At 43.2% G+C, this 128,106-nt stretch overlaps 1 protein-coding gene, 1 long non-coding RNA gene and 1 other non-coding gene across 8 annotated transcripts; 1 reads left to right on the forward strand and 2 right to left on the reverse strand.

The window, feature by feature from the left end:
- Positions 1-19,474: 19,474 nt before the first annotated feature.
- LOC113830988 lies at positions 19,475-19,641 on the reverse strand. The gene has a single exon (XR_003485046.1). It is a non-coding gene; the product is annotated as a U1 spliceosomal RNA (small nuclear RNA).
- Positions 19,642-27,818: 8,177 nt separating this feature from the next.
- On the reverse strand, positions 27,819-91,411 carry LOC103159645. Its single transcript, XR_003485032.2, has 3 exons — positions 90,896-91,411; positions 28,239-28,358; positions 27,819-28,091 (listed from the first exon to the last, which is right to left on the reverse strand). It is a non-coding gene; the product is annotated as an uncharacterized LOC103159645 (long non-coding RNA).
- A 72-nt stretch (positions 91,412-91,483) lies between these two features.
- On the forward strand, positions 91,484-121,644 carry Uspl1 (ubiquitin specific peptidase like 1). Of its 6 annotated transcripts, XM_027413722.2 has the most exons (10): positions 91,499-91,625; positions 94,528-94,693; positions 95,202-95,330; positions 101,855-102,503; positions 105,755-105,868; positions 108,990-109,119; positions 112,371-112,496; positions 115,875-116,032; positions 119,682-119,852; positions 120,281-120,455. In XM_027413722.2, the coding sequence occupies exons 2-10, from the start codon at positions 94,598-94,600 to the stop codon at positions 120,301-120,303; spliced, it is 1,596 nt and encodes a 531-aa protein (XP_027269523.1). In that variant the 5' UTR covers positions 91,499-91,625; positions 94,528-94,597; the 3' UTR covers positions 120,304-120,455. The 6 variants fall into 6 exon arrangements, with proteins under 6 accessions (XP_035299071.1, XP_027269523.1, XP_027269519.1 ...); XM_027413718.2 differs by having other exon boundaries at positions 119,682-121,644; XM_027413719.2 differs by lacking the exon at positions 91,499-91,625 and adding an exon at positions 91,779-92,101 and having other exon boundaries at positions 119,682-121,644.
- The last annotated feature ends 6,462 nt before the right edge of the window (positions 121,645-128,106 follow it).

Genomic DNA, 128,106 nt, shown 5'->3' on the forward strand with positions numbered 1-128,106 from the left:
AATTGAGTTGGGAAGACCCACCCAGAATGTGAGAAGCACCCTTGCATGGGCTGGGGTCCTGGACTGAATACAAAGAGTGCATTGAGCAGCCCCATTCACTGCTGGCTGCTTCCTGTCTGTGGACACAACGTGACCAGTTACTCCCTGTGTCTGGACTGTGGAAGTGTAAGCTAAAATGAAAAGCTTCCTTCCCTTTGTTTGTTTGCTTGATTGAAGACAGGGTCTCTCTAAGTAGCCCTGGCTGTCCTGAACTTGTTCTGTAGACTAGGCTGGCCTCAAACTCAGACATCCACTACCTCTGCCTCCCAAGTGCTGGTATTAAAGGCTTGAGTCATCACCACTGCCTGGATCCGATGAATGATCTTTAATTTATGATGTCTAATACCTTGTTTTGATTCTAGCCTAGTTGAGCCCCTCCCCCTTTCCTCCTCCTCTCTTTTTCTTCAGTGATGTACCTGCAGATTTAGTGACTCTCACTCCTGACAGGAGGGTCAGTGTCTTTATTTTCATTAAAATGGAGGGGAAAATGCCACTATTTAGCCTTCTAAGGCCAATTTTGGATTTTATTGGGCAAATCTGAGAGTTTTTTGAAAGTTGCTACATGCTTTTTAAAAAAAAGGATTTCTTTTGAATTATGTGTATATGTGTGTGTGTCAGTGTGGGTTTTCTTAGAGTTCAGAAGAGGGCCGGAGTTGCAGGTGTTTGGTGGTGAGCCACCCAAGGTAGGTGTGGGGTCAGAGGACAATCTATGGCATGTATATGTAGGATGTATGTGGGGGAGCTTGTACCATGGAGCAATACGGAGGTCAGAGGACAACTTTGGGGTTGGTTCTCTCCTTCCACCTCTACTCAAGCTCCAGATACTGGACTTAGGTTGCCAGGCTTGCGCAGTAAGCGCCTTTATCTGCTGTGAGCCTTATCCCTGGCCTAGGCTCCCAAACCTTTTCTTGTTCCTGCTGGAATCTGGGAAGAGTGGATGGAACTGGAGGAAGTGAGCACTGCTGGAGGCACTGGCGAGCGCTGGGCTTGCTTTCCTCCAAAATGTCTTCACTTACTCTGCCAAAGTCTAGTTATGGAGTATGCTATCCTCTGGCTCTTAAGTATCCCCCAAGACCCCTGTGGTATAAGCTTGCTCCCTTGGAAGATGCTGTTAGGAGGTGGAGCCTAGATGGAGGCTGTCAGGTCATTGGTGTGTGTGTGTGTGTATGTTTGTGTGTGTGTGTGTGTGTGTGTCTGTGTCTGTGTGTATGTGTGTTTATGTGTGTGTGTAGGAGGGCACACCTGCCCTTGAAAGGGGCTGTGGAGTTCTGCTATGTTCCTTTCTCTTGCTTCCTGCCCATATTCTTCTCTTGGTGCCACTACCTGCTCCTCCTGCCACTAGGTGGGGCCTGCCTTGCCACCAGCCCAACAGCCAGGTGCAAACCTGTGAAACCCTGGGACCAAAGAAACCTTTTCTCTTCATAAGCTACCAGCTTTGGGTATTGGGTGTAGCCACGGAAAGCTGATTAACAAGACCAAATCTCACAAATCAAGGAAGGACTCAGCAAATGTTTCACTTTGGGAGTAGGGTCCGAAATCACACAGTGCTAAGAACTTTACCTGAATGATGGGGCACATAGGTCTGACATGGGCCTACTGTACCTCTGATGTCCAGCCTGGGCCACTAGGCACAGAAAGTATTGTCCTGGCCACCAGTCCAACAGTCTCAGCTCTCACTCATCCTTTCCGTGTCCTGTTTCCTTGTCTCAAACTGAGTTTCTCTGTATCCCCGTTTTGCAGGCAGCCTCAAAATCTGACTCAGTGCTGACCTTTCCAAGACCATGAACACTTCCCAAACCACGCTGTTCTCACAGAGACACTAATAGGAGAGACAGCCCTTCATTGATTGCTGCTTCCCTACTTTGCAAAAACCAGAGCAGCAACACTTGGATTTCTTAAGGAAACCTTGAAAGGTCAATCCATTGGTTCCATCAGTGTCCTTTGCTTTTCTGCTGCTCTGATTAACACTGTGACCAAAATCAAAGGTAGGAGGAAAGGCTTCATTTTACCCAGAGAATCAGGACTCAAGCAGGAAATGAAGCACAGACCATGGAGGGGTGGTTCATACTGGCTCGCTCCCAGGCTCATGTCCGGCTAGCTTAGGCTCATGTTCAGTTAGCTTTCTTATACAGCCCAAGTCCCTTATCAAGTGGATGGCACTGCCCACAATAGACTGGGCCCTCCTCCATCAATTAGCTATCAAGAAAATGCTGCCCAGACAAGTCAAGCACATAGATCAGCTAATATGGGCAATTCTTCAGTTGAGGTTTCGTCTTCCCCAGGTGACTCTAGGTTTGTATCAAGTTGACAACTGAAGTTAACTATGGCAATCACCTCAAATAATTTTGCAATGTCCTGCTCTTAATAGTTCCAAAAGCTGTGTCACTGAATTCACTTAGACAAACACAAAGATTACAAAACAAAACAACAATAGAGTAAGCTGTATCCCCAGACATAGCACTTGGTTAGGGTGAATTTTATTTATTTATTTATTTATTTATTTATTTATTTATTTATTTATTTTCTGTGTTTTTCAAGACAGAGTTTCTCTGTGGCTTTGGAGGCTGTCCTGGAACTAGTTCTTGTAGACCAGGCGGGTCTCGAACTCACAGAGATCCACCTTCTTCTGCCTCCCAAGTGCTGGGACTAAAGGCATGCGCTCTGTTAAGATGAATTTAAAAACCTGCCAATCATCACAAATGCTCTTGAGTACTTCACTGAGACACAGGTTGACGAGGATTTTCTAATAAAGGAATGGACACCTCCAGGACCTCAAGCTAAGTGTGAAAATCATCATTAATATAAAGCTAAAGAGCCTTGGCTAAATTACATGCTTGAGGTGAAATACATGTACGAAAATTTGAACTCAGAGGTATTTTGGTATTCCATGTATTTATGTGGCTTAGAAGTTTCTAACCTAGGGCTGGAACCATCTGCCAACATCAGATGGTTAAAGGGTTCATAATGGTCTCCAAAAGGTTTTTGTGAACCCTTGCCTTAGAAGAAAGGCAAGATTAAAATTAAGATGTTTTGCCGGGAGGTGGTGGTGCACGCCTTTAACCCCAGCACTCGGGGGGCAGAGGCAGGTGGATCTACGTGAGTTCGAGACCAGCCTGGTCTACAAGAGCTAGTTCCAGGACAGCCTCCAAAGCCACAGAGAAACCCTGTGTCGAAATTTAAAAGGAGTGCAGACGTGAGGACATGAGTTTGATTCCTGGATTCCGCCACGGAAGAAGTAAGAGTGGACTCTCAAATATGGACCTCTGACCTCCACGTATGTGCCATGGCACATGAATACATATTACACACAGACACAATGACACTGAATAAAAGTCAATGTTTTGAAAAGATGCTTTATACATTTATAAGCGTATTAAATAATAATAGTAAATAATTTCCACTCACACATATAATCACAGGTTTAGTGACCAGATTCCACAACTAATAAGGGCAACACTAGTAAGCATTTCATATATGGATCAACACGTATTTACCTTCATGGGCATACAACAGTAACAGGCAAAAGAAAATGGGCGGTGGGGTGTTCAAACAGATTTTTAACTAGGGCTGCGAACTGCCAATAGACTGACCTCCATCACTGGCCAGGAAGAATTTCAGTCAGGTGACTCAAAGGTAGTGGTAAATATAAGCCAAGCTGTGACTGAACACAGTGCTTTGGTTCCAATGCTTCCTTTTCATACAGAAGAAAAAGGAGCCACTGTCCATGCTTTATAACAGACTGATTAGAAGATAGACTGTGGAACCTCCTTTTATAGCCAAATTCTGCAGCCAAATTCTGCAGCCAAAAACTAGATTCCGAGCTTGCATCTTGAAAGCCAGGATCCATTCAGAGTGTTCCAAGAATAGTTCTCAAATTGCTGGAAAGTATCACATCCGCACGTTGTCTGTATGCTAGCCTCAAAATGGATTTTCAAACTGAGAGGAAGGTTTGATTTAGCCGTGTACAGCCCAATCAAGTTATTGCTTCCTTCATTTGTCTGTCATATTCACAAAAGTACAATTGACTTATTTCTCTCATAAGTGTTCCTTCAGTCTGTTGCCTGAGGTACTAGTCTAAGTCGTGGTATCTCAACAGTACATGAAATGGATCAAAAATACAGCGTAAGCCTAATGTGGGCCCAGTCAGATAGAGAAACATGCAGAATAAAACAAGCTTGCTTTCCTGTTCTTCTCTCGTGTGTGTGTGTGTGTGTGTGTGTGTGTGTGTGTGTGTGTGTGTGTGTGTGTACATGCTATGACCAGGTGTTGGTCCTAGCTTTCTGCCCTGACATGGGGATCTCTTTCATTTATCTGTTGCATATGCCAGACTCTGGGGATTCTCCTGTCTCTCACTCCATGTCACCTTAGGACAATGAGATTACAGCCATGGCAGCTTCATGTAGGGCCTGGGAAGTTGAACTCACAGCCTTGGGTTTGTGCAGCACATGATTTCATCCACTGAATGACCTTTCTCAGCTTTTCCCTGTAAAAATGGCTACTGTGTTTGTAAGAGGGGCACATGCACCAGGGTGTGTGGTGTGGGTTGGAGGACAACTCTGTAGAGTTGGTTCTCTCCTTTCACTTTTATGGGGCTGCAGGGATTGAACTCAGGTCATCAGGCTTGTACAGCAAGCGCCTTCACCCACTGAACCATCCTGCCAAACTCAACTCACTGTATAGCCCAAGCTAACCTCAAATCTGTAGTCCTCCTGCCTCTGCCTCCCAAGTTTTGTCCCATCACAATCATTCAAGGCTGTTCTCCTGAAGGCCACGCCCTCATCTAGGGTATCTCTGAATGAAAGAAAAACATGAGGACATGGCTGCTCCCAGATATGGCTAAGGAGAAGGTTTATTGTAGGTATCATGGAGAGCACAGCCAGAGGAATCTGGAAAGGTCCAGACTGAACCAGAGCATGAGAGGAGGGGAGGGGGGAGGGGAGGAGATGGAGAAGAAGAGAGAGAGAGAGGAAGACAGGAAGAGAGAGGAACCAGGAGCCAAGAGGCCAAGAGACCATGTAGCCAAAGTGGTTGTGTTACACAGCGAAAAGATGCTAGGGGAGGAAGTGAAGCTCAGGGGCTGGAAAGGTTGAGGGCAAGGGCAGGGAGAAGTGCTGAGGAGTGGGAACTCTCACAGGTATTGGTGATGCTGAGAGAGACTAGCGGCCAGAGTCCACTTTGATATGTTAAATAGACATTGCAACTAGCCATTTGTCCAGAGTTTGAGACCTAACAACATCCTTGTAATTAGTCTTGTTAATAACTCAGTGTATTTTCTTTTTAGATGTTTCCTGGCCTTTATACAGACTATCTTATATAGGATGGTAAAAACAGCTTTACTGGGACATGATTATAAGCTATACATGTGTCTATGTATCCCATCAAACTCATTTGGATAAAATGTGCAACTCTTCTACATCTTTCACTTTTCAGTTAGTCCTAGACCTTGGTGGTGGCTCTCCCTGTCAGCAGAACAAAGATTTTTGTTTACTTCCAAAAGGGGGAGCAATTTGTTCTTAGCAAGAGCACTCTACAGGACCCAGGTTAGTCAGTTTATGGTAATCCTGTGACTTCAAAGGGCAAAAGAAGTTTTAGGGTTGACTTACAAAAAGTCTCAAAAGTTCACAAATCAACTGGGAGAGAACAGTAGAGAAAATACTTAAAATCCAGCCAGGTGTGGTGTGCATGTCTGTGATCCCAGCATTTGTGAGGCTGACGTGGGATTTGTGAGCTGGAGGCCAGTTTGGGTTATCCAAGGAAACTCTGCCTTAAAAAAGAAGCAAAAAACAAACACATGGAAACAACATGGAAACACTTGCTTACAAAGAGGATTTCTGTCCAGCAGTGGTGGCAGAGGCAAGCAGATCTCTGTGAGTTTGAGGCCAGCCTGCTCTGCAAAGTGAATTCCAGGACAGCCAGGAAACCCTGCCTTGGGGGCAGGGGTGGGGTGGAATGGGGTGGGGTGGTGGTGGTGGAGAGGATTCCCCAACTATCTTCAAACGACAATGGTTCGAAGTTCCATGGCCTTTGCTAGTGCCAGACATGACACTGGACATGTTACATAGTGATTCTTTTCGTCTTCACAACTCTGTGATGGTTTTACTGCAACCTTGTCCATTTTACAGATAGAAGAATAAGGTCCAAAGGTTAGGGAATCTATCCAGGAGAGGCATTGGTGGAAACAGATGGGGTTGGGCTTTATATCCTGAGAGATATAGTCCAGAGTCCACTCTCTCCTGATTTGATGGGATAGGAGGTTTGTAGAGGAGAAAGGGTCACAACTAACTAGTTGCAAAATTAGGTTTAAATGCAGAAGTTGTAGAAAGCTTAGTGTAGGGGCTTGGGGGTTCCCAGAACTGGCTGCTTGTCCTAGTTAGGAGTTCTATGGCTGCTATGATGAAACACCATGACCAAAAGCAAGCTGGGGAGGAAAAGGTTTATTTGCCTTATACTTCCCCATCATAGTCCATCATAGAAGGATTCAGGGAAGGAACTCAAATAAGGCAGGAACCTGGAGGCAGGAGCTGATGCAGAAGCCATAGAAGAACATTGCTTACTGGCTTGCTGTCCACAGCTTGCTCAGCTTGCTTTCTTATACAATCCTGGACCACCTGCCCTGGGTTGTCCCCACTGCAATGGGCTGTGCCCTCCCCCATTAATCATGAATTAAGAAAATGCACAACAGCCCTATCTTATGGAGGCATTTTCTCAATTGAGGCTCCTTCCTCTCTGATGACCCAGCTCTGACAAGCTGACATAAAACTTGACACTGCTCTTCCACAGAACCTGGGTAGGATTCCCAGCAATGACATGTTGGCTCACAAACACCTATGGCTCCAATTCTGGGGGATCTGGCACCCTATAGGGAGACTGAAACACGTGGCACACAAACATGCAGGCAGGCAAAACACCCATACACATGAAACAATAAAATAAAGTGGAAGCTTGGAATAATGGTGGCTTAAGTAAGCACGTGACAGAAATGCATTCCCCAGAAATAAATTCTATCCCTGCCCTCACCCCATCTTCCTGCCTCAGCCTCCCAAGTGCTAAGATTGCAGGTGTGGTGGCACTTGGCTTTAATTAGCTCACTTCGTTTGGGACTTCAATTCTTCAGGGCAGTTAATCCACCACACTGTTTTAAGGAGCCTCCTAGATGCTACAGCCAAGCACTACCTGAGGCTGTGTGTGAGTTCAAAGGACCCGCTGCAGGGAGGCCATGGTGAAGGTGCCATGCACACTAAGGCTTTGGAGGCCCAGCAAGAAACCAACATGCAGAGAGTCAAAGCAGGCTGCCAGGGAGAAGGGAATGGGGGCGGGGCTTCAAGTTAGAAGCAGCTGGGCAAACCAGATCAGGCTCAGGAGGAACCTTATATCCCCTGCATGAAATGAGCAGGCCTGCAGGGAGGGGCACAGTTAGAACAGTGTTGACAAGGGACCAAGGGTCTACCCAGACTATCTACTGGTCTGGCTGCTTCCTGGTTTATCTTTTGACTCACCAAGTCAGTTGCTTTTCTATCACCCTGTGGTCTGGCTCAGAGTCATCTTTTACATCTGAAATTGGCTTTTTCTGCTTACTTAACGTTAAATAGGATGTTAACATCCTATTTAGCAGTCCTTAGCCACTTCTTTTCAAAATACCAGAGATGCGTGAAAAAGCTAGGAACCCTGTCCACACCCCCCAAAGGATTATTTGATATAGGATGTCCAAGGGGAATGATTTACAAGTAAGAGAGCCTGCAACGCCCCAAAGTCAGTTGCTGGGAACAAGGCAAAGCTCGGGTAAAGAGAAGGGAAAGTGTCCCTTAGCCACGTGTGCTCAGAGGGGATAATGAAGTTGTAGAGTAACTGGTTACAGCCAGAGAAGGGAAATATCAACAAAGACTGGAGTTGGAGATGAGAGAGGAGGAAAAGCCAAACCAAGAGATGTATGTATAAAACCGTTCTTGTTTTGTTTCACTGTGGCAAATGGTATATATTTATTTCATTAACTGGCAAAAATGAGTCACTGTTGAAAACTCACAGCCTTTAAAAATACCCTACCCCCACCCCTACATGCTAGAGATCAAACCCAGGTATTCTGGAATGGTTTCCAAGAGCTGGACCCCAAGCCCCAAATACCTTATTTCATTTTTTCCCCCAGCCTTTTCTTATGGAAAACTACAAACAGATGCAAATGCAGAGAGGGGAGTCACACTTGGGTGTGATGACACCTTCAAGCCTGTTTTCCTGGCTCCCTACCTCCCTCACTGCTCAGAGATCTTTAGTCACCCTGTGAGGACAGTGCCTGGCTCAACCGTCATTCACGCCCCTCCCCTCTTCTCGGGAAATGGAGAACATCAAGGAGGCAGCTGTGAGAGAAGGAAAAAGCACCCACAGAGACATCAGTGTACTGAGTAAAGGGGAAGGCAGGGGAGGCTCCTGGTGGCCCAACCCCTCAGGAAGCAGCAGGGTTTAGGGCCTTATGGTAGGGCTGGGGCAGCTGGGCAGAGTCTCTTGAGGACTGGAAGAAGATCAGAGAAAGTGCCTAGTGTTGTTTCATCTTTGTGCAAATGCTGCAGGGCACTTCTGCAACCCGGGAAGTGCAGCCTCCAACACACCCAGGTGCTAACCTGAGGGGTACACCGCTGCACCATGTACTGGAGGTACTCTTGGCATATACTTGAATGTAGAAAAATGTCCCAGAAAAAACACCCAGCCATTAGGAGTTTTTCAGCCCCATTATAATCTTATAGGACCTACATGTGGTCCATTGTTATCACGACATGGCACATTTTGACTAATTGATGGGCTGAGTCCTTGTCAGCCATGCTCCTCCCTGCCCCTCCCCCAGTTACATGCCTCCCACTTTGTTTCCTCCAATCTCACACAAAGATGAGTTTCTCTTGTCCCCATTGCCTGTGGTGACCACCTCCCTCCACAGTTTGGTTTGGTTTGGTATCTCAAGACAGGCTTTCTCTGTGTAGTCCTGGCTGTCCAGGTCTACTCATTTTGTAGACCAAGCCGGCCTTGAACTCAATCCACCTGCTGGGATTAAAGGCATATGCCACCTCTGGCTCACGTCCCTCCACTTTTAATTGCTGTGTCCTGCCTCATACGAACCCTTTTCCCTGAAGAACACCCAGGCACTAACCATCCACACACTACAACTGTCACCTGGTCCTCTAAGCCTCCATTCCAGTGCTGCTGTGCTTGAGGCATGGACTAGTGCCTCACCTGTGGGAGGCCTTGCATGCAGAACCGCCTCTCTGCAGATCAGCTGCTCCCCAGGATCCCTGGCATCCCTTTAGGGGCACACTGCCATCATGAGAGTTTATTTTTCTGTGCACAGGCTCTTGGGGACCCACACAGGATGGAGATCAGAAGATGTATCCAGGAAAACATGGGTCACACAAGAGTAACCAAGGAACTCAAGTCTATAGAGAAGTGTTCCCCCCAAACTGGCGTCTGCACACACTGCTCTTCTTAGGGACTTCACATTCTCCTGAAAATTATAATTCTTTAGGAGCATGGAGGCCCTTCTTAAAATAAGCTCCTCTCCAGCTCCAATTCTGCCACTTGCTATGTGTACCCCAAGTCTCACAGTCATAGGGATGCCTTTGCACCCCCTGCTGAGTTCTGGGGCCTCTTAATACCTAGTCTAAAGGCTCACTTACTGGTTGGTGGGCCACTTCCTGCTCATCTAAGTCTCAGTTTTAGTGTTACTGTCTGTTGGAAGTGAGCCCTGGGGTACTGCAATCAGAGGGTACAGCGTACTACACAGGCATTCGGAGGTGACACCTGGACCCGGATGTTGTCTTCTCAGCTAGTTTGTAAGAATACAAGAAGCAGGTGCTGTTTCTCCATCCACACACCATCAGCTCAGTGTGGCACATCTTACTGCTTCAACAAGTGTTGGGTGAATGACTGAAGGAGGAGAGAAAGCATCTGGTCCTTCTTGTTCCTGCCACTACAGAAACACAAATATACGGATTCTTTATCGCCACTGCAGTCTGTCCTGCAGTTTGAAATTTTGAGTACTCCAGAATTAGAACTATACCACTTTACTTTGTTGACAATAAAGAATAAACCAATTTCTAGTATCAGGAGAATCTACTGCCTTGAGTTTCACTTCTGAGAGTGGTTGGCTTTTCACACTACAGACCGACCTGTGCATCCATCAGTTTACCGGAGGCAGAAAACTCCAGGGGAGGGTGCTCATTCGGTCCAGCATGGACCTACATCCCTGTCATCCAGCACTCAGGCAGAGAATAATCATGTTCCTTAGTCCACATTATTAGTATTTGTAGCATCATCCCAAACAAAAATTAAGAAAGGCCTTTTGTGCCTGTCGGTGGTGGAGCACGCCTTGAGTTCCAGCATTTGGGAGGCAGAGGCTGGATGATCTCTGTGAGTTCAAGGCCAGCCTGTTCTACAGAGTGAGTTCCAGGACAGCCAAGGCTACACAGAGAAACCCTGTCTCAAAAAACAACAGAACAAAACAAAACAAGAAAGGCCTTTTTCGGAGATACACTCTTTAATCCCAGTACTACTGGCAGAACAGGCATGTCTCTGTGAGTTCTAGGTCAGCCAGGTCTACACAGAGCTACATTGAGAGATTCGATCTCAAAAAATCAAAACAGAAAAGGAAGGCTTTTTTTTTTTTTTTTTTTTTTTTAAATCCCCAGAGACAGGGTTTCTCTGTCTAACAATCTTGGCTGTCTAGGAACTCAAGAACACATTCTGTAGACCAGGCTGGCCTGGCCTTGAACTCAGAGATCCTCCTGCCTCTGCCTCCAGGGTGCTGGGATTAAAGACCTGTGCCACCACCACCCAGCCTTTACTTAGAATTCTTACAGAGTTAAAAATACAAAAAGGCAGACCTTGAAAATACCCCCCCACACACACACACACCACCATTACAACAGTACTGAATTAAGTCCTCTCCAGTTTTGAGTTGATCTTTTTCCTCCCCCACTGTCTTTCATTCTGACAATGAGGGAGTTTCCTAACCATAGCTGGGGGGGGGGGCTTTTTTTTTCTCAAATTTCTCTGTTTACTCTTCCCTACACTTTTCTTTTTCTTTTAGTTTTTTGAGATGTAGGATTTTGTTATTGTTTGTTTGTTTTTTAATGAACTTCAGAGTGGCTTTGAACTTTTTTTTTCCTTTTTTGACAGGGTTTCTTTATGTAACAGCTTTGGAAGTCCTGCAACTTAGGCTGGACTGGAACTCACAGAGATCTTCGTGCTTCCTGAGTGCTGGGATTAAAGGTGTGTACCACCACCGACCAGCAAACTTACTTTTCTTTCTTCTTCCCCACCCCTTTGTTTTTCAAGGCTGGGTTTCTCTGTGTAGCCCTGGCTGTCCTGGAACTCACTCTGTAGACCAGGCTGGCTTTGAATTCAGAAGTCTGCCTGCCTCTGCCTCCCAATTCTGGGTCTAATAATTATTACTGACGAATAATATAGAAAATAAATGATGTAAAATAATAAATAATAGGTTTCCCCCACCCCAGTAATAAAGTTTCTCCATCAATGAAGTATGCCAGTGTAAGCCAGATCAAGCCACACTGAGAAAGTATAAAAACAGATACATTGAGCCAAGCAACTCCTATGCAGGTTCAATGTTTCAGAGATTGTGGTCAGAGAAGTCAGTCACACGCAGCAATGACAGCAGGGAGATTTTACAGGTTGTAGGTAAGGGGTGATAACATGTCTGCCACAAGCTGGGTTTGTGCCCAAATACGGTCAAAAGCTGAGCTCTTGTGTGGGGACTTGGGCAGCTGGTAGCAATAGTCAACAAGAATGCAGAATTGGGCTTTTTGGTGCCTTGGCTTTGTTTGGAGAGTCTCTGAGTGGGTGGGGTTTGGAGATGGAGAGTGAGAGGGAATGGGGCTTCCAGGACCATGTAAGGGTGAACTGGAGGTTCCAACAGAACAATAAATATTAGATTACCACACACCTGGTCAAAAAACAAATCATTCCTGTGTGTGTGTGTGTGTGTGTGTGTGTGTGTGTGTGTGTGTGTGTGTGTTACAGGGATTGAACTCAGGCCATGAGGCATGCATGGCAATGTAAGGGCTTTACCACAGTGAGCCATTTCTTGGGCACAGTGGGAATATTTTAAATGTATACAATGCTGGGTGTGGTAACTCACATCTTTAATCCCAGCATTCAGGAGGTGGAGGCAGGTGGATTTCTTTGAGTTCAAGGTCAGTGTGGTCTACAGAGTTAGTTCCAAGAGAGCCAACAGTATACAAAGAGACTCTTGTCTCAAAAAAGAGACAAACAAAAGCTAGATATCTCAGGATGTGTGTGCGGTAGAGCTGTGTATGCCTGCAATCCTTGCACACTGGAGGCTGAAGCAGGAGGATGGAATGTTCCAGGCTAGATTGGGCTATACCCCAAGACTATGTCTCAAACAAACAAAACAAACCCCAGGATGTAGATTCTGTCCTCATTTCCCAGGAAGAAACTGAAATTCTGAGCTGCTATGTATCTTAATTAGACCTCCTGAGGTCACCTACCCCTCACACATCCTTCTTGTTTTTCTTTCAGCTTGGGGCTCAATCTCTAGCCCCTGGTCACGCTTGGCAAATGTTCTAGTTCCGAAGTACACCCTGACTCCTCTGCTCTCCCTTTTCACTTTCATTTAGAGCAGTGGTTCTCAACCTGTGGGTTGCGACTCCCAGGGTCAAACAACTCTTTCATGGGATATTTACTTTATGAATCATAACAGTAGCAAAATGACAGTTATGAAGTAGCTACAAAATAATGTTATGGTTGGGGTGACCACAACATGAGGAACTGTGTTGAAGGGTCACAGCTTTAGGGAGGTTGAGAACCACAGATTTAGAGGCTAATTATAGTCTGTTTCAATCCTCAGACTTCTGTCACCAAAATGCCAACTTTTGGGGGGGGTTGTTATTTAAAGATTGGTCTTATGTAGCCCAGGCTAGCTCAGAACTTGTTAGGTAGCTGAGGCTGGCCTTGAACGACTGATCTTCCTGTCTCTACCTCCCAAGTGCTAGGATTACAGGCATATACCGCAACCAGTTATTCTATCTGTCTATCTATCTATCTATCTATCTATCTATCTATCTATCTCCTTCCTTCCTTCCTTCCTTCCTTCCTTCCTTCCTTCCTTCCTTCCTTCCTTCCTCCCTTCCTTCCTTCCTTCCTTCCTTCCAGAACTGGGAGTTGAACCTACAGCTTCAACATAGGACACAGGCAAGCATTTCACCATTGAGCTAAATTCCCAGCCCTAAAAAACATTTTCTTTTTAGTAAAATGACCTACTTATCAAGGTCACTTGTGTATCCCACTTGCACCCAGAATTCCCAGGATGAGACTCAAATGACCTGATATTTAAACAATATACCCTCCTTCTACAGTCTCCTACTTCAGGCAAGGATATTGCCGCCTGCCTGGTGGCCCCAGCCAGCAGTCTGGAAGTCTAGTTGCAGGGCACAGACAGGACATACAACAGTCCCTCCACAAATATTGGCTGTGTGAGTGATTTAACGGTTGAATGAGTGAGCAGAAGCCATGAACCTCAGCTCTTCCCTCGCCCTTAACCAGAAGATTAATTGATCATAAAGTCCTACATCATAAATCTCTCTCAAATCCTCTCTCCCTTTTTGATCCCTGCCTTGCTCCTTTTGCTGGATTTTGTCAGGGCTACAGTGAGATTAGTATACATAAAAGCGCTCTCTGGGGGCAGGGAGGAAGAAGGGAGAAATCCCCGGTGGAAGCCGTACTGAACATACCGGACCCAGTTTGTCTGTTCTGTTCTAGCTCTGATGTTTGTCTTTTCCTGACCCTGTATTCTCTGCCGAGGCTTGGAGATGCTCATCACTCATTTGCTGGAGGAAGTACAACTCAGTCTCCACTTAAGTACTGACACAACATCACAGCCTCTTGTGTCTCTTATAAGAGTTATTTCTTGGAGTAAGATTCATCTAGCAAAAAGGAGTGTCTGTTTAGTTTTTGTAGCTCCCACAAAAACTCTGCAGGAGACCCCAGGCATAGAGTAAATGCTGACCATCAAGGAAATGACATAATTCTGTAATTCAGGACAACACAGATGAAACCCAGCAGGGTAATGTTAAATGAAGTAAGCCATCACAGAAAGACACACTCTGCACGGTCTCACTTACAGGCAGAATAAAACCAACCTGATCTCATAGAAGCTGAGATCAGAATGGTGGTTACATGAGCTTAGGGAAGTGGGAAGGGAGTAAGGGGCCGGTTCAGTCACAGTGGAGAAGGAGTTGTGTGTGCATGGCAGGATCATGATAGACAAGTCACTATAAATTTTAAAAAGCTACAAGAGAGGCTGGAGAAATGGCTCCAGGGCTAAGAGCACTGGCTGCTCTTGCAGAGGATCTGGGTTTGGTTTCCTGCATTCACAAGGAGGCTTCAGCTCTAGGTGATCTGATGCCCCTACTGGCCTCTTCTGGTACTGCACAAATTAGTACACATAAATACACGCAGATGCACACACATAAACTATTAAAATAATTACCAAGCAGAACTCGGGAGGCAGAAGTAGGTGTATCTTTGTGAGTTCAAGGCCAGTCTAGTCTACAGAGTGAGTTCCAGGACAGCCAGGGCTACACAGAGAAACCTTGTCTCAAAAAAACAAACAAGCAAAAATATTATAAAGTTAGAAGAAAGACTTTTCAAAGTTTTGACTCTAAGAATACTGTTTAACATTTAAATAACTACGCATATTATACTTGATTTAAGCACTTTCATCAAATCACCCCTGCCCTAAACCTATATCCCAGGGCTCCCCAGTACTTACAGGACTGAGTACACATGTGTTAACCATATCTTTAGGATATTTCACTGTGATCCCACCCTTCCAGTCAAATCTCCCTGACAGTGGTGTGGTATGCCCTTTAGGATAGGCATTGTTTCCTGAGATTTATTGGGTTAAATCTGAAGACAAAGGACCTAACCGTAGGAGTGTCAGTGAGAGGCTGGAGAATGTGGGGTACCAGAAACTCTACTCAAAACCTGGGAGGGGCACCACAGAAGTGGGTTCAAACATGATTGTAGTGTATGGAACAAGAAGCAAACACTGCACCTACTTAGAAAAGAAGTGTAACTTGCCAGGCGGAGTGATACACACTTTTAATTCCAGCTCTCGGGAGGCAGAGGCAGGCAGATCTCTGTGAGTTCAAGGCCAATCTGGTCTACAGAGCGAGTTCCAGGACAGGCTCCAAAGCTACACAGAGAAACCCTGTTTCGGGAAAAAAAAAGTGTAACTTGAAAGAAGGGAACCCCAAGGAGTGAGACATGGACAACCCATGCGAACCAGCTAATGTCTAGCCATGACTCTTGAGAACATAGGAGATGGTTCTGTCTCTGACACTGGCAAATGCTGACATCATCAATAGCTGCCTTTGCTAGTTGGTGATCACACAACAGTCTACCAGGATAGTTTCCCTTGGCATAGGCTCCAGCTAGCCAGGAACTGCTCATTATGGCTTCTCTGCAGGCCAAGGGCTTGGGGTGTGCATATGTAATAATCTGCCCTGAGAGTTTGGGTGATGTGAGGTCACTCCCCAGAAACAAAGTGACCCATCCCAATGATGACAGTCCAGTTCTGAGCATGAGGAAGTGACCAGCACACCCACCTCTTTGGAGGTTCCCTGGACGGCTCAGTTTCCAGTGCTCAATTACACAACAGCTGTAATCTCCTTTGCCAGGCTGAGGCACAAGGTTTGAGAGTCTGAGGCCAGCCTGGACTACATAGCAATACCCTGTCTAAAAAATCATGGACTAGAGACAGCTCAGTGGGTAAGAGCACGGGCTGCTCTCACAGAGGGCACACACTGGGTTCCCAGAACCTGAACGACAGGCAGCTCACAGCCATCTGTAACTCCAGTTCCAGAGGATCCAATGTCCTCTTCTGGCCTCCTCAGTAACCAGGCATGCACATTGGTGCACAGACATACATGCAGGCAAACACTCATACACATAAGATAAAAATAATAAAATCTAAAAAAAATTTTTTTTGGTTTGGTATTAGGACAGAGCTACCAATAATTTCTGAAAATGCCCTAAACATATTTCTGCCATTTCTTATTAGAAATTTATTTGAATCAATATTCTCAGCATTACTGATTACAAAATCAAAATATTGATCCACTCTGAAAAATGTTGAAGTTCTCTGTGTTTTGCAGTATCAAATAGTCAGCCAAGATTTAATTCTTTACATAAAAAAGATACACAGCTATTTCATTAGTATGCAAATTAGTTTTTTGTCTTGAATAAATGTTAAAATTATTTATATTTATATACACACACAAAAGAAGCTATAAAATATATTTCTTTAGGAAGTATTATTTATAAATGTTTGATCTGTATGCCTGTGTACACCTATATACATGGAGTCATGTAAAACTTTCACAGGAAAAAAAGGGTCGTGAGTTTGGAAAAAGCCTCACTCTGGACAGATTTCCAGAGGGCATGGGTCACTTCTTACCTTGGGGACCTAAAAAATATCTGCTACATTGGACTTGGCAAAAAGCACCTTGGCTTGCCCACACTATCTATTCCAGTACTTTGACCTCTGCAAAGTTGTTTCCTAATGTGTAAAATGGGAATAAGACTGGTAAGTTGCTTAGAAGACAGAGCAGGAGTAATACACTTGAGGACCACCGTTCCAAGGGCGTTAAACCCTGGCAAATGCTAGTTACTGCTATTACTACTCCCTGGCATGATCTTTCCAGCTCTGTGTGACCCCTTTCCTTCAACCTTGTCCATGAATGTCACCCTTTTTGAAAACTACTGCACTGCTGACTCATTGTCAATTTCTTTTTTCTTTCTTTCCTTTTTTCTTTCTCTCAAGAAAGGGTCTCACTGCACAGCCCTGGCTGTCCTGGAACTCATCATGCTGACAAAGGTGGTCTCCAACTCACAGAGGTCTACCTGCTGCTGTCTCCTGAGTGCTGAGATTGAAGGCATGCACTTTTATTCTTGTGTGTCAAATTGCACTTTAAATTCACATTCTAATTTGTACATCTGTTTCTCCAATTTTTAAACTCTGGGGACTAGAATATATCTTTGGCTTTATGGTAGGCAGAATTCTAAGACCCCCACCCCCTCAGATAGGGCATCAAGTGACTGTGAAGAGATTTGGTCCCACCTCTAGGCTATGTTAGAAGGCACAGTTAACTGATGGCTAAGGGGCCTTCCCTGGTGGGCTTGATTTAATCACATGAAGTCATTAAGAGCCCAGAGTTTCACAGGGAGATTGAGGTGGGCATAAAGTATAGTTACATAGGAGAAACAGGTCCTGGTGTCCTGTTGTGGAAAAGGGTCACTTTTTGATGACAGAGCATACATTTCAAAAAGCTGGAAGGATCTTGAATTTTTTCTTTATAAAGAAGTGATAACTTTTTAAAGAGTCCAATATTTACCTGATATGAACACCACAGTGTGTAATATGTATCCAAAGCCTGAAAAATGGGGCCTGGAGAGATGGCTCAATGGATAAAGCACTGGCCAAGCAGGAGTGAGGACCTAAGTTCAGATCCCCAGAACCCATATAACACCAAGTGTGGTATAGTGTGTGCAGCATGGTGAAGAGTCCTGTTAGCCCATGGCCAGCTAGCCTGGGAGACACTGCATGGAAGAGCAGAGATTCTGTGTCAAGCAAGGACTGATTCCCAGCCTTGTTCAGATTGCCGTACCTGCAATGTGGCACATGTATGTCTGCGCTCACATACACATACATGCACACATATCATAGAACACACAAAAATGATTTTTAAAAAATCTTAAAAATATACATTTGAAAAAGGGAGTAAACAAAATCCCGATTACAACATAAACGAGCTGAGTGTTTACTGCAGAGGAAGAGAGAATGAAAGCAAGGGATGATGCCCTTGCCTTCATGGTAGAGGGGGCTTCAGGGGCGGGGCTGCAAGAGGGGGGCTGCAGGAGGCTTTTAGGACCACAGAGTAGTACCCTCCTACTGACAACAGGGAGGGAGAGGGCTTCAGTAGACAGCAAGGTAGCAGTTTCTGCCAGTACAAGCTGAAAGAAATGGAAGATGCCCTGAGCTCAGGGACGCTGACACTGCAGCTCTGTGTCACCTCAGTCTGCCCTACTGTGCATCCTAGGTGGGCCTTGTCTGAAGTCTGTTTGCAACCGTTTTTTGTCGTGTACCAAAAGCCAAAGATCAGTACATACTCCTTCCAGTGCCTTTTTTGTCTTTTGAGACAGGGATTTACTCTGTAGCCCATGCTGGCCCAGCCTCAGCCTCCCTCATGCTGGGAGTACACAGATGCATGAGCACAAAGGGCTGTCCAGCACCTCCTTAACAAGCTGTGCCACGTGAAATGACTTTATGTGACCACCAGTGAAGTCCCACCGTTACCTGGCCTCTGCCTAGTATCAACTGCCAAGCTTCTTTGCCGAAAGATTCCTTGAATAATGTCTGTTGCACTCACTTTGCGTTTCAATTGTGGGAACACATCGCTCCAAGAGCAGTGTCTTTATAAACCTGGAGAAGAGTTATTTAAAGCAGAAACGCACCTAGATACACACTGTATATATCCAGGGGCTACATTTCAACTTCAAGGCACTAAAACCAGTTAGTGGGATGTTTTACAAACTAATCATCAGAAGAATTTCTTGGCAAAAATCTCTTTGCATTATTTTCCATCACAAGAAGCACGTAGCTAATTTATTTCCATGTCAGTGCAGAAAAAGGTCCTTAGAAACAGTGCTTTCCTGGTTCCCTTTCTTTCTTTCCTTTTTTTTTTTTAAACAAACAAACAAACAAACAAACAAAAAGCTAAGGAACTGGAGGGATGACTCAGCAGTTAAGAAAGAGCACTGGCTGCTCTTGCAGGGAGGCAGGTTCAGTTCCCAGTTACCCACATGGAGGCTCACAGCCATCTGTAACTCCAGTCCTAGGAGATCTGAGATTCTTGGACCCTGCATGTATAAGTGCACAAACATACATTCAGGCAAAACACCCCTACCATAAAAATAAATTTAAAAAGTTGGATGCCAATTGTGTTGGTACACATCTTTAATCCCAGGTCTCTAGAAGCAGAGGCAGGCAGATCTCTGAGTTTGAAGCCGGCCTCATTTACATAGTGATCTTCCAGGCAGCCAGGGCTGTAGAGAGAGAGAGATCCTGTTTAAAAGAAAAAAAAAAAAAAGCCAGGCGGTCCGGAGGCAGAGGCAGGAGGATCTCTGTGAGTTCCAGGCCAGCCTGGTCTACAAGAGCTAGTTCCAGGACAGCCTCCAAAGCCACAGAGAAATCTTGTTTCGAAAAAACAAAAAAACAACAAACAAACAAACAAAAAAGTTTGACAAATGCTTTGTTTTACACACTCACTCTCAGAGATGTACACTGTGTATTATTACATTGAAACCCCTAGAGCTCATGATATGACTCCCTTTTTTTAAAATTAAAATCTTTTTCCCACGGGAGAGCTTGAACAAGTCCCCCACTACCACAAATTATGCAGTCAAGTTTCCCAAATTGGGGAAACGGGCAGAGTCAGCACATCTGGTTCCATGTCAGTTTGCATGGAAGCCATGTCCTGGGACACCACCTTCAGGATCATGGCCCCTCCCCCAACAGGTAAGGACTCTCTTTGTTTCTTTAATGAAGCATTTCCCAAATACATTTATCACAGATCCTTTTCTTGGAGAAACAACCTTTGACATCTTGCCAGAGTACCATTTAGGAAACGCTGGCCTAGACAAACTCTTTTCTGCTCCCTAGTAAGTACTGACTCAAGATGCTAGCAGGGAAAGGAAAACTTCAGAAAGCATGTTACTCAAGCAAGACACCTCAGAGCTGAAGACACACTTCTATCTTCTGTTATCGGCTGCACTAACTTTTTGTTCAGTTTCTAAACAAGTTAATAAAACAAAAAACAAAAACAAAAACTGAAAAGGGGATTTTTCAGCTGTATTAATTTTACAAAATACCCATGCAACAAAATGAATTATCCCAGGCATGTTCTAGCTTTAGCCATTGCATACATCTATTTGTGTATTTCAATACATACATACATACATTCATACATACATACATACATACAAACAAGTGCCTTTGTCAGCTTCGTCAGTGCTTAACAAATGAATCCAGAAAATACTTAAGGCTGACAAGAGCACACATGCTCAAACTCTCGCACATACACACACCGCAGTGATGAGGACTGAAGCACTGTACCACTGAGTTACATCCTTGGTTCCTGATGAAGTTTATGAGGAAAAATAACTTTAGCCCATATTAAGAAGGGCGAGAGAGCCAGGTGGTGGTGACACATGCCTTTAATTCCAACACTCAGGAGGCAGAGACTGGCGGATCTTTCTGAGTTAGATCAGCCTGGTCTCCAGTGAGTTCTAAGATAACCAGAGCTACACAGAAAAACCCTCTCTCAACCCTTCCACCAAAGACAGGTAAGAGAGCCAGGTGTTGTGACCCACTTATAATCCCTGCACTCAGGAGACAGGGGCAAGTGGTCTACATAGAGAGACCGTGTCTAAAAATAAATAAATAAATGTAGGAGAGTGAGAATATCATATTAGGTTAGAACTTCTGTTCCTTTAAATTTATAAACTCTCAAAGGAAGCCCATGTATACAAAATGTGAAAACAAAATACTTTTTTTTTTTAATTGAAGTTGAATTGTAATATTCTTCCAGAAAGGAAAGGTAAATGTTGCATCCTATCCAAATCCCTGCCTTAGTTCTGTGGGTCTCAGAGAATGTCCTGGAAGATGTTTGATGGAGGGAGACTGTGGAGGGACCATGAAATCTGCATTTTTGAGACACTCCCAGCTTCTGGCCCAGGAAGGTTCTTCTGAGGGCCATTGAGCTTCTCCTACAGAGTCCCTGAAGAGTCTCCCTCATCAGGTAGGGTACCCCATGCAGTTTCTGTGAGCACCAATCCCTGGAGACATTTCTGAAGTTCAAATGGCTAAGATTTGCCATTTTGTTGTAGGTTTATCCTTGTTTGGTGTTTCTGTGTCTCAAATCCTGTGTGGTTCTCTATAAGGGGCCTGATGATGCTGGAGACCCCTCATCCCAGCTACTCAGAGGCTGAGGGAGGAGGATGACAAGTTCAAGGCCTGACTGGGCAATTTATCAAAGACGCAAAGTCTCAAATTTATCAAAGTCTCAAAATAAAAAGGGAAAAGGGGACTGGGGCAGTGATGAAGAGACTTCTCCCCTAGTGTGTACAAAGCCCTAGATTCAGTCTCTATGAGTGAGGGAGAGAGGGAAAGGGGAAGGGGTAGTGTGGAGAGGAACAAGGGGTGGGGGAGACGGGGAGGGGATGGGGAGACTGAGAGATTTCTGGGAGAAAGGTTGAGAAGGGGAGGGGAGGGGAGAGGGGGATGGGGGAGGGGAGACTGAGACCAAGAGACTTTGGGAGAAAGGTTTGTGTGTGTGGGGAAACCAAGACTGAGAGACTTCTGGGAGAAAGGCTGAGGACACAGACATGACTGGTTGGTAGCTCCAGCAGAACAGAGGGGAAAAAGCTGGAAGCTGTAACTACACTCTGACGGTCACTCTGGAGTCCTTAAAGCCATATGATAAACACAGTTGGCTGAGTGGACAGTTTGGGTGAGAGGAAGCCCCAGGTTCACTTCTCTCATGTACCTTCTTCGTCTACTCTCTTCTTTTCTTCTTTTCTCCCCTGCCTCACCTTTCTCCTTTTTTTTTTTTTTTTTTTTAATTTTGTTTGTTTGTTTGTTTCGTACAAGAGCTCTCTTTCTCAGCCCAGGCTGGGCTCAAACTCATGATCCTCCTGCCTCCATATCACTATGCTGGGATCCAATACTCCATTTAGACTAAACATGAAGGTGGCCTGTAGAGTGGTCTTCTGAAGTCAGACGGTTCAAGTCCTGGCCCAGTCACTTACTGGCGAAAGGACTATGAGAGTAATTTAATGATCCTAACATCCTCTCAGGAGCACAAGGCTGACCAGAAGCCACGGATTGCCTTGGCTACCCCCATGTCAAAAGAGCATCATACTGCATGATGTCTGCTTGGGGAAAGATGAAAACTCCAAATCTGAAGTACAGCTGCTTCCGGGCACTGAGCACCTTCACACCAGGGTGAAGTTGAAAAACCGTTAGCTGAACCATACTAAGACTGAATCCAGCTGTGGCATCAAAGGTCAGATCTTCGACAGGTTGTAGTGTGCAGGGCTAAGATAGGACATCGTGCTACCAGGCAGATGGAGATGATGCCTCTTTGCACCACACTTTGATTCCACACTTTCTGAAATTGTTCTTTTCATCAGGTGCTGCCAAACAGACTCTTGGCTTTTTTGACTTTTTTTTTTTTTTTTTTTTTCACACACAAAGGAAAATGTAGGCAGAGTCACTGTATTCTTCAGCTGTTCTTATAGGCAAAGTCCCTTCCTTCTGCATTGCTTATGTGACTCAGAGCTCCTGCTGATTCACCCTTTGTGTCACTCAGGGCATCTGTGATGCAGCATTTCTTGAGAATATCCTGAAGTCCCTAAGCTTCTTGGAGCTGGGCCCTTTCCTTGCTCATTTTTCGGCTCCTGCATAATACTGCTGCCAAACGTGTGGCTGTCCATTGTTCTCCCTAGCTTTTCTTCCATAAGCACCGGCTTCTCAGGGGTTAAGAGACTAACCCAGGAGCTGGAGAGGTCAAGAGCACATAATGCTCTCCCAGAGGACCCGTGGTCAGTCCCCAGCATCCAAGTCTGGTGAATCACAACCGCCTGTAACCCCAGCTCTTGGGGATCTAATGTCCTCTTCTGGACTCTGTAGCCCCTGCACACTCTGTGGTCCCTGCACATGTGCGCATGTGCGCAAACACACACACACACACACACACACACACACACACACACACTAAAGATAAAGGATGCAATGTATTCTTCTTTCTGTTATTTTATTTCAAGCAATTAACATGCAGTGTCTGAGTCTGGACACTGGTGTCTCTGACGGTCACAAGCCTGAGAGTGAAGACACCTGTGGCCTGGTCAACAGGTTGTGAGACATGTCTTTGATTACAAGCTGTGCTCTGAATTGTAATTTATCCATTTAAAGTGCAAACTTGAGGATTCAGTACACTCAGAGTCCACTGACAAATCAATCTGTGCACATCATCATCCTGAAACCTATGAGCAGTTGGTACCCATTCCTCCCCTCCCAGCCCCTAGCAACCATTGATCCACTTTCTATCTCTACAGCTATGTCTGTTCTGGATATTTCTTGTAAATGGAACCCTAGCATGTGATCTTTTGTGACTGGTTTCTTTTACTTAGCATCATGCTTTCAAGGCTCATGCTTGTTGCTGAATATATAGCATTTGTATAATTTTCTCATTTAAAATTCTTTTTAGACTTAATTTTTTTTGTATGTGTATGGCTGTTTTTCCTGTATGTATGTATGTGCCCTCCATGCATAGAGTACGAGAAGGCCTGAAGAGGGAATCGGAGTCCCTGGAACTAGAGTTACAGGCTATTGTGAGCCACCAGGTGGGTGCTGGGAAGCAAACCCAGGTCCTCTGCAAGAGCAGCAAGTGCTCTTAACCACTGAGCCATCCTGAAGCCCCTGTATCCTTCTCTTGCTTAATACTTTCATTTTATTTTATTTAGCCACTCATTGTAGGGAGTTAGTGAGGTCCTAAGTGAGTGTGTTTTATGGCATGGGCACAGCCAGGTCAAGGACCCCAAAGCCTCAGACCCATGGGAGTAGCAAAACCCTCCCTGGGTGAGACTCAGATGGATGGCAAAGCCTTCTTTGGGTCTGAGTGGGAGTGTTGACAGAGTCAAAAAATGTCCACCACTGTCTCCTCCCTCCCTCGTATCTGGCCTGAAGACTGCTCCCCCACAGAACTGCTCCTACCTCGATTAGCTAAACCCGCCTCCTTGTTCAGCTGTGTATAATAACTACACCAGTTTACCTGTATGTAATCACACAGCCTTCCCTCAGCTGAACGCAGTAATCCTGCCTCCTTGCTCAACTGCATATAATAAACACCCTGTGCTTCCAGGGGTTTGTGGCTACTCCATTTGAGCAAGCACAGGCCACCTCATTCCAGCCTTTCTGTCTGCGCATCTGTCCTTTCTTCATTCCCTCACTGCCCCCATTCAGGGTTCCTGGACCCTAGATGTGCAAAGATGTGGCAATTTATCACTTAATGTACACTCAGAGTGGTTATGAGTTGTGGCAGTACACATGTGTCCATGTACAGTTCTGTGATGATGCATTGTTTTTGATCTAATAAAGCCACTGAAGATCAGAATGCAAAGTTAGATATAGCCATAGAAGCTGGGCAGTGGTGGTAGACTCCTTTAATCCCAGGACTCAGGAGATGGAGGCAGATGGATCTCTGTGAGTTCAAGGCTACCCAGGGCTCCATGAGAGTGAATCAGTCTAAAAAAGAAACAGAGATCACACCTTTAAACCCAGCACCAGAGAGGTATATAAGATAGGAGCAGGGTATTCAGTATTCAGTCTTGGGCAATTAGTCTCTGGGGATTTGTGAAGACAGGATCACCCTTTTAGTCTGAGGTAGAGGTTAGAGCTAGTGGCTGGCTGTTTTGCTTTTCTGATCTTCAGCTTGAACCCCAATATCTGTTTCTGGGTTTATATTATTCGTACTACACAGTTCTCCATGCAGCTGTGTTTTAACTGGGTATGTGTCCAGGAGTGACTGTGCTGGACCAACCGTTGGAGGAATAGTCACTCCAAGCTACAGAGAAGTGGCACCAACTACCAGCAGCATATGCAGGTTCCAGTTTCCTCACACCTTGCCCATTGGCTGTAATTTTTATCCTTCTGTCAGTGGGGTGAACAGGGGGTCTTGCTGTGTCTTAGGCTGGCTTGAAATCTATTATGCCATCTAGGTTGGCATCAATTTGAGATTCCTCTGCCTCAGCTTTGCATCACTGGGATTACACACGTGCACCACCATGCCTGCATCCTGTCTTTCTATTCTATTGATCCAAGTGGGTGAGAATCAGTAGCTGTTTAATTTTTTTCATTGCTTTTACTTTTTTTAAAGTACTCCCCCTCCTTAACTCCACCCCCACCCCTCACCCCCGAATTTTTGATCTTTACAAGATCTTTCAGTGTTCCTCCAGGAAGCAAGCATCAAGAATAATTTGCTGGCTTGCTCAAGACAGCTCGGTTAGCCACAGAATGTCAATGAGAATATAATCAGGATTTTGATTCTGGGAGCACTGCCCTTGCACTACCTTGCTATTCCAACTCCAGAGTGGGCAGGTCAAGGGTCACAGTGAATTGAAGGGAAGGTGGTGCAGGACTGCTGCTGGACACACAACTGCAGCACCGTTTCAGGCACCTTGACCTTGCTACTTTCCTCTCAAGACAGGAATACCTCATGGGAAATGCTGGCCTGCAGCAGAATAGTAATATGCTGAAACCCCAGTTAGAGGTAGGGAGGGCCAGAGGTGAGGAAAGAGGAGGAGGGAAGGAGAAAAAGGATGATGGAAAGAAAGCGAAAGAGAGGAAGAGGAGCCTACAGCTTGGAGAGGACATCATTGTCTGCAGCTTTACCTGCATTGTCTATAGAAAAAGGCTGCACCATCAGGGTCAGGCTCTTGGAACACCAAGGAAGAATAACTTCCGAGCTCTTGCCTCTTCCAATGGGTGTGGTAGAGTCAGGCTTGTTTTGTAAAACAGACTCATTGATTGCTTTCCATGCTTATGAACTAGGGGAACCGAAGAATTCCTGCTCATGCGTCCATTTTCTATTCATGAATTATCTCCTTTCTGTGCATAGTACAAATCAATATTTTATGAAATAATCTCACTGGAGATTAAGCTCACAGCATTATTCGGTCAGAGAGTCTTCGTGTTCATCAGCCCAGCTGAGTGAGGCCTAAAGCTGCTACACGAAGCTCTCCTGCCTCAATTGGAAAGGCAACTTTGAATTGCTAGACTGTGAAACCTTTCTAAGCATTACAGAGTAAAGTAGGTCAGTGTTTTAGCCTATTTTTCCTTCCTATCATAAAACACCCACGGCTGGGTAACTTTGTAAACAAATGAGGTTCACTTAGCGTTGGAGGTAAAAGAGTTCACATGTAGAGATGCTTTCTCTCTTGCTGTCGGAGTCTGGAAGAGCTCAGGGTATCACATGGCAACAGGCAGTCATGTGGTGTGTGTGTGTGTGTGGTGTGTGGTGTGTGTGTGTGTGTGTGATAGAGAGAGAGAGAGAGAGAGAGAGAGAGAGTGAGAGAGAGAGAGAGAGAGAGAGAGAGGGAGACTGCTCTTACTACCACTTCTGAAGCCACAAGGATTTGTTCACCATCCACTTTGATGACTTTATTAGTCCTAATCCTTCCCAAAGGCCGGACCTCTGAATGCTGGAGTTGGGTTAAGTTTTTCACCCACTTAATACCTTACAGTGGGAATTAAATTTCAGAACATGGAGCCTTGGGGGATAGATATAAAACCACATCCCAACCACAGCTATCAGCGTGTGGCAAAGCTCTCGAAGCCTGATACTCATTTCGGGATATTTCCAAAAGACACTCTCACTCTGGGTGAGGCAGCATGGAGTAGGCTCTCCATGCACACTGGAAAAGCACAGGAACTGTCACTATTCTCCTCCTACCCAGAGGCTCCTGACCTCTCTGACCCCAAAACCCACGGCCCATCACTGCACCTTGCCTTCCTGATTGTTGTTATTTCCCTTACCATTTTAAGGAATACTTGGAAGATCTAGAAGTACCCGACACTGTTTTGTGTCAGCATCTCAGATCACAATTGGCTGCTCATTTCTGGCTGTAGTGTTTGCAAAATGACCTGTCTATGTTCTTTGATGGGACAGAGAGCTGGCCTCTCTAATCTGTAGCCTGCACTGCTACAGGCTCAGGTTGGATGCTCAAGGGTCCTCACTGGTTGCAGGGACCAGTGTGGATCAGCCACCTTCTTCCTTTCCAGGGAGATAGGGGAGGAAGTTGGGAAGTGAGCCAAGAAAGGAAGCTAGCCTTTGGGGAGGCAGCTGCTGGACCCAGGACTTGGGTCTCTTGGTTTCCATTTTCTAGAAATAACGTTCCATTCTAAGAGGATTTTCAGTTGTTGTTTTCCCCAGAGAGAGGAAGGCATGACCAGAGGTGAAGCCATGGCCAGAGCCCTTAACCTCTCATCTTGCCCTTTAGCCAGCAAGGAAGGAATCCTGTTTCCTCTAGTGAAAGGCTGTGTGGTTCTGTCCCCCCACCCCACCCCCTCAGCAGTGTAGCTAGAGGCCAGGGAGGGAGTGCCACCTCAGGGATCTGCTGGCTGCAGGACATGGGATGAGAGTGAGCATGACTATTTATGTACCTGACCCCTCCCCAGAGTCAGGGTCACCTAGCCATCTGGGCCAATCTGAACTGCAGATGGAATAAAAGGCTCTGTGACATACAAGTGATGGGAGAGGAGCCAGGCTGCGCTAACTTTAATTCAGCTGGGACCCTTCTCCTCCCCTCCTCCACTTTAAAGCTTTGAGACTCCAGTTTGGCTGGAACTGGATGTTAAATCCAAGTTAGTCTCAAACTTTTATCCTGACCGGGTGGGGTTTTTAACAGCCATTATGTAGACTCACAGCAAGAAAGTATGGTATCTTCTTCCTACTCTGTTAAAGAATTCAGATCCAAGAACCCGCATTCTCGAGGTCATATAGTCAGGTTTACAGTCAAATGTGTCTATCTTTGAAATTGAGTTCCTCACCCCCAGCAACGGATGCCTTCTGCAGACTCCAAAGCTGCCCACTCCTCCCGCACCACTTCACACACCGATGACAACTGAAAAGTAAGCCAGGTGCTCATGACTTTTAGATTTTATTTAACGCTGAGAACATCCACTGAAAGTCATCACTGGTGGGTTCCAGAGCTCTGATCACCTTACACTGGAACAGGCAACACTTGGCAGAGGTGCATCCTTATGTGATCTCAAAACGGGGTCCCACGCTGGCAGCTTAGTGGGCCGCAGTGCAGGGATATGTTCTGACTCACTCCTCCATCACCAGCAATACACCAAGTGATGGTCTTCCTGCAGATGGTCGTGAGGCGGGTGATGTTGGACCGCTGGCCGCCAGCTAACCAGTTAAAGCAGAGGGACAGCAGCAAGGAAAATTCTACCACATAATTAGGAACACAGCAAGGCACTCCCATCCCACGGCTTCCCTGCTTAGGAATGTACAGAAGATAAATATTGAGGTGTGGGAGGGAGAAACCATATTTACCCTCCAAAGGACTAGTCTGTGACGTTTCCTTCTTTTTAACTGCATTGCATTTGTGAGGTTATGCTGGTTGCTGTGGGCTAATCAGAACTCACTTGTGAAGTTACACACACATTCCTCTACCTAAAAAAGGGAAAACAGTGGGGCTGATGAGATAGCTCAGTGAGTAAAAGCTCTTGCTGGGAAAGCCTGACCTAAGTTCAATCTTCAAGACCCATGTAAATATATTACGAAGGACCTGCCTATGTAAAGGTGGAAGGAGATAACTGACTCCGGAAAGTTGTCCCTGACCTCCACAAAAGACTCTATACACATTTTTTGTGTTAATCATACACAAAAAATATGGGTTATCACACACAAACACACACACACACACACACACACACACACACTTAGAAGATTTTTTTTAAAGTGGGAACAGTGAACTGTAAAGAATACACATTTGCATGACAAATTTCCCATGGGCAAAGCTAATACATTTAAAATTTCGTTGTGAAAGGATGGGGTGTGTGGCAAGATGGCTCAGTGGTTAAGAGTGCTGGCTTCTCTTACAGAGGACCTAGTTTCAATTCCTAGCATTTACAAGGAGACTCACAACTGTCTATAATTCCAGTTCCAGGGGATCTGATACCCTCTTCTGGCCTCTGTGGGCACTGCATATGTGGTTCATTAGACCTATATGCAGGCAAACACTCATGAAATAAAAATAAATCTTTTTAAAGATGTTGCTGATCATATAGCATTGTTATACACCATGCAAGTATACTCAGATTTTTGGATACATCTAAGGCCTAAGGATGGTCACAGTGATTGTCTCAAGAAAGCAGTTTTCTTAGGGTTTCTATTGCCATGATAGAAAACAAAACAACAACAAAAGTAACTTGGCAAAGAAAGGGTTGATCTTAGCTTACAGTTTCATGTCACATTCCATCATCAAGGGAAGTCAAGGAGCTCAAAAGGCAGGAACTGAGGCATGGAGGAAGCTGCTCACTGGTTTGCTCCCCATGGCTTGCTCAGCTGTTGTGGGATATTTGTACACTGTGTGGAGATGCTGTGATTGCTTTAATAAGGAGCTGAATGGCCATTAGCTAGGCAGGAGGTATAGACAGGACTTCTGGGCAGAGAGAGAGAGAGGAAGTAGGAGATGAATCTAAGCCTGAGAGAGACGCCATGGAGATGCAGGAGTTGAACACAGAGAATGGGAGCGAGGTAAAGGCCACGTGCTAGAAGGTAGACTAATAAAAATATGGGTTAATTTAAGTTATAAGAGTTAGGGGGAGCCAAGCGGTGGTGGTGCATGCCTTTAATCTCAGCACTCAGATTTTAAAAAAAAAAAAGAGTTAGGGAGACAAGCCTAAGCTAAGGTAGTGCTTTCATAATTAATAACAGGTCTTTGTGTCATTATTTGGGAGCTGGCTGGTGGGACAGAAAAAGAATCGTTACACTCAGGCTGCTTTTTTTTTTTTTTTCAAGACAGGGTTTCTCTGTATTGTTTTGGAGGCTGTCCTGGAACTAGCTCTTGTAGACCAGGTTGGCCTTGAACTCACAGAGATCCACCTGCTCCTGCCTCCCAAGTGCTGGGATTAAAGGTGTGCGCTACCAACGTCTGCTTTTTTTTTAATATATTACGAAGGACCTGCCTATGGATGACTCGTCCCACAGTGGACTGGACCCTCCCACATCAATTGTCAATAAAGAAAATGCCCTATAGGCCAACCTGGTGGAGCATTTTCTCAATGAAGTTTCCCCTCCAAAATGACTCCAGCATGTGTCAGTTGACATAAAACTAGACAGCTCATTAGGGGTTTTATGTTTGTCTTATACAAAACCAAAATGGTTTATATGGAAAATGCATAGCTTTTATAAACTCAGGGAGATCCACTATAGCATTTCCTGCTCTGGCTATTTTCTTATCAGTAGTAATTATATTTCCATTTGCTTAGGTTTCTACATGCTATGCATCAGCAGGTCCTCTGGAAGAATCTTCACATGGCACTGGGGCCACCTCCCAGAAGCTCCCTGTTGTTCCTGCTCCACCAAATACAGACCGTGGAGCCTCTTACCATCATTTTCTGTTTTCTAGGCTCTCTGAACACCTCCTAGTTTGGTGATGTATCTTCAAGAAACGTCCTCAGAAATGGTGGTCAACATTTTGCTGTCTCTTACCAAACACCCTTATTTTACTGGTCCCCTGGTAGGTAAGGTATAACTCTCCAAGCTCCCAAAAGTTACAGGCATGTATCTCACATCCTTTGATTTCCATTATCACCTTCACAAGGTTCCAAGTCATCCATCCACTCACTCACTCATTCTCTCTCTTCTTCCCGTCTTTCTCTTTATTCTACCATGATGCCTGTGTCCAGCTGCCCTATCCAGCTGCACCCAAAGCTTTTAGAGTCTCTTTTGTAACTGGCTCTAAATTTTACCATCATGTGTTGAACTTTAGAAAGTGTAAGGTTTTTATTGAAAAAGCACATGCTTGCAGAAGAGAGCATAGGTCATAAACAGCAGCTTGATGGATTTTTTTTTTTTTTTTTTTTTACAAAAACAAGCAATTGGATCCTGTAATAGAATACTACCAAGAGCCTGCAGCAGCCACAACACACCCCTAGTAGTAACTACTGTCACTCATCTCTAGCATTATGCACTTGCTGGTCTGCTTTTGAATTTTTGTAGACATGGAATCATCAACATTTTTTTGTTCCTGTCTCTCATATCCCATTAAGACTGTCAGATTCACCCAGGGCACAGCAATTCATCCATTCCTGATCCATTATGTGAATATGCTACAATTAATTTGCCCAATTTTAATGTTGATGGCCTTTTGACTGCAGTGGGCTTTAGCTGTTACAGGCAGGGCTGTACAAATGTGTTTGCACCTGGGTTTTGAATAAATGTATGCACTTCTGCTGGGTGTGGGAGCCCTTTCTCTCCTCAGTATTTCAGTGGTGAGAGAGCCCTTTGATTATTTTTATAACTCATGTTGGAGACTTGACCCAAGGCCCCAAGGTCGTTAACTGGCTCCCCTACTGAATTACACCTCCATCCTCCCAGCCCCTCAGTGGACACTTTTGCCATGATTTTCTTCTTCTTCTCTTCCTTTCCCTTCCCCTCCCTGTCCCTTTCCTATCCCTGGGACCTTGTGCATGCCTAGGGAAGCACTCTCACACAGTTACATCCCTCAGCAGACATTTCTAACCTCAACATTTACTTTTTAAACTTCTGGAAGTGTTTCTTTGATAATTCTTCTTAAAATTTATTTTTCTTTCTGCAATTCTGTTACTCTACATTGAGTACATAGCATCTCTCTATTTAAAAAATATTTATCTGGGTAGTGGTGGTGCACGCCTTGAATCCCAGCACTTGAGAGGCAGAGGCAGGTGGATCTCTGAGTTTGACGCCAGCCTGATCTACAGAACAAGTTCCAGGACAGCCAGGGCTTTACAAAGAAACCCTGTCTCAAAAAAACAAAAAACAAAAAACAAAAAAAAAAACAAAAACAAAAACAAAAAAATTATTTTATGTGCATATTTTACTTGTATGTTTACATGTGCACCATGTGCATACATGATGCCTGTGGAGGCCAGAGGAGGGATTCAGATCTTCTGCAACTGGAGTTACACGTGGTTTGTGGGGTTTGGAACCTAACCCAGGTACTCTGCAAGAGCAGCAAGTCCTCTTGACTACGGTGACATCTCTCTATCCACCTATTCATTCTTTTATGTTTTTTCTTTGAGAACATTTCCACTTCTTCCAATCCTTCTGTTGGAGTTTTTTGTTGACTCTATTTATAATTTACAGAGAGTTCAAACACGCCTCACCTTTGACTAGCCCCCCTCTGCCTTATATTGTCTCACAGGTGCAACGTCTTCATGTCATAATTTTAAAAAACGTTTCCCATGCTCTCTGCAACGCCTTAGTTTCCTTCCCTTCTCTCCTAGTTGTATTGTTTTCTGTTCTGTCTGGGCCCCTGGCCACCACACACAGAGATCCTTGGCTGACTCATAATGGTGAGGAGTGAGGTGTTTGTCTTTGTCTGTTTTCTTTTGCTGCAGCTGAATGTCACAGCCCAGGTACCTTACTTTGTGTGTAGTTCTGGAGCTGCAAGATCCATCATCAGAGTGACAGCATCTGGTGAGGACCCAACACCATAGTAAGGGGTGTGAGGGCTCACACGTGTCATCCTGGGAAAACTGAAGCAGGAGGACCACAAGCTCCAAAGAGATGCCCTGTCTCAAAGAAAACACCAAAACTAGGCCACAGGACATCTCATGGTGAGAGCGAGCAACCACATTCACTCAGCCACTAATCTCGGCAAAGAGCTGCGTCTTCATCAAATCCTGGTCACCTTGGAGAGGCCTCATTTCCAAGTACCTTTTACAGGATTTGGGAGTTCTGTTCCCAACACTTGTATGCCTGGGGATGCTATAGAAGTGTTCAAAGTGTTGACTGAGCATACTGGGAAATGCCATCTCTGATGGTGAGGCTAAGCACCAGCCACTCTCCTGGGACTAGATGGCTGTATTAACACATTTTCTCCTTGGAGAATCAGTCAGCACCTCCAGAAAGGAATCCTCTTACCTGGGCCCTAAATGGGAAGCCATAAAAGATAAAAACTGCACTGTCCTGGTTGGCAGTCTTGAGTCACATGTGGCCTTCTGAATGACAACTAAAAAGTTAACACCCCAGTCCCACAGGCCACATTGCAAATGGCAGCTTGGCCACCTGGTGTTGAACATTGCAGATACAAAACATTTCTTCAGCCAGGCAGTAGTGGCGCATGCCTTTAATCCCAGCACTGGAGAGGCAGAAGCAGGCAGATCTCTGTGAGTTTGAGACTAGCCCGGTCTACAAGAGCTAGCTCCAGGACAGCTCCACTAGTGCGCGAGTACACACACACACACACACACACACACACACACACACACACACACACACACACACACGCACGCTCAAGCGTTCATGTATACTCGAATCCACACAGGTGCATGCGGAGGCCAGCAGTCAATTTCCAATGCTGTTTCCCATGAGCCACCTACAATATTTTTTGAGTCTCTCATTGCCCTGGAACTCCCTGATTAGGTTAGACTGGCTGGCCAGTGAGACCCAAGGACCCCTCTGTCACTGCCTTCCTACTTTGGGATTTCAAGCCCAGGCCACTATGCCTAGCTTTTTTTTTTTTTTTTTTAAATATGGATTCATCGATCAAACTTAGGTTCTCAACCTGTGTGGTGAGCAGTTTACTGACTGAAGTGTCTCCCTAGCCCAGTTTTGAGGACAGTGACATTAACATGTATCGCTCAGCTCTTATGTCCCTTGTGTGGTTTTCTTTATATCCTAGTAAGCTACAACTATTATATCAGCTACAATAAGATCCATAAACCTCCTTCCCAAAAGATGAATCATAAGCACTGTGAGAAGAATGTGTATTGCTTCTCTCACAATTATTCCCAGAATAATTGTGAGAAGCCCTCTTTCTCCCAAATGATGCTTGCTCACTTCTCTATTGAGTTATGATAAAATGCCAACCAAGGGACACATGCATCTCTTCATGGAAGCAGATGCCTACAGAGCTTTGCTGTGTATTGAATATTAACTCCTTGGTGTCTGTCCTAAGGTCAAAATGACCACTGTCTTAGAAATGCTGACCTTAGGTAGCAAAGAGCTGGAAGTCCCTGTTAACACTGTCCCTGAGCTGGGGTTTAAATCAGTGGGTGTAACTGGGGTGTAACTTGCCTAGCATGTGCAAATTCATGGTCCCATCCCTAGTACCACAGTGGGGAAAATGTCCTTGATGCAATAAAGGGACAGTGCAACTATTCTCCTGGGGTGTAAAATTTTAGTCTTAAAGAACCAAAAAAGAAGTTGCTGTCACTCAGGCTTGAAATGTCCTCCAAACGCCCATGTGTTAAAGCTTTCCTTGCTGGCCTTGGTTTATCTGGCTGTGGAGGTCTGAATGAGAATGGCCCACTAGGCTCCTATGTTTGAATGTTTGATTACCAGTTGGTGGAACTGTTTAGGAAGGATGAGGAGGTGTGGCCTTGTTGGAGGAGGTATACCACTGGGGTTGGGATTTAAGGTTTCAAAGTCCATGCCAGACTCAGGCTTTCTCTCTGCCTGCATCTTGTGGATCAACCATGAGCTGTTAACTACTGCTCCAGTGCCATGTGTGCCTATCTCCTGCCATGCTCCCACCATGGTGATCATGGACTAATAACCCTCTGAAACTGTAAGCCAGTCCCCAGTTAAATGCTTTCTCTTATAAGTTGCCTTGGTCATGCTGTCCCTTCACAGCAATAGAAAACTGACTAAGACACTGGCAGATGGAACAACCCTTAGGAAATGGGAATTAGCAGAAAAAGTGGGCTATGTTGGGTGTTCTCTTACAGCAGGCATTGAGACCACAGTTCCCTCCTCTGCTTCTTGGCTGCTATGAGGTAAACAGGTCTCTCTACCACCACTATGATGTACCCTGCCATCACAGAACCAAAGCAACGGGGACTGAAACCTCTAGAACTTCAACAAGATAAACATTTCTTCCATTTAAAGTTGGTTGTCACAGGTGTCCTGTCAGTGATGGAATGCTAACACAGACACTATCACAGTAAAGTGTCATCCTTGTGTCTGGCAGATCCTGAAACATCATCTTAGTAATAAACATAACTTCAAATTCGTGTGAGGTTAAATTACTTTGCATGTTAATATTCATATCCTCGAGACTGAAATGTGTATGTTAGAGTGTGTATCTGCTATCCCAAAAGCCCTGAGGGTACCGAGTGCAGTGCCTTGTGATGAAAAACTACTCAGGTTTGGTAGCCCGGTAGGAAAAGGATGATGGACAATCAGCTGCATATTTTAAAGTAAGACATACAGAGTGGGCTTTGAATGGTTCTAGCACAAAATAATGATAAATGTTTGAGGTAATAATTAATCATAAACACCCAATCTGATCATTATACTTTGCATGCACATACTGAAGTATCATCACACCCCATAAAAGTAAAGGCTATGTACAAAGTAAAAAAGAAAAATGCCATTTGATTGGGACTCAGCCTCTTAGGAGTTAAGCTCTCTCCTTGTTTGGGCTGACTTCCACTAAACTTAACACTCTTGTCTCTTGCTTTAGTAAGTGTTCATTCACAGTCCTCTTTCTGCACATGTTTAAGACCTACCACCCCAAATTACAAAACCATTTTTAAAAATTCTATGGTTTTAGCCGGGCGGTAGTGGCACACACCTTTAATCCCAGCACTGGGGAGGCAGGTGGATCTCTGTGAGTTCGAGACCAGTCTGGTCTACAAGAGCTAGTTCCAGGACAGCCTCCAAAGCCACAGGGAAACCCTGTCTCGAAAAACCTAAACCAAAACCAAAACCAAACCAAACCAAACAAACAAAAAAAAAATGCCATGGTTTTGCCAGGCATGGTAGCTCGTCTTTAACTCCAACTCTCAGGAGGCAGATATCCGAGTCAGAGGCAGGCAGATCTCTGCGAGTTTGAGCCAGCCTGGTCTGCATAGCAATTTCCTGGCCAGTTAGAGCTATATAGCGAGATCTTGTCTCACCCCAGCTCCACCATCCCCCCATTATTTCTTTCAAAAATGCTAGGCTGAAACTCTAACACAGAGAACAGGGTAGATACTGCTGTTATGATCCAGGGAGTGGAGGTGGGCTATGATCATTTCAGGAAGCTCTGTAGGTTCATCTGTTTGTATCTGAAAAAAACTAAGGAGCAAGGGCCTTCTGCACAGTGCCAAATACTAGGAACACAAAGACAGGTGACAAGGCAGACAGTTTCTAAGCTACCCAAATACTATCTGTGCTATGGCAGGGAGATGAGCATATCCAATCTCCCTGACATGATGCAGGCTGGTCAAGGAAGGGCTTAAGACATGGATTCTCTTTCCACAACTGCCTATGGTTTGCCTACCTTTACTTAGCTCACGGTGACCCAGCAGAGGAGCTGTTCCCACCTGAGGACCCTCTGATGACACACCAGGCCACCTATCCTTTGTCTGAGTGATGGGGAGGTCCCTATGCACGCTGTGAATATGTTTCTCTTACTGGTTGACGAATAAAGCTGTTTCAGCCAATGGACAGGCAGGATATAGCCAGGCAGGAAGTATAGACGGGGCTACCAGATTAGGAGAATGCTGGAAAGAGAAACGAGGGAGTTGCTGGAGAGAGAAGCTATGTAGCCTCGGAAGGAGTAACATGCCTGAACATTATGAGTAAGCCACAGCGTTGTTGCAATACACAGTTTAATAGAAATGGGTTAATTAATAAGGGAGAGCTAGCCAATAAGAAGCCTGAGCCATAGGCCAAACAGTTTATAATTAAGATAATCCTTTGTGTGTTTTTGACTACACAGCTGCAGGACCAGGAGGGGCATAAACGTCCATCTATCTATCCCTGAGTGTTTGCAGTGTCTGAGAGAGCCTGGTTTGGCTTTGGTACTACCTTTGTTCCCTTGTTCTTGCTCCTGGGCTGGAGACTCGCTCCCATGGGGGAATTTTTACATTTGGAAATTCATGTTGTATGAAATAGTAATACTTCCTAGTTTTCAAGATCATTAAATCCACGTTGCATGTATTAAACTTACTAAGAGGGAGAAATACTTGCTCTCCCTAAAATGAGATGATGAACTAGAAGGTGGGAGAAATATCTGGTCTTTAATCCTTTCAACAGATTTCTGAAAGCAAAGGAACTCTGAACGCCACTACCCTGGCATGTGTTCATTTCAGACTGCCGTGTAAACCAGCCCAACAGGTGTGAGCAGACAGATGTTCACCAAGCGCTCTGCCTTGGGGGAGGAGACATTAACAAAACACACAGCATGTTTCCCATGAGTATCGGCAATGGAAGAAAAAAAATTCACCATCTATTCTCGTGATTTATAAAAAGCAAGTCCCAACTTGTGCTGAAAGCCTACTGTAGGGCAAACTGTAAGGGCTAGAGATGAGAGATAAATACACTCTTGACACATCAGCCAGTCTCCTTCGCTTATGAGCACAGCTCTCAAGAAGTCTGGTGACTCAAAACCCTGCCCAAGTCTTCCTTTTGGGTTTAAGGGACTTCTGTCCCATGTATACACCCATCTTCTGTTTGCAGTGCCAGGGAGGGAACTGACTGACCGGAACTGGTCCTGTGGATTCTTTTGCCGTGTGCAGTTTTCTCCATACCCTTGACAGTGGTTTCCGGTAAGATGACAGAGTTTCTGTCTTTCCCACACTAACCATGTTTGAGCTAATCTTCTTGTGATACTTCTACTCTGTCCATCTGTGACTGCTGCTACTCTTTTTTGGAAAAGCTTAAATAAAAGGTTGTTAAGATTAGTACAGTCAGTCTTTAGTATCCCTGGGTTGCACATCCTCAGAGTCAGCCAATCTCAGCTTGAAAATGCTCAGAAAACTAATTCCACTTTATGTTGAACATGTATAGTTTATTTTTATTGTCTTACTCTGTAAATAACAATTTAGATAGTATTTACATTGTATTTGGCATGGTAAGTTGCTCCAAAATACTTTAAAATAGACAGGATGACTTGTGTATGTTCTATTCAAATAACATCATCTTCTGAGGCTTCCGAATCCTTGGATCTTGGAACCTATGAGGAGTCCTGGCACTGATCCCCTTGAATACTAAGGTACACTTGTACACCCTTGAATTATGCTAACCACTTGCTGACATCATGTCACATCTGTGTCTCCCACTCCTCCCCTCCCAGATGTGGGCACTTTGCTGAATCACTTGAGAGCACTACAGACGGGGTGACTCTTTCCTCCGAGGTTTTCCAGCACCTACCTCCTAAAAATAGTACCACTCCTACATAGCCGCAATACAGTGATGACATTCGGGGAATTTAACATCAAAATATTAAAATTTAATTGGAGTAGAGTCAATATTCACATTTCTTTCCAACTGGTTTTTATTTACCCTTCAAGACTAATCTCAAGGAAAACCAGAATTTTTCAGCCACATTTTCAGCACACACATTGCATCTTCTATGCCTCTAAAAAGCTGTGTCATTTCAGCATATATTATATTATTTTATTTCCTTTTATGGAGTATCTGAAACTTAAGATTCATTTTAGTTCCTCTGGCCCTTTCTGTAACTCCTTGCGATAGTTGGTGACTGGACAGACAGACGGATGGATGGGTGAATGAATGGTGATGTTCAAGATTCTCATTCCAGCCGGGCATTAAAGTGGCACACACCTTTAGTCCCAGCTCTCAGAAGGCAGAGGCAGGCAGATCTCTGTGAATTCGAGGCCAGCCTGGTCTCCAGAGCGAGTGCCAGGATAGGCTCCAAAGCTACACAGAGAAACCCTGTCTCAAAAAACCAAAAAGATTCTCATTCCATTCTCTGGCTCAACTGCTCAAGGTTTGTCTCTTCTCATCTGGTGCTGATGTCTCCTGACAGGCACCCTGCAGTCTGTTAGCTCACTGCCAGCCCCAAGACCACTGTCACAGGATTCCCAGGGGAACCACCTGGCACTTGGCTGTTCACGATCTGAAAGTAGGCTCCCTTGACCACAGATGGACAGGGGTTGATAGGCAGTGACCCCTAGTTTGACTCCAGAGTTCCCAATTCTGAGATGTGCTTCCTGAAGTTCCTCAGGTGCTCCCGAGGGACCAAGGAACAGACGTTTGTAATGGCTGCCAACCTAAAGAGGGCCGTTGGCTTGGCATGCTTTCTTTGCAAGGGCCATTCATTCTTTCTCATGGTCTGTTCCCTGGGATCACACTCCCACACATCTTGCCAGTGCTCATGCTTACGGGAGAACCCGGACTAGGACCGGAGGGAAAGGTAAGACGATGTCAAACTTGGGAGCCAGATAGCCTGAAGTTGAAATAAAAAAGAGTCATTCACCAGCCGAGAGCTAGCGCTCCACTTTACTTTCCTCACAAGGTAACGAGGGCTGCCTACTTTGTAGAATTGTGATAATGAGGACTTTTCCCAATTCTGTTTCTGTAGACACACACACAGAACATACATAGACTCCTGGAGGAATGACTGACTGGATTTCTCCTCAGACCAGGAGCCATCCTCCCCGCCCCTAGGAAATATTTCCCCTAAAATGAGCACCCCTCGTCTAATTTTCCTGGGGGCAAGCTTAGGTGATCCTGTTTAGCCACTGCCAACTGGGCCAGCAGCAGGAATTTCCTCTTGGAAACTCAACTTGAGATCATGAATAAGCTGTTAGCTTCTCCTATGACCAGGGTTTTATGACATATATACTGGGATCAGTCCAGTGCCTGTATTCTGCCATGTGGATGAAACAGCACAAAAGTCTCTACCGAGACAAAAAAAGGGGCGTGGTCTCTCACTGCCTCATTTCACTTCACTAAGCAGCAGAGAACAAGGTCCAGGGATTTCTAGGAGTCCCAGTGGCCCACAGCTCAGGGTCCCTTTCTTTGGGGAGGTCAGTGTCATGCTCCTACCTGTATCCATGTTCTATTGGGTAGTTTTAGGGAGTGGTTTTTGTTAGCAACCAAAGTTGTAGTGACTGCACCAAGCATTACAATAATACTCAGAGTATAAAGTGTAGAATTATTACATTTATTTGGTCCACAGTCTCCATATGTAATCCAGGCTGACTCTGGGCTTGAGGTCCTGATAGCTCGGCCTCCTGAACGCTGGGGTCATAGGTAGGCTCCTCCACTATCAGCTTTGGAATTATTTTAAAAGATAATCCCTCTTCACATAGCAATGATAAACAATGTAATATATTAGGCCAACAATTCAGGAAAAAATCTTGAAATTTTTGGGTGGGGAGAAAAATAAAATGACATCAACATCCCATTAGACAATACTATTTTGTTTACGAGTCTCTGTGTCTTTAAGGCACTGAAATTAATTTACTCACATATGAATTAAAAACAAATTACTCTTATGATAATGTCTCCAGACATTGTGACTTTTATAAAGCACTTTTTATAAAAAGTATATTAATAAAGTTGGCACCGAGCTCCACATGTTTGTTTTCTTTTTTACAATTTCATTTTCATATTTCTGATGGAAATAAGATGTCTGCTAATTCTACTGAAAATTCCCTTGGGTACTGCACACCAGTAAATCAAGGTTATCCTCCTCAAACCACTTCCAGAGCTAGAAAAACAAAAGCAATCTGCTACTTTGTGTAATTCGTACTATTTATACCTATGTCTAGTTGACAGTGTCTTTTGATGGCAAAGACCATGCTTTATGCCCTAGGAATTTTCTGTTTGGTTTATCAAACAAGGGTCTCTCATCATGTAGTCCAGGCTAGCCTTAAACCTGTGATCCTGCCTCCGCCTCCAAGTGCTGCACTCACAGGCACATGTCACCATCCTGGCTGCCTGGTTCTTTCTCAAATGGAGTCATATGTTTCAGTCCTTCACCAAATGGCTCTAAGTGTAGCCTAGGGAGATATGAAGGATAGTAGTCATGGAAAGAGAAGGGAAGCGAGGGAGAGTTAGAAAAGAGAAATATGAGTGTCACTGTCCGGGTCGACAACGGTGTTACACCCATGCCCATGAAGTTTTTGGGCTTGCCTCCCACTTTTCTTGTATGGGGACTCTTGTGTATGGCTAAGAAGGATCCATGCCAACCTGAGCAGAGGCGATTACTAGAAGGGTACTCGAGATAGCTCACTCGAATGGCTGTCTCTTGTCCTTTCCTTTGCAGCCTTCCCATGCCAGAATGGGACAGGACAGAGGGCTTTTCTTGTTGATTCTAACCCACGCCAGTCTGGAGACACAGCTTCTGCTACCTGGAGGCTACTGCCTGGCTACATCTTTCAGAAGAAAGGTAGAAAGGAGTAAGTGAAATATTGTAGACGTAATTTGATAATTTCCTATAATTTAGTTATGTTTGCTTGGCAGAAGTACACATCACTGGCTTGGAAGAACTAGTGCTTATTCTTGGTGTGCAGCAAGGTCTCATACTGTGACCAGATCACCTGGAATGCACGATTTAGTGCAGAATGGCCTTGAGGCAGTCCTCCTGCCTCAGCCTTCTAAGTGTTGGAATTACAGGCATGGGCTCCAAGCCCAGGTAGGAAAAACATTTACAAGAGAATTGAGGAGCTCCAGGGCAGAGTCCTTGCCTAGCATAAAACCTGAAATGTAAAAAATAAAACCAAAAACAACAACAAAGAAAAAGAGGAAAAACACAAAATAATAACAAAACCACCAAAACAAAGAAACAAACAAAACCAGAGCCAGAAGGAATATATAAGTAATATTTTTTGTTTGTTTTTCGAGACAGGATTTTTCTGTAGCTTTGGAGCCTATCCTGGCATTCGATCTGTAGATCTGGCTGGCCTTGAACTCATAGAGATACCTCTGCCTCTGCCTCTGCCTCCCGAGTGCTGGGATTAAAGGTGTGAGCCATCACCGCCCCGCAAGTAATATTTAAAAGAGACTTTTTCCTCCTATTTATTTATTTATTTATTTATTTATTTATTTATTTATTTATTTGTTCTAGTTAGGGAACAAGCTTGTTTCACATGTAAGTCCCTCCTCCCTCTCCCTCCTCTCACTCCCATCCCTCCTCCCCCACCCCAGCCTACCCCTCCACCCCATCACCCACCACTCCCCAGGCAGGGTAGGGCCCTCAACGGGGCTCTGCAACGTCCACCAAATCTTCCTGTGCTGGTCCTGGGCCCTTCCCCATGTGTCCAGGGCCAGAGTGTAACCCTTCATATGGGATGGGCTCTCAAAGTCCCTTCTTGCACCAGGGAAAAATACTAATCCACCACCAGAGGCTCCCTGGAGTGCAGAGGCCTCCTTATTGACATCCATGTTCAGGGGTCTGGATCAGTCTTTTTCCCTCCTTTTTAAAAAAGGTTATGCAGCTCCAGTGCTGGGATTACAGGCCTATACCACCATGTCCTGTGAGATAAACCCCTTTTATAAGGTGAGACAATGTTGAATCTGGCTACTTCGAAAAAACCTACAGGTTCAAACAATTGGGTTTTTTATAGCATTGCTACATAACTTAATGAATTCCAGGTCTGTCACCATCAGCCTTGGGCCATCAATCCCTTGTCTAGACATCCTGACTGGAGCAATCAAATCTTCCTGGTTTTGTTTTGCTTCTGTTGTTGTTTGAGTCAGGATCTCTCAGCTACCAGGAATTCAATCAGTCACCAAGGACAACCTTGAACTCCTGAGCTCCAATCTCCAGCTCCTGAGGGATTACAGGTGTGTGCCCTCAGGCCTGGCTCATGACAACCTTTGTTTGTTTGTTTGTTTGTTTTTTGAGACAGGGTTTTTCTGTGTAGCTTTGGAGCCTATCCTGGCACTAGCTCTGTAGACCTGGAACTCAGAGATCTGCCTGCCTCTGCCTCCCTAGTGCTGGGATTAAAGGCATGCGGCCCGCACCCCCCTCCACGCTCATGACAACCTTTTAAGTGACTCACAAACACTGCAAATGTTGACTCCCTAAGCCAGGGGAGTTTTCTTTGTCTCCCTAGAACCATGGTTTTAAAAATGACTAGAGCCAGATCCATTAGCACCCTGGGAACTGGCTGGAAGCACAAGGCCCCTGTAGTATCAAGGACTCTGGGGTGGCCCAGAAACCTCTTTTTGTAGCCCCTCACTCATTCTGTCACATACTGCCGGCTAGGGATCACCACTTCAGACTGGATGAAAACCTTGAGACAGGAACTAAAGTTGCTGCAGTTTACTTTGGGCATAGTAGGGTTTACAGTATGAATGATGGCCTATTTAACTTGCCAGTGGGCTCTGGATCTATGGGTTATTGTTATTTTAACTGAAAAAAAAAAAACAACCTTTGAAAGCTTAGAGGAATTTCTTCCATATGTCACTGAATTATTACATTTCCACTGTCCCTAAGATCAGGACTTCCCAACCTTGGTGGTGAGCCTCTAGAATGACAGGACGTTGTCTCACACCTTAGTTGACATTCAGCAACACCTTAGCTTCTACTCATGAGGCACTAGATGCACCAATCCAGTAGTGAGAATCAAAAATGTCATCAAACAATGGCAAATGTCCTTGGGGTAGCCAAATTGAGCACTGTAGACAACCACAGCCTCAGATCATCCTTGACAAGGCTAGTTAGGCTTTATGTGCACCGAGGATGGCTGTGGGAGTGCACCATGGAAGAGCTGCCCCCACACTTCCATGATGGCCATGTACAAAACTATGGACTGCTTAACTACCAAGCCTCTTCAGATTCCTCCAGTTTTCATGTTGGCTTACTAGTTTTATTTCTTTGAGAAAGGACTTTAAATAATCCGTGAAAACTGTGAACATGGATATGGGACTCCAACCATGCACTGTATCCAAATAGCACCAATATGGTATATCAGAAAAGGAATGTGTTCACGGAAGTGCTGTTTGTTGGTTGCCTACATGAATGCATGACATCTAAATTCAGAAAGCTACATGGGAAAATGTGAGTTTTAAGAAAGCTTAATAAAAGAGCTCAGCATTTGCAAATATGTATTAAGCCCCACTCTCTATTCAAATACTAATTGTGAACTGAGACTGTGTATTAGTAAAAGGCTAAAAATATCTCCACTTAGAAACTGCAAATTGTAGAAGGGGTTGTGAGTGACAATTATTAAATAGTTAAGAGTATGAGTAAGACGGATATGCATCCATTCACTAAAATCTCATACTGGAAGGTGTCAGGAAGGCAGTGCAGTTCGACAGACATGCGTATGCACGCTTTGGATGTCAGGTGTTCCCTGACATCAAGACTAGGGGCACCTCCCTTTGATAGTCAGAGAAGGTAATTATCTGTAGTGTTTTCTCCAATGATCTATTTCTCTTTCCGTATAGCTTGTGAGCTCTCTGAGGGCACAGTGTGCATCCAGGTCTAGGTCAATTTCTTGACTAAGTAGAGAAAAGAGGGACCTTCAACCAGGCTTTCCAGAAAAATGCTAGAATGCAGTAGATAGAAGTGGCAGGAAGAAATGGTATTGTGGACGTCCAACAAGGTATTCAATGGTGGACACCAGTACATCACAAAGATGCAAAGTAAGAAAATGACAAAATACAATCTTTTTGTGTGAAAAAATGCAAACATTAGGAAAAGCCCTCTCTTGGAAGGAGTAGGGTGGATCTGCAGTGGGCAGAATCATCAAACAGGCATTAATTAAGGTGTAGGGACATGCTACAGTTTAAAAAAATTAAAATAACAGCAAAATGAAATTTGAATATATTCCTCTCACTTATGTATTAATATAATTCCTAAGAAATAAAAGAATCAGGACAGCTACTGGCAGGTACCCTTTCAAGAGGCTGAAGAATAGTCGGGTCAGTAGCTGGAAGGAAATGCAGGCACAAGATGTCAACCCACCAAGGAATGTAAGACATTGACATAAGAGAATGACACTGGATGAAACCACTTTCGATAAAATGCAAACATCAACATAAGTTAAAACATGTTTGGGGGTGGAGAGGCAGGGGGAAGGGCTTGGATGAGGTAAAAGCACATTTCTTCCCCTGGACAGAGAATGACGAAGCCGAAGCCTATGGAGGTAAATTTCCAAGTGTAAGGAGACCTGGGAAAATAGCACACTGGCCTCATTTCTTTTTTCTCCCTGTGAAGGAGGTGACAAAATCAAGGGCCAGGCCAGAGGGGAGTGGTAATGGTACTGAACTCTGAAGAGCTTTGGACATATGAAGTCAGTACCTCGACCAGCCAGGCTAGATAGAGCTTGCAAGCCAGAGCTGGCTGGTCAGTTCATATAGGTGGACGTGTCCATCTAGGAACAGGAGGGCAGGAAGCCAGTGTTTATCAACAAGGCAGGATGGCAGCCAACACTGGTGGCTGGTGGGAAGTTCTCAGCAGAACAGGGAAAAGCCCAGGAATTGCTGGGAAGGTAATTGATACTGAATTCCAGTGTCAGTCACTTGCTAGAATGAAACACCAGCAGACAGTTCCCAACATCACACTGAATATGGGGTATAATTAGAAGCTGAAGTGGGGTTCTTATGGTGTGTGTGTCAGTATAAATGTACACGAATATGAACTTATACTTTATAGTCTTTTGTTTTGTTTGAGACATGGTCTCACTAGGTAGCTCTGACTGTCATAGAACTCACTGTGTAGACCAGGCTGGCCTCAAATTCATAAAGCTTCCTATCTAAGGCACCTGAGTGCTGGGATTAAAAGTGTGAGCTACCATGCCCAGCTCATTTTAATCTTTTAATTTCTTTTTGATGTTTCATTTTCTTTTTTGAGACAAAGTCTCAAGCATGACTCTCCTGTCTCAGCCTCTCAAGGGCTGGGATTTATAACAATTTCAGTTTATAGAAGCATAAATGACCTATTTCTGGAGAGTGAGAAAGAAAAACAAACCAAATCTGTGAAAGGCTTGGGAATCTCAGAGACACAAAATCTGCATCCTTGGAGAGGTAAAGACAGAGCCACCACATTTAAAGATGACAGAGGTGTTGTGGAATAATCTTTTTATATACTGTGAATATATGTTACTTTGATTGGTTTAATAAATAGTGGAATGGCCAATAGGTAGGCAGAATTTTCCAGGGCAGAGAGGACTCTGGGAGAAAGAAGGGGTCACCAGCCGGAAGCAAACATTCAGGAGGAGAGGTAAAGCCACAAGCCATGTAGCACCATGTAGATGAATAGAAATGGGTTAATTTAAGTTAGAAATAAGCCTAGGCTATTGGCCAAGCTTTCACAATTAATAATGAGTCTCTGTGTCATTTTTTTGTGAGCTGGCAGCCCTAAAAGAAAAGTCCGTTTACAGGGGATGGGAGTAGGTCAGAGGCACAGTTCTGGCCTAGTGTGAGGCTCAGTTTGATCACCAGTACTTGCAAATAGATAAACAAATAAAGTTGAAGTACAATACGATGTTCCAGCATGACAGATAACTTACAAGAGCTGGGCTTGGCCTCAGTAACTACTGCACCAGGGAGGGAGCAGGGTCTCCTGGGGTAGTGCCTAAGCTGACCTGTTTCTAAAGAGCTAGAGCTCCAGAGGTTCCTAGAGAGCACAAGGCTGACTAAACACAGGGACTGACCTCCACAGAGCAGAGATGGGCTAGATCATGTGATGATGACAAGGCTGGACCTGAGATGCTGCTAGTTGTACAGTTTGGGGCTAAAAGGGCATCAGCAGCCAGCACCTGCACCAGCAAGGAATCCACTAGCCCAGGACTCCTAGGACAATGATGAGCAAGATTTCACCACAAAAAAGATCTGCTTCATGACCAATTCTTGTATTTATAGAAGTATTTAGAAGTTTTCTGTTTACAGAGTAGCAGAAAATCCTCCAAAATTTAATTTCTGAAAGGGTGTCTCTGGCTAATACTGATAATATTAATAATTCCTGTCTCATAATACACGAAGCATTTTTTGGTCAACTATCACATTGCAGGACTTTGAAAGTTAACAATTATTTTTTCTATAATTCTGGATTTAGGTTCTAGGCATTGTAGCATAGGACCGTCACTTTAGAGCTATTAGTGGCAGTGCTAGAACAGTACTGGCTGATCAAAGGGAGACTAGGGAATCCCGCTACTGAGACATGGTCTAAGGGTTTTATGAATCCAGAGTGTTTATTAACAACTTGGTTAAGCTTTATTAGCTGGTTTCCCACTTTATAACAATGTCCTTTAATTTGCAAGGTAATAAAAATTAAAAGAGTAGCTACAAACCTCTCTCATTTTAAAGCTGGGTATGGTGGTTCATAACTATAATCCCAGCACTCAGGAGGCTAAGGCCTGAGTTCTGTCAGTGTGAAGCCAGCCTGGGACACCACAGTGAGCTGTAGACCCTCCTGGGCTACACAGTGGGTGAGACACTATCTCAACAAAACAAAGTAAATGAAACTTCATCTAGTAACCTTTGGTGTACTGTGGCTGGAATATTTTAGCTGTGGAGACTGACTAAGTTCCAGTCTCTTAAAGTGACATATTTCAAAGGAGAAGTGGAGAAATGATCACTGACAGCGCACGCCACGCCTGTGAAGCTCACCCGTGCCTGGGCTTGGAGAGATGTGGGTTGGAGGAAACCTTGGTAGGTTTCTGACAACTACAAACAACCCTTTCTGTGGTATGAGGGTTCCCTGTGACTTCACTGTTGTGGTTCCCCAGTGACAGGACTCTCCAAAGTCGAATTTATAAGGACATTTCAGCTACACTCTGCAGCTTTCAGAGCTGCGTTTGGACCCTTCTCATGGTCATGGCTGCAATTTATCAAATGTACCCAAACACTGTGTTCATACCATTGGATCATACTATGCTGCCTCATGGTAGCAGGAACAAAGCTGAGTGACTAAGAATCTGTAACTCTAAACTCAGTATAGAGCATTCAGAGAGACCGGTTTTAACAAACCTACTGCACAGTGAATTAAGGTAGCACTTTGGTTAACTAAAACATCAAGTACTATGGCCTCCAAACACAGCAAATCAACTCCACTGATGACATCTGTAAGATCACAGTTCGAGTCATGTTAGGCACCATGTCATGCTGTTAACATAGTTATCTGTCACCTTCATATTAGCAACCTTGTTTTGGAGATAAGGACATCTGGGTCTGGAAGGCTATGTAGATGTTACTTACAGATCACAGAGCTGAGCTTTCCATTTGTATGGGATTCACATACAATTACTCACCTTGTCTCTTTGGAATAATTGCTATGGGACTGGAGAGATGGCTCAGGGGTTTTCCAGAGGACCTGGGTTCAATTCCCAACACTGACATGGTAGATTGCAACCATCTCTAACTCCAATTCCAATGAATCTGATGCCCTCCTCTGGCTTCCAAGGGCACTGCATACATAACCAAACATAGGAACAGGCAAATAAAAATCTCAAAAATAAAGCATTTCTGGCTGCATGCATGACCGACACATTGAAGCTGATATTTACAAGTGAGCCACATGTTTATGTCACTGTCCCACTGTCTGCTTCTCCTATTTCCATGGGCTCCTGGGGCTGTCATCTGAAATGCTGTAACTGTGGCAATTTTAAATCTGAGGGTGTAACCAGGAAGGAGCCTGGGTGAGCAGGTTCTCAGGTAGATCTGTCAGAGGTATGGGGATCCTCCCAATGTCAAAAACATGAACCACAGTGTCTGAATATTTCTTTCACTGCATAATACTAAATAGGCAAATGTGGACTTCATTTCAGTTTTAATGCACATAAGATCATCTGTGGAACTTGTCAAAATTGTGGATCCCAATTCAGGGGATCTCAGAAGACCCCTGAGAAACTGATTAAAAAAAGAAAGAAAAGAAAAGAAAAGGAAGAGAAGGAAGGAAGGAAGGAAGAAAGAAAGAAAAAGAAAAAAAGCTGGGTGGTGGTGGCACACACCTTTAATCCCAGATCCACCCAGAGGCAAGTGGATCTCTATGAGTTTGAGACCAGCCTGGTCTACAAAGCTAGTTCCAGGACAGCCTCCAAAGCCACAGAGAAACCCTGTCTCGAACCCCCCCCCCAAAAAAAAAGAAGAAGAAAGGACAGTTGTCTTACCATGCAGCCCTGGCTAGAACACACAATAGACCATGCTGGCCTCAAACTCACAAAGATTGCCTGCTTGACCCCTGAGAGCTGGGATTAAAGGTATGAACTACTATGTATCATTGTGTCATCTCTCCTAAAGTAACCAGAAGTTATTATAACATTCTCCAGCCTTTTGATCATGCCCTGCTTCCAGGAATTTGAAGCCATTTTGCCAATTCCTGGGTGTGGTTCTGGGTGTGTCTAACCTTGCTAAATGAATTTTTATAGAAATCAATGACAGCACCTTAAAGGGTAAGAAGTGATAATATATATATATATATATATATATATATATATATATATATATATATATATATATGATAACTGGTTGGTAAACCCTTCCTAAATAGGAGCTGGGGAGACAGCTCAGCGGTTAAGAGCACTGGCTGGTGACTCCCAGCATCCACATAATGGTTTACAACCACCGTTAAATCCAGTTCCAGGGGATCTAGTGCCCTCTTCTGGCCTCTGAGAGCACCAGACATGCATGTGGTGCACTGACATATATTGGAATAAACACTCATACACATAAAATAATAAATCTTTAAGAATACTCCAAAATAGGTGCTGCTGTACAAGCCACTGATTTAAAAAAGGAGAGAAAATATAATTGTAAGGTTATCTTAGCCTAGAGATTTTATGAAAAATGATGAGTTTTTATTTGAAAAATCTATATTAAAACCCACTATAACCAGGGTGGCTTTCTATACAAGTTGGTAGGATTCTTACCAGAGTCGAATCTCTCTATAAAACTGGATTTTCTTCAGTTAACATACTATTCCAAACCATTTTAGGTTTGTAATCAAATCTACTAGAAGCAAATTCCCTGTCTCAGGCAAGATGCCTTGCTATGAATACTGTTATCCTTTGGATCTGGAATGTCTTCCAAAGGACCCAACACATGTAAAGTTCGGTCTCCAGAATGTGCTATTAGGAGGTAGCGGTATAGCCTCTAAGAGAAGGGACCTTGTACAAGGTCTTGGGTGACTGGCCACATGCATTTTTTTCCCCCAAGACAGGGTTTCTCTGTGTAGCTTTGGAGCCTATCCTGGCACTCGCTCTGGAGACCAGGCTGGCCTCGATCTCACAGAGATCCGCCTGCCTCTGCCTTCCAAGTGCTGGGATTAAAGGCGTGCGCCACCAACGCCCGGCCATATGCACTTTTAAAAAGGGGATTGTGGGACCTCAGCCCCCATCAGCTTCCTGTTTCATGGCTTCCAGAGGTTAGCAGTCTTGTTCTGTCACTCTCTGGCCATCATGTGCTATGCCACCACAGGCCCAGAGCAACAAGGTCAACTGATCATGGTCTGAAAGCCCCTAATACATGCCTGAAATAAGAACCTTTCTTCCTTTACACTGGCATGTCCGAGGCTCTTCTTACAGTAGCAAAAATCTGAGTAACACAGTATTCCATGTGTCCTTTTCCTGGGCACTACCAGTACCATCGTGAGGACTAAAACTGATGGTGTCTTTCTTTATTCAACTCTTCTGGTCATTCTAAGTGTTCTGTTCAAGGAAAGCCCCAGATATCTGGAACCTCTCCACTTTGCTCTGTTGACTCAATTTCTCATGACACATCTCCAACGCAGGACTGCTGACAATTGTGTGGTAGTGGTGAGGTCACTAAAGGGCTCCAGGTGATGGCAGTACACTAGTCTGGGTCGGTTCTGTTAGAAAATTCCCTCATGGCACCTCGGCCCAGACCATGTGAAGATATGTGTAGTCTCCCGGTCTTTCTTTACCCAAATACACAGTAGTACTAGAAGACCTGGAACTGCAGTGTCACCACACTTGAAAAAGTTGGGGGACAAACCCCAATGTTTCTGCTCCCACAGCTGAACAAGACCTGCCCTTTGGGCAGATCTTTAACTGTATCTAAGTCATTATTTTCTGAAGTTTCATGACACAATGCTGGCAGCAAAGGTTTATTTCCCATTGCGTAGCGTAGCGTGGGTGTCAAATGGCCCTTTCACAGTGGTCACCTAAAACCATCAGAAAACAGATGTTTACATTATGATTCATAATAGTAGCAAAGTTACAGCTGTGAAGTAGCAATGAAAATAATGTTATGGTTGGGGTCACCACAACATGAGGAACTGTATTAAAGGATCACAGTATTAAGAAGGTTGAGAACCATTGGTAGCCACCTCAGGCGGTTGTTTCCTTTTTTAGTTTATCCTTTCTCCTTAGATTCTAGTCCTTCTATTTCACAAAGGTTGAAGAAAGTTGAATGGTGGCCCTCCAAAAATACAAGTCTAGGTCTTAACCCCCAAACCTTTAAAAATGACCATGTTTGGGAAAACTGTCAAATTGTCATTTTTGATGTATTTAGGGATCTTAAGATGGGATCTGGATTATAGTGGATCCTCAATCCAATGACAGCTATCCTTATAAAAGAAAGCCATAAGATCTGAGACAGGAGCAAGGGCCTTGTGAAGAGGAAGACAGAGATGGAGTGATGAAGACAATCATAGATATGGCCAAGGGCCAACAGCATCTAACAGCTTGGAGACATGTAAGAGATGCTTTTTTCCTCTGAATCTGGAGGAACCAAACCAGTTGGTACCTGGAGTTTGGACTTTTGGCACCCAGGATGCTAAAGAACTCATATCTCTTGGATAAAGACATCAGACCTGTGTGTAATTCATGGCAGCATTTAGGACCCCCCCCCCCAAAAAAAAAGCTTCAGCTCAAGACATGACCAAGTCTTAAGTAGCAAAAACAGGTTGATAAAGGTCTATAATTCTGAATTCAGCAAAACAGACATGTCCTATAAGGTATGTGATTACAGGGTGCTGGCATAGACACATTTAAACACGGTCTCTTTCTACCAACTTTGTAGTACTGCTAACTCCATAATTAGAGGTTATGTCTTGACATACTGTTTAAAAGCAATCCCCCCACCTGTGGGCCAGGATGCACTAAGACATTCTTCCAAGTTGACCATATCAGTTTTGTTTCACATTTAGCCTTTTACTGTGTACTTCTACATGGTAGGCAGTGAGCTAGCATCTTAAACAGACAAATTTGTGTGGCCTCTACTGATCTCTTATCCTTGTATTACAAATGAGGACCCTGAGAAAACAAGGACACTAAGGACATCACTGGCCTGGGATGCTAGGTGGCTGAGTGGGAGAGGCTGGCCCTGAGCAGCCCTGTGCCTGCTCTTTCTCTGCTTTGATGGATAAAAAGCAGAAAAAACAAGTCACTAAGTTGGTGAAAATGGCAGGGGAGGAAGTAAGGAGGAAAACATGTCCAAGGCTTTAAGATGCCCCACGTAATCGACATGCTTTCTGGTTTGAACCAGTCCTGTGTTGATGAGTCCAGCCATTATGCATTTCGTGTCTGTGAATTTGATTTTACTTGCTCCAGTCTACAGCTGTCCACAGTTTCTTAAACCTGCCAAGAAGTTTGCAAACGCCTGGGCCTGATTATAAGGAAGAACAGATGATTACCGAGCCAGCGCATTCCCTGCTGACGGGTCAACAGCGTCCTCTTTGTGTGTGAAGGACGGAAGGCATACTGGTTCTGATGACTCACAGGCAGCAGTGAGTAGGAGGGAGAAAGTCTGAGCATTGCCTAGAAGCAACCCTTCCGCTTCAACAGGCACACCGACAATGCAGCAAGGAACAAATGATTCAAACCTCCTCGTCTAAAAACGTCACCTGTGAAATCCCAGATGCAGTGGGAACTGCTTTGATGTCTAATTGGGTTACCCTTTTACTTAGTCTCAGGTAGCTTTTTCATTTGGAACTTCTGTCTTATTTTATGATCATGAGCTTTCTGAAAGCAATTTTTCTGAGTACTTAACTTAATTTGCACCTACATCCCCCCACTTGGGACTCCACTTACATATGGCTTTCAAACGACAGGACCACTCTTGCCTTTTTTCTTGCTGCACTTTTAAGTTTACATGAAGCTTCCTTCTTCACTCTACTAAACATTTTGCTTTTGAAATTTTGAGGGTCAGTGAGATCGTCATATCAAAGGAAGTTCATCTTGGTTTCTAAATGCCTTCGTTGAACATCATCCTTTATGTCACTGTGCTGGGCCTTCTCTGAAGACGATACTAAACCGACAAGGGCCACAGGACCCAGAGATGATGACCAATTATCCTATAGTTTCCAGGAAACGTTTACATTTCTTGAAATTCAAAATAAACAAGTATTTGTAAAGTCAACTTGAAAAAATATATTACTTTTGTGCTCTCATTTCCTATGATTTTTTCATATAATTCTCAAGAAATACTACGGTAGGTTTTTGTTATTTGTTTTTTGAGACAGGATTTCTTTGTGGAACAGCTCTGGCTGTCCTGGAACTTGCTCTGTAGACTAGGCTGCCCTTGAACTTCAGAGATCGTCCTACTTCTGCCTCCGGATTGCTGGGATTAAAGGTGTGCCCTATTACTGCCCAGCATATCATAAATTCTTGAGACAGCTCAATGAGCTAAGGTATTTATTGCTGAGCTTGACAACCTAAATTTAATTCCTAGGACCCACATGGTGGAAGGAGAGGACTGAACCCCACAAGTTGTACTCTGACCTTCAAGTGCATCTGTGCATAAAAAAACAAATTAAGTAAATGCAGTAACAAAGAATAGTCTTGTTCAAATCACACTCATGAATAAAGGTGTATGTTCATTTTATCTTAGATTTTCTCTAAGTTGGAATTTATTTTTAATTAATTATTTTGGATTTTCAAGACAGGGTTTCTCTGTGTAGCCCTGGCTATCCTTGAACTTGTTCTGTAAACTAGGTTGGTCTGGAACTCAAGTGCTGGGATTAAAGGTGTGTGCCATCACCATGCAGCTTTGGAATTTATTTTTTGTGCTTGAGTGTTTGCCTGCATGTATGTAAGTTAACTGTGTGTGCAGTGCTCCTGAAAGACTGAAGAGAGTGTTGGATTCCCTGAACTAGTTACAGATGGTTGTGAGCAGCTGGGAACTGAACCCTAGCTCCTTGCAAGAGCAGCAGGTGCTCCTAACTACCGGACAGTCTCCCTATACCCTTCTAAGTTGGAATTTAGAAGAGAGTAGTTACAAGGTGGGAGACAAATTTTAGTAGTATACATTAATTGTACACAATACTGCATCTTATTATGACATTTTCATATACATACATAATGTACTTTGACTATATCCATTCCTTTAAAAAAAACCTTATTTGACTACAAATGCATAGTTATAAGGAAATTTCTTACATATACATAATACTAATTTCCTTTGATTTTAGCAGTTAAAGATAAAAGATGCAGGAAGTCTGAAAACTTAAATGTGGAAACCATTCTCCCAGAATCATAAACAAAATAAAATGCCAAGGTTCTTTTATGGACAATTAAGCCATAGAATAAGGTTTCACTCTTGGAAGCTGGCACGGTGCCTGGTGGTTTTGAAACCACAAGGAGGTTAATGAAGAATCTTCAAATCTATCTAAATCCTGAGATGATTAGGACTAAGAAGAGAACAAAAACAGTTCTCAGGTAAAGTAACAACAAGAAAAGCACATTATTTATCCTGTTCATTACTGTTGTCTTAGATATTCATGTATGTGTATGTGGACATACATACATACATACACACATACACACATACACACACATACACACACACATGATTTAATGGATGCACATCTGTAACCCCAGCAATGTGAGGGGCAGTTGAGGCTCATCTAGGCTACAGAGTGAGTTCAAGGGCAGCTTCGATACTTTTGCCAGATCCTTTTCTCAAAAAATACTAAAAGATTCAGGGATATAGCTGAGTGGCATGGTACCTGTACCCTAGGAACTAGGTATAGACCCAGTACTACAAATATAAATGATAAATTAATGGGAGCTGTATTCTCCTTGCTATAAGTCACCCCTTGTGCAATCCTCTATTGACACATATACCCAAATAGTAAGTGAGGAAGTGGGTAAAATAGCTTCATGTTTGCTTTGCAAACTTAAGACAGGAAACTGGATATGATTTTCAAGAATGGGGGTTAGGCCTGGCAATGGTGGTGCACGCCTTTAATATCAGCACTTGGAAGGCAGAAGCAGACAGATCTCAATGAGTTCAAGGCCAGCCAGGGCTGTTACACAGAGAAATCCTGTCTGGGAAAACAAAACAAAAGTTTTCATTTTCTCATATTTTTATTTTTGGTTTTCTGAGATAAGTTCCCACTATCTAGGCTCAAATAGTTCCTGTTCCAGCCTTTGTGTGGCATGCTAGGATTACAAGCATGCAGGCAATTACAAGATAAGCTGTACTTTTTTTTTTTTTTTTTTTTGAGACAGGGTTTCTCTGTGTAACAGCCCTGGCTGTCCTGGAACTCACTTTGTAGACCAGGCTGGTGTCGAACTCACAGAGATCCACCTGCCTCTGCCTCCTGAGTGCTGGGATTAAAGGTGTGCGCCACCACTGCCTGGCCCTTTAACTCTTCATTTAACCTTTCACTCCCTACAATACTTTCTCAAACTTCAGAAAGGAAGCTATCAACAAACTTCCCTCATTCTTAGGAAGTCTGGCACAGGGTCTGGGGAGGTTGAGTGGAGTACACTATCACACTTCTGGTTTCTCGATGGCCACACTGAAGAATATGCCTCCGAAGAGATTTGAAGAGAGTACATTAGTGCCTTACATATTCTAGCAAAACATAAAGACTTTCATCAGGATGCCTCTGCCGCCGTGCACACCCTGATCTCACCAATAGGGAGCTAGCTATCTCCGACTATCTCCGAAGGAAACAGTGATGTCTCCAGTTGCTGGGGGCTGGTAGTTTCACTTTCAGTTTGGGGGTGAGCTGTTCCTTAGTGGTGTGAGAGCACCCTGGCCCCTACAACAGCTGTAACAACCTTCTGTTGGAGAAGCACAGACCACTTGGCTCTTCCCAGACAGGAGGGTAAAGACAATTCTGAGGGCTCTCTGAATTTCAAACAAGGTACTCACTAACTTCATTATCCCGGGATGCAGACCCCTCCAAATGGCCACCAAAAAGCACTACTGCCTAGAAACCCCACAGCAGTGGTAAAATCCAGGGTTCTGTAGAGATAATGGCAAAACAAGGAAACATATCCTTACAACATAGGCGTTATTTAAAATTTTAAAAATGTTGCCATGATTGTGCACAGAGACAATTTCTCTGCTGTTGCTTTTGCTGTATCACTTTAAAGCAAAAATTGTATGGGTTTCTTTGTGAAACAATGATTCAAAATAGGGTAACATGTATAATTTAACAAAATTTCAGATCTCTGATTGGGCCTGTGGTAGCTTTGTGGTTGAGAAAATGCTCAGCATTATGATGTCCTGGGTTTAGTGTCCAGCACGAAAAGAAAACAGTAGATTGAGAAACTGTCTTGTGTAAGTTCGTGCACAAAGGTAAAAATTGTTGAAAATCGTCAACTATTCCAAACTTCACAGAACTACAGTGGTCACATTAGCACTGGAGAGGAAAGGGCGACAGCGATTCCAGAAAGATGGGCTCTAGGGGTGGTAGGTACTGCCCATCACCATGTTCAATGTTTTCAGACAGACAAGTTATAGATGAACGAGGAATTAACGGATATAACTACAGACTCGTGAATTTCAGATGCTAGTGCCAGTATCCTTCAAAGCTCCACCTCCGTGTCACTTCCCTTCTGGAACCCCACCAAATACTGCTACCTCCAACTGCAATTTCTTTCCCGAGTGCAGCTGCACTTTGACTCTTTACAGAGTGTAAGCATGTTTTCTGTAGATATTTGTGATTACATCTCTACCATATAGCTGTCTTCATGTTTCTCTTATGGCACTGGCACCACTTCAGCTTTACAAATTCCCTTTCCTATTCACTTCTCTCTACTCCACAGTTTATCTCTAACTCCTCATTCCTCATATCAGTGCTTATGGACAGATGCTGCTCAGCAAACAGCTGCTAAGCGAATTATCTAATGATAACGCAAGCCCACTAATCTTACTTCCAAATGTTTTAACAGTTCAGTTAACACACATTCATTGGGCCCACGAATTCCTACCATTGCCTAGGCTAGGAATTTGGAAACAAATATAAGGTGTGTTTTTGTTTTGTTTTGTTTTTTGTTTTGAGACAGGGTTTCTCTGTGTAATAGCTCTAACTAGTTCTGTAGACCAGGCTGGCCTCAAACTCACAGAGATCCACCTGCCTCTGCCTCCTCCCCTGCCTCCCAAATGCTGGGATTAAAGGCCTGCGCCACCACCGCCTGGCTAAGGTTCTCAAACAAGAATATTGACACTAGAGTCTGAAAAAGGTAGGGGTGTGTGTGTGTGTGTGTGTGTGTGTGTGTGTGTGTGAGAGAGAGAGAGAGAGAGAGAGAGAGAGAGAGAGAGAGAGAGAGAGTCTGAAGAACCCAGGGCCTCAAGCATTCTAGATGAGTGTTCTGATACTGGGACAAGAGCTGCGTGTTGAAATGCATCAGCACACCAGAGGACAAATGACTGTGTGAGCTAATAAAGAGGCAATCTCAGTCCCAGCACTTGGGAGGCAGAGGCAGGGGGATCTCTGTGAGTTCGAGACTAGCCTGGTCTACAAGACAGAGTGCCAGGGCAGCCTCCAAAGCCACAGAGAAACCCTGTCTGGAAAAACAAAAAACAAAACAAAAAAAAGAGAGAGAGACAGTCTCCCTAAGTCACCCAGTTGAACTCCTTCTGTAGTTCAGCAGACCTTGAGCAGTTTCTTGCCCCACCCTCTGGAGTAACTGGGACTACATGTGTGCACCACCATGTTGCTCACAACATGTTTTTGTTTGTTTATTTGTTTGTTTGTTTATTTGAAGACAGGATTTCTCTGTGTAGCTTTGTAGACCAGGCTGGCCTTGAACTCACAGAGATCCGCCTGCCTCTGCCTCCTGAGTGCTGGGATTAAAGGCATGCAATCCCACTGCCCAGCACCAGAAGGACAATTTTTAATTCCTACCATTAGGAGGGTAACTATGGGTGACAATAATTAAACACTTCAAAATAGCTAGCAGAGGTTTCTGAATAGCACAGGAATAATAAATGTCTGAGGTGACAAGTATTTGATCATTATACTTGTGTACATGTACCAAAACGTCACATAAAAGCTAAAAAATGCAACACTAGAAAGAACTGAGGTATGGGGCTGGAGAAATGGCTCAGTGGTTAAGAGCACTGACTGCTCTTCCAGAGGTCCTGAGTTCAATTCCCAGCAACCACATGGTGGCTCTCAATCACCTTAAATGAGATCTGGTGCCTCCTGCTGGCATGCAGGCAGAAGACTGTATACATAATAAATAAATAAAATCTTAAAAAAAAAAAAAAAAGAATTAGCATTATGTCAGGCGTTGGTGGCTAATGCCTTTAATCCCAGCACTCGGGAGGCTGAGGCAGACTGATCTCTGTGAGTTTGAGGCCAGCGTGGTCTATAGAATGAGTTCCAGGACAAAGCTAGAGAAACCCTGTCTCGAAAAAGCAAAAACAAACAAACAAACAAAACAAAAAGAAAGAAAGAAAGAAAGAAAGAAAGAAAGAAAGAAAGAAAAAGAATTAGCACTGAATTGGGCAGTGGTGGCACACACTTTTAATCCCAGCACTGAACAGACAGAGGCAGGTGAATCTCTGTTGTTTTTGAGGCCAGCCTAGTCTATAAAGCACAATCCAGGACAGCCAGGGCTGTTATACAGAAAAAAAACCTGTTTGGAAAAAACAAAACAAAGCAAAACAAACCAACCGAACAAATGAACCTTTCTCTAAATAAAACAAGAAAAATTAGTATTATTGGGCTGGAGAGATAGCTCAGTGGTTGAGAGCACTGGGTGCTTTTCCAGAGGACTGGGCTTCAATTCCCAGCACTCACATGGCAGTTCACACCTGTCTGTAACTAAAGTTCCAGGGCTTCTGACACCCTCACACAAACATACATGCAGGCAAACACCAATGATCATAACATTTTTTAAAAATTAGCATTATGCTGGGTATGGTGGTACATGCCCTTTAGTCCCAGCACTCAGGAGGTAAGGCAGAGGCTCTGTGAATTAAAGGCTAGCTTGGTTTACAGTGTGATTTCCAGGACAGTGAGGGCTATGCAGAGAGAGCCTGTCTCAATGCTCCTCCCCCAACAGCCCATAAAGTGTGTTATGGTTCCCCCCAAACATGCTGTTTTTATTCTTCATATTGTGAAGCGCACGCCTGCCTCTGTGTCTTCTAGCAGCTTTCTTTTTGTCACCAGTCAAAACCAACACTATGGTTCTCTGCTACTTCTCTTCAAACACATACAGAATTATCCTGACACTTTTTTCTCTACTTTAGTGGCTTGTTTGTTCTTAGCAAATGAGGACCAATTTTTAAACTCCAAAGTGGTCAACTTGGTTTGATATATGGTCAAAATCACTGGTCAAAAGTCTTGGGGACCCAGAGTCCAGTCCTTTGTCCACCAGGCAACAGACGAATCTCAAGGTGCACAGGGCTTCTTCCTCCTCACCTTCTGAACAAGGAGACTGCAAAACACCTCCCGGCCCTTCCAGCAGTGGAAGCTGCCATTCTGACTGCTCCTTGCCACCTAGGAATGGAAAGCTGACACACAGGAAGCTCAAGAGTTTGTGAATGGCTGTCCACTCCTGGGGTCTCTTTCTTCCTTTGGATTCAGGGATGAAAGTGTATCTCTAAAGCCTCTCATTTCTGTTCTGATTGTTTGATAAATCTCTCCCACCTCGTCAGGGCTGCCTCTCTTTTCACTTTCCATATTTCCTTCAGGGATTGGATGCACCCTGTGACTTCAGCCACTGTTCCCACAAGCCAGTGCCTCTCCTCAGAACCATCAACTATTTCCTGGAGGCTTTCCATGTACTTCCTATTTACTGTAACTCCAGCTGTTCACCCCACAAACTTGTTCCTTCTGCATTCTTTGTGAGAAACTTGTCATCCTAAACTCTTTCTCCCTCATGCTCCAGTTCAATCACAAATTTGTCTTTATTGTTTCCCACAACTGCTGTAGTGATGGACTGAGTGTTTGTGTCCTTCCTATGCTGAAGTCCTAACTCTGAATTTGGAGATGTGGCCTTTGAAGAAGTAATGATGGTTAAGTGAGGTTACAGACATGGGCCCAGATTGGCTAAGGTTAGTGTCTTTGTAAGAAGAGAGACAGGAGAGGTATGTGAAGGTACAACGAGAAGGTGGCCACGGTTACTATCAGGATACACACCACAAACCTATAATCCCAGAATTCTGGACGCTGAGACAGAAGGGTGGTAAGTAGGGGCTGGGTTATATATTGCTTAAAAAACAAAAACAAAAACAAACAAAAAAACCAAAAACAGAACAACCCCCCCCCCAAAACAAAACAGAAACACCAATCTGACAAGCAAAGAAACAAACACATATATACACCAAGGAAGTCTTCATTAGAATCGAATCTTGACGGCATCCTGGCCTTAGGCATCAGCCTCACAGCTGTGAGAGCCAAATCTCTGTTGTTTAAGCCACCATGTCTGATATTTGTCATGGCTAGCCAACCAATTAACAGTAACCTTCCCTCCATCTTCTACCACTGCCCTAGAGCAACCCACAGCAACTCCTTCCTCTAGGCTGGCCCCTTGCTCATCTCCCCAGCAGTCCATCATGATAAGTGAGAGTAAGAATAGGGGGAATTAGGTTCTTGAGCCGCAAATGACTACAAACTTTAACAAGCTGTTTCACCTCTCAGTGTGTCAGTGGTTCCCTGTCAAACAAGGCCAGTAACAACAGGATTGTTTTAGTGGGGTAAAATATTTGCAATAGTGCCTGCCTCACTAGATGTACTTGATGAAGGTTAGCTATTACTATCTTTAATTTTTTGAGATTTTAATTTTATTATATGTGTAAGGGTGTTTTGCCTGCATGTATGTCGGCTTACCATAAACAAGCAGTCCCTGGTGCCAGAAGGGGATGTCAGAACCTCTGGAACTGGAGTTACAGATGAGCCACCGTGGGAGTACTGAGAATTGAACCCGGGTCCTCTGGAAGAGCAGCCACGACTCTTAACTGCTTGTTGAGCAAGTTCTCCAGTCCAGCTCTTACTGTTACATCATCAGAATGCACCTAAACCACTAAGCTGCTCATGCCATTCCCACGCTGAACACCACACGATCTCCCTACCACCAAAGGATAAGCCCTTAGTGTGACCCGAAGGCGCAGTATGTACCTGAAAACTGCTCCACTGAACTGGTGAACTCCGTACTTCCACACCAGTGTCACTCCTCATTTCCCACTTCCCAGACTTGCCCCCTACTTCATGTCCTGGCCCCTCTGCTTGGGTTGGCTAACTCCTGTTCCTTCTCCTAGGTTCAACTCATGTTTTCCCTTCCAATGAGCCCTTTCTGATCCTCTCGGTTTGGGGTCAATGATCTTTTCCTGCTGTGTGCAAATTTTTATCACTCCCACCTGCTACACTGCTTCTCTGTTTCCCACTAGACAGAAACTCCTCAAGATCAAGGATGCATTCTTTGTTTTTATTATTATTTTTTGTTTGTTTTGGTTTTTCGAGACAGGGTCTCTCTGTGAACAGCTCTGGTTGTCCTGGAACACACTTTGTAGACCAGCCTGGACTTGAACTCACAGAGATCTATCTGCCTCTGCCTCCCAACTGCTGGGACTAAAGGTGTGCACCACTACCGCCCCCTTAGTTCTCTGTTTTTTGATTGGTCAAGATGTGAGCAGGCTTATCCATGAACAGAGCCACGCCAGCCCCGTCTTCCCTGTCTGATGCTCAGTAATCTCCACTATGAGTCAGTACAAACCTCTCCTCCCAAGAGCTGCTGTGTGTGGTCCTTTGTCATAGTAACAAGAGAAGAGGCTACCACAACACTGGGACCTAGATCATCTTCCCACAGCCTTCACGGCATCTCACTCCCCAAAGGAAGCAATGCAAAGAAATCTCCGGTCTCTAATCACCCCTTACTCAGCTGACAGAGGAGCCCAGCCACATGGCTTAGTGGATACAGGCATTGCTGCCAAGCCTTAGGATTTTGATCCCTGGGACCCACATGGTGGAAGGAGAGAATCAACTCCTACAAGCTGCCCTCTGACCTGCACCACATGTGTGTGTACACGCATGCTCACACACACAAGAAAATACAATTTAAAAACATTAGAGAGCTGACAGATCGTCTTCCTACAGCACAGATGTTCCATCATACACACTCTTAAGGCTCCTCACTACAGAAGAAAGTCTACCCTGTAACAAGGAAATGAGCCTGATTTCTCCACATCTGTAAACTCTGGCCACATTTTCAGCTTTTTGCCTTTGTATATGTAGTTCCTTCTGCCAGGAATGTCTTCTCTCTTACCCTGAAAATTTTCATTCATTGTATATGACCCAGTTCCTGAGTCACTCTGCTACCAAGTCCTTCTAGGTCATTTTCTGGGAGAGCAATCTGCTTGCTCCTCTCTGCTAGCACACACTGTTTGTTCTGACAGCACAGTGCCTACTGAAAGTATTATTTTCTGTCTTATCCATTTGAATCCAAAAGCAAGGGCTGACTCCTAGCTTTAGGACTCGTGGAACCTAGAACTATATGCAGGATATAATAGGAACTCAATACTTTTACACTTCTAAAATCAATTAACCTATAGATTGGTTAGAAAAAGTGAAAATAATCTGCCATACTAAGAGTACAAGCTGAGCAGAATGAAACTGTTATGTTTCCATCTATATGTCATGATCCATTTTTTTATTTTAAAAGAACAAGAGAACAGCTGGGCAGTGGTGGCACATGCCTTTAACCCCAGAACTTGGGAGGCAGAGGCAGGTGGATCTCTGTGAGTTCGAGGCCATCCTGTTCTTCAAAGGGAGTTCCAGAACAGGCTCCAAAGCTGCACAAAGGAACCCTGTCTCGAAGGGGGAAAAAAAAAAAAAACACCAGAGGGCATGATTTTTGTTTAAGTTGCATATATGTGTATTTGGCTGAAATGTGAAATCCATTACTCACTGTACTGTATGGACTGGAAAATATTGCTCATGTCATTTGTAGGTTAGTACAGGTAATTATTAGGGCAGTGTTGTGTAGCCAGGCTTGTATCCAACTCTCCATCCTCTTGCCTCAGCTTTCTAAGTGCTGGGTTAACAGGCACATGTACCACTACACCTGTCTAAAATGGATAAATAACTACTTACAGTCATGTTAGTCTGGCACAAGTAAATAAATAAATAGATTTAAATAAAAAATGGAAGGAATCAACTGGAAAGAAGGAAAAAACCCCAAGTCAAACTGTATATTCTGAAAGAAAGAAGGCATCACTCTAGCTATTGGGCTCTCTAACCAAGGCCTTGTTTCTGATGTAAAGACAGAAAAGAAAAGGACCTTTCATTTCTCTTAGGTTTCATTTTTTTTTAAACTTTGCAAATAAAGAAGTACCATTTAAAGGTTTCCCATTGGAGAAATCCTGTTATAGAGTTGCTGGACACTTAGTAGGGCTCATAAAGAAAAACTGAGTTCTGCATTATCAGCCAGCAAACATCTGCCTGGTTCTAGCCCCAAATCAGCTCTCAGTTCTTTTTTCCTAAATAGATGAAGACACGAGAATGGGCAGTGTATTTCGGTAGTCTTGATAAACTCATTAGATATCACATGTGACCTGGACTCAGGTTGGACACCAGTCTTGGCTTTTTTTCTTTTCTTTTTTCTATCAGTTCATCCACTGATTCATGTTTAACTTCATGAGAGTAATGAACAAGCAATAGTATGAATTCACTTTAATGGGCGATATTAATTCAGCCACAGGTATTTATTCAACATCTTCCACATGGCAGGGAATGGGTACTCTATGGCAGTGAAATTGAACTATTTTTTTCCCCTAGAATAACATGCTCGAGAGACAACGCTTTATGCATAGGGGACCTTTAATAAATATGAGCCGGATAAAACTAGAGACTAGAAAGGTGTACTGAAGGCAAGGAGCAAAGCTGAGTAGCCTGGAGCACTTCCAATACGCTTGGTCTGACAGGTGGTCTTTATCCATTGCCCATATTGTCCCATATGGCTACTTCCGCAGCCATCAGAGCTGATACACCTCCTCCCTGGAGAACCCTATAGCACACCTCAGACTCTCAGCCTGGGAAGAAAACCTTCACTTGTGGGGAGGGGTGGGCTACAGCTCAGTGAGCATAACACCTTCCTAGCATTCTCAATGCTCTAGGTTTCATGTCTTTTTTATTTTCCTGGTACTGAGGACTCAGCCCAGAGTCTTGGGCATGGGAGGCAGGCTCTTTACCATCTGAGCCAAAGCCCCAGCTCTAGGTTTGATCACTAGTCAGTTTTTATTTTCTTTTTAACAGACAGAAGGGCATCATCAGGTAAGAGGAATCTTATTTTTTTTTTTTTTAGATTATTTATAGCAATGGTTGTTTAGGGAATGGTTCCTAAATGCAGCCCACAGACAAGACTTCTCTTAGCCCAGCTTTCTGTGATGGCCGAACTGAATACTGTTCTGTCCCACACAAGGTACAGGTAGGTGAAGCGGCCTTTGCCCTACTAGCTGCTAGTTTTGCAGCTTTTCCGAAAGAAAGCCATTCCAGGTCACTTTCTACTGTTGATGCACCTCACTCTACACCTATAGGGACAAGCAGCTGTGACAGAGGCCACATGACTCACATGGCTGAAAGTATTTCTCATCTGACTTTTTTTTTAGAGGTATGCTATTCTTGGACAGCAAGAACAGCACTGCTCCTAGCAGAAGTTAGATATACATATGAGAGACACATAGGTCATCTATAATGGACACTGAGGCTCCCAACCAGAACCCTTGCTGTGACAGAGGTCATGGTAATTCAACGAAGAGGGGGACACCTACAGGCAAAATCAGGTTTTTCCGCAGGAAGTCCTTGAGTCCCTGTCAATGTCTTACCAAGTACTCAGACATTTAAATTTCTTTTTCTTTTTTTGGGTGGGGTGGGGTGGAGTGGGGTGGGGCATTGAGATAAGGCTTCACCGTGTAGCCCTGGCTGTCCCCCTGCCTCTGACTTCTGAGTGCTGGAATTAAAGGAGTGCACCACACTGCCCAGCATACATTTACATTTCTTAATCACTTTCATGGCTTGTTGTCCCTGGAAAGGGATTCTAAAAGGTAGAGGAAATTACAGTAAAAAAGGTCTAGGACTTGGAGAGAGTAGAAAACATAACGTCAATAAAAAAAAGTGGAGTGCCTCAGAAGTAAGTACTCTTTTGCTGAACTGGTATGTCTCTATGTGCTAGGAGCTGGATGCTTCAACAGGACACAGGGAAAACCGAGGTGTCCATACTTTACTGGGAATAAGGCAACTTACCTCCGCAATTTTTCACTCCGCAGTCAGAGCTTTATAATTTTAAAATTAATACATTTTATATTATACTAAAATGAAGATCAATTTTGACAAAATTTAGATTAAAAAAAAAAAGCCAGTAAGTCTGAGAGATGGCTCCAAAGTGAAGATTACTGGCTCCTCTTGCAGAGGACTTGGGTTTGATTCTCAGCACCCACATGGTAGCTCACAATCAGCTATAACTCCAGTCCAGGGAATCTGAAATCATTTTCTGAACTCCATGGGCACTAGGTTATGTTGTATATATACATACATGCAGGTTAAACACCCATACACATTAAATACAATAATAAAAACATCTATAAAAAATGGGAAATGATGAAAACTTACTCTCCACCATGACAATGCACACAAGAGGTGCTTGATATACTTTCCAGCTGGATGTGATGGCCTCCTTCCTTTATATGCCAGAGCTAACCCATCAGCATCCTACCAGCATCATTTCTTGAATATATGCAGGATCTGACTGTTCCCACCACTGTCACTGTTAAGTTTTCTAGCTACTTGTCACCTGAATGTAGATGTTTAACCTTGAGGCATCCTTACTGTCCCACAGAGTATCCAGACCAACCTTTCTAGGTAGAAACCTAATAATGCCCCATCCTTGATTAAACTCTTCAATAAATTCTCATTTTGAAAAGACAAAACCAAAACAAATCCAATATCCTTCCCTTAATCACAGGGCTTAGGAATAATCTGCCAACATGCTTTGACCACCTCCTCCCATTCTATTCCTGGGTAACTGTTTCCACCACATCAGCCTCTCTACCCTGTTACCAGCCAAACGGTCCTTTGCCTGGAGACTTTTGCACTTGATCCTCTCTCTAACTTGAACCCATTCCAACCAGGCTAAAGGTCACCCCCAAGGGCTTCTAGTGTTTATCCTGGCTTGAGTACATGGCTCATAGGACTTTTCAGTAACAAAAATGGCCTCACTGGGAGCCTGTAGCCTCCCCTTCAGCTCCTAAACTGAACAGTCTTTGAGGCAGAGCTATCTTCACTTCTGCAACAGACCTCAGACAGGTCTTGGTGCAGTAAGTACTCAAGGAATGAATTTACTTACTAGCTATGCCATGTTTCATGTACCTACGTAATTAAGTATTGATGTTTTGCAGGCATTTACTATTTAAATGAAACATTTCTATTTTGGAAAGTGGTTTAGCAATTGGATAGCTTCTAAAAAATGTTCTCAATGTATACAAGTTTCTCTGGCAACATGTATCACTAAACAGAGTATCATAAACTCTTTCCCACAAATAAAAAGCAATGTATTGTTGGAAATTTAAACCATAAAGGGAGTATCCAGTTGGTCCTGTAGAGAACTCTACAGTACAAATCTCTCTGTTAGCATCTTAAGCATCTTAAGCGCACATCTACAGGCTCCTTCAGCTCACTCTCATCTGAACAGGCAAACACTATCCCGGGGTGTGTCTCCCAAACCTGCCCTACTCCTCCCCCCTTCTCCATACAGCAGAGCATCTCCTGGCTGTTGCCTCTTCCCCATCCACTTACCTTCAGAGCCTGCTCCAACCCAACCCCAGTTCTCAGCAATTTCCCACCAGCACTGCTTTAATGACACACAGCTGTGACATCTATGTCACCAAATCCAGGTGCTATTTCCTGTCACCTCACCCAGGTCACAGAAGCCATCCCACGTGGTTGATAATTTTCTCCCAGAAACATGCCAACTTTTCAGACCCCTGATTGTACTGCTTTCCTCTGTGGCCAGCTCTTCTGCTGCTCTTGTGTTGATCTCCTTGTGGTAAACAGGAGCTGAGTCCAGTTCCTCCCCTATCTAGTAATACCCAAGGGCAGGAACAGGGCAATTCTGCTTGTTTTAAACTAGGGCTGCCCTTTGTGACCCATTGATGACCCTTTGTGACCCATTTACAAACCACTTACTTTGTAAAAACAGTAAGTCTCCAGGAAACCATAGCCCTGTAAACCCTGATAATATAATGATTAATCTATATGCTAATGATAATATAATGATTAACTTATATGTCACATTATAGTAACATTTTTAAAGGGGCCATGGCTGCTGAGAGTGAATGTTTAGCTGAGTCACTAAGTCCTGACTAAGGACATTAAGGGGAAATGCCATGTAACACCCTCACAATACCTACCCAAGTGCATAGGATAGTATTTGCCCCAAGCCTGTCTCTGTCATAGTACCTGGACAGGAGTGTGAGGCCAAGGACAGCACAGCAGTAAGATAGAAAGGTTTCGTTCCCTGACATTATGGGGTACAAAGCTCAGCCTTCTGTGGTCTAAGGAACACATTTCCAGCTTGGTAAGCCCATTGAAGTTATGGTTGTCTGCCACCTAGAACTGGGTCCATGTCTAAACAGTACTATCTACCTTCCAGGATCCACTGTGACAGGTTTGTCACAAATGCCTAACAACCACCTCACAACAGATATACATACTTTCTTAATGGGACAAACCACTGTCCAGACAGACAGACAAAGTCAAATGGCTCCAGTGAGAGAAGAGTTACTAGCATTTAGGTTTTAAATAGTGCCCACGTCATTGTTATCTAGCCTCAACTCTGGTTATCTTTTATTTTAAGTGCTGGAATCCAAAGGCATGATCTCACAATGTGGGCACATCTGTGCTCTCCCAGTGAGCTACATCTCCAGGCCAATTTCAGTTTGTAATGACCAGAGAGATACACTTTGAATGTGGTCAAAACCAACCCTCTGTATTTCCATATTTCTACTATACACACCACAGTCTCATACCTCAGGCAGTCCCCACTGCCTGGCATTGCCCCATCTTCCCTTCTTTCCTTGTTTTCATTTTGTTTATTTGAAATAGGATATCATGCTATGCTGCCCAAGTTGGCCTCCAACTCAGTATGTAACCCAAGTTTGGCCTTGAACCCACAATCTTTAACTTCTAGGCCAGCAAGTGCACCCAGCTCCCTCCTTTTTTAATTTACACTCTGAGGTAGGATGGGCAGAGTGTTTTTTATGCTCCTATACAGTCCAACACACACCTCTAGGCAGGCTAAGGCAACCATTGTTTAAGCCCCAGATGAACACAACTCATCTTGAATTTTAAATCCTCAAATGTAAGATCAGGAATCGCAACTGAGAAACCTGTTCTATCGTTTATGGCTTACCAGGTTCTCCATTTTTTGGACACCGGTCTCACTGTGAGGATTAAGTAAGACCATGAAGACTCAACTGCTTGGTAACAATGTTTATCTTGCACACAACAGTCTTCAGTTAGTTTCAGGCTCATCACCCAGGTCACAACTGTGAATTAGGAACATCGGCTTCCTAAATTTAATTATTTAGTTAACTAATTATTACCATGTGCACATGGATGATGTGTTTTCATGGAGTACATGTGCCCTGGCTTGTATGTGGAGATCAGAGCACGACTGTGTGGGTTCAGGTCTTTACCCCTTTATGTGAGTTCTGGGGATTGAACTCGGTTGCCAGGCTTGAGCAGCAAGCACCTTTATCCACTGAGTCATCCTGCTGTCCCAGCCTTCCAATTTCCTATCTATATAAGACTTCTGAGATCCTTAAATAAATTCACACTACTCATAGTCATTTATTAAATCAGTTGGACTTAGGGCTCTCAGAATGTTCTTTGGGATATAGGATTATCTTTCACAAGTCCTAATAGAGTTCATTATAATGCTGACACTAGGAAATGATGCCCATATGCTATAAACAGCCAAAAAATTTTTTAACTATTTACTCATATAGGGCTATTAAAGCATCAGTTCTTACATCACTGTCATTATGAACAAAATGAAAGGACTTCCTTTTATTCTGAAGAGTCTGGAAGAATACTAACAGAAAGATATTTCTGAGGCATAAACCATTTTATAAAGATAAGTCTGAGGAATAAGAGCCATCAAGAGCACAGTACAACAGCCTTCCCAGAAGCATAGGAAGTATGACTAATCTCTCAAAAAATGAGATGAGAGAATGGGAGGCTAGTCCCAAACCATGCAAAGCAAACAAACCAGCAGAGAATATCAGTTGAGAGCAAACAAAAGGCACATGAAAATCTCCATCATATGCTATCATGCATGTCTGCCATTCTAGCCATCATAAATATTATTTAACAAACAAATACTTGTTAAAGATTTATCATCTGCTCAGGACTGGAATGAAAAGAGGAAACTTTGCACAATGTCTATTATTACAAAACAACATTAATACAAATTAGAAAGAGACATTTAAAACATACAACAATACAAAGTTTAAGTGTATATACACACTCAAGCAAAGACAACATAACTCAGAAATTATGACAGACAGAAAAGCTAGATTCTGAAAGCTAATAGTCATGTAATTTATTTACCATCATTGTTATCATCATCATCATCATCATCATCATCATCATCATCATCATCACTATTGCAATGCTGGGAATCAATCCTATGGCCTCATACTTGCAAGGTTCTACCACGGAGCTGCATCCCCACACCTGGGTCTGGAAAGCAAAACATGCATAAGAAGGGAAAAGGAAGACAGGCTTGGTGGTATATGTCTGCAACTCCAGTAATGGGAGGCTGCGGCAGGGGACTATGGGGCCAACCTGGGCTACGTATCAAGGCCGTGTCTCAAAATAAAGGAAAGGGATGCAACATAAGAACTAAGAACCAGGAGGTGGACTGAATGAAACAGTGTGGCAGTGAAAGGATATGCCTCTATAGAATATGGAAGGTGTGTGGTTAACAAAACGAACAGGGTAGAGCCAGGACACTAAAGGTCTTTAAGTATGGGCAGCAAGGTGTGGTGGCAAAGCCTTCAAGAGGCAAAGGCTAGCTGGTCTTTGAGTCCAGTCTGGCTTACATAGAGAGTTCCTGGCCAGCCATGGCTACATAGTGAGACCCTGTCTACAAAGCAACTGCAGTGGCTTCAGAGCCAAGGGGAATGAGGCATGAGAGTAATAAGGACACCTGACTGTGGCTCCATGCAGGGGAGTTGGACAGAGGAAGACACCTGTGAGGTGAGGGTTAGGATGGAGGCAGCAGGCATCTAAACAAATGCCAAGAATATGGTTAGGTGTGTGGATGAGCATGGCAGCTATGAAGTACATATGTGCTAACGATACATTCTAATCTCTTTTTCAGATCACAAATAGGAGTCTTTCTGGCCTCTAAATTCCAAGGGTTTCCATGAAACTCAAAAACACTGAGGAGGGAGGCAAATTAGCACAGACCTTAATCCCAGCATTTAGGAAGCTGGGGACAGAGGATTTGAGTCCATTTGGGCTACACAGCAAGGCCTTGTCTCAACAAACAAAAAATACTCTGAGAAAACAAAGATGCTAAGTTTGAGTCATCATTTGTGTTCATGTCAATAATCCCAGAACTAGAGAAGCTGACGCAGGAGGATAGAGTTTTCAAGGTCATCCAGAGCTACACAGTAAGACTCTGTCTCAAAACAATAAAAGAAATTGAGAACTAATCTATTTTTGTGTATATGAGAGGTGTCTGCATGTGTGTATATGCGTATGCCACAGCACACATCTGAAGGCTGCAGCACGAATCTGAAGCCACAGGGTACTTTTGGGAATTAGTTTTTTCCTTCTCCTGAGAGTTCTAGGGACTGAACTCAGGTCAATGGTCTTTTGTGGCAAGTGCTTTTACCCACTGGGCCATGTCACTGGCCCATATGAGTTCAATAAGAACTATTTAAAAACAAATCAGAAGAAAAAAATAGGTCTTAATACACCCTGCTCCCTCCCCACTGTACTTTGTATCTTTTGTGCCTGGCATATACATGTGGGATCGTCTACTTGTGTGCAGAGGCCAAAGGCTGAAGTCAGATGTCTTCCTCTATTGCTCTCTGCATCCTTTTTTTAGATGAGGACTCTCACAGAACAGTCAGCTCACTGACGCCTGTGACGGCTGGCCAGTGAGCTCTCAGGCTCTTCCTGGCTCTGCTCTCGGTGCTGTGATTACAGGGTCATGCTGCCATGCCCAGCCAGCCTTTATGTGGGTGCTGGGGATATGGCCTCACATCCTCATTTCTCACATGAAGCACGTCAGTCACTGAGTCTTCTCCCTAGGCCTGCACTTACAGCTCTGAAAAAATACTGTTCTTTTGTAATTACACAAATGTGACCAGTGACACATCAGAACCAAAGCCTAAGAGCAGTGAAGCTGTCTAGAGTCACAGTGACTGGAAGGGGAAGGGCCAGAAGTCAAATACTCTTGGGTCCTTTTTATTTGCATTTATTTATTTATTTTATTTATTTTTGCCTTTTGAGACAGGGTTTCTCTGTAGCTTTGGAACCTGTCCTGGAACTCGCTCTGTAGACCAGGCTGGCCTTGAACTCACAGATCTGCCTGCCTCCGCCTCTGCCTCTGCCTCTGCCTCCCAAGTTCTGGGATTAAAGATGCGCACTACCACCACCAGGCTTTGTTTGCTTATTTTTGCTCTTATAGCCCTGACTGGCCTGGAACTTGCTATATAGACTAGGCTGGTTGTGAACTCTTAGAAAGCCACCTGCTTCTGCTTTTTAAGGGCTGGTACTAAAGTTATGTGTCACCATGCCAGGTCTGTATTTTTGGATCTTAAGTTTGTCCCATTTCTATTATATTTAGTGTGAAGCAGATGGAGTAAAGTATTAAGAAGGTGACAAGAAGCATACTGTCTCAAACTTTGACATGTGTCAACCTAAATTTTCACATAGGACCAATAATGAAAATACAAACCACAGCATCTAAACTGGAAAGTGGGAATGAATAGGGCTGTCTAGAACCAGTGCTCACATGAACTAATGTCTGATATACAAATCTCTAAGAGTAAGTTAAATTTAAGCAGGTAAGAAAGGAGGGAGGGAGGGAGGGAGAGCGAGAGAGGGAAAGAGAGAGACAGAGAGAGAGAGAGACAGAGACAGAGACATGATAGAAAGGCATAGAGAGGTAACAGGACAAAAGGCTCTAAGACAGTAAATACTATGTAGATTTTCTAGGATGATGGACAGACTCCAGATCTACACTCCAAGACCTCTCACTGCTAGTCACTCCTGGCTTCTGAATACTTGAAACGTGGCCAGTGCAACCAAGGGATGAATGTCAAAGTAACTCTAGGCCCTAAAGGTAGCTCAGGGGTGGAGGTGGCACTCTGCATGCAGAAAGCCCAGAGTTAGTTACTAGCACTAAACAGAAAGAGGGCCTTACTGTGAAGGCCACACTGGCCTAGAACTCATGGTCTTGCTGTCTCAGGCTTCTGAGTGCTAGGATTACAGGTGTGCACTGCCATGACCAAGAAAGATTGAATGCCAATGAATTTAGTCAGATGCTTTTTTATTTTTTGAATGTAACTTCTAAAATTTTATTGTATTTTTATTTATGCATATGTGTGTACATGCAATGCACATGGAGATCAGAGAAGAACTTTCCCTTTACCCGCTGAGCCATCTCACTGGGTGAAATTTAAACAAAGTTAGCCAGGTGGTGGTAGCCCATGTCTTTAATCCCAGCACTCAGGAGGCAGAGGCAGGCAGATCTCAGTGAGTTTGAGGCCAGCCTGATCTACAGAGAGAGAGTCCCAGGACAGCCAAGAGAAACCCTGTCTCAAAAAAAAAAAGGAAAAAAGAAACAAAAAACTTAAACCACATTAAATAAATGGGAGGAAGTAAATTATAAACAATTCAGGATCGGAGGATGAAGTTCAGACTGCTCTGGTTTGGATGTTTGTGTTCCCCCAAGTTCCTATGTTGAATTCATCATCATTGATAGTGCTGGGCCTCACCAGTGGCCACAGAGAACTGGTCTGTGCTCTCTACCACAGAGTTTGGTAGCATCAGAAGCAGAATGAGCCCTCACAAGGCACCAATCTGCTGCTGTTTTGATTTTACCAGTCTCCAAGCTGAGTGAATTAATTATTATTATTATTATTATTATTATTATTATTATTATTATTATTAAAGTTTTGATAATTTTTCCATTCATTTATTTAGCTCATAAATAAAGTCATGCACAATTATGATACATAATATAGTATGTTCACAATGGCATGGCTAAATTAAACCAATTAACATGTTATATCACACATATTCATCATTTTTGTTTTGAGAACACTTAAAGTATACTATCTCACAACTTTTAAAATATAGCATATTGTTATCAACCATATTTATCATGTTCTCAGTAGACCTCAAGACATCACAGAGTCCATGCCTCTTGTCCAACTGCAGTTTTATATCCTTAAACCAATCATTTCCCCATTGTTAAAAGACCCACATTGAAGCCTAACAGCCACAGTGAATTATTTTTATTTTTTGGTTTTGGAGGGATGCACACACACAGAGGTAAGGGGACAACTTCCTGGAGTTTGTTCTCTCCTTCCACTTTTTTTGTTTTGGTTTTTCGAGATAGGGTTTCTCTGTGTAGCTTTGGAGCCTGTCCTGGAACTCACGCTGTAAACCAGGCTGGCCTCGAACTCATAGAGATCTGCCTACCTCTCTGCCTCTCGAGTGCTGTAACTAAGGGTGTCGGCCACCACCGCCTGCTAAAATACATTTTTTTTTTTTTTAAAAGAAATAGTTCTTCTTAACAGGTATTTGCTAACAGAAAAAAAGGATTTTTATCTAGTGACCTAACAAAACAGACATTTCCTATCTTTGAATAAATTCCTGGGCCTTTTTAAAATTTCTTTCAGGTACCGTAGTGCCTTTTAAAGTCGTATTACGAAAACATAAAGCCACAGCTTCATACAGAACCTGCTTACCATGTGTAAAGCTCTGAGATCAATCTATAACACTGCTTAAAAAAAAAAAATCAAAGCTGTTTGTTTGTGAGCTATACTTAAAGTTAGCTACTGTATTAAAAGAATAGCACATACCTTTAACCCCAATATTTAGGTGGCAGAGGCAAGTGGTTCTCTATAAGTTTGAGGCCAGCCTGGTCTACATAGCAAGTTCCAGGCTAGGCAGGGCTACATAGTGAAACCCTATGAAAAAATGGAAAAAAATAAAAATAAAATATACAACATAAGTTTTAGACAGGTAACTATTACATTTTCTTTATTCTTTTTTTTTCTTTCTTTTTTTCTTTTTTTTTGGTTTTTCGAGACAGGATTTCTCTGCGGCTTTGGAGGCTGTCCTAGAACTAGCTCTTGTAGACCAGGTTGGTCTTGAAGTCACAGAGATCCGCCTGCCTCTGCCTCCTGAGTGCTGGGACTAAAGACATGTGTCACCACCGCCTGGCCCATTTTCTTTACTCTCTCTTTTTTAAAAAAAATTTCATTTATTATGTATACAACATTCTGCTTCCATGTATATCTGCACACCAGAAGAGGGCACCAGATCTCATAATGGATGGTTGTGAGCCACCATGTGGTTGCTGGGAATTGAACTCAGGACCTCTGGAAGAGCAGTCAGTGCTCTTAACCTCTGAGCCATCTCTCCAGCCCCTTTCTTTACTCTTATATTGAGAATGCCAAGAAACTTTTCAATCTCTCTAGGCAATACAATTTAATCTGAATAATAACTAAGTAGTATAACCATATTCATTTAACAATGCTATATTTACAAAAACACATGGTTTTTAGTGATGTTCTTCTCAGTATATTGTTAGTATCTTAACTCCAGGCTTACATTTTAGTATTTCAGTAGACAGTGACATTTCCCAAAGGGACTCAGACTCAGTCCTGGGATGAAATGAACTCATAAGATCCTGCCACATGAAAGAGTCTAGAATAAAGCCTGCATCACCGCAGCATCAGTTGCTAGATGAGGGTTGAAGAGATGGCTCAGAGGTTAAAAGCACTGGCTCCTCTTCCAGAGGTCCTGAATTCAGTTCCCAGCATACACATGATGGCTCACAACCATCTCTAGTGGGACCTGGAGCATTTGTACATAAAAATATAAATAAAATTAAAAAAGAAGTTGCTAGATGGCTGGAGAGATGGATCCGAGCTTAAGAGTACTTGCTGTCCTTGCAGAGGACCCAGATTCAGTTCCCAGCACCCACAGGGTGTTTATAACCACTTGTAACTCAGTTCTATGAGATCTGACACTCTTTTGGCTCTGTGGGCACACACTTATTTGTACTGTGTGCATATATATGTGCAGGTAAAAAAAAAACTCGTGCATGGTGGCTAGGCATTGGTGGCGCACGCCTTTAATCCCAGCACTTGGGAGGCATAGGCAGAGGCAGGCGGATTTCTGTGAGTTCGAGGCCAGCCTGGTCTCCAGAGCGAGTGCCAGGATAGGCTCCAAAGCTACACAGAGAAACCCTGTCTCGAAAAACAAACAAAACAAACAAACAAAAACCTCATGCACATAAAATAAACAAATCTTCAAACTGTGCTTCTTCTTAAAAAGTGGCCCAGTGCTCAGATTTAATGCTTTATAGACCAGAGAGATGGCTCAACATCTGCAGCCAAGCCTGACTATGTGAGTTTGATCTCCAGAACCTACCTGGTGGAAGGAGAAGTTCAACTGCAAGTTGTCCTCTGACCTCCACACAGGCACACACAAAATAAATAAAAATGCAATTTAAAACTGTTTCCTATCTTAAAACAATATTTACACATTAATCCATGGTATTGTTGGGAAAGATGGATAAGTAAATAGACAAACTCAAATTCAGTGCTGCTATTTTTCTTTAAAAAGTGAATCCCTGAGGCAGATCATATAGTGCAAAACAACAGAAAAAGCTCAAAAATTCAAGAACTATAAGAAATCTATCTTATCACACCACCTCTGAAAAGGATTGCCATACTAAAAAGTACTCAGTGTGGTTTAGTCATTTCTAATGCACCAGAACAGGAAAAATGCCAAGTCCACATTTCCTTACAGATGGATGTTCCTCTTATAGCAACCACAGGGACAGCCTTCTTTGGCTGGAAAGGCATTTAGGCCATTTCCCCAACAGCACAGCTACAGACCATCCCCAGGGGAAGCGCCTGTTCTCTGTAGCACGCTGGCCACCCTGAGGGTCATTTAATGCATACTGTGGAAGACAGAGTCTGTTATACTCTCATCTGTATTCCCAGTGCCCACCCCAGTGTCCGACAGATAGTAAGAACTTAATGATGTTTGTTAAATATGTTCAGCAAAAGTTGGAAGAAAACCTACTGTTTTCTCTGAAAGGTTCCAATGGCTTCCTGGGAAGCAGAGTTCACCATGAAGCTAAATAAAACCATGTAAGGTCACTTAAATGTCAAGAATTTTCTTGATTTTGTTTTTTTAAATTCAGGTGCTGAATCAAACATCTATAATAACTGGAAAGATTGAAAATCATTGCAGTCTAAATATTTTCTTGGAAGTTGATCTATAGCACATTTTTATTTCCTATCTCAACTTGTACTAATTCTCTCAATTTTGTGTGACCTGAATTTCATTTAAATTGATCTTTTGGATAACATACTATTTTTACATTTTTAGAACATTTAGAAGAAATTCTAATCTAATTGGAAGGAAACAAATCCAAATTCTACTTAAGAGGGATGGAGAGTATGTCCTTGTTCTAAAAAGAGGAACACTGTGGAGACACAGAGGCCCTGGACATAGTGTAGAGAAGTGTAGGTAAGTGACCCCAAGAAGGAGCCTGTGCTAGAAGGAAGATGGCACAAGGGTCATTCTTGGATTTACTGGCAAAGTTAGATAATGAACAGTAAAGGATCAGTATTGAATACTGAAGTTGTCAACCATAACACATCCGAGTGTTTAGGGGTATGAGGGTATAATATATTGAAATTATGCTCAAACGACTTAGAGGAAGTCGTATACATGAACATGGATCTGCAGGTACACACACACATGCATTGAAGGGGTAAGCAAGCGGCGACAGTATTCACAAGCCCAGCCATAAGGCAACTAGCACAAGATTTGGATGACAGGTGGATCTAGGCAGAAGGTATGCAGGGCTCTTTGGGTGTTTTTTTTTTTTTTTTTTCAAACTTGAAAGTTTTATATATATAAAACACAGAAATAAGCAAGTAAAACTTGTTCCATTTTTCCTGGTTCTACTTGACATTTCTGTTAAGACTCATATAAATTTTTGTTTCACTTACATATTTCAAATACTCAAAATTATTTTTAATGGAACTCACTAAAACTACTGAGTTTCCTGGTGCCTCTGTAGATGGGGCCAAAAGAATAAAATTGTTCTTAGGCATCTACATGTACGCACAGCCATGCACACACCTGAACATGTCTTAGGCTAAATGAGTCACTCGAAGTCTTTTTACAGATATAGCCAAAGTTCTTTAAAAACACAAAAGCCATTTGTGGCCCTTGGGACACATAAACACATTTGACTCAGAGCGGATCCCTTGAAACTTAATTAGCCCTCGGGCTCTTTCCTCAGCATTCCTATCCAAAGAACTAACCTAAGCATGCTCCCAAAGGCCAGTAGTTAGCACCAAAGTCTCCAAGTTAGCGACCTTCCCAGCTTTCCTTTAGACTCTCCATTGAGAGGCGTGTCTATGCAAATGACTCTCAGGGGCCCTTAAACCCAGTGCTACTCCTAGACCAACTCTAACATACATGCTTCTTTCACATTTCACAGCGTGATTAGCATCTAGAGATTTAAATTGTCTACCAAGAATTACAGCTCTAAATGGCAGGGTTAAGTACCCAGCAGAAGGGCCTTGGCCAGAGACTAAAAGTTCTAAGGCGAGGATGCAAGTGTGAGGGACACACAGAACACAAAACCCCACTCAACCCAGGAAAGTGGTGAATGAAGAGCATGCCGGGGAGAGAGGAGAGGCGGAGCCTGCTGACAACCCTCACCACAACCTCAGACAGGCCACTCTGGCTCCCGGGGAGAGCTGACTGAGACGGGTCATGGTGAGAACAAGTTGCCAGTCTCCCACAGGGCTGCGACAAAGCATGTTCTAGCCAGAATTTTGGGGTGGTTTGTTGCACTACAGATGGCTACTGCAGTTAGCTAAAGGCCCATTCATACACAAACCCAAATAAAGAGCAAAGAATGAGGGAAAACACTTCCTAACCCTAAAGTTTTTCTCCAAGGACCTCCAACTACGCAAACTAATTTTCCTACAGCGTAAAACCTAAAATAGCTGTAGGACATAGCTGAGTAGACATAGCCAGAAGCTTCATTTGTCTGGTATAATCAACAATTTAATAATCCCTAGACTACTGTAAGTTTGAGGCCTGCCTGGTCTGCAAGAGCTAGTTCCAGGATAGCCTTCAAAGCCACAGAGAAACCCTGTCTCGAAAAACAAAAACAAACAAACAAAATCCCTAGACTAGCATAATGAAGTCCTAAAGTACAGGTGACCAAGTGACTTCATATCATGTGGTCTCTCTCTTAAATTTATTTTTATTTTATGTGTATGAGTATTTTGCCTACATGTATGTATATGTGTGCCTGGTGCCAATGGAGGCCAGAAAAGGGTGTTGGGACTTCTGGAACTGGAGTTATATGTGGTTGTGGGTCACCATGTAGGTACTGGGAAATGAACCCAGATTGTCTGCAAGAGCAAGCAGTGATCCAAACTGTTGAGCCACCTCTCCAGCCCTCTTGTGAGTTCTTTTTGTTTTGTTTTGTTTTTGTTTTTGTTTTTTTTTGGTTTTTCGAGACAGGGTTTCTCTGTGTAGCTTTGGAGCCTATCCTGGCAATAACTCTGGAGACCAGGCTGACCTCGAACTCACAGAGATCCGCCTGCCTCTGCCTCCTGAGTGCTGGGATTAAAGGCGTGTGCCACCAACGCCCATCCCTCTTGTGAGTTCTTGCCACAGAGAAACACACCAGAAGGTTCCTATCTTCTTAAGTTTTCCATACATTTCTTTCTTGTACCTGCCTAGCAGATGGAATCTCAAGGCTTTTCTTTCAGTTCTGACATGCAGAATGTTCTCTTCTTTCTGCTCCTTAAATGGGTGTTCTCAAATCTGAACTGCTGTCCATATGCCTGTCCTGTCACAGCAGCCTGAAGGAGACTTTCCTCCTAGGACATGCCAGTCAGTCAGTTCCAAAGCAAATCTACCGTGTGCTCTTTTCTGCCCTTTCTCTCCTTTTACACTATCAGACTAATTACGTCCAGGCATCCTCTCCTCTGGGAGATTCTACAGAATCTTGGAGATGGGTGCTAAGTTTTTCTTGATATTCTCTGACTGGGTTAGGAATCATTGTAAGTCACTTAGAAACTACATGTATTACAACTGTACATCTCACCTTAACATTCAGTAAAACTCTTCAACATGAGAAGTAAAAGATGATACAGGGAGAAAAATAAAGCATAGGATGGCTTATCAGTGTCCACCTAGAGGAAGGGGATTGGCACAAAAAGACTGCTGTCAGACTGTGTGTGTGTGTGTGTGTGTGTGTGTGTGTGTGTGTGTGCGTGCGTGCGTGCGCGCGCGCGCGCGCGCGCGCTGTGTATTGGTGAGGAAAGTATCTGTAGGCAGTACAGATTGATCCTACCTAATGAGCTAGTAAGTCACAGGAATGTTCTAGACCTGCTTTGTTTTGTATGACATACCCATTGTTGGGCTAAGGATAAAGGAAAGGCAAGGAAAGAACCTTGGAGGACATGAAGAGAGCACTATATATGTATCTCAGTGGTCTGCAACTGGGGGCACCTTTGTCTTCAAAGAACATGTCAGTAGTGTCATAACTGTAGGGGTGAGCTGCCCCTTGCACCCAGTGTGTGGGGGCAAAGGATGCTACTCAACATACTACTACACACTACAAAGGATGGGCCCTGCCCACATTACTAGCCCTAATGCCAGCAGAACTGAAACTGAGAAACTCTGCTCTAATGCGTGATGGGATGGAGGAGAGACTGACAGTGGTGGGCTGGAGGACATGGCTACAGCTCAGGGGATGAGCTTGCTAGCATGAACAAGGCCCTGGGTTCAAGCTTCGACAAAGGAACAGGAGGAAAAGGAAGAGGAGGAAGCCATGGTACAGTACAGATGTGTTTGCTTTGGGATGGATTTTTAAAAGGCAGAGCACATTTGCTGAGGGGGTGTCACATGAGCAACAAGGGAGACAGAGAAGTTAAAGTTGGCTGGAGGTTTCTCACTTGAGCAGTTAGGAGAATGAGGTCCACCACAATGGAGAGTGCTGGGTAGGGAGCAGTGCTTTGCTTGAGGGATGGGGCTCACAGGCCTGACACTGTTTCAGGCACGTAACTTATGAGATGTCAACTTACCATGAAGTGAAACTATCAGGTAGGTAGATAGACAGGCAAGGGAGTCTGAAGGATTTCAGTGGAGACATGAGCTTGAGTCTTAGCATCTATTTCAAAGTTTTTACTCATTATTGTTTTGTTTTTCAAGACAGGGTTTCTCTGTGTAGCCCTGACTGTCCTAGGACTCATTCTGTAGTCCAGGCTGGCCTCAAACTCAGAGATCCACCCGCTTCTGCCTCCCAAGTGCTGGGACTACAGGCATGAGTCATGCCACCCTGCCCATGCCAAATATGTATTTAAAACTTTAGGGCAGAATAAAATTCTTCATGGAAGCTCAGAATCCATCTCAGTCCTGAGGCATGCCTATGTTTGAGGAGGAGAACCAGCAAAGACAGAAGGAAAGAGAAGCTGAGAAGTAGGAGAAGGGAGTACACAAGGAATCACACTAATGCTGCTCAGAGATCAAGGGAAACCAGGACTGGGAAACCACCATCAGACCCAGCAATGGGGAGGCCAAAGTTGATGTGGAAATGGCTGTCCTGGCAAGGAGGCGGGGCTAAAAGCCTAACTGAATGGATCCAAAACACATGACAGCAGGAGGGAAACACAGTGACCCTATGTAATGGCATTTTATCTTGAGGCTTTTTTTGTAAAGTCACAAAACAATCTTTTTTATTTCGTCTCCCTTATTTTTAGTATATCCAGTCATACAGAAAAGCTTAAAGAACAGCATAACTCCCTTTACGGATGTCTGGTGTTTAATGGTATGTCTTATTTGTGGTACCTGTATGTACTTAGATACATGTATACACCACTGAAGGTAACTTTTCCTCTAAGCACACTTTGGTCATTCTAAATGTAGTCCACTGTTATGCAGTCACCATCTATGAAAATTAAAAATATATTTTGTGTTATATTCTGTAACTGGGCATATTCAAGTTTTCCTAACATGTTTTGCAGGGGTGAAATCAAGGTCCTCACAGTGCATTTGTCTATCACATTTCTTTCTTTGGTCTCTTTCTTATACAATGGAATTTGACCAATTCTTTGTTACACAATTGAACTGATTCTACTCTGGAAAAGAGTTTTTGAAAGCAGTGATAGATTTACTGCTTTTGGCACAATATTCTTTTTTTTAAAAAAAAAAATTGTGAGACAGGGTTTCTCCGACAGCTCAGGCTGTCCTGGAACTCCATCTGTAGACCAGGCTGACCTTGAATTCACAGAGATCCGCCTGCCTCTGCCTCCCAGGCACTGGGATCAAAGGTGTGCACCACTACCACTGCCCAGCTATTGGCATAATATTCTAAAGTTATCATTTCCCAACTTTTCTGTATCAATTCACTCTTTTGTTTTCAGAAAAACTTACTGTTTTCTTTTTTAATTGCTTTTTTTTTTTAAAATGCAACCACTCTAGAGTAGCTCAGAAGACTACAGTGAGAAAATCCCAGAGCTTATGTGCTCTGCATTCACAAAATGTGCTACTACTACCTCTCAGTTACCGTAAGGACTCTAAGAGATGTCATCTTAAAGCCAATCAGTGCGAACCAAGCATCATGTTATTGATTAATCACAACAAATCCCACTTAGAAAGTAAAATGAATTTCCTAAAATTTCTTTCCTGATTAGCAAACTAGTCCCTCCTAATCCTTGAGGCTGAATGCTGCTGTCAGAACTGCCTACGTGCCTGGAAATTACCATACTCAAGCGGGCTAAGTCTGTGCTGTCGTGCAATGTGCACTCCGCTGTGCAGTGAGCACTGTGTACAGACGAAATACGCTGACCACATTAAGTATCCGAGTTTCTATTACGGCTCATTCATAGTCCTGTCCTTCAAGCTAAGCCTTGGTCTAGTGACCCTCTACCTCAGTCTGCAGAGTGCTGGGAGTACAGGCCACACTCAGCCTCTGAAAGCAATTAAAAATGTCAACGGAATCAGCAATGCTTATGGTCACAAGAACATCATGCCACTGTCAGTTGCTCTTAGGCTACAAAAATGGAGGGCAAATGGATGTTTCAAGTTTCTTCTCACATTATAATTAGTTTCCTTTTCTTTTCTTTTTTTGCTTTATTACAAAAGTTAAAATTACTCAGGATGCTGTATGAAATTAAGTTATTTTCCTATCTATTTTATTTCACTTCCGTGGACTTCTTTAATGGTCTGGCGTTCACATTTTAATCAAACCACTGACCCTTAGAGTGACTGTTTCCAATTCCTTTGGGCCTAAGGACAATTTGAATTAGGTAAAGGACCTCCATCAGCCAGCTACATCCACCTACCGCATTCTGATCACTACTGAAAAAAAAACGACAAGAACAAGACCCTTACCTGAATAAACAAGAACACAGGACTCAAACTTTATAAGGAACTTCTCAGGAAGGCCATTATTATTAATTTGTACTAAAACAAATATTGTAGTTATCCTTACCTTATCATCAGCCTGCCTACAGATCACCTGAATTTTTACCCTTGTCTAGAAGACCATGCAAACTGAGTAGACCTTGATCGTGTATATGCTACAGATTTAGACACTCAGCTAGAGAGCAAGGGGGATGTTCTGTAGACAGGCACTGCCAACTCGCTTCTCAGCTATACTACTACATGTAATATATACAAAATGCAATTATTTCAGGAGACTGCCATTAATATTTTAATAACCTTATGAGATATTAAGCAGGATAGAATTACTTGCTCTGTCAAGTACAAAACATGCTATATAATTGTGGCTACCAGCCCACAGTGAATCCTGCCTCCTGGTAGTCATACCTTTTAGAGGTCCCTCCCACACTCTAGCAGGGAAGGGTGGTGCAATTTACAGAATATAGCATGGGATCATGTGTCACTTTTGAAGTGAGGTGACAAAAGGAACAGTGGTTTCTGCCTCTCAGAGCTCTTGCTCTCTAGAGGGAACCAAGGTGCCATGTTGAGAGGACACAAAAGTAGCCTTCTGCTGTCTAGACCCACATGACTGAACCAGAACCATCCAGCTAAACCACTTCCAGATGCCTAACTATCAGAAACTAAGTAAATTAATCAATGTCTTTGCTTTAGGCTAACTGGGAGTAATTTGCTATATGGCAGAGGATAATATTATAACATGCTTCACTTAACTCAAGTTGTATAACTTAAAAAAATGAGTTAAATTTTATTTTATGGGTATTTTGTCTTCATGTTGGTGCATGTAATCTGTGCACCATTTGCATGTAGTGCCTGCAGAGGCCTAGAAAAGGGTGTCGGATTCTTTGGAACTGGAGTTGCAAATGATTGTGATCAGCCACCAAGGTGCTGGGAACTGAGCCCAGGTCTTCTGCAAGATCAGTCACTGCCCTTAACTACCGAGCCATTTCTCCAGCCAACTTTCTAACTCTTAATGTATATATTTTAAAAATCAAAGCATCCTGATGTAATACCTTAAAAAAGTCATCAGGAATAGCAAGGAGGGAGGAATGGTTTCTCATGCTGTATAGTAAGTATAGCTATGACTGACCACAAATGAATATCCTAACAGCTAGCAGGGAGGATGCTCAGAAACACGTCTGAGGTAATAGTCACAATGCCTTGACTGATCTCTACATGTATTAGAATGGGACACTGCACTGTGTAGACACAGCTGCAGAGGCAGGAAAAGCCTTTCATACTGCGCATGTTAATACTCATGCTAACCTGAACATTCTCACTAACCTTTTCCAGGGTAGAAGGGTGAACTAACTGATGGCAAGTTTGGGAGAAGGAATTCAGCAGCTCAGCTCCTCACTGATTTTCTTGGGTCTAGAAGACTAAAGGAGTCATTTGCTGAGGGCTGTTCTCTGCCACCCTGGAAGTGTAGGGGATAAGCCATGTTCTTGGAGCCCTCTTGAGAAGACTGAAACGTGCCTGTTTCTGAAATGTGGTGCCAAGCAGCTCACTGCTGCTGCAAACCTCAGTCACATTTTCCAAACAGCATTTCCCCCCTTGTGTGTGAGTGTGTTTGTGTGGGATCAACTTACATTTCAGATTTCATCTTATCTAACACAACTGGATCCAAAGAAAACAGGGAAGCAGTCTTACCAGCTTCTAAATAAGTATTTCCCATCCCATGGAATTTTCAGTATCTCTGAGGTAAACTCAAAACACCTGAAGGGCTGGCTATACAATGAGACTCACACAACAAACAGTAAGAACATTTTATTAACAGATATGTGGGAAACCATGGCTATTAGCAAGCATTAGAAAATATGGAAGAGAAAATAAATGCTCAGACCCCATCCAAACCCTGAGGTCAGAAGGACCAGGCAATTACAGTTTTAACACGTCCCCAAATATAAAGCTTCCCCAGTTAGTTGAGGACCCATTCACTGTACCTGGGCAAGGGCATCCACACGAGCAAGAGACTGAGCAGACCTAGCAGAGGACAGCTCAATGATGGACCTAGAGCAATCCTTAAAGGGCCTGTAGGATGAAGAGGACTAGGAAAGACTGCCATGTGCCCGGGGCTTACTAATTGCTAGCCGCTACTTTACTATTACCTTATTTAAGATAATTTTATTTCTTATATGGGAAACTGGGGCTCAGAGATGTGAAATAATTTTCCTGAGGTCACAAAACTAGTTAAATGACAGAACTGGGATTAGCAATTATTTTCATTTTCTAGATGAAATTGGGCCTTGGAGAAGTTAAATATTTGATCTGGAGTTAAGTGCTGCAGATGAAATCAGGGCTGTGGATCTGTAGCCGACATCTACCTGGCCCTCTCTTATTCTAAGAGTGAGAGAAGGTCCACATTGCTTAGGAAAACAGAGGTAGGACAGAAACTGGAGTGTATCACTGAAAAGCAGGCCAGATTCTTTCTTTCTTTTTTCTTCTTTCTTTCTGAGGCAGGGTCTCTTTGGGTACCCCTGGCTCTTCTGGAACTCACTCTGCAGACCAGGCTGGCCTAGAACTCACAGAGATTCACCTGCCTCTACCTCCCAAATGCTAAGGTTAAAGATGTGCACCACCACTGCCTGGCCAGATTTAAAACTTAGATTTTTTTTTTCCTTTGGCCTTCTTTCCAGCAGACAAAGCCCAGATTTCCACTGTTTTGAGAATCACAAAGTAAAGATTATCAATGACATAAAATTACTTTTTGGTTTTTAGGGACAGGGTTTCTCTGTAAGTTTGGAGGTTGTCTTGGAACTCTCATTGAAGACCAGGCTGGTCTCGAACTCACAGAGATCTGCCTGTCTCTTCTTCTCGAGTGCTGGGATTAAAGGTGTGTGCCACCAACACCTGGTTTTTTAAAAATTACTTCCTAACAACAAAAAAAGACCATTTCTGCCATTCCAGTTGTTTTAATTCATTTATTACTAGCCCCCAAATTACAGTTAGAATCCATTCATAGGCCTGAACTATGATTTGCTACTTGTTGTCTTATTACAACCTAGTCAAAACAGTAAGTTTAAATTTTATTTATTCATTTATTTTTACTTAATTATTAATTATTATTACGTGTTTTTCTGTTTTAAATTTCATGGCTAAACCAAATGATGGCATGAACTCCTGGAAAGTAAGTAGACTATCTATTTCTAAATAGCCCTTAATTCAGTCCAGTACTTCTGATTGATAAATTCATCCTGAAGTGACAACTATGTCCCAATTAGGAAGTGTTTCTCTATGAGTTTAATTTCTTTTAATGTGGAGAACTCTTGATTGCTAATCAGCATGCTTCGTGATTACTTTCAATAAGTACTTGTAGAATGCTGTTTTTGTACTGGAAGTGTGTGCAGCTCATTTCTGAACCCCGGGCTGGTCTAGTCAAGGAAGAGCAAAGTTATCTATCTACACTGAGCCTTCTCAGTCCTCCTGCGACCAGAGCGACATGCTCAGTTCAGCTACTGGGGTGGACAACAGAATGAAAAAAAAAAAAAAAAAAAAAAAAAAAAAAAAAGCCCTGGATGGAGACAGGAAGACGCCAGCTCTAGTCTTGGGTCTGACCGGTCCAATGCACAACTCAGGTCAACGGTTTCCTTCTGGACTTAGTTTTCTGTCATTAAGCAGGACTACTCAGGAGAGGTAGCTCAACGGCTAAGAGAACATACTGCTCTGGCAGAAGACCACGGTTCAGTTCCTAGCACCCACATGAGGAGCCGGCTTACAACCTCCTGTAACTCCAGCTCTTGGGAGTCCAAAACCTTCAAATCCTCAGGCTCTGCACTCTCAGGCATTCCCCCCACACACACACAATTAAAACATAGAAAAAAAAACCTTTAATAAAATGGCAATACAAAGAAGATGCATTTTAAATCCAACCACATGTATGGAGCAAAACTGTTAGAAGAAAAATTAAGTTTAAGCAGCATTTGATGAGCATGGGCTTGAAAGGTGGTCTGCCACCAACTCCTGGCCATCCACTACTAACTGCCTTACCGTCAATCTTGCTGCACTGCAGGACTGCAATGTTTAAAAGTATGTTAAATTTGTCTGTTTGGGTCAAGGCCCCTGACCACAGTCCACCCCCTTTCTTCCTCTGGTTTCGAATGAAGAAGTCACTCGGGTGATGTGATTAATCTATTTTGTTTACTTTAGAACCGGGTAGGATGTTAGCACCACTATCCAACTCCATGACCCTGGCACAGGGATACATACACCAAAGCAGACAGAAGTCAGCCGTGCTACTATTTAGGGCACAGATAGATTCATGGATATGGGAGATGATGAATATGTTAAAATTACAATGCTTTAAAATTTTTATCCTATTTTAATTTATTGAGAGAGTGAGAGAGTGAGAGGGAGAGAGGGAGGGAGGGGGAGAGAGAGAGAAAGAGAGAGAGAGAGAGAGAGAGAGAGTACACATGCTACAGCACACTGTGGAGGTCAGAGGACAACTTTTGAGAGACCCTTGTCCTTGTCTCTTTCCACTATGTGTGTCCCATGGACTGAACTCAGGACATCAGGTTTAGTGGCAAGTCTCTTTATTCGATGAGCCGCCTTGATGACCCTATTCAATCCCATCAACTTAATGGGATTTAAAATAGCTCTTTACTCCTTGACTGCACACCCAATGTGACCTACAGCTTCAAGTTCCTGCTGCAGCAGCTTCCCCACTAGATGCACTAACCCTAAACTGTGAGCCAAAGTAAACCCTTTCTTCCTCAAGTTGCTATTATCAGGGTGTTTTATTACATTGACAAGAAAAGCAACCAAAACAGGATCTGAAAGAAACTTATCCCAGAATGGAAGAGGACTGGCACAATAGAAAACTACGTCTAAGACAAATGAAAATACAAGGTAAACAGCAGCATATTATGCAACACTTATGTTGGGGGGTGAAACATATCCTAATAGTACTTACTTGCTTATATATGTATACATCTGCCCCCTCAGCTTTTACTGATCTTAGACAGGGAACTGGGTGACTGACACACAGATGTAGCCTGAAGATTTTTATTGTGTGAAGTCTACTACTCAATTTAAACAATAAACTTTGACCAACAAGGCAGCAGTGTGAGACCAGCTGGATCTCCTTAGTGGAAAACATTTTACAAAGTAGGTGGTAGTCCCAAGAGTACATATCTGCAGGTAACGTTAGAACTGTAAGGTAGTTTCCTCAAGCTATTTATGTGCTCCAAACTTTTCATTGCATAGATGTGTAAATTCAGGGCACCAAAATCAACTTGCATAAAGTACACAGTGAAGGAGATGGAATTAACACATAAGATACCCAGTATCTACTCTGTGACTCCATTATTTTATTTGCTCATTTGGGGAAAAGAGAAACAGGTACATGTGGGCACATTATGAGATATCAAGGTCTACCTAAAAGTTTTTTTTTTTTAAAGATTTATTTATTTATCACATATACAGTGTTCTGCCTATGTGCCAGAAGAGGGCACCATATTGAATTGTAGACGGTTGTGAGCTACCATGTGGTTGCTGGGAACTGAACTCAGGACCCCTGGAAGAGCAGTCAGAGCTCTTAACCTCTGAGCCATCTCTCCATCCCTACCAAAAAGTTTTTAAAGTACAAAACACCTTGGGACAACTAATGTAATGTTTGGATCAATATATGGCTACACTGACAAAAAGCTTTGCATATCCCAGAAATTGTACGAGAGTAGCATGTTCCCATTTAACTCTTCTGAACTGAGAATAAATAGACTCAAATTAATTTTTTGCTTTATTTAATTTAATTTTTTTTTTTTGAGACTGGGTTTCATTGCATAGTCCTGGCCATCCTGGAACTCACTCTGTAGACCAGGTTAGCCTCAAACTCACAGAGCTCTGCCTGCCTTTGCTTCCCAAGTGCTGGGATCAAAGGCGTGCGCCACCATCGCCTAGCTCCAATTAATTTTTTAAACAAATGCCTTGCATAAGAAGACATGTCAAATATAAATACGGGCTCATAATTCTTTAACTAAAATCTAAGAGTTGGGAATTTAAAAAGTTACAGTGGGTCCTGGTAGTACAGGAGGACTATCTCAGTGACTTAGGAGACTTGAGGCATGAGCATCACAGGTTCAAGGTCTGCTTGAACTAGAATGAGTTCAAGGCTAGCCAGGGCAACTTTGTGAAACCCTATCTCAAAAAAAAAAAAAAGAAAAAAAAAAGAAAAAAAGAATGAATGGAGAAGTAGCAGTAGTCTTGGAATACTGCTGAGAGGTAAAGTACTTGCCCAGCACCATCTGAGGCCCTGGGTTCATTTCCCAGCACTAGTAAAACAAGAAAAAAAAAAAAAAAAAAAACCATTACAAATACACAAACCATTATAGAAAACATCACATGCCAGTGACCAAGAGCAACACACAGCAATCAAACTTACTAATGTTGTGATTAACATAATACAACATAGGATAAAGCCTATACACTCCATTGGGTATGCATCTTTTTTTTTTTTTAAAACTGCCAAACAACTTTTGGTTTTCCTAGCTTTCTGAAAATAAGATTTAGAAAAGGGATTACAGACTGTTTTCATTGGGCACTTCTGGAAAATTCCTTTGCCTGGGTGATTGCTGAAGCATGTGTCTGTCATAAGTGAACAAGTGGACAGATGTCACTGCTAGGTATCTCCCTTTCTCTCTGACCTATTTATTTATTTATTTATTTCCAAGATAGGGTTTCCCTGTGTAGCTTTGTAGATCAGGCTGGCCTTGAAATCACAGAGATCTGCCTGCCTCTGCTTCCCAAGTGCTGGTATTAAAGGGTGGGCTCCAGCCCCCATCACCCAACCCCCGCCTTAGTTTTTGAGAAAGGGTCTCTAACTGAATCCGGGGCTCACAGACTCAGCTAGTCTGAATGGCCAAGGAGGCCCTGGGATCCACATGTCTGCCCCCTTCCCAGTCTGGGACAATAGGTCCACACACCTGGGTCAGGCTTTTTATGTAAGTGCTGGGGATCCAATTCAGGCCCTAATTATTGCAAGGAAGTAACCTACTCACTAATTTTTTAATGAGACCAGAATAAACAATCCTAACAGGTAAGATTTTGGCTTTGACAAGGTCTCAAATCTGTTACGGACTCGCTTGTTATAAGCCTCCAACCCAAGGTCCTTCTGCCTTCACCTCTGAGTGCATTCCAGGGATTACAGAGATGTTCCACCATATCTAGCTCATTTATATGGGGCTAAGGGTTTGTTTTCAATTAAGGAATACAACATATAAGAGTATAAGAGCTCACAAAATTATTTAAAGGGCATAAAAGCTTCCTTACTGAATTCGAGTTCTAAGTGGAAAGAGATAAATTTTAACCTACTGGAGGCAACTATGCTCTCTTTGGGACCAGTATACCTAAAAATGGGCATTTTGAATACACCAGTAGGGTCTACTAGCCTCTGGCATAAATAGGGCAGTTTCTTTTCTCCACTTCCCACCTCCATTTTGTTGTTACTGTCAATTTTTTTTTCTGAACAACAACAAAAAATACTCTTAAATAGAATTTTCATTAAAGGCTACAATAATCAATTTTTATTTTAATTATGATTATAATCGTTTGGGGATGTTGCTTTACATCTCAAAAGCTGGGTTACATTTTAACTGAACCAATTATTACATTGTTCAATTCATGAGTTGACATTCAGCAAGTGTTTATGGAGGGTGAGTAAGTCTACTCCATTCTAAAAATGGAAATAACATGTTGAACAAGAAATAATCCTGTTAATCTTGGCTACTATTTCAGTTAAAAATACTTTCTCAAAATTTCATAATCCATATAAAAAGAAATCTTAACTAGTTCAATCTTACAACAAATACACCAGTACATTATGTAGTGCAAATGCAAACGCAAAAAAAAAAAAAAAAAAAAAGCAAAACCTAACCAGTTTATTTTTGTCTTGAGGGAGAAAAAAAACCCTAACAGTCTCTGTTGGACGGATCAGCGATTTGCATTCCTAAGTACCACAAACTGAAATTCTTTTATTGAATAATTTCTTTCTCCAGCGTACTTGTCCCCCCCCCCCCCAATAGCACGCTATCAGCATTCTGCCAGAACACAGTCCTTTAAGGCCACTTAGGAAACCCCACAGAACCGCAGTCCAAAATGCCAGTCATGATTCCTGTAAGAAAGGGTCCGAAAATCCAAATCGTTGTCCCAGGCCACGGAAACGATCGACCCAAAGGACTCCAAGGAATAGGATGTCCTCAAGAACGCATTCAGTGCGGACGTCCCTCACACCACATGACCTTCCTGCGAAGGCAGTTCTAAAAACTTAGCAACTCGAGAACTCCCCTCCTCTCAAGTTAGAGGAGGCAGGGCCGCTGAGATGCGCAGGTCGGCTGCTCGGTGCCACCCCGGGTCAAGGCTAACCACGTACGGCCCTGTGCTTGTCTTTCGCTACTCCCCTTACCGTGAGCAGATCTGAGAGGGAAGCAAGGAAAAGCCCCTGGCCTCCGAGGAGGGGTTTAGGGAAGGGAGGGGCAGCTCCGTGTGTGGTGACCCTTTGTGAACACGTACGGTGGCGCCGCGGCCGGGAGAACGAACTATGGGAAGCGGCCGCCATGATGGCTGGCCAGTGGGGACCACACGCAGGTCACTGGGCCTGCGCGCACGCCGCCGCCGGGCGACCACTCCTTCCTCAGCCGCGTAATCCCTCCGCTCAGGGCCGCGCACTAATTTTAATCACGCTCCGCCCCCTGGCCGCTGGCGTCACCTCCGTCACTCGGGCGCTTTCCAGCAGCTTCCAGAACCGTCCCCTCCTCCTCTCCCCTCAGTCACACTTAGCGGGCTCTGCAGCTATGGGTCCCGCCCCTCCTGGCGCCGCAGTTCCGACTGCGCCTGCGCCTGAAGGGAAGACAAACCACGCCTCTGCGGAGCCTTGCCGGAAGTGTTCTCGTCTTCTCCTTCCCCTGCCCTACCCGCGTGCTTTCAAGCGGCGCGCTCTTCAGGAAGGTGATACGGGGGGAGGCTCTTGGGCTGCGGACGCCCAAGCGGAAGTTGTTTTCCTAGCGGAGACGGCGGTGGGGGTGGAGTCGTCCGAGGGGAACGTGGGTTGAACGTTACGGGTAGATGGTGTGGAGCTCAAGCTGGAACAGGAGTTCGGACCGATTCTACACGAAGAAGGGCTGTACTTCGGGCCGGTAAGGGAGAGAGAGTAATTGTCTCTGGAAGTAGAAATTGGGCCGGCTGGAGTGCTCGGGGTGGGTCGTTGGCATGGTGAAAGGCTGGGCTGGGCACAAGGTTTAGGTGGGAAGGATGGAGGTGCCGACTGGGATCAGGGTCCGTTTGGGCTTAAAGAGGTAAACGCTGAATAGAAACCAGAGTTTGTGTCCGCCCCACGAAAAGCGTGGAGATGGGCAGGGTAACGGAACGCCGCGCCTCCTGGGCTTCCCTGGTTGGCTTTGGAAGCTCACGTCGCGTGGCCCTTTCCGTCTCAAATTCGGGAAGCTGGGTTGGGTACCAAGCGAACTGGACTCTGAAAGCCAACCCCTTGCCTCGGATTTAAGTCTGTTGGCCTTGCCTTGCACAGCTCGTTAGCCTAGCCGGGAGGTAAAGCACCGACGGATACAAGGCCCTTCTTCGAGAACCTATTACAGGTTTCCACATTACACATGCAGTGAGTGAAATTTAATTAATCACGTCCCTCTCGTGATTGCTTGCTAACTGGATCCGTTCTAGGCTGATTACTCCCGTTAGGGTCTCTGGAATGCCCATGGCTTACCGACGTTGAAGGGAGCTGGGTGTGAGAGGGAAAGTGCTGGGGATGAAGGCTGGGAAACGTGGTTGGTCTCCACCTTGTAACAAGCTCACAGAAGGTGCACTTGTCTGTTTCCCTCATCATGAAATAGCATCACATGATAACTAACTTAGGTGTTAGCATGGCTTCATTTACTTCTTAGAACAAATTTAGGTTGTATTGAGCTTTGGATTAAGTAGGTGATTTGAAGCTGAACTGTCTTTTTGACAGTGGTATCAATGGAAAGAGAGACGGGTTCAAACATTTCCAAGGCACCATCCACTGTGCATCCATGAGAAAGATGGGAGTAGCAGAGTCAAACTTTTCTTTGGAAGCCCAAAGATGCCAAATTTAAGCACCATACAGGGAGGGTCAGGATACTTTTGAAGAAAAGATAATGAAGATAGTTGTCATGGGACAATTGAGGTGTAAGAACCACCCCAGGATTTTGTATATAAGATGGAGTTAAAGACCTGGAATGCCACAGGGCGGTGGGGGCACAGGCCTTTAAGCCCAGCACTCGGAAGGCAGAGGCAGGCCGATCTCTGTGAGTTCATCACCAGCCTGGTCTACAAGAGCTAGTTCCAGAACAGCCTTCAAAGCCACAGAGAAACCCTGTCTTGAAAAAACAATAAACAAACAAATAAATAAAGATCTGGAAAGCCTACTTCTGGAATTTTAAACATGAATATTCTTTGGCAGAAAAAGAGTGTCTTAATATTGTTTGGTGTTTCTACCACTATCTTGCTTGAGATCCATGTGCTGGAATTAAAGGCTTAAAGGCATGTACCACCATGTTGGGATGTGCCGTGCCTTCCTGTTGAAATAGTGGATGATAGGATCAGGAGAGCAGGTTTGAAGGATTCTCATTTCTACTTCTATATTGAGAAAGAACCATTCCAAACAGTTTCCTAGACCTTCAGGTAGATAAAAAGTTTCATGAACAATTTATTGAGGAGCCTGCAGGTTTCTCTTCTGAGAGTTAATGCAGACTGACAGAAGGTGCACTTGTCTGTTTCCCTCATCATGAAATAGCATCACATGATAACTGTAACTTAGATGTTAGCATGGCTTCATTTACTTCTTAGAACAAATTTAGGTACATAGCATAGGCTATGTATCACTCTGAATCATTGGGGTTGGCTTTCCTATGTCCTGTAATTCCTTTTTTTTTTTTTTTTTTGTGAATAGGTTATGAGTAGAACCAGCTAAAGGTTGTGGAAACTGAGACTCAATAATACTGCTCGCTCGACCACCCTCCCTTCCTACTTTCCCTCCCTCCCTCCCTTTCCCCCTCTCCCTCTCCCAAGTATTGTGGTTACAGGTGTGGTCACAGATTTTCACACTGCATGTATATATTTGTGTGGATGTATATATCTTTTTGTTTGTTTGTTTTGAGACAGTTTCTCTGTATGTCCCTATGGTTATCCTAGAACTTGGCTCTGTAGACCATGCAAAATTTAGGTTTTGTCAAGATTTATGCTTGAGGTTTCAACTCTGTGACCAAATGTTAACCTATCTCTGCCTAAAGGTCTTTTAGATCTGGTTTTCTTGTGTTGAGTTGTGTCCTGAATCTTCCAAATGGGGTCAACTCTGTGGCACTATACTAAGTACATGCTTATTACATGTACTATAGATGGACTTAATTTTTGTTCTGATACAGATCATTACAAAGATCATACTATTTTGTTGGTAACGTTTTAAATGTAGTATTCTGCTAGTTATAGTTGCAGGCCTTTAATCCCAGTGCTTAGGAGGCAGAAGCAAGCAGAGTTCAAGGTCAGCCTGGTCTACATACATAGCAAGTTCCAGGCCAGCCAGGGCTACTTAGTGAGACTCTGTCTTCAAACAAAAAAATATTCCCAACTGGTGAAGAGTTAGTGGTTGAGAACTGTAGGAAGACATAAAATGTGTGGTTTGTTTGTTCTTGTTTTGCTAGATCAGTAGGCCTGGAAGGTTCATGTTCTTTTTAATGCTGGCATGGTTGCATCAAACTGTGCATAGACTGAAAAGCTTAGGTTCTCAGACTTTGTTGACTAACTTGCTTAACCAGTCGCTGCCTCTATGAAATTGTAATTTTCTGTATGTAGGAAAATGTACCCTGTGATCACTCTGATTTCTCGTCCATTTGTAAATATCTAAATACATTTAGGGACTTTCAAGACCACAGTTTTAGAATGTTTAGAATGTTTATCTGGGAATTTGCAGCTCTCAAATATATGTAATATCTCTGTCTTATAAAATAGCAAAGCTCTCTTTTTAGAATCAATAGGATTTTTATTTAATTGTTGACTTTTTTTTTCCAGGATTCATTGAAAAATCCTTAGTGATATTGACATGTTCCAAGTGACATAAATTAGCCAATGACTCGGATTGATGGAGTCTCTGAAGATTGGAAATGGTTTGCCACGGGTTGGACCGGGGACTGATATAGGGATATCTTCACTCCCCAAGCTGGGGTACTTGGGAAAAGTTAGTGAACTTATTTTTGGCCTCAGTGCAAAATTGGTTTATTTTCCTCTTGTATTTGAAATTTAAATTATAAATGAAACTTAAATTTTTAAATTTCATTTTATGAATGACATCCTAAAAAGTTATGTCTTCCACGGAAATCTTACAGCAATGGCGAAAGATTATTATAATTTGTTTACCTCTTTGTTGTTGATGTGTGAAAGTAGAAATGCCTAGATCTTAGGCTTTCTATTTGAAAATATGGACAATATGTTACCTTTTCCTTGTGAATGGAGCTAATGCTATTTTTTTAATTCAAAATTTAATATTTAAGAATATAACTGTCTTATTTGGATAATAGTTGTTAAGACTATACATGGTTTCTTTTGTTTGCTGTGTTAAATCTTGCCAGAATACTAGTGGGAAATTGTACATTTTTTTTTTCTGGTTACCTACCCTTTCATTTAACTCTTTTGTAACTTAATAAATTTAGGAATGTCTCTTTTAATTTGTTTTATTTCTCTTTTAGAATTATGATTCAGCTAAAGTTACAACAGATGGGCAATGCCCTGCTTGTAGAGCAAAAGGAAAGCTAAACAACTTAAAAACTTACCAAATTAACTTCCAAGAATCTATCTTTTTGTGTGAGGATCTTCAGGTAAAGTACTAATGTTATATGGTATATAGGTTTCAGCCTTCTGCTTTTTCTTCATTGTTTAAATATTACTCATTTTGCTTTTTCAGAGTATAGGCTTTGAATGCATAGGTAATACAGTTTTTAAATATCTGACAAACAACTTTAAAGAGTTTACTAATTTTCCAGTTGGATTCTTAAGTTATTGTTCCTTGCTATTAATTTTGTGGGGATCCTTATTATGTTTTTACCATATAGTAGTTATTCCTTCCACTCCCCAACCCAAACACACAGGGTCTCACTGTGTAGCTCTGGCTGTCCTTGAACTCACTTCAGGGGACCCAGGTTTTGTTCCTAGCTCTCACATGGTGGGTCAATTCTGTAATTCCAGTTCCTGGGTGCATATATATGCAGGCAAAACACTCATATGTTACCTGACTGACTTTTCTTGCTAGCCTAGTCCCAGAGCTGTGTCAGTACCAAATGAACACACAAATGCTATATTAATTATGAACTGTTGGCCTTTGGCTAAGGTTTCTTATTCTTAATCATTAGCTCATTTGTATAAATCTTAAGTGTTTCTACAAGGTCTTCTCTTACCAGAGAATGGGTCTGGGCCTGTTACTACTCTAGCATCCTACATGGTGACTGACTTCTCTGCAAAGCAGGAAATTTTAAACTGTCCACCTGCATTGGCAGTTTGTCAGTCATTTTTCTGTGTCCTGCAGAATATCTGGCAGACTCTTCCATTAAGTAGGAACCCTTTAAGAATTTCCCATCAAGTTCAGCAGTCACTTTCCTGTGGATCCTGCATGTCCAGTTTATCAAACAGTCCAGGCAAGAACAGTTTCTTGCCCAAATGACTAATCTTGCTATGTTGAAGGCAAACTCCGTATTGAGTTTCTTCAATGCCCATCCTCCTTTTCAGATTTAGTTGGTGTTGCCAGGAACAGTTGTATCTCACTGTCATAAAAAAACCCTAAATCATTTTAAATGCCATATTATGTAGGTCTTTGAAAGGTTTGAAGAATATCTATCCATCTCAAATACATCTCTGTATATCTAGAAAACCTAACTAAAAGTTTTGACTATTATAGATGATTATATACAATCTGTATGTAATTACACATTATTTTTAAATGAGCTATATGAGCATAATATATAAACAAATATACATATCACAAAATTGACCTTAAATTTGTATCAATAAGTGAAAATTCATACCAATGCAAAGTACTCATTTCTATATCATATTTCCCTTTTTTGCTTTAGAAGGAGATTAACTGTGATCATTAACCATTTATAACCAACCCCATTTAAATGAAAGCGGACATTTATAAACAGTATTTGGGAATGTAGTCGTCGTTCTCTCCAAACTGCTTCCTGATATTTGGGCATGCTGTTTTGGGGATCCTAAGAAGTCCCAGAAATCCTGGCTGTAGTGGTTTGCAAGGCTGCCTTGTCCCCAACTGTTTTGAATGTTGGATCATCTGGGTCACTGCCTCAGGGGTTCTTGCTTCATCAAATCATATTAGTCTGGAAAGAATCCACAGCTTTTCATTTTCTGTGGAAACACAAATAAAATCTCTTTTCCAAAGTAACATATACTTAAATTTTGAAGACAAGGCATTTTTAAAATATATAAATTGGATTAATCCAGCAGCTTTCTTTTAGCAGTTGTTGCTGTTTCCTCAGCAGTCAGTCAATTCAAAGACAACACAACAGCATACAGTATCCAGACTCTTGTGTATTTTCCATCTTTATGTGGCTTATTTATTTTTATCACTCTATTTTTCATTTTTTCTTTCTTTTTTTTTTTTTGTTGGAGACAGGGTCTCTCTGTGTAACTTTGCCTGCCCTTGAACTCACCACCTTGGTCTATGCTGCCATTAAGCAGCAAGTAGGCTGCCGGCTTGGAGATGCTGTCACTGCCACTGCCAGCTGCTCATACACACCATTCAATTCGGTACACCAGGCTGGCCTTGAAATCAGAGTTCTGCTTGCCTCTGTCTTCCGAGTGCTGGGATTAAAGTCATGTACCACCATACCCAGCTACTCTTCCTTCTTTCTTTTCTTTTCTTTTTTTCTTTTTTTTTTTTTTTTTTTTTGTTGTTGTTGTTTTTCTAGACAGAGTTTCTCTGTGTAGCTTTGGAGCCTATCCTGGCAGTCGCTCTGGAGACCAGGCTGGCCTTGAACTCAGAGATCCGCCTGCCTCTGCCTGCGAGTGCTGGGATTAAAGGTGTGCGACACCGGCACTCTTTTAGAGGTTTTACTTCATCTGAATCTGCCTTTACTATAAATCTTTACCTTTTTCTGGCCACTCTACTTTTATCTGCTAAACAACAATGCTAAAATTAAAGCCTCGACTGTTTTAGCTGCTGTTTTTCCAAGATGGTAGGGATACATTTACTGTGCTCACCACCTTGGTCTATGCTGCCATTAAGCAGCAAGCAGGCTGCCGGCTTGGAGATGCTGTCACTGCCACTGCCAGCTGCTCATACACACCATTCAATTGTTAGCAGGGCCTCTTAAAAGGGCCATGAGGGTTTTTTTGTTGTTGTTGTTTGTGCTGAGTCAGGAAACCTTCCTTAAAGGAGCCCTGTTAGTCTCTGCTTGCCTCTAGCAAAACAGAGCCCACCTGAGAAAATGCTGCTACCAAGAAGCTGTGCTTATCTCTGTTCGTTTGTTTCTAAAAACCCTTTTAAGCGTTTTTTTTTTTTTTTTTTTCCCCCTCGGTTTTTCAGAGACAGGGTTTTCCTGTGGCTTTGGAGGCAGTCCTGGAATTAGCTCTTGTAGACTAGGCTGGTCTCGAACTCACAGAGATTGGCCTGCCTCTGTCTCCGGGGTGCTAGGACTAAAGGCGTGCGCCACCACCGCCCTGCTCCCTTTTTAAGCTTTTGTAAGATTTTAAGTGGAAATGTGTGCTGAATGTTGAGAGCACCATTATGTTATGTGACTTTTCTTTCAGCCAGGTCCCAGAGCCGTGTCAGTCCCAAATGAACACACAAATGCTATATTAATTATGGAACTGTTGGCCTTTGGCTAAGGTTTTTTATTCTTAATCATCATCAACCCATTTTTATAAATCTAAGTATTTCCATGTGGTCTTCTCTTACTGGAGAAAGGGTCTGGACCTGTTACTCCTCTAACGTCCTACATGGTGACTGACTGTGCCTACATTTCCTAGAATTCTCCACCCCTCCTAGTTCCACCTATCTTGCTTCCCTGTTGGCCAACAGTACTTTATTCATCAATCAATAATTCAAACATATACACAGAAGAACATTCCCCATCACTCATATACATAAAATGAATAAAATCCAAAAATAAAAACAGTTAATCCCATAAAATATTTATTTTTAAGTTTATATATAATATGAAATGCTTATATCAGGCTGTAGTCACTCGGCAACAAAACCACATACAGAGGACAAGACCATTATTTTACGTGCTTGCAGTCAGGTTCACAGATCCCTGTCTGATTCTAAGGACAACAGAGACATTGGAGTGACTTTAGAGGACCCTGAACACAGTGAAGTTACCCCGTGTTGTACCTCACGCCACCTTCTCTGTGGTGAGGCCCATCGTCGTAGGGTGGCTTTGCTTAGATACTGGCTTTGGTTTGTGGTCCTTGGGCACTGAGGATCCTGTGCATGAACAGTTTATGCACATTTCTCAAAATAGTTATTTTACAAAATAGTATTCTCTTTTTTAAACTAACAAAACAGATCCATAGGTTCTAGAAACAGGATGTTTCCTAAATTTGCAGAGGGAACTGGTGGAAGAGTGGCATAGTCTCCTGTCTGTGTTATTAGATCACGTGCCTCTGGATTGACAGTATAGGTAATGGATGGGTCTCCAGTTGTCTCTGTCTGGCTTCTCAGCGATAGCACTGTTTTGTCATTAATGAGCCCCTTTGACTTCCTAGTGGGTGACTTAGGGGCATGCCTCTACGTAGCTTCAGGATGCCCCAGAAAGACCAAATGATCATGGTGTTGGCACTTTAAGCTCATTCACTGACCCACAGGAAAGGGGGAGGGCTAAACACCAGTGCTGCAGATACAGGAGTATTCCATAAATTCTCAGGCTGGTGTGTCCAGATGGCACAGAGGTGCCACACTACTCTCTTCCCTGCCCTGTGTCTTGCTTTATCTGTGTTCTTTCTATGTTCTCTAGAATATACTAGTGAACACATTTTCTTGGGGTAAAGGAGTAGTAATTAAAGTGAATGGGAATTTGAGAACTGTGGCATGAGAAGGAAGAGGTTTGTTGTTTCTTCTTTTTAATTGGGAAAAAACCCAATTAAAGGCATTTCTAAGCTGATCCTATCAGGTAGGGAGGGGTAAGTGGCTCAGGCTACCCTGTGGAGCAGAGGGTGGGCACTGATGCCCAAAGGAAGGTTTGGGTTGATCTAGGAGTTTTGACAACACATTCAGAACAATGGATACTAGACAAAGTGACTAACCACCCTTGACATACATTCACTTTTAGTCATGATCTTCCAATCCCAGCCCTCAGAAGGGAGGCTTTGCTGGTAGGCATGTATTTACTTGCTAACACTTCCAGTATTTGATGCATTTTTTTTTAAATGATAAGGAATTCTCTAGTACTCAAAGTTTTATACACAGTGGTTTGCTTACTTGGTTTCTTTGTATTTTGAGATAGGTTTGGTTTTGGTTGCGGCAAGCCATATGGTCCAGCTAATCTAGAATTTACAGTCTTCCCACTTTGGCCCCTGAAGTGCTAGGATTACAGGCATGTTCCACTACTCCTGGCTCACAACTGATTTTTTTCATGTTGTCATTCTCAGGTAAAGTGGGATTTAGGGACTCTCATGAGGTTTAGGGTCATGTTAGTACTGACTTCACTGTACAGCTAACAGCACAGAGCTGATCTATGTGCTCACATGGAGTTCAGTGTGTGAAAGAAAATTTAGCACATGTAATATACCTGCAGCTGTGAGGTAAATTACCTGCTAACGCCCTAGCTTCCTAGGTGATGGCTTGATTTGGTGTCCTTATTCTTTGGGTTGACCAGGCAAGGCTTCTGATGCCTATAGTAGTGTCTTCTAGAACAACCAAGCGCTAGCCAAAGTGCCCGATGCTGCTGAGGAGCTCGGTGCAGGCAGGCAGTTGGGATTCTTAGTTCTTGAGGCTCCAGTGTGATGAGACAGGACTTAGCAGGCTTCCCTGTGTTTCATGTGTCCTGATGTCCCTCCAAAGCTGGAAACAGCTGAATACAGTCGGAAGACTGACTGAGGGAGGTGTGGCTCCTCAGTTCACTGCAGGACACTAGTCTACCATGCCTGTGTTGAAGGCACAGCATATTTATTTATTTGTGGCCTTTCAAGACAGGGTTTCCCTGTGTAACAGCCCTGGCTGTCCTGGAACTGGCTTTGTCAACTAGGCTGACCTTGAACTTGAGAGATCCTCTTGTCTCTGCCTCCTGGATGATGGGGCTAAAGGAATGCACCACCAAGCCTGACATGACATGTTTTAAATGAGATACTTGGGGGTTTGTTTGTTTGTTTGTTTGTTTGTTTTGATTTTTCGAGATTCCCTTGAACTTACTTCAAATACAGGATACAGGGACTGGAGCAGTGGCTCAGAAGTTAAGAGCAAGTACTGCTCTTGCAGAAGACTTGAGTTCACTCCCAGCACCCATGTTAGGTAGTTCACAGTTAGTTGCCTATGACTTCTACCTCCTAGGGATCTGACACCCTTTTCTGACCTCTGGGCATCTGCATACACTGCATTCACTCAGACATAGATACACATAAGTAAGGATAATAAAAATAGATCTTAGAACATGTAAGATACACAGAAAGTACTTAGCAAATTTTTTATGTAAAAATACTTTCCCAAATGGGTGTGGTGGCACACACAGCTTTAATCCTAGCACTTGGGAGGCAAAGGCAGGTGGATCTTTGTGAGTTCAAGGCCAGCCTGGTCTACAAAATGAGTTCCAGAACAGCCAGGACTATTATACAGAGTAACCCCATATTGGAAAAAACCAAACTTTCCCCAATTTTAATGTTATAAGTTTCTTTTCTCCCCCAAAGTAGCATGCATAGTCTTTCTTTACATTGTTGGAAGTTTTTATTTACTTGACATTATATTTTTTTTTACTAAAGCCAAAATAGTGTTTTCTTTTAGTGTAATGTAACTTAAAGGCCTCCCCACCCCAAGATTTCTCTATGTAACTCTCTGGCTGTTCTGGAACTCAACATATAGACCAGGCTGGCTTCAGAGGAGCGCCCCCCCCCCCCCAATTAATCTACATCCTAAGTGTTGGGATTAAAGGCATGTATCACTGTCCCAGGCTTGGGTGATTTGATGATGCAGATTAATTAGGGAAAATATTCTTTGGAGAGGGGCAAATTTTAATTAGTTACTAATAGTTTTTTTTTTTTTTTTTTTTTTTTTAATTAGGTTGTTAGAGATATTCACATAAATGCCAGAACTCTTCACCTGATTTGGGTTATCATTGAGGTTGGTTTGTTTTTTTTTTTTTGTTTTTTTTTTAACAATTTTATTTTTCCTTTCTAGTGCATTTATCCTTTGGGCTCTGAGTCACTTACTAATTTAATTTCTCCTGATTCGGGAGATTGTCACACTCAAAATAAGCCTCAAAAAAGAAAAAGATTGGAAACGAACGCCAAGTCTTCACCTCTTCCAGTACATTCTAAAAAGACTAGAAATCACGTTGTCACTGATGGGGAACAGAATTTGAATGCTAAATACAATGGAAAAGTGTGTGGTGACACCTCATCAAACTTACCAGATAACACTAGTCACCAGAATCATGTCAGGGCAGTTGCTTCCTCAGAGCAGAATGAGACTTTGGAAGTTGATACTGTGGACACTTTGGACGTTGATACTGTGGATGTTTCTACCAAAGAAGATCCTGCCACAGTTAGTGTCTTTGGAGTGCTCACCCAAAGTCAAGGATCTGAGCTGGAAATGCCATCTGAGAGCAGGTGTTTACCGTTTTGCCAGACTCTCTGTGTCCAGTGGAGAAACTCTCAGGCACTCTGCTGGCTAGACTGTATCCTTTCGGCCCTGGTGCACCTGGAGGCGCTGAGGAACACTGTGATGGAGGTGTGCTCCAGAGAAGAATGTGTGTTTGGGAGGCTGTTTGAAACATACCACCAAGCAGATAAGCTTCTGTACACCCACCACTTGCATGGTGTCACAGGTTTGTGTTGTGTATTCTTCTTAAGTTGGAAGATGTCAGTGTTGAGTTTTGTATCCCAGAATGTGGAAAAGTCATTGTTCTATGTAGAGACCTGGGCAGGGAACCTAGGGATAGTGCCAATTACAGCACACGACTGGCCCTAAAGCTGCCACTGAAGAAGAAAGGGGCAGTGGTATGTCAGGGTGATAGTGGTCACCATAGAATCTGTCAGTCAGATCTGAAGTTTGTGAAGTGAAACAACCAGAATGACGTAGTAAATGACAGTCACCTGTAATTCCCACCACTGCCTTGACAACCAGGGATAATGCAGCTGACTTGAGCATCCTGTTTATGTATATATGTACATACACATACATTTATACAGATGGTGTGTTTGTTTTGTTTTGATTTTGAGACAGTGTCTTTCTATGTTGCCTAAGCCAGCCTGGAAATTGCATTCCTCCTGCGTTAGCCTCTGGCATGCTTGATTATAAGCTTGTACCATTGTACTCTATGTTAATTTCTCCAAAATAGGGTGTTCATGAGCCTCAACTTCCAACCCAAAAAGTATTAAAGCATTCTCAGGCCTGTGAGAGGGCTCAGTGGGTAAAAGTACTTCCACCAACCTTGATGATCTGGTGTTAGTCCTCAGAACCCATACAGTGGAGGAAGAAGAACACAGACTCCTGATGAAAGCATCCAACCTACTCCAGTCACACAAAAATGAATGAATGAATGAATGAATGAATGAATAGTAGAAACACATCAATACAGTTCCCTTGATATCTATGGAAGCTTAGCTCTAGGAAATCCTGCAGATACCATGGTCCTCTGTAAGAAATGGCATAATGCTTGTATAATGGGAGTGCATGTTGTCCCATATACTTTCGATTTTAATGAACTTAGGGTTGATCAACTTAGGCCTGTTGCCTATGTTGAAATCATGTTCAATGTTATTTTACTTTGTGATGCTGAGATCAGTCCTAGGACCTTGCACATGCTAAGACAGCTCTACCCTAAACCCATTCCATGAATTTCAAATCCTCTCTAGATTACTTATTCCTAATGCTATGTAAATGCTATGCAAATACTGATTATAGTGTGTAGGTAATATGATAAGGAGGTCTGCTTGTTTAGTACAGATGAGGTTTTTCTCTCCCAAGTCTTTTCAGTCTGTGGTTGGTTAGAATGTGATGCTGGGACCTGCTGGAGTGGAGGCCAACTGTATGTTTACTCAACTGTCAGTGGGCAGTGTCAGTACTACTCTAGCAATGTATAAGATACCTTCCCAATTCATGTATTCTCTGGGATGTTTTCACACGGGGAGTTTTGCTGTCAGTGCATATAAGGTCTTCAGACTGGCTTTGCCTCTCTAGAACTGGAAGAGATTGATCTGTTGCCCCTTTGTGTATATATTGTTTCCATCCCTTCTTCTTTCTGTGAAATACCAGTTTGTTCTGTTGATTGTCATGTTATTATTTGGATGCATTTTCTTATATCTTTGTTGCTGTTTTATGTCATATATGTTGCTGATTCCTCTCCTAGTTTACAGCTTGTATTTTACTTAAAAAATATTTTATGTCAGGCGGTGGTGGCGCACGCCTTTAATCCCAGCACTGGGGAGGCAGAGGCAGGCGGATCTCTGTGTGTTGGGCCAGCCTGGTCTACAGAGCGAGTTCCAGGACAGCTAGGACTACACAGAAAACCCGTTTTAAAAAACCAACAAAAGAATTATTACACTTCTTTTTTTCCTTTAGAAGTCATAGTTTACTTTCTAACATTGAAATTCTTTTACACATTTTTTATTATATGTGGACATGAAGTCTCTGTGTTGTTATCTGATTTTGCTTGCACATGGGTTTTTTTGGGTTTTGTTTGTTTTTATCCTCTGACAGAATAGCCATTGTTGCAAGCTTTCCCTAGCATTGTAGGTGTTTCTTTGTTAATACACTAAAAGGTATAATGGGGGATTTCAAGGACATTTGCGTAGGTGCTGTGCATTGCTTCTCTGTTGTGTTTGCCATTATGAGTTCACATTATGACTACAGCCATGGAGCTTTTGAATATCTTGCAGATTAGTATCCTAGAAGGTCATTGAATGTACATATTAAAGGTTTTTTGCAGAGTGGCTTTCCAAAAGAATTATTGAGATAGCTTCTCAGGGTTGGAGAGATACACAACAGTTAGGTACTGGCTGCTCTTTCAGGGTTAGTCCCCAACATTCACATGGTGGCTCTCATCTGCCTGTAATTCTAGTTCCAGGGAATCTAACACCCTCTTCTGATCTCCACAGTTACCTGCACACATGTGATAGACATATATATAATCAGCAATACACACATATAGATAAGTAAAGCTTTAAGAAAAATTTTAAAATATGCTGTTCTTTTTTTTTTCATAGGAAGTAAGTTTTATTGAGGAAGGGGGAGGGGGTTTAGTCCTGCCTGCCCCTTCAGAGGAACAGCAGGAAAGAGAGCTGCTGCTCTTTTTATTACATGGAAAAATATATCTCAGATTCCTTAACCACCTTTGGGCATAAATATTTAAAAGTTACGATTTTTGTTAAGACCTTTATTTTAACTTGTTTGAGACTGAATTTTTCATGTGACAGTCATTTGTGGGTTTTACAGTTTCTCACAAGCATTGCTTTTAGGTGTGTGTGTGTGTGTGTGTGTGTGTGTGTGTGTGTGTGTGTGTGTATTTACAAGAACTTTGGTGCAGAGTAGGTGACAGTTCACTGATTTGAGAAGAGCAACATTTAATACTGAAATTTTAATTTTTTTCTTTTAGTTTATATTAGCCACATACAGCATAAGTAGAGTTTTCCTAATCTTACTAACTGTGTGTGGCCCTCATTATTCTGTATTGTAAATTTTCCTTCCTCCCTCCTTCCCTCCCTTTTACTTTCCAGGAACAAATAGCATAAGTCTTGTCTAATGCTCATTTCATTGAGAATGTAAGCTTTCTCGAGTATGATGAAGCTGTAGGAATGATTCCAAAGTCAAACTGAAATGTCAAGTGCTCATCGTCGTTCTAACATGTGTCTATTACTGCATCTGTTGTTTTTTGAGAAAGGCTTTCCTTGGGGTTTCATCCAGGTAGTAAGGGCAAATGGTACTCTGCTGATGACAGATGTCAAAGGAATATATGATACCACAGGGGAGGTGGTTGCTGCAAAATGTACTGATAAACTTTCATTCTTATTACTATCTCAGTTTTTTTTCTGGAAAGACGAATTAATGAGGTAATAATGTTCTGGCTTTTTTTTTAAGGTGAAGATTGTAAACAACTGAGGTCAGAAATACTTGCAGAGATAGAGACTTGTCTGAATGGAGTTAGAGGTGAAATTTTTACTAAACTTCAGCCTAAGCTTAGATGCACATTAGGTAAGTAGTTGTGGAACTTGACTGATTCACTGTATAAATATGTACAGATAAGGAAATGCATTATTTTAGTACTTGGTGTACAATTCTTTTCAGGGGAGAATCTGGTTAGTGGTAGTTTACCTTAGGAATCTCCCACTGGTTTACGTCGCTGTTGTCCACCCCTGTTCTGTGTAAGTGTGCAAGCTGGTGTTCACCTCTTTCATTCTGAAAGCCAGGTGAACACTTTGGGCTAACTCTCCTGGTTACTTTCCTCTGGTAGCCTAATCCAGACTCCTGTAAAGTATAAAGAGTTGGTATACAGTTGGCGCTTCTGCACTTGAAACCAAATCTCCAGCTGCACGACACAAGATTAACTTGTACCGTTTTGGTCAGGTATATGTTAGTATATCATGGACATGTAACCAGAATTGTTAGGGTCTAAGTCCAGGTCCTGGGAGCTCCAGCAAGCTGGGCTCACACACCAGTGTTCAGTAGGCCATTTGGACAGGAAATAGTGAAAAGTCAAGAAAAGAGGTTTGTTCACTCTGGCCCACATCCAGAAGAGGAACAAGTAAAATGGGGCAGTGACCTTCAGGGTCCCAACATCATTTTTAGGTGAGGGCAGGAGGTGCATAACTAAGCAGTCTTGCCCATCACTGATCCATCCTTGTGGGAGCTTGAGTTTTTCCTGCAGGGTGGACTAACAAGTTGTCAGGTGGTGTGAAATCTCTTCATGAGAGACAAGCTCCTGTCTGTCAGGCACCAGAGCCTCAGCCTTTCCCTCCCCCAGCACAAGATTCCTGAGGGAATTCCAGCTCTCCGGGATCATTGTTTCAATGTTCTGATAGCAGAAAGGGAGGGTACAAGTGACTCTTTAGGATGTATTCATTCTGCCATATCTTATCACCAATAAAGGAGCATAGGTGGACTTGCTGTGTCCAGTGTGAATATGGGAGCATTGTGAGGCAAGACTAACATCTTAACTAATGTCTCTCCAGGGTTCATAGTGTTATGAAAAGGAAAACATGTGCTTTTTATCTTGGTTTTGTTTTGTTTATTGAGGTGGAGTCTTACTAATTGCCCAAACTTTCTTTGAACTCATGAATCTTTAGCCTGAGCCACTTATAGTCAGACTTACAAGTGTGTACTACTTTAGTTTTCTGAGAGAAATCTATATATTTATTTGTCTGCCTATTTATTTATTTATTTATTTATTTATTGTTTTTGAGGCAGTTTCTCTGTAACAGCTCTGGCTGTCCTGGAACTAAATTGTAAACCAGGAGATCCACCTGCCTCTGCCTCCCAAGTGTTGGGACTAAGGGGGTATGCCACCACCACCCAGTGGGAAATTTCTTTTATTACCCTTTCATATTTGTATTAACTTTTTGTGTGCTGTGTATATACTTGTGTGCACATGCTTGTGTACACACACCTGGATGACAGATTGACATCAAATATTTCTCCACGTTTTAAAATATATATTAGAAGCCATGTGTAGTGTCACTTGGGAAGCAGAGGAACATGGATCTCTGTGAGTTCAAGTTGAGTCTGGTCTACACATAATGAGTTCAGAACAGCCAGAATGACACAGTGAAACACTGCCTCAAAATTGTGTGTGTGTGTGTGTGTGTGTGTGTATGTATATGTATATATATAATCCCAGCACATATATATGAATATATGTTAGACGTGAAGATTTAGTGCTGTTGTGAGTTGTAAATTGTTTGCCTTCTTAGTTAATGTTTAGTTATAATAGAGTTAAGATTCAAAGTCTGGTAATTCAATCACAAATGTATACTAAATATCCACAACTCATACAGTTGTCATTTCTAGGAGGCTGGTTTCTATTTTTCTTTATAAGAAATATATTATTTTGGGGCCTGAGCGATGGCTCAGAGGTTAAGAGCACTGGCTACTCTTCCAGGGGTCCTGAGTTCAATTCCCAGCAACCACATTGTGGCTCACAACCATCTGTAATGAGATCTGGTGCCCCCTTCTGGCCTGCAGGGATGCATGCAGACAGAACACTGTATACATAATAAATAAGCAAATCTTTAAAAAAAAAAAAGAAATGCATTATTTTGACTTACATTTTTATATAAAAATAGCAAGGGCTGGGCATGATGGTGCACACCTTTAATCCCAGCATTTGGGAAGCAGAGGCATAACTAGTTTACATAGTGAGTTCTAGGACAGCCAGGGCTATATACTGAGACCCTGTCTCAAAGAATTAAAAAAAGCAATGGGGTTATATCACAAAGACAACTATTAAAATACACTTGGTAGTTGCAGATGTTTGCAGCACATGCTTGGGTAATGAAACCTGTTGTCTACCTTCTGGTCCTTCCATCACAACAGTTGCTGTCCATGTTTTAGGCATCTGTAGTTCTGGGCTAGGGAAGGACAGGACCCTGAGAACAGGCTTGGTCTAGTGAGGAGGCGGGAAGCAGTCTGTGGTCTGTGTCCTGGGCCTTGTTAAACCCTGAGGATCAGAAGGAAAGAAACCAGTTGGAATAGGGCTGTAAGAATGGGATTGCCTATTAAACTGCCTTCTTGATCTCAAAGCTAACACTTTTAAGGACAGCAGAATCCCTACCATCTCTAGTCTTAAAGTTGCAGGAGTTTTATGCAAGGATTAGACTAAAGGTTGAGTTAAGTGGGGAGGTTCAAAGTTGGTCCTTTACCCTGTCTATCAAATCTGTTGTGCGCCGTAGAGTTGGTGAGTCCAAATAGAAGTGGTATTTTAATGGTTAAGACCAATTCTGATGCGATTCTCTAATGTTTTCACTAACTTTCAGTATTTGTAGTAAACCATGTTCATGGTTCTTGTTTTAAAGTACAGGGATATAGTTCTGAGGAGTTTCCCTTTCTGACAGGAAGGCAGTAGGAATCTCATGTGTTCTTGGATTATGTTTTCATGACATTTAAAATAGAGACTAGCATAGGAGCTGAGTTTATGCAGGCTGTGTTTGGAGAGCTGTTCTGCCTTCCTCCAGATTCACCTTGATTGACTTACTCTGCCAGGCTATGTTCACACATAGGTGTTGTGTTGTAAACTTGCTGAAGGACACCATTGACCATTTAGTGTTTCCTTTTATAGTTGCCTGTTTCAATCTCTGATCTCTCCTTTTTTCTTTTGCAGGTGAGATGGAAAGTCCTGTGTTTGCATTTCCTGCACTGTTAAAACTAGAACCCCATGTTGAAAAGCTTTTTACATATTCTTTTTCTTGGAATTTTGAATGTTCCAATTGTGGACACCAGTATCAAAACAGGTCAGTTTGGGGTTTTTAGTGAATTCTTTCTGCTGAGATGGTTTGTAACAGTGTAATTAAGTAACACATTTTGCACCTATAATATATGTCTTGGCACTTCTACCTACAATACACCTCCTTTCCCCACCCAGACAAGGTTACAGTATAGCCCAGGCAGAACTTGCTATGTAGCCCAGGTTGGTCAAGGCTTGAGGTTTTCTGCATTGGGATCCAGAATGGTAGAGGTAGAAGCATCATCTATCACCATGTCTTGGATCCCAACACCTTTTTTCTTTTTCCCCTAAGATAGGGTCTTGCTAAGTAACTCAGGCTGACCTCAAATTTGCCACTCTCTTGTCCTAGCCTTCTGGGTTCTGAAAATGGAGGCAAGGATCACAGCTGGCTTCTACATCTTAAACTCTCTCCCCACTAAAGCTAAAAGAACAGTTTGTAGCACAAGAATCTTTTAAGTTGGCTTGTTACTGTAAGTTAGCTCAAAAAAAAAAAAAAAAAAAATCCATGGCTTGAACAATGACTAAAGACATTTTCTGTATTTCCTTAGTGGGAAGTTAGAAGCAAATGAGAATAGCACCCTTCACGATCTGGAAGGTTCTTAGCTGGGCTTCTGCTCACAAGTCCCTGGAACTGTTTTGTTTACCCTCCATTAGAGACAAAGCTTTTGTTTGCTTTAGGCTTCTGTCTCCTCATCTATGGTAGCAGCCAGCAGAGGTTATCCCTGTTTTCTGGTTCAGGAGAGCAGTCAGAGGGTAGGTAAGTACTTATATGACATGCCCTCTCCTTAGTAGACCAGGGAAGATGCTAGCTGCCTGTTAAAAGATGACCTGCCAGCTGGGCAGTGGTGATACACAGCTTTAAACCCAGCACTCAGGAGGCAGAGGCAGTTGGATCTCTGAGTTCAAGGCCAACCTGGTCTACAGAGTGAGTTCCAGGACAGCCAGGACTGTTATACAGAGAAACCTTGTCTCAACCCCCGCCCCCAAAGACAACTTGCCTTGTGGGTGATTCTTAAGAATATTACAGTAGAGATTAGTCCTTCCTGTCACAGCTCACCTATGAGCAAGCTTCAACAGTTAGAAGGTAAAATGGTGTGAGGAAATTGTTTCCTAGATGGCCATGGCCTCACAAGGGTGTTCTGGACAGTATGAAAACAGTCAAAAGAGAGGTCAGTCTGGGAGAATGCTGTAGGGAATGAAGACAGCAAAGTTTGCTTCTTCATCAGTTGCTCTAAGCTGCTAGGAATGGTAGGAATTCACACTATGACTGGAAATATTTGGGTAAGCAAGTGAGTATCCCATTCCTAGCTTTCCATTGATTTGTACAAGTGGTCTGGTTTTCTCATGGAGACTCAGTGAGGAACTCACATCAGTAGCAGAATCAGGAGACCTCTAGCATTGTTTTTTGCCTCTGTGGCTCAATGGTGCTAACCTCCCTAATCACTACCTGTGTTTTTAATAATATAAACAGAGCTGATAATCAAAATCAGCTTAATTACAGCTTTTCTAGAATTCACAGCCTGGCACTTTGACAGCTTTTCATTGAGTGTGTTCTGTGTGCCAGGAGCTCACCTAGCCATTGGGAGTGATTTCTGTTGTGGCTAATTCAGATGACTAGTTGCTTAGCAAAGTAGTTATGAAATCACTGGAGAGGGCTAGTGCTCAGCAGTCAGTGCAAGCTTTTGACAGCTCTGCACTTTTGTACATAAGATGGTAAGTGGGCTTGTGCAGTGTTTGCATGGAGCTCAGAGAGAACTTCAGGGGAAGCTACCAATCACTTTGCTTTGTACCTTGTTTTTATTTCTTTAAAGGTAATTGTTAGTGGCTAGTGGTGGTGCACGTTTTTAATCCCAGCACTCAGGAGGCAGATGCAGGCAGTCTCTGAGTTTTGAGGCCAGCCAGGTCTACAGGGCTAGTTCTAGGACAGCCAGGGCTGTTAACACAGAGAAACCCTGTCTTAAAAAAACACACACATACAATAAGTAATTGTTAAAGTTTCTTTAGAATAATCTTTCATTCTAAAAGAAAAGCAATTACAGAGTCAAAGATAAGATGTGGTGACATGTAATCACTGTACATGGAGGTCACAGATACTCTCTTCTACTTTGACAGAAGCTATTGAGCCTAGTCCTTTCATTTTAGTGTCTCGGGGTTTTGTGCTAGTGTATGTAAGGCTTTTATCTGATTCAGTATTTGTGGGGAGGATAGTCTGTAGAGGCTGGTGGTCTTGATTCAGACCCCAATTTGTCTGCTGCTCATTGTCTATACAGAGGCTAGAACACTTGCCCCTTGAGAGTTGTTTGGCAGGGGAGTGCCAAGTTCTGTGCCTAATGATATGCACACTGATACGCACACTGAGTGCTCAGAAATAAATGTCAATCATCACGTGGAACGTAACATTAATTGAGTCTTTACTTAATAGTATCTCAAAGAATGATACACGTGAAATGCAGTCTGGGCATCCAGAGCAACCTGTCTGTTGCTTTGCATTTAAAAGGTTAGTTTTTCTGCAAACTGGTCAATTGTTAACCGCCAGTGATTTTCTTTGCTCACGTACCATATGCCAATATTATTTGTTATTTAGAGGAGAAAAGCTTGTGTTTCTTTGGCAATATGATACTTGTTTTAATTAAGGTATTTTGTTAAAGTTGATGCAACTGAGATTTAGTGTACACCATTGAAGATCATCTTGATTATGCTGGCAATCTAAAGTGAATTCAGTACTTGAACAACCTGTGTAAAAGCAGAAGTGTTCTACAAGGGATTTTCTTCTAATAGATATGAATTATGTACTTGGAAATACATCTTCTTTGTTGTCAGTGATGGTTAGCCAGTTTGCACTATGTACACTGAGCTTTAAATTGGATAACTTTAGAGAAGTGATGCTCACAAGAGCCTCTGATGCATCCTCTTTGGGTCTCTGGTGGTGTCTAGGGATACTGGTTGCTGCTACTGGGTACTGATCCTGGAATGTGATAAGTCGAGACTAGGATTGACCCTAAAATGTCCAGTGTGCACAGTGGGGCCTCACAATAGTTATCTGCAGTGAAGTTTCAGTAGCATTAGTGCTTGGAAAGCTGCCAGTCACCCTTTTGTGCTTCTCATAGCTGAAAACCCAGTCAGTGTGGAGTCTCCACAGTCTCCAGCTTGGCTGAAGAGGTTATCACTGTACTAATACATGAGTGGGAAATGAAGCACAAGCAAACGTTGAATGTGGTAAATTAATACAAAAGGTTCAAGTTGTGCCTGTTTTTGTAGGTGTTTGAAGAGTCTGGTCACCTTTACAAATGTTGTTCCTGAGTGGCATCCACTCAATGCTGCCCATTTTGGTCCATGTAACAGCTGCAACAGTAAATCACAAATAAGGAAAATGGTGTTGGAAAGGTGAGTTTAAATTTACATAAATTTTCAATACAATGAAGATGGGTTTACATTGTTTCATGTCTTGGAAAGGGAAATAGTGACTACTATCATTTGAAAGAACTGACTGGTAGGGAAGCTGTACCAGGTGAAGTGCCAGAGTTAGGCTACTGTGAGGTTGGCTCTTCTCCTGTAGTATCCTTCCCCATCCCCCACTTTGGCTGTCTTAAATTTTTTCCTTTTCTGTCAAATGCCTGGTCATTAGAGTTCTAGATTTTCTTGAATTTTGAGAACTAAGATTTAGAGTCATGCTAGTAGTGCACCGTGTGCGTGCGTGTGTAAAATTTACATTTTTTTTTTATATATATATACACTGGTGTTTTGCCTGCATGTGTGTCTGTGTGAGGGTGTCAGAAACCCTGGACACCACTGCCTGGCTTGGAACTTATAATAGATGAGTGCCATCATACTAGGCCCTTTCTGGTTGTTGGTTTGGGTTTTTGGTTTTCTTGTTTTTGTTATTTTGGAGACAGGGTCTCTTGGCTGTTGAGACAGGCTTTTGCTTTATAGCTCAGGCTGGCCTCAGACTCAAGATCTATCTACCTTGCCTCAAATTCTGGGACTACTGGTACAGCCACTATGGCCTAAGATTCTATTTCTTAATTGAAATCTTTATTGTTTGGCAGAAAATGCTTTAAAGCTCCTGAACTATCCAGAGAACAGTTTTGTCCCTTTGTGGGGCAGTTGGATTTCTTCTGAAGATTCGATGATTGTGTTCTGATTATTTGAACTGCAACTGATTTGACTGAGGTGGTTTCTTATTGTCTGAAAGATTGGAAATGAGTTGGTGGTGGCACACACCTTTAATCCCAGCACTCAGGAGGCAGAGGCAGGCAGATCTCTGTGAGTTTGAGACCAGCCTGGTCTCCAGAGCTAGTTCCAGGATAAGGCTTCAAAGCCACAGAGAAACCCTGTCTCGAAAAACCAAAAAAAGAAAAAAAGAAAGGTTGGAAATGATACAAAGTGGACTATGGCTTAAAAATAAGGTTTGCAGATCTTTTTGTCTGAAACTGATATTATTGTGGTACAGATATGGACTTGTTAAATGAGCATTGTCTAAGACTTGAGTTATTAGAGAAGTTTTGATGAAAACCAACTTTGTGATCCAGCTCTTAGTATAAGATGTGGCTGTCCCTGGTGGTTAGGGATTGGTACTCATGCTATCTTTAGGTGGCCTGGGGAATATATTCTCTATGCTTTTCCTGAGATTTATCCTTCCAAAAGAGGTGCACCCAGGTGCCGATGGCTATTAGCACCAAGTCTTCTGTTGACTGTAGTTCTGGGTCTGGTGATGCATTCTGTTTCATATTGTTTTGACAGAGCCTAAACTGGTTCTCCTCACATCTGAGCATCTTCCTTGGCTAACATGCCTACATACAGTCACTGGTAGGAAGAAGCCTGAAAACAAAGCAGGACTCATGAGGTTCCTGAGCGGCTGGATGGGACAAGCTGAGGTTTAGAAACACTGCCTGGTGACTGCCAGCAGTGGAGGCCATCACGACCTTGGGTGTGTTAAAGCACAGGGAGTTGTTGTTTAGAACTTCCCTAATTACGGAGAGAAGGACCAGGTCCCCTGTTCGGTGCTACATTCGTTCAGCTCTTGAGACCCAGGTATGGGCCTTGTGAGGTTCGCCTGTGTGGCTGAAACAGAAGGGACCCTGTAGAGAACTGAAGTATACCGATCAGCCTCTCTGCAAGGGGCCTGCATAAGCAGCTGCCTGAGAGTTTGTGGAGTCTGGTCATTCTTTCCCCTTTCTCTGGGTAATGACACTCTGTCATGATTTCAAAGCAGCCTCTGTGGCATGTGATTACATTCAGCTATAATGTGGTTGTCACTGCAGCTCAGGCTGCCGGTGGAGTTCATTTTGCCTCTTTACTTGGACTCCTTTACCAACTACTGCCTCAGAAGCCTTAGAAAAAGCATGCAATCTGGCAGGTGTTCTTATATGCATTGTGTAATTTACTCTTGTTCTTATGTATATCGGTCCTAAAATGCTCATGTGCAGACTCACTGACCTTTTCTAGATAGAATCATGAGGTTCTATCTAGATAAGTAGCTTCAGAAGATACTTGGAGTGGTATGTGTCACATGTGTGAGGGCCAGGGAGCCAAATACAAGACTTTAATGGAGAGTCTGAGTCTAAGGCTTGCTTATCCAGCTGTGAGAATCTCTGCTTTACTGTGGGTCAGTACTTCATGTAACAGTTGATAGTGTGTATACATTACTGGCACATTTTATGGTCAGCAACATCTTGTAATTGGTAAATTAAGTCAGATATTTAAAATCAGGACAAACTGGGCAGCTGGGATGTACACCTTTGTCCCAGAACTTGGGAGGCAGAGGCAGGTGGATCTAAGTTCGAGGCCAGCCTAGTCTACAGAGTGTTTCAGCTCAGCCAGGGCTATACAAAGGAACCCTGTCTCAAAAACAACAACAACAAACAAAACAACCCCAAAACAAAGCACCAAGACAAAGAATGCAGTAATCTAGGCGGTTTACAGAACTTTCAGGTTTTTCAGTTTCAAGGATGTACTTACTCTCTCACAAGATAATTGACAGGGAGTAATTTACATATCACTCATTGTCTGAATAATCTTACAGTTTGGACATTGACTCAAATTCATTTTCAGCTGAATAAATTTTCATAAGCTAAGGAGGTTTTGACATCTGTTTAAATATTAAGATTAAATATTAGAGGTATCCGCTACTTCTTAAACCCCAGGAGTTTTGTTACATTTAGTTATTTGAGGCCCATCTATAGGTTTGTTTCTAGTTTGATGTTACTATAATAGTAAAATGTATTTTTGAAATTATGAGCATATTGTAGTTTATAATCCACTACTGTATTTTATTTTCTTTCTCTACTTAATATACAAATTAAGTTTTTCTTAAGTGTAAATATGAATGTAGTGGATCTCCTTACTTCCTGAGATGAAGGAGAAATTGGCCAACTCAATGTCTGAATATTTTAGGCATAAGATTTTCACTTGCTACTTTTTCTACTTCACAGAAGTGATTGATTTGGGCACCTGATACCAGAGAAAACCTAAAGGAGCTGGGCTCCGCAGCATAGTGCTATGAGCTTTGAGCTGCTGGTAGAGCAAGTTTTGTTTAGGGTCTTTGTCAGTCTTACAGCATACTGGCTCCCAGCTGCTGGTGGTGCCATTCCAAAGGGTTTAGTGTCACGTGCTTCTTAGAGCCCTTTCTCCCTTTCTAAGTAGGCACACATCTGGGGGAGCTGGAATAGAGTTAGCACAGCTAGCCTTGTGTGTGACTGGATGGTCTTCTGAATGGCAGACACGTGGCGTGAAATTGGTTTGACTTGTGCCTCTTTTCCACAGAGCATCGCCCATATTCATGCTGCACTTCGTGGAAGGCTTACCTAGGAAAGATTTGCAGCACTATGCATTTCATTTCGAAGATAGTCTTTATCAAGTCACATGTGTAATACAGTACCAAGCAAATAACCATTTTATAACATGGATTGTAGAAGCTGATGGTAAGTGCTGAAAGGTTTTATGATACTGACTGTGGGAAATAGAGCCTCATGGGTTTGTTTTGTTGTAAAGACAGACATCACCTGGACTTCATTTCCGTCTTCTTGTCTTTAATTCCTCTGCCCCTTCTCTTCCTCTTAAAAAAAAAATGCCGTGTTTTGGAGTATTCTGCCATGTATCTATATAGGTTTACCTGTTTATTCCTTGTTGTATTTCTTTTAAAGATTTATTGTATGTGCATTGGTGTTTTCCCTGCATGTATATCTGTGTGAGGGTGCTGGATTCCCTGGAACTGTAGTTACAGACAGTTGTAAGCTGCCATGTGGGTCCTGGGAACTGAATCCAGGTCCTCTGGAAGAGCAGTTAGTACTTAACCACTGAGCCATCTCTCCAACCCCCTCCTTGTATTTCTTACTTCATGTGTTGTTTTTTGTAGACAGTTCCTCACTGCTTCCCAACCTGGTCTTTTTCTAACTAACCCATCAACAGAACACTTGTATCCCTGGTCTGCGGATCATCCATTGAGTTTTTTTGTATTAGCTATTTTTCTTTCCTTACTATGTACCTCCCATGCCAGACTGGAGCATTTGTTAATTCAGCACACCTATACTAGTACACTGTTGCCCAAAGGCTCCTGAGCCACAATTGGTGTGTACCATCTCTATGCATTAGTAAGTGTGTGGCTGTGCCAATAAGTACCTGCCATTGTAGCACCATACAGATGCTACTCTCAAAACAAATGCACTGTCCTCTACCTCTACCCTTCCTTACTTCCAATGCCTTTATCTCAAGTGCTGCAGTACAATAGTCGAGCTCTTTCTACAACATTAAATAGCTTCAATTATACACATGGCAGGCAGCCTTTTCAAATGCACTGGTTCTGCCTAGTAATGTGGACTTAGTGTTCTTCCAAGTCTTTTCAAAGCTTAACACTGCATCTCTCAAGTGACATCCCATTGTGTCTGAATACTGAAGCTTAGGTACATTCACCACCTAAGGAGAAGACATCTTGGGAGCTGGGGAAATGGCTTAATTAGCAAATTGCTTGCCATGCTACAGGAGTACCTAAGTTTTAGTCCCCAAACCCACATACAAAAGGCTGAGTATGCTGGTGCACACTTGGAAACCCAGAGCTGGAGAGGCAGATCCCTGCAGCTTGCTGGCTAGCTAGCCTACCTACTTAGCAAATGAGAGACCCTTTCTTCAAAATAAAGGTGGACAGTACCTAAGGAATGTCACCTGACATTGCCTTCCTAAACAAACACACACACACACACACACACACACACACACACACACACACACAATTAAAAACCATCTTGATTGTTCTGTTTGCACAGATATGAGTAACTTTGCAGTCTGTTTGTGTAAATACCAAGGAGTTTGGTTGCTAGATCAAATGGCAGTTTTGTTTTGTGAGAAACTAGCGTGCTGTCTTTTTTGTTTTGTTTTGTTTTGTTTTTTCGAGACAGGGTTTCTCTGTGTAGCTTTGGAGCCTATCCTGGCACTCGCTCTGGAGACCAGGCTGGCCTCGAACTCACAGGGATCTGTCTGCCTCTGCCTCCCGAGTGCTGGGATTAAAGGTGTATGCCACCAATGCCTGTGTCTTTCTTTTTGTTGTTGTTGTTTTGTTTTTTTGAGACAGGATTTCTCTGTGAATTTGGAGGCTGTACTTGTAGACCAGGCTGGTCTCGAACTCACAGAGATCCGCCTGCCTCTGCCTCCCTAAGTGTTGGGATTAAAGACATGTTCTACTACTGCCCGTCTTTTAACGTGCTGGCTTCTAAAGGGGCCAAATTTGCCATCTTACATTCACAACAAGCAGTGAGGAGAATTCCTGTTGTCCTAACATTGCTGGCACTTGGCGGTGATGAAGACTTTGGCTGTTCCAGTAAATGTGTGTCTCCTTGTATGTGCATCCATGTGTGCCCACACTATACTAATTATGCAGAACAGTGAGTTTCTTTGTGACATTTTGCCTGTATTCAGTGTGCTGGCAGTATTTTAATCTTGTTTTAATTTTTCTCTTTAAGGGATTTAGAGAAAAAAAATCCATTGGGTCTTAGACCTCTATTTGTTTTTAGTCACTAATTTGATGCCTTAGAAATTGGCATCTGAATTAGTCTGAAGCGTAGCTGCAGAAAAGATTTTCTCCTTTCTTAACCTCCCTGTTCCCTGTTTTTCAAACTTAATGTTTTATTTATTTATTTATTTTGTTTTGGTTTGTTTTGTTTTGGTTTGGTTTGGTTTTTTGAGACAGGGTTTCTTACTGTGATCCAAGGGACAGGAAATGTGTTTTAGTGTGCACATGATATTTGGCTCTCTGCTCTCTTAGTTCACCACATCTGATTCCATACATAGAGTGTGTGCTTGCTTTGTCACAGTTACCTTGTTAATTATTGAGAAGCCATGGCTCATCCAGACTTGTAGTTGTTAGGTTTTCTCAAATTATCATGTGACATAACTAAAATGTAAGTAAATATGAAAGACTCCACCTTCCTTTAACACCTCCCTCACCCCACCCCCAATGTCTTTCATCTATTTTCTTTCCTTTACAGCCGTGGTTTCTGTTTGCTTAATGTTTTTATTGTAGCAAAATGTATATAATATAGAATTCTCCATATCAGTATTTTAAGTTTATAAAGTTCATTTACAGTCCTGTAAGTCCATCACCAGCATCCAAGGCTGCAGCTCTCATAACTAAAACATGCTTGTTCACTAGATAGATACCAGCTCCTTTTCCTATGTTTGCTGGCTATTGTAGCCACTGTTTTACCTTGTGTCTCTGAATGTGACTGCTCTGGGCTCCTCGTACAGGTGGAACCAGGGGATTTGCCTTTTGTGTCTGGCTTATTTCATTTAGCACATTTTCAAGGTTTCTCCATGGTACAGTGTGCCATGTTTCCTTCCTTTCTAATCCTGAGTAGTGACCTCATTAATGTGTTTGGGAGCACTGATGGACTGACTCTTAAAGCCTGTGGTGTTGCTTCTCTGGGGTGTGTACTCAGAGGCGATTCCCCAAATGACTAGATTATTTCTGTGCCGTTTTATAATCCTACCAGCAATACACAGGGTTCCAGTTTTTCCACAGCCCTGGCCAGCATTCATTATTTCCTTTAAAACAAAATAGCTATCTTTCTAAGGTGTCCCCTACTAGTTGCTTCCTTACCTCCTATTCTCGGTGTTAGTCTGCTTCATATATCCTTTACCCAGCACAACCACCATATCCCAGAAATTGCAAATGGAAAGGACTGCCGTTGACCAAGCTGCCATATGATGACCCCTGAGTCCATTCCCTGTAGAGCTACAAGGTTTGATCTGCAGCCTTTTCAGTCCTTAAGCTTGTCCTTTGCCATGAACATGGGACAACTTGCTCTTTTTTGATGTTGAGTATATTAGGCAGTTCTGAAGTTAAAGTGATTCCATTGTGATGTAGTATGTATTTAATAAAGAATGTAAACTATCTAGTAGATCTCCCTGCATTTTTAGATTTCTGCATTTTATAGCCTGTAACTTCTGTGACCAAATGAAAACTAGTTTCTGACAGGTAGAGGCAAGCTGCTCCTTAGGTGGGTGCTGAGTGACACAGCAGCGAGGAAGGGAGAATGGTGTTGGGGAAGGTCTCACCTGTGACTTTTGTTTATTTCCCAGGGAGTTGGCTGGAGTGTGATGACTTAAAGGGTTCCTTTGCTAAAAGGCACGTGACATGTGAAGTGCCAGCATCAGAGATACATATTGTTGTTTGGGAAAGAAAGTCCCAGGTACCAACTGAAGAAGCCACTTGCCTTCCATGCACAAAGCCGAGTGCACAGCCTGCGTCAGGTGAGGAGCAGCCAGCTTCGCCAACGCTGTGTTCTGTGGGTGGGGCTGCTACCTCAGAACCCTCAGTCGCCCACCTCACACACATGCCAGTTGCTCCTCAGACTCTTCCAGAAGTCCAAGCTGTAGCTCATGGAGATAGTGTACTTTCAGGAACAAAAGGCTTGGTCGAAGCTGCCTCTGTGTTTCAGGTTGACTTCAAAGATTGCCTATTGGAAGATAAACCTGTGGCAGAAAGTGCAGAACTTGTCAGAGCACTTTCTTTGCAACCACAAGACTCACTGATGACTTCCTTATTGTCTAACCCATATGAAGGAAAGCTAGTGACCCCACCAGTTGTGAGCACAGACCCGGAGGCAGTACCGTCGCAGGCAGGAGACACTGTAATTCCTAACTCTGTGACTGATGCCCCTGTTCCTGTTCCTGTTCAGGAGTTGAAGTCCATGGTAGCTGAGAAGGACACTCAGATACAGTTGCTGCCACTTTCAGCTGAGAGGCTAAAACCTGCACAACCTGCCAAATCTCAGGCATCTAATGTGAGAAAAAGAGAAACTGCAGCGTCTTCTAAAACGGTAATGGCCAGCTCATTACAGACTCAGCCTCAGAAAGACGATCAGAAGAAAGCCTTTGTGGGAAGTTGGGTGAAAGGGTTGTTGAGCAGAGGTGGTTCCTTTATGCCACCCTGTGTTTTGGCTCAGAATAGAGCGGTAACTGACCTACAGCCCTCTGTTAAAGGAGCCAATAATTTTGATGGCTTTAAGACAAAAAATGTAAACAGGAAGGCTAAGAGGATGTCCAGGAAGGCTTCTAAGCATGTGGATGAGCCGACTGCAGGCAGCTGCTCTCCACCTTCAGGCAGTACAGCTACTCTGCCCCATGCTGGTGGGAACGCCACATCAATCTTGTTGAAGGGACAGGAAAGCTCACGTGCAACTCCCCTCAGCAACAATTTGCATAGCAGTGAAAGTGTCATCTCTCCAGCAAGCTGTGGAGATGCAGCTGAAGATCAGGTTCATAAGCTTCGGCTCAAACTTCTTAAAAAACTAAAGGCAAAAAAGAAGAAACTAGCTGCTCTCATGTCTTCCCCGAACCGTGGCACCTCTGTAAGTGACCATTCAGAGCCTGTGTCCCATTGTGGGTCTCCAAATGACTGTGAGTCCATAGAAGATCTGTTGAATGAGCTACAGTATCAAATTGACCTTGCAGACAACAAATCAGGGTGCACCACTGCTCCTGATGGCACCTCATGTAACAGCCAGAGTCATGAAGAGATTTTAGCAGAATTGTTGTCGCCTCCAGCCCTGTCAGAGCCCTCAGCCAGTGTGGAGTCTGAGTTGAGGTACTTGGAGGTGGGGGACAGCACACCAGCACCTACTGAATTCAATGCTGTTTCCCAGAGCATCTGTCTGGGACAGGACCATAACTACTGCAGCCCCAAGAAAAACCAGTGTGAAGCTGAAGTACAGTCACTCACAGACAGTGCCTGCATAAGAGCCTTGAACTTGGGGAGCCCCATGAAGACTGATATTTTTGATGATTTTTTTCCTACTTCAGCACTGAATTCTTTAGCAAATGACACATTAGATATACCTCATTTTGATGAATATCTGTTTGAGAATTGCTGAGTGTTGTTAACGTTTTAGTTTAACACTGACCACTGCTGCAAGAGAATGTGACTTGTGGGTAGTGTCTGCCCTTGTGTTCTAGCCATGGGGAAGCTGTAAGCTACTGGGGTCTCCCTCTGGTTCTGCTTGTGAAGCATGAGACCTACTGCAAATTAAAATCCTCAGCCTTGTTTTTTTGTCAGTTTCATTTTCTGATTATACAGTGGTAGGTTGTACATTTGGCTCCATTAAATTCCCTGGTTTTAAGATTTATGTTGGGGTCTGGGGAGATGCCCCTGGTGGTAAAGTACTTTGTAAGCATGATGGCCCAGGTTCAGTTCCAGAACCACTGTGAAAGGCCAGACATGGTAATCAATGCACACCTGGAATCGCAGGTCTGAGGATCCAGGCGCTTGCTGGCCAGCCAGTCAAGCCAAATTGGTGAGCTCCGGGTGTAATGGAGACCCCATCTCTAGGAATGAGGTGGACACTGACATTGACCTCTGGCCTCTGAACGATGCACATGTATCCACACAAACATGTACACACGGAAATAAAGTACCTTTTGAAAACGTGTGTTTAGTTCAGGAAAACCCTAGTTTACACAAACAAGTTGTGGAATGCAGCATGTGAGTGCCTTGGCTTCTGATCAACCCAAGCCTGATGCTTCGGTAGAACCTGAACCCCCCTCGGTGCCGCCCATGTCCTGTCCTCTCTTCACTAAGGATGGCAGGAAGCAATGTGAAGTGAGCAGTATGCGATGGGTTACAGGAAATGGTAGTCTATGATGCACTTAAGGTTTATGTTGTCATAAATACCATCTTTCTTCCCAACACAGTTTCTGCACCTACAGGGGTACCTGCTAATCTTGCTGCTTTGAAGAGTAGTGGTGTTTACAAACCAAATCCTATTATATGTAAAGTGGTAATTCATTTAAAACTCAGCCTTCCCATGAGTGAGGTGACAGTCGGTGTTTACAAATAAGCAGAACATGGCTGGTAAATTAGATGGATCGAGCTTAAAAGTATTGAACTAGTCAGCCTCTGGTTCCAGATGAAGTTGGTTGTTCAAAAACAGCTCTAGCTGGGTGGTGATGGCACACACAGCACTCAGAAGGCAGGTGTTCGAGGCCAGCCTGGTCTATGGAGTAGTTTCAGGATAGCCAGGGCTACACAGAGAAACCCTGTCTCTGATTGTATAATGCATGTTCTAAGGAAAGTGTTCTATGTATTTTGTTTTGTGTTAGGGCAGGGTACACCTGTGGGGTCACCCTGTATGTGGATCCCCAGTTGACTTTTGAGTCTTGCTCTATCACTTTCCATTTTCTTCACTGAGGTTAGGTCTCTCACTGAACCTGCCACTTGCCTGTTCTGACTGACTGTTCTAGCTAGCCAACCTCTGGGGGTGGGGGGGTGGGGGGGTGCAGCAGGTAGCCGCCAAGCCTGTCTATCTGAGATTTGAATTCATCATGTTTGCACAGCAAGCACATTACCTATTGAGCTATCTCCCTAGGTCTGAAAAAACCTGTTTGCTTTTTGAAATAGCATCTTATGTAGCCCAGGTTGGCCTTGAACTCATTGTAGCCAAAACTGACCTGGAACTACTGTTCATCGGACCCTTCTACATTATAAGTTCAGGGTTACCTATTGGAGCCACCATGGCTGGCTCAGTAACTTGAATAACTGCCTATTACATTGTGTCCATAACTATTGCACTGATCAAAATAGTCTTGATTTATGTACTTTTGCTGCAGTTAATAATGGCTGCCACAGTTATCCTTGGCAGATTTTGCACAGATTGAAGTTTTATTTGGAGGGAACTGTGTGAAGGTTGGTGCCTTGTGGTCTAAGGATACAGGTGTTGAAAGGCATGCAGATAGATAACAAGCACCATCATCGTCTACTAATTCTTGCCAGCACTAGGTAGTCTTGGGGTCATCAGAGGGAACCAGCCTTGGTTTTGTTTACATTTCTATGATTGCTATGGGGTTGGGTGTTTCTGTATAGGGTTACTTGCTCAGCCCGGTCTTGTTACTTTCCACTCACAGCTTTTACCGGTAAGTACCAAGCACTTGGGAGTGAGCCTGAGATAAGATGGTAAAATGAAAGCCTTGAGCTTCACGAGGAACTTTCACACAAGGTAATGATACGGTCCGTCAGTGGTATGGGAAATACGTTCCATTGATTAATTACAGTTTTAATTACAGTCAAGATCCATCAACTCATTAGAAAGATACTTCTTCATCAATGGTTTAGAGAAAATTCATGGCTGTGCTGGTTTGTGCCTTATTCATTCTCAGTATTGATTCTGTGTTAACATGGAACTCAGTGGCCAGCCGTACTGCAACTGAAGGGACCAGCTCCCCATTTCGGCAGCCATAACAGCTGAACACGCACTTGCCTGACCTTGTCTTGGTCACTAAGGTCAGATGCCTGCCCCTTTCGGCAGCCATGACAGTAACACATGCTTTTCTGACCTTGCCTTGGTCACTAGAGGTTAGGTGCCTGCCTTGTGGCAAGGAACCAATCAGAAGTTAGCTGGTGGCGCTATGCTTTACGGCTCTGGGTGTGCTTTACAGACAAGCGCACAGCAATGACACGCAGAACATAGCAACCACCCTGGGAGGGCCTATGGGCCATAACAACCAGTTGACCAATCAACACAGGGCAAACCCTCCAAGCCTGGAGCCACACCAATCCTGAGCCTGTGCGTACCCCCAGACATTCCCCTTACGATGCCCTATAAGATCTCTATGCAGTGGCTTCACAGTGTCTTTCCTAGTCATCCACCATGGTGGGTTAATGAAAGACCCGAGCTAACATGGGGTTAGCTCGTTAAACAACAATAAAGCCTCATGCAGTTTACATCAAGCTTTCGACTCAGACCAGAACAAAACTTCTGGGACACCAGTTTTTTGTTGTTTGTTTGTTTGTGTAACAGCCCTAGCTGTGCTGGAACTAGCTCTGTACACCAGGCTGGACTGGAACTCACGGAGACCCACCTGCCTATGCCTCCTGAGTGCTGGGATTAAAGGCATGCACCACCATTGCCAGGTGGGACACTTTTTTTTTTTTTTTTTTTTTAATGTAAGGCACTTTATATTGGCCTTTGCTTAGCAACACTATATTGCACTCAGCACTGTGCTTGGGGCCAAAACACCAAATGATGCCATGATAGAAACAAAACACTTGGTTACAGTGTGAAGTTGAAGTGGGCAGCGGAGACTTGATTTCTGACCTCAGTAGGGAATGTGTATCTGGGGCACATGACCATGGAAAAAGCCCTGCAAGTAATGATTTTTAGGGATATCCTTCTGGGCTCATGCTTCCCAGCACTTGGTCCCCAGCTGATGGTAGCATTGGGGAAGGTTATGAGACTTCAGGAGGTAGAGCCTCGCTTCACTGGGCCCACAGCTTTTTAGAGCCCGGCAGCATTCCAGCCCACTCTGCTTCCTAAGGATGCAGTGTGACCACAGCCTCATGCCCCTGCTTCCATGCTTGCCTGCAGAGTGGGCTGTATACCCTCCCACTGGGAGCCAAATCTGTCTTTAAGTTGCTCTTTGTCAGGTATTTGTGAGCATGTGCACAGTTAACTTTAACTCCAGCTTCGAGGGATCCAGCATCCTCTCCTGGCCTCCATGGGCACTACACACTTGCACATACCCATCTGTCCATGGAGGTCCTTGTGCTCTCAGATAAGCACTAGGGAAACAAGGATTGTTAAATTTGGCTCTTCAAAGGGAAAGGTGTATAACCTGTTTTTCCAGTGCTGTCTATGGCCAGGCCACACCTGGCTCCCCCAGACCCTTGTCTTTACCCTGTTTATCTAGCCAATCTACAGCACTATTCTTTCCAGACCCTTCTCACAGCATTGTGGACCTTGGGCCTGCTTCCTTAATCTGTAGACCTATCTTTATGGAGGATGTCACTTGTACTCTACAAGAGTTTGATGTGGTCATGTCTTAAGCTTTGCTGTGCACATGGGATTGAGTTCACTATCACTAGGAAACTTTCCCCAAACGGTACTGTGCTTAAATACACCTAAAGTAAACTACCCAGTGTCAGGCCAGTGCTCCTGAATCATGTTGGACCTGATTTCCTTCTTGCCTCCCCTGGATCAACATTCTGCTGGCTTCGGGTTTGCAGAGACCTCCAACACCTATCCCCCACCCCCACCCCCCCCCAAAAAAAAAAAAAAAACTAACCAAACAGTGGAAACTGGCCCAATTCCAATGAGTGGTGTCACTGGAGGAAGCCAGAAAGCAAGGAATGCAAATCAGTATCTGCTGATGTAACTCTCCACAAAAGTCACTCTGAAAGGGTCACTGTTAAAGCCCTTCTAATTCAGCCACTCCATAGTGTTAACAAGGACACCATTGTGTTAAACCCTCAAGAGAGCTCTTATTGTCTCAAATCTTTTATTAACAGTTTTAGTTAAAAAAAAAATCAAACTGGCTTTTTATTCAGATTTTTGCTACCTTAAGAACCTTCATGTTAGTTATTTTCCAAATCTAAAGGAAAGTCAAGGAAACCGAGTTCCTCCCTCCCCCAGGACTCCTTACCTTCCTGCTGGGAAACTGCAAAGCAGCTGATAAAGCTGAAACTTTTCCCAGATAGCTCAGAGTGTTAAGGACCACACTGACTGCATGCTTTGGACTGGAATGTTTATAGCCTTGGCTTCACTATCCTGCTTGCTCTCCTCCCAGCCCTGAGTCTAATAATACACCCCATAAAAGTGCTTTACAGTCTCATTTACTGAGGTGATTCTTGAACAATCAGCAAAGTAGCTCATATTTTTAATTTTCTAATCTTAATCATGACACATTGCTATAAATACACCATCTGAGTGATGTAGCAGCCACAGGATCATACACAGCTGTAAAGCGATGTCAGATTTTAGGGCAGCTCTCTGGAATCCATCCCAAGTCTTAAGGGGCACGAGCTACCCTGTCTCGACTCTCTGTCAAAATCCATAATAAACTTAACCGACTCATCAAGGGTTCTTTTCTGCTGTGTAGTCAGGGATCCAGTTTTCCATAAGTGAGCGCCCTCTTGGGTGAAGCTGTAGCCATGGAGGCATTGAACACTTGGATTTGACATGCCTATAGCATGTTAGAAACCTGGATACAAATTTAATAAAAGCTAAGACTCAAGCTTTGGAGGCTAAGAATTATGTTTCAGAAGACTGGTTCTCTTGAATGGCAGAACAAAATTCCATCACAATGTGTTTGAGCAAAGTCCTTAGCTTCCCATTTAGAATTTTCTCAGGGCTCCACAAAACCCTACGGCAGTCTTCCAGGAAGCTTGCCTTTAATAAATGAAGTTTAACTTTGTGTTTTTCAAGATGGGGTTTCTCTGTGTAGCTTTGGAGCCTGTCCTGGCACTTGCTCTGTAGAGTAAGCTAGCCTTGAACTCACAGAGATCTGCCTGCCTCAGCCTCCCAAGTGCTGGAATTAAAAGCCCGTGCCACAAAGAGAACTCTGTGATAGAAAGTCAGACACAACCAAAGTAAGCTGAGTATGGACAATTTACAATTTTTCATATGTCTGGGTTTCTCTAAAACCCACTCAGCGACTTGGGGAGATCACTGTAGCCCAGGGTATAACAGCCAGAGCAATATCTTGAAATCTTTTCTAAGACAAGTGAACATTCCCCACCCCCACTGTACTCCGCTCTACACTGGAAATATCTCCCATGGATGTCTGTGTCCACCCACAAATGCTGTAATGTGGGCCCTACCCTGGCCATTCATCTATTCCTATGTCAGCCCTACTCACCCAGTCTTCCTGGAATCACATGCATTTTTTAAAATATTCCACTGAGCCCTGAACTGCCTCCCATCCCCTCACCCTTGACATGTAATTGCCTCTCAGCCAGTCCCTGGTCTCTTGTTTCTTGGCATTATTGCCAAGCTAGTTAGCCACATGACCTCATTTTTACCTTGTCCCCAATGCAGAAACCTCTGGGAGTTAGTCCCTTACTTTACTCGGTGAAGTGCAGCCTCATGCTGGGGTGTCCAGGGCCTGTCCTGTAAGCCAAGAAAGATAATTTGTCCCTCATGTGTTCTTGTTGTATTCATCCCCCACTTGCTCACTCACTTGCCTTGCATTTTCCATTCTTTTTTTTTTTTTTTTTTTTTTTTTCTGAAACGGGGTTTCTCTGTGTAGCTTTGTAGACCAGGCTGGCCTGGAACTCCACAGAGACCTGTTTGATCCTGGAGACTTGTTTCACATGCATCAGGAAGAGAAGACACAGCTCCAGCCATGTTGACTGCCTCAGCAGCCTGGAAATGTGGGCCTCATGCTCACCACCAATCGCGTGCAGTTTTGTCTCTCTCCATTACTTCTGTACTGTTCGTGTGCCATGTGTTAGGCCTGTGTTCCATGGACAACGATGGGAAGGAAGCTTTGATGCATGTCCTCAGTGGCTTCACATTCCAGGGCTAGCCGCAGGCAGCTTGCTGGTTTCCCAGTGGTATTGCTGTTCATAGAAGGAGATGGCTCAGCTGTCCAAGTGAGGCAAATGGGGTCAAGGTGGGAAGGTCACATTAGAGAAAGGATCCAGGGGCCTGGGAGGCAGCAGGATCCTGGACGATGCCCATAGTCAGTGCATGGAACATGGGCAAATTGTGTGGAGGAACACAGGATAAAGCTG

The sequence above is a fragment of the Cricetulus griseus genome, chromosome 4 (assembly GCF_003668045.3).
Source record: "Cricetulus griseus strain 17A/GY chromosome 4, alternate assembly CriGri-PICRH-1.0, whole genome shotgun sequence".
Taxonomy (NCBI): domain Eukaryota; kingdom Metazoa; phylum Chordata; class Mammalia; order Rodentia; family Cricetidae; genus Cricetulus; species Cricetulus griseus.

What these genes read in the sequence shown, in the direction of transcription:
- Uspl1 (XM_027413718.2), top strand. Translation starts at nt 94,598, where the DNA reads ATGGAGTCTCTGAAGATTGGAAATGGTTTGCCACGGGTTGGACCGGGG. An exon ending in TTTTGTGTGAGGATCTTCAG is followed by an intron (nt 95,331 to 101,854) that starts GTAAAGTACTAA and finishes TTTCCTTTCTAG; the next exon opens with TGCATTTATCCTTTGGGCTC. An exon ending in TAAGCTTAGATGCACATTAG is followed by an intron (nt 105,869 to 108,989) that starts GTAAGTAGTTGT and finishes TTTCTTTTGCAG; the next exon opens with GTGAGATGGAAAGTCCTGTG.